Source organism: Impatiens glandulifera, chromosome 2, assembly GCF_907164915.1.
Source record: "Impatiens glandulifera chromosome 2, dImpGla2.1, whole genome shotgun sequence".
Lineage (NCBI taxonomy): Eukaryota > Viridiplantae > Streptophyta > Magnoliopsida > Ericales > Balsaminaceae > Impatiens > Impatiens glandulifera.
Window position 1 is genome coordinate 52,284,314 of NC_061863.1, and position 141,799 is coordinate 52,426,112.

At 33.5% G+C, this 141,799-nt stretch overlaps 17 protein-coding genes, 1 non-coding gene and 1 pseudogene across 22 annotated transcripts; 6 read left to right on the forward strand and 13 right to left on the reverse strand.

Annotated features, from left to right (window-relative positions):
• Positions 1-62: 62 nt before the first annotated feature.
• Positions 63-699, reverse strand: LOC124924898 (probable WRKY transcription factor 43). Its single transcript, XM_047464882.1, has 2 exons — positions 362-699; positions 63-243 (listed from the first exon to the last, which is right to left on the reverse strand). Exons 1-2 carry the CDS (start codon positions 697-699, stop codon positions 63-65), a joined length of 519 nt encoding a protein of 172 aa, XP_047320838.1.
• An 11,697-nt stretch (positions 700-12,396) lies between these two features.
• LOC124926879 lies at positions 12,397-13,457 on the reverse strand. The gene is made up of 3 exons (XM_047467189.1): positions 13,238-13,457; positions 12,680-12,958; positions 12,397-12,600 (listed from the first exon to the last, which is right to left on the reverse strand). The coding sequence occupies exons 1-3, from the start codon at positions 13,426-13,428 to the stop codon at positions 12,516-12,518; spliced, it is 555 nt and encodes a 184-aa protein (XP_047323145.1). The 5' UTR covers positions 13,429-13,457; the 3' UTR covers positions 12,397-12,515.
• A 707-nt stretch (positions 13,458-14,164) lies between these two features.
• On the reverse strand, positions 14,165-19,818 carry LOC124926431 (calcium-transporting ATPase 4, plasma membrane-type-like). The gene is made up of 7 exons (XM_047466657.1): positions 19,466-19,818; positions 18,220-18,274; positions 16,211-18,147; positions 15,975-16,133; positions 15,732-15,903; positions 15,344-15,642; positions 14,165-14,730 (listed from the first exon to the last, which is right to left on the reverse strand). The coding sequence occupies exons 1-7, from the start codon at positions 19,637-19,639 to the stop codon at positions 14,425-14,427; spliced, it is 3,102 nt and encodes a 1,033-aa protein (XP_047322613.1). The 5' UTR covers positions 19,640-19,818; the 3' UTR covers positions 14,165-14,424.
• Positions 19,819-23,386: 3,568 nt separating this feature from the next.
• LOC124925973 (basic leucine zipper 23-like) lies at positions 23,387-29,280 on the reverse strand. Of its 2 annotated transcripts, none has more exons than XM_047466123.1 (2): positions 29,143-29,280; positions 23,387-24,858 (listed from the first exon to the last, which is right to left on the reverse strand). In XM_047466123.1, exon 2 carries the CDS (start codon positions 24,317-24,319, stop codon positions 23,600-23,602), a length of 720 nt encoding a protein of 239 aa, XP_047322079.1. In that variant the 5' UTR covers positions 24,320-24,858; positions 29,143-29,280; the 3' UTR covers positions 23,387-23,599. The 2 variants fall into 2 exon arrangements, with proteins under 2 accessions (XP_047322079.1, XP_047322080.1); XM_047466124.1 differs by lacking the exon at positions 29,143-29,280 and having other exon boundaries at positions 23,387-24,343; positions 24,564-24,862.
• LOC124925971 (putative disease resistance RPP13-like protein 1) lies at positions 24,974-29,525 on the reverse strand. The gene has a single exon (XM_047466121.1). The coding sequence runs from the start codon at positions 29,461-29,463 to the stop codon at positions 25,162-25,164; it is 4,302 nt and encodes a 1,433-aa protein (XP_047322077.1). The 5' UTR covers positions 29,464-29,525; the 3' UTR covers positions 24,974-25,161.
• Positions 29,526-30,815: 1,290 nt separating this feature from the next.
• On the forward strand, positions 30,816-33,346 carry LOC124925972 (pheophytinase, chloroplastic-like). Its single transcript, XM_047466122.1, has 5 exons — positions 30,816-31,535; positions 31,602-31,828; positions 32,316-32,507; positions 32,579-32,735; positions 33,027-33,346. Exons 1-5 carry the CDS (start codon positions 30,969-30,971, stop codon positions 33,228-33,230), a joined length of 1,347 nt encoding a protein of 448 aa, XP_047322078.1. The 5' UTR covers positions 30,816-30,968; the 3' UTR covers positions 33,231-33,346.
• Positions 33,347-34,913: 1,567 nt separating this feature from the next.
• Positions 34,914-37,361, forward strand: LOC124927273 (agamous-like MADS-box protein AGL15). The gene is made up of 8 exons (XM_047467664.1): positions 34,914-35,446; positions 35,660-35,735; positions 36,254-36,309; positions 36,388-36,487; positions 36,566-36,607; positions 36,687-36,728; positions 36,799-36,968; positions 37,065-37,361. The coding sequence occupies exons 1-8, from the start codon at positions 35,265-35,267 to the stop codon at positions 37,147-37,149; spliced, it is 753 nt and encodes a 250-aa protein (XP_047323620.1). The 5' UTR covers positions 34,914-35,264; the 3' UTR covers positions 37,150-37,361.
• Positions 37,362-39,123: 1,762 nt separating this feature from the next.
• LOC124925372 (probable zinc metallopeptidase EGY3, chloroplastic) lies at positions 39,124-41,185 on the reverse strand. The gene is made up of 5 exons (XM_047465355.1): positions 40,654-41,185; positions 40,361-40,561; positions 39,802-40,280; positions 39,576-39,730; positions 39,124-39,501 (listed from the first exon to the last, which is right to left on the reverse strand). The coding sequence occupies exons 1-5, from the start codon at positions 41,179-41,181 to the stop codon at positions 39,143-39,145; spliced, it is 1,722 nt and encodes a 573-aa protein (XP_047321311.1). The 5' UTR covers positions 41,182-41,185; the 3' UTR covers positions 39,124-39,142.
• Positions 41,186-44,469: 3,284 nt separating this feature from the next.
• Positions 44,470-58,166, forward strand: LOC124926161 (K(+) efflux antiporter 2, chloroplastic-like). Its single transcript, XM_047466340.1, has 20 exons — positions 44,470-46,215; positions 46,805-46,976; positions 47,339-47,429; positions 47,902-48,038; positions 48,121-48,180; positions 48,283-48,402; positions 49,517-49,585; positions 50,562-50,627; positions 50,865-50,954; positions 51,813-51,917; positions 51,995-52,123; positions 52,363-52,572; positions 54,093-54,242; positions 54,694-54,747; positions 54,856-54,914; positions 55,939-56,005; positions 56,094-56,270; positions 56,378-56,434; positions 57,630-57,704; positions 57,778-58,166. The coding sequence occupies exons 1-20, from the start codon at positions 44,537-44,539 to the stop codon at positions 57,898-57,900; spliced, it is 3,690 nt and encodes a 1,229-aa protein (XP_047322296.1). The 5' UTR covers positions 44,470-44,536; the 3' UTR covers positions 57,901-58,166.
• An 806-nt stretch (positions 58,167-58,972) lies between these two features.
• Positions 58,973-60,939, reverse strand: LOC124926635 (methionine adenosyltransferase 2 subunit beta). The gene is made up of 5 exons (XM_047466900.1): positions 60,598-60,939; positions 59,996-60,155; positions 59,710-59,897; positions 59,514-59,637; positions 58,973-59,447 (listed from the first exon to the last, which is right to left on the reverse strand). Exons 1-5 carry the CDS (start codon positions 60,820-60,822, stop codon positions 59,266-59,268), a joined length of 879 nt encoding a protein of 292 aa, XP_047322856.1. The 5' UTR covers positions 60,823-60,939; the 3' UTR covers positions 58,973-59,265.
• A 3,738-nt stretch (positions 60,940-64,677) lies between these two features.
• Positions 64,678-70,058, reverse strand: LOC124925890 (shaggy-related protein kinase theta-like). The gene is made up of 13 exons (XM_047466013.1): positions 69,716-70,058; positions 68,524-68,766; positions 68,312-68,401; positions 67,794-67,853; positions 67,430-67,702; positions 67,251-67,325; positions 66,413-66,469; positions 66,188-66,328; positions 65,664-65,714; positions 65,469-65,564; positions 65,306-65,389; positions 65,118-65,220; positions 64,678-65,029 (listed from the first exon to the last, which is right to left on the reverse strand). The coding sequence occupies exons 1-13, from the start codon at positions 69,773-69,775 to the stop codon at positions 64,968-64,970; spliced, it is 1,395 nt and encodes a 464-aa protein (XP_047321969.1). The 5' UTR covers positions 69,776-70,058; the 3' UTR covers positions 64,678-64,967.
• Positions 70,059-71,207: 1,149 nt separating this feature from the next.
• On the reverse strand, positions 71,208-75,111 carry LOC124925724 (probable pectin methyltransferase QUA3). The gene is made up of 7 exons (XM_047465800.1): positions 74,433-75,111; positions 73,938-74,141; positions 73,639-73,849; positions 73,287-73,548; positions 72,368-72,739; positions 72,143-72,238; positions 71,208-71,786 (listed from the first exon to the last, which is right to left on the reverse strand). The coding sequence occupies exons 1-7, from the start codon at positions 74,862-74,864 to the stop codon at positions 71,564-71,566; spliced, it is 1,800 nt and encodes a 599-aa protein (XP_047321756.1). The 5' UTR covers positions 74,865-75,111; the 3' UTR covers positions 71,208-71,563.
• Positions 75,112-75,916: 805 nt separating this feature from the next.
• On the reverse strand, positions 75,917-82,814 carry LOC124927914 (COP9 signalosome complex subunit 1-like). The gene is made up of 7 exons (XM_047468420.1): positions 82,790-82,814; positions 77,703-78,157; positions 77,188-77,514; positions 76,977-77,093; positions 76,783-76,868; positions 76,414-76,648; positions 75,917-76,324 (listed from the first exon to the last, which is right to left on the reverse strand). Exons 2-7 carry the CDS (start codon positions 78,084-78,086, stop codon positions 76,145-76,147), a joined length of 1,329 nt encoding a protein of 442 aa, XP_047324376.1. The 5' UTR covers positions 78,087-78,157; positions 82,790-82,814; the 3' UTR covers positions 75,917-76,144.
• Positions 79,343-80,217, forward strand: LOC124927915 (helicase-like transcription factor CHR28). Its single transcript, XM_047468421.1, has 3 exons — positions 79,343-79,570; positions 79,662-79,871; positions 79,984-80,217. Exons 2-3 carry the CDS (start codon positions 79,671-79,673, stop codon positions 80,092-80,094), a joined length of 312 nt encoding a protein of 103 aa, XP_047324377.1. The 5' UTR covers positions 79,343-79,570; positions 79,662-79,670; the 3' UTR covers positions 80,095-80,217.
• Positions 82,815-92,109: 9,295 nt separating the features above from the next.
• TRNAG-GCC lies at positions 92,110-92,180 on the forward strand. The gene has a single exon. It is a non-coding gene; the product is annotated as a tRNA-Gly (tRNA).
• Positions 92,181-92,781: 601 nt separating this feature from the next.
• On the reverse strand, positions 92,782-95,734 carry LOC124924899 (probable methyltransferase PMT15). The gene is made up of 7 exons (XM_047464883.1): positions 95,141-95,734; positions 94,815-95,025; positions 94,410-94,417; positions 94,016-94,023; positions 93,674-93,946; positions 93,158-93,592; positions 92,782-93,072 (listed from the first exon to the last, which is right to left on the reverse strand). The coding sequence occupies exons 1-7, from the start codon at positions 95,732-95,734 to the stop codon at positions 92,832-92,834; spliced, it is 1,770 nt and encodes a 589-aa protein (XP_047320839.1). The 3' UTR covers positions 92,782-92,831.
• Positions 95,735-97,401: 1,667 nt separating this feature from the next.
• LOC124926902 (protein CELLULOSE SYNTHASE INTERACTIVE 3-like) lies at positions 97,402-99,834 on the reverse strand. 2 transcript variants are annotated; one of them, XM_047467226.1, is made up of 2 exons: positions 99,380-99,834; positions 97,402-99,193 (listed from the first exon to the last, which is right to left on the reverse strand). In XM_047467226.1, exon 2 carries the CDS (start codon positions 99,163-99,165, stop codon positions 97,534-97,536), a length of 1,632 nt encoding a protein of 543 aa, XP_047323182.1. In that variant the 5' UTR covers positions 99,166-99,193; positions 99,380-99,834; the 3' UTR covers positions 97,402-97,533. The 2 variants fall into 2 exon arrangements, with proteins under 2 accessions (XP_047323182.1, XP_047323181.1); XM_047467225.1 differs by having other exon boundaries at positions 97,402-99,197.
• Positions 99,835-136,488: 36,654 nt separating this feature from the next.
• LOC124925571 (peroxisome biogenesis protein 16) lies at positions 136,489-139,356 on the forward strand. 3 transcript variants are annotated; one of them, XM_047465606.1, is made up of 9 exons: positions 136,489-136,694; positions 136,946-137,062; positions 137,462-137,519; positions 137,652-137,877; positions 138,038-138,330; positions 138,522-138,781; positions 138,877-138,944; positions 139,022-139,083; positions 139,158-139,356. In XM_047465606.1, the coding sequence occupies exons 2-9, from the start codon at positions 136,994-136,996 to the stop codon at positions 139,217-139,219; spliced, it is 1,098 nt and encodes a 365-aa protein (XP_047321562.1). In that variant the 5' UTR covers positions 136,489-136,694; positions 136,946-136,993; the 3' UTR covers positions 139,220-139,356. The 3 variants fall into 3 exon arrangements, with proteins under 3 accessions (XP_047321562.1, XP_047321563.1, XP_047321564.1); XM_047465607.1 differs by lacking the exon at positions 136,489-136,694 and adding an exon at positions 136,777-136,795; XM_047465608.1 differs by lacking the exons at positions 136,489-136,694; positions 136,946-137,062 and having other exon boundaries at positions 137,462-137,535.
• A 664-nt stretch (positions 139,357-140,020) lies between these two features.
• Positions 140,021-141,799, reverse strand: part of LOC124924900 — a 2,291-nt pseudogene continuing 512 nt past the window's right edge.

Sequence of the window (141,799 nt, forward strand, 5' to 3'; positions counted from 1 at the left end):
ACATATATGTGAAGTACATCATGTATGCATTTAAAATGCGAGAAAAAAAAATGTTGTTATAATCAAAGAGTTCTAGTGAGGAAGTGCATCTGTTGGATAAGAGGGCCAAGGGATTCCATGAGCTTCTCCGAAGGGTGATTATGAACTCCCTCATATGTCGTAACAACAATACTTGTGTCGTCCGACAACCTTTGCACTTGTTTCTTAACATCGCATGTGAGATGTGTGCACTTGTAATACCCTCTTTTACATCATCCAAGTGTTTAGCAATCGACACAACAAAGAAAAAATAAAAATATTGAGAATATATACTTAGTAACCATTCAATCCTATCATACAAATAATTATAAGTGTGTCTTACCTTGGATGGATAGTATCCTTGACTGCTTTCTGCCCGTATTTCCTCCAACGATAACCATCATCCAATACATCACTTTCGCTTCTGGTTTGAAAGGCGAACCGAGGCCTGTTAATTGCTTTCTTATTCTTCCGCCTTCCGATGCTACTTGTACTCGGACCACTACCCTCAAGGCTTGTAGTGTTTAAATTGTTTGTTGACTCTGGTGCTTGATGATCATATTGATTTTGATCATAGGTAATTGGAGGAAGTCCAGGAGGAGGTAAGTTGTAATTGTAATATTGATCATGATCATCAATATTACAAGACTGATGAACTTCTTGGCTCTGATCTTCATCCATTGGGATAAATTATTAAGATCATCTACCTGTCTCCAAATTAATGATTTAAAGGTGCATGTTGAGAGAAAAAAAAAGCTGGTGAAAAGAGGTTGGAATGATAAAAAAGATCAAGGAATTGGGGTGTTGACATAGCCAACTATATCTTACCAAAATGTCATGTTCTGTTCAACTACTGCATGCATTCCATGTAAGTAATTTTCAAATTTATTACAAAAATGTTTTATGATTAATTTTTTATTAAATAAATAATGGAACCACGTACTAATTGGTTGCCCCACAAAAGATTTTTTTAAAAAAATCCTTTTGGAAAAGATATTTAACACTTGACCTAAGAAAGTCTTTAATGTTATTGGATATGTCATGACTATTTGTGTAAGTGAAATATTATTCAACTTCAATTATGAACTCAAATGATCAACCACGTTAGATTTCATAGTAAATATACACACAAATTAACTACTATATATACAAAATAGATATGAATAAATTTCATTTAGCTTATCACCTAATTATAATTATTTATGGTGTTACCGAATTCGAATTAGCAAAAGCAAAATTTCACATTTCATCTCTATTCTCTCATTTATATTTTAATAATATATATATGTTTTATTATTAACAGTTTTATTTTATAAATATATTTAATCAAATTATTTAAATTTAAATTTAAATTATTATTTTATTTAATATTATACAATATTTTAATAAATTAGTATAACTTATATTTCTTATTCAAATAACAAGTCATAACAACTTAATAAAAAAAAATGATACATCAATTATTAAATTTATTTATTTTATTATATTATCTTATTAATTAATATTTTAGTTATTCTTTTATTAATTAATTTTTCAACTATTTTCTTATTACTCAGTTTAATTTATAGTATATATTTTTTTTTTAAATTATATATATTAATATTTTATATACATAATTTATATAATTTTAAAATATATTTATTAATTGATAATTTACAAAATTTAATAATTAGTAAAAAATCATAAAATATTTTATAATATTGAATAAAATAATATTTGAAATAGAAAATTTATTTAAATTTAAATAACTTTGAGTGAAAAAAAAATTGTTTATATTAAAAAATATAAAATATTATAAATTCATTTTGATAAAAGAAAACTGAAAAAGTATATAAAATAAAATAAAAAGAAATATGATCTAATAGAAAAAAAAATAATGAATTAAATATATATATATATATATATATATATATATATATATATATATATATAATTTAACACGTTAGTAACATATAAGTGAAAAAGTAAATGAACTAATTTTTAATAATATATATATTTTTCATAATAATTGTAGATATACACGTACAAGTTTAAATAAGATTTATTACAAATATATTTGGAAAGTTTTATCAATATTATTAGTATATATACCATATAATAAGATAGAAAAGGGGAACAAAAAAAGTTTAAATTGTTATATTATATAATTAATAAAAAATAAAAAAATTTAAATGAAGGAGAAATAGCCTAACATCCATAACCATGTTCCGCTTCAATTATGGGTGTTTAATATTTCGTCTGAACCGAATATCTGACCGAATTTGAATTCACCGAATTCGAATTTCATTTTCGGTTTTCAAATCGAATTTCAAACAAATTCAAATTCAAATACGGTTTTCGAATTGATTTTCGAGTTTGGGTTTCAACTCGAACACCAAACCGAAAACCGAATTCATTTTTTATTATTTATTCTTCCAAATCTAGCTTAAGAAAAAGTTTAAAATAATTAAATTAGAATATTTTGAATTCAAATTTTAATAATAAAAGAAAAAAATATAGAAAAGCACAAATAGTCTAATGATAAAATAGTACCTTGTCACGGTACAGACCCGGGTTCAATTCCCGGTTTGTGCAATAGATTTTGAGTTATACTAGTTTTTATCTATTCTAAAAGATTAAAAAAATCGAATTTGGTTTAAATTTGAAATTCGAACCGAATATCAAATTCAGCCAATTCGAAAACCGAACTGAGAAACTTGAATAACCTGAAAACCAAACCGATGAACACTCTTAGCTTCAATACAAAACAATTTCAATTTCAAATGTTCAAACTCAGCCAATTCGAAAACCGAACTGAATATCAAATTCAGCCAATTCGAAAACCGAACTGAGAAACTTGAATAACCTGAAACCAAACCGACGAACACTCTTAACTTCAATACAAAACAATTTCAAATGATCAAACTCGTGACATTTTGATCTCTTAAATCGACTCTTATCATTGAGTTATTTTGATGAGTTATTATATAATTAATAATATATTTTAAAAAATTGGTAAGACAAAAAAAAATCATCTAGCCTAATAGTTTATAATGAAAAGTTGTAATTAATATTATTTAATTAAGGATTCTAATCTCAATAAAAAAAAACTTATTTAAATCAATTTTATTTATTTTTTTAAGACGGACAGCCCAAAACTTAGAGTTGACTTAGTTATATATATTGTTTGTCTCAAGTCTCAATAACCGTACTCTTCCCTGCAATGTAATTTTAGTTGAAAGTATTCATTATTTTTTATTTAATATGAGTTTTCTTTACTTTTTACTTGTTGGGTTGGTTTTTAAAATAAAATTCTAACTATAATTCAATTTTATCTCATTAATTATTTTATTCAATTTATTAACAAATATTAAAATACTAAAATATATACTTTCTTAAAATCAATATATTTTAAGAAATTAAAATACCAATCAAAAACAAATTATTCAAACTTTATTTAGAAAATGTGTTCAATATGTTGCTTAATTACTTGTTTTACCCTAAAGCACGAATCTATATGTTAGAGGTAAGTTTGAGAATTGTGACATTTTCAGTTTATCAACAAGTATTACATTTAAAACTTACATTAAATTAGTATAAAAAAAAACAAATAGTAAAATATTTTGTTAAATTTTAACCAATAATATATGAAGCAAATTATTCAATATATATACTTCACCAAAATAAAAATATTCTCTAAAACAAATTATTCATTAAATACTTCACCAAATATGAAAATATTCTAAAAATAATGTCTCATAAATCTTAATCTCAATGGAACAACTTGATTGAATTGATCGCCATTGTCATTGTCTCGGCGTCACGAAATATTGCAATATTAATACCTGTTAGGCCAATATCCCTAATAGGAAAAGAAAAAAATAAATAAATTTAAAAATTGAACAATCCATTATTATAACCAAAACAATAATAAACTCAAAATATTTTGTTAAGTTAATGTAGAAAACAGAGGCTTTTTTCTTAATATTACATTTTTTATTGTCTAATAGTTACCTTGACAAAAAAACACACTACAAAATCAAGTAATAAAACAAATAAGTTGTTATAAATTAATTCATCAAATAAATTAAAGAATAAATATAAAAACATCAAGAAATCATACATAAAATCATAATAAATAATACATGCATTTTGATTTTCATAATGATAGTTGATCACCTGAGGATGAAGATTCGGATTTGGATGTCGATTTGGATGAGGATGAGGATATTGAGTCAGAAATCGTTGATAAATATGGTTATTAAGCTTTAGGTTATTAAGCCTTTCTTCTTCAACTTTATTCTTCATCTCCTCTATCTTATTTTCCTCCTCCGATTCAGCCTCCTCGATGGCTACTATATTAGTTGTCGGCCAAAACTTACGCAATTTGCAGACCGTGATTATAGGATCCACCCTTCCAATAACGATAATTGTTTTCTCTTGTATGTTTACGGTAATAGAATCGACTCCTATAAACGGGACAAAAATAAAGATTAATATCAAAATTATTAGTATTAATTTGCGACAATTATTATATATGTAAAAATATGAATAACATTGGTTGTTTACCATGGAGATCCGAAACTGTCTTGAAAGCCTTTCTCTTCTCATTATCATCCTGTAATTCTAGTTGCATAACATATTTCTACAATAAATAAATAAATACTTATATTTCTTTTTCAATAACATCTATGATAAATTAATGTAGATAAATTTAAGTCATAAAGTAATAGTAGAAGACTAAATGAGAGAATTAAAATCGAACCTTAATCATGATTTATGACGTGAAAGAGAGTTAAACGTGTTTTTTTCCTTTATATATATATATTGATTTGAGGAATGAAAAATTATTTTATTTTATTTGGGCTTAATTCTTTTCCATAAAATCTTTAATTATATTTGTTTTGATACTATATTTGCATATATGAATCTGTTCATCTCTCAATTAAATAATAAGATTCCATATGTGATTAAACTAAATGTCACTTAAAAAAGTATTGTCTAGGCATTTGTTTCCTTTTGATTAATTAGATTGATTTTTAATTTCCCCCTCTTTCTCTTATTTTATTTTTATTTATTTTTTATATTTATATATAATTAATATTTTGTTTGATTTTCATTGAAATAGATCATTATTAAACTTAATAAATGATAATTATTTTTTTTGAATAAATAACCTTAATATTTATGCAATACCGCATATAATACATTTAAAAGATGCATTAATGAATTGCACAAATATATTAACATATTATTTATATAATTTTATGATTAATTTAATATTAATCTAAAATAATGTTTTAATTTTCAATTTAAGTATTGTACATTATTTTAATAATATATAATTAAATTAAATCGTTTAAAATTAATAAAATAATATATTTTTAAAATAAAATAATGTAAAACTGATAAGTAAATCATTATAATATATAGGGTTAGAAAATTATTGAAAATTTTGGTATATCAAAAATATTATACGGTAAAATATCAAAAATATTAATTTTTTCGATATACTAAAAAAAATATATTGTATGATATCAGTAAATAAAAATATAATTTTTTAAAATTTCGGTGGATCGGTATATACCAAAATAATATTTATAAATAATAAAATTTTAATTTTAATTTCAAAAATTTGATTCACCCATTATTAACTTTTGTCAATCTCAACTCTAGCTAATTCTTTCTCTAAACATATTTAAATGTTAATTTAACTATAACAATCTAATTTTTGAAAATCAAATCATAATATAATTAATTTTAATATTATTCGGTATTAACGGTATAATATCGATACTATATTTTACCAAAATTGTAATATACTATTAATATTCGGTATATTACTTATGTCTCGTCTTGTATATCAAATTAAAATAACAATAAAATAACGGTATGATTTTTCATATATTAATATATTTAGATAAAAATAATAGTGATTTTTACTTTCTTAAAAAATCATAAAATTTATTTAAATAAAATATAAATATTGGCATGCATATATTTAAAAAATATAAATAGGTCCAAATTTACCCTTAATAATATTTGAATTGTGTTTATTAATATTATAATTTAAGTATAGAGATAACTATGAAATTAAACTAATTTTCTGATTTTTGTTTTGAAATGTAGGCAATAAGGGGCAATATTATGCAATTGTATAGGACTCATTTTTAAAGGTCATAAGTTTTTCAAATTTCCCATAAATATAATATTATTAATTATATAATTAATAAATATATATATATATTATAAATTAATAAATAATTTTTTCTCTCAATTTATTAATATATTTTTATATATTATAAAATTATATATGTAATAATATTATAATTATATATTTAATATATAAATATATAAATATATATTTTAAGAGTAATGATCACAAATTACACCAAATAGTGTAGAAAGTTGATTATAACATGCTAATTAATAATAAAACTCAAAAAATATGTTTTTCTCATTTTCTCCATTAATATTTATATATTTTATCAGTTAACTTATTTATATATTATATATGATAAAAAGTAGAGTAATAATAGGTGGAATGAAAAATTAAATAATAAAAAAGTTATATATATATATATATATAACAATTTTAATATATAATTATTAAAAAAATACATTGTTAAATGCATTTATGGTGATATATAATCTAATATTTAGTGATCTTTTAATTCATATATAAATACCTTACTAATAACCATGTATTCTTGTTTGGGTGGACCTTATTCATATACTGTTATTGAGAATTTTTTAATATATCAAATCGGTCTTTTAACCTTCCAACTGAGAAACCAAAAGTTTCATTACGTTCACTAAACGGATCAAACCCACCTGTTTATAGTTTTACACCCTTAGTAAGGGGTGATGAGCAACTGACTACCATTATTTAGGTCTCCACTCTGCACTCAAAATAAGTTGGCCCTAGATTATGTGTACCTTTCTTGCGAACCAATCGAAGTCGAATTTTTTATTATTTTATTGGTTCGCAAGAAAGGTACACTCCCATTTATTATTTTATAACACAGACTCAAATGTTTTTCTGCAATGTCTCCTCATCTTTCACAATCCTATACAATCTCAATAATTTGGCTCTCCACTTTCTTCTCTAGACGATTTACGATTTGTAACTTCACTTCACGATTTTTTGCCGGAAACAAACTTGGTAGCTCGTAAAATTTGACGGAGACAAGCTGTGTAGCTCGCAAAACTTCACGAATTTTTGCCAGAAACAAGTTGTTCATGAAAATGGTACGCTTTGAACATTATTTGTATGAAACGAAATCCTACCTTTGTATTAAAAATTATATTGACTTTGTGAAATGTTATATTTTGTTGGAGAACTAACAAAGTATTAGTTTTTGTGAGATGTTCTATTTTGTTTGGAGAACAAAAAATGGTATATTGATTTTGAAAAATTATATTGACTTTGGTTTTGTATTATTAAATTATTTATATTATTTAAATTATATACATATAATATTATAGGTATAAATTTATTATATATATATATAAATATTCCTCTTGTGCAAAATTAAATAATAAAGTGAGCCATTAGATGAGATGTACCGTTCAATCTATCTAATTGAACATCAATATCATATGACTTGAAAATTATTATATTTGCTTTCTTAAGTAATTAGGAAACCAATTAATTCATAAAGTAATTAATCAACCAGAACTAATAATAAAAAAAACATTAAACCAATTGTTTAATTTGAACTATTCCTTTTCCAACTTACTGTATAATATATATATATATATATATATATATATATATATATATATATATATATATATATATATATATATATATATATCGATCTACCTGTCACTAGCTTCTTCTTTTTCATATGAGAACGGGTGATTTTGAATTATTTAAAAGATTGGAGGTTTATTTGAATTTAATTAAGGGTAAAAAAAACCATTTTATTGTTACAATATCACATAATTAATTGGTAAAAACAAAATTCAATATAAATTAGGCCGGGTTATATGTTAGTTAGAATTTTGATTTCTTCAATAATATTCTTTATATTTGAACTATCTTAATAATTTATTATATATGTGTCAATGTATTTTTTAGTACATAAATATTTGTTTTGGAATTTTAAATACAAATATTGATATTTCTTTTGTGTTTTGAACAATTTTAATATAAATAACTTGATAGAGTATTTAATTAATTTTTATACAAATAATATTATATTATTTTAATTAAAATTTCAAGTCTCAACCCAAATCAAACATTGGAAATAATGTACTATATATTTATATTAATTTTGTAATTTTAAACATTAAAATTAAAAGAATAAATAAAAAAACAAATATATATAAAAGATTAATCAAATCTTCTTAATTAAGAGTTGCAATTTCTAATTTTTCCAAACATAATAATTAAATTAATTCATTCATTAATTTCAATTCATAGAATTGAAATTAAATTTCTAATTCAAAATCATCCAAACTCATAAACAAATTCTCAATCTTATCATAATTATATAAAGAATATATCTACCAAAATAATTCAACAATTAAATTAATCTATATTTTTTTTTTTATCAAAACCCACAAAAATAGGAAATAAAATAAAATATATAATGACCCAACTAATTTTCCTTTTTTGTTTATTTTTTATTCATGTAAACAAAATATGCACAATATTTTCAAATATTGTTATAAGTTTATGAATAAACTATATACATATGAAATAATTTGTTTCTTAAAAAAAATGTTAAGAAATAGTACAAGCATTTGGATTATCTTCCATACTGTTATTATTATGATGATAATAATAATAATTGCTTACCGGAGGATTATTAAAATACGACGGCGGTGGCCGTTGTTGATACGGCGGCGCCGACGACAATAACGGTGGCTCAGCCTCTTTCTTCTTCTCCTTGGGTTTCTCTTTTTTATTATTGTTAATTAATTGGTCTTTGTTATTATTGGCTCCTTCCTTCTTCTTCTCCGGCTCTTTAACCGCCGGTCCGACGGCCATTATCTCCGTCGACGGCCAAAATTTGCGCAATTTGCAAACTGCGGCTATGGGATCGACAGTTCCAATAACAGTTAATTTCTTCTCTTTCATATTCATACCAATGAAATCTATTCCTGGTAATTAATTAACTAATAATTAATTAATATAAGTTATTTAATTTAACAAATTAATTATAAAGTAAGTACGTGCCTTGTAGAGATGAAACTGTCTTGAGAGCTTTTCTCTTTTCTTTATCATCGTGTAAATCCAGTTCCAATACAAATTTCTGCAATCAAAATGACATGTCATGAAGAACAATATAACAAAAAAACAATATTTATGTTTCTTTTTCTTAATATTTTGTATATCTTCTTCGTTTTCAAGAGTAAATCCCATGATTTCAAGATCATCGAGGAAAGGTCGAACCTTCATAATGTCAAAGAGAATTGGAATCTACGCCCTGATTAAATATATAAATATATATATATATATATATAATTTATATATAAAGAGAGAAAGACTCGGTGTACACAAAAAAAAAATAATGAAGATTTGAAAGTTTAGGCCGATTTAAAAGGTGGTTAAAATAACGTTTGACTTAGAAAATAAATAAATAAAGGACGATTCACGTGGAATATTTAAAAGGAATACAAATGTTAGACCTTGTTTGATGATGTAATGTTAAATTTATTTGGTTTAATGGTTGTTTGAGGCTAGAATTTATGTTTTTTTTTATTAAAAGGGATTCAAACTTTTTATTTTGTCAATTATTGTTCGAACTATTAAAATTTTAGCGATTTAAGTTTTTCCCTAAATGGATAAAATCCAAATCATTTTATTTGAACATATTATTTTTGTTTTTATAATTAAATTGTTACATTTTAAATGAAATGATATTTAGAGATATTTTGTACATATTTTTTTACTTTAGTATTGTTTTCAAGATTTATGCAATTTAATTTGTCGAAGTTTGTTTTGGATGACTAAAATAGTTTGTAATTTAAGGAAAAATTTGAATAGAGATAAATTTTGTATTTATTTTTTAAATAACTTCCTTACAACATAATTTTGTATACGCTCTACTATTTTAGAGTATTTGTGTTTTAAATGAAATATTTGTTTTTTGAGATATATATGTTCAAAACTATTGATAATACTATTTGAATCTGAAAAAAATGAGTATTACGTAAAAAAAAAAAAAAAAAAAGAATTATAAATAGAGAATTGTTATTTTGTTTGTAAGTTACAAAAATAAAATAGTATGTTAAAGTAAAAAAGAGAGACATTTATTCTCTATGACACAATTTAAAATTCGAGTCTCATCTAATAAAACAATCCAAATTTCAGCCTTGGATAAAAATGGGACTTTAAAATTTTTGTACTTATATTCTAAATAATTAATATTTATCTGTTTTAAATAGGAGATTTTTCATTTTTAAGTTAACAAATATCACTTGAACCAAAGAAGTTAATAATGAGAATTTAATATAAAAATTTGGATACCAAAAAAGAAAATAATTATACAATGCACAATAAGGTCTTGTTTGATGATAAAAATGTTATTTGCATTTGGGTGTGTTTGTATGTGCAGTTTCCTTATAAGATTAGTGTGAGTTACATGTTTGATTTTGTATTATTCTTTGCTTAAGAGATTAAAAGTTCAATATTTAATTCTTATTAATAAAGTCTTATAATAATATAATTGTTTGTACATGTTAGACTTTGTGGTTTGGCAGTTTTGCTTCTTTTATATATCTAAGTTAAATATTAAGCTAATTATTAAGTTGAGGTATACAATTTTGGTTGAATAATAATTCTAATTTATATTTAATTATTTTTTGTTATAAGCCTCTACTTTGTAAGACATATCATAAAGAACATAATAATAACAGTAAGAATAAACATTAAAAAAATAAATAATAACAAAGTTCAATCAAATTATATATTTAAATATAAATTATAATTTATTTATATAAGAGTATTTGTTGAAAAATATATATATTTTTATAAAAAAAAAAGTAAACTTAATCAGTTTTAATTCATTAGGATTGAGGACCATTTCCAACCACAATTTTTATTTTGCATAGTTTATTTAGTATTATAAAATGCAACAATTTACATGTTTTTAAAAATATTCTTAACTCATTTGCACTATTAATTTTTATTATTTTTAAATTCTCTATTTATCTATATCTTTCAAATTTATATAATTAAATAATAATAATAAAATATCAACAAATTAAATAATTTTTTTAAAATTGTTTGTACACTATTTTTAGTTTGTTAAACATGTAATGTGTATCATCTATTTTTTAAATTTCCAAGTATCTCATATGTTTAAGTGGATAAATATTTATAATATAGGTGTCTTGTGTAATTAAATATAATTATAATAAAAAAATGAATTTATTTAGAGTAAATAAAATAATTAAAAAACACCAAAAATAACTAAATAAAATAAAACTAATAATAAAATTTGTTAAAGAATGACTAATACAGTTCCATCCTGGACAACACATTTAATAAAATATATAAGATATTTAAATAAATTTATGTCATTTTAAATATAAATATAGTTCAGTAATTCAAAATACAAACTTAGAATTTTTATTTTTATTTGATTATGAATTTAAATCTCACCAACAACATTTTTTTTTTAACTAGATCTTGGACAACACCGAAAAAATAATTTTTTTTTATGGGGAGCTGGGACAGCAACCTCCGGATATACTGTATAAATAGTAACAGTAAGATTCTCTAAGGTCATTTAGTATTCTACTTGAAAGATAATATCTATAATAAAGACAGTTAGAGATACCCTTAGAAAGAAAGTTGTCAAAAATTGACCACTGGTTTAGAAATTATTTGGTAGGCTCAACCCATGGTTCCTATGAGTTTAAACTGACCAAGAAAACCGGTTGGACTTGTTACAACAAATGATGAACCAGTTTGTACTCGATTCAGTCATGTTTCGGTCGAACAGGTTTGTTGCTCTATTTACCCCCAAGTGATAATAAATGCTTGGAATGGCATGTTCAAAGCTGATATTTTATCCAATTACAAAGAAAGATGTTTGAGAGAAGAAGGCCAACAATACTTGCTCAAACAGATCAATTCAAAATCCAAAAGGGGTAAATGGTGGAGAAGCTTTATAGAAACTCAATAAATTCCTGTAAAGATTGTTTGAGTTGGAGTTGGTCCTAATCAGATGATAAATCGAGCATGCAAGATCATACTTTCTACCTTAACCAGTCTCTCATTGTTACTTATGGTTTCCATTCTTAATCCCCAAATGTATGTGCTTGAAAAACATTATCATTGTTAGTTAGGGTCAAAGTTGCATGAATGAACTAAAATATTTATCAGTTCTTATGTCTATTGGCTAATTGCAACCTCTAAAGTTATTCATAAGAATATAGTGATCCAAAAGGGTAGGTAACATTCAAATGAAAAACTTCCACAATGTATAATCAATCCTCCTCCTATTACCATGTTCTTAGATATCATGTACAAGAAAGCTACAACAAAGAGAAAGAAATCACTGATCTGAGACAGATTGAGTCGACGTTTCAACCTTCTTCCTCACAAAAAGTTTCCCTATGTCTTCTGTCACAACATTGCTCCTGTCAACAACATCATTCACAAAATTCATAACAATTTCATTAATGACAGCAGCCATGATTGAAAATGGTAAAGTCTCACCTTCCTTTAACCTGAGGTGGAACTAATTGACCTCTTATAGTATCTGGAATGCTTTTTGAATGAACTGGAGTGGCTTTTGGAATTTTTCCATGCATAAGAGAAGAAGATGAAGAACCAAATCCAGATGCATCTCTCTTGCGCGTCACAGCAGCTGAAACCCATGGGTAATTTGCAGGATAAGATGGAGAATCCAGAGAGTTCATTAGCATAGAAGCATCGGGAAGCTTCACTACAGAAGGCTCGGGATTTGACTGTTTAGGTGTTGTTGATGAGAATCTTCTGCAATAATGTCAAGCTTAGTTTGGAAATCAGTTCTGGTTATGCTCTAGATTTTGGAACAGTGTAGGAAGATGAAAATGATAAACAAACAAAGAGGAAATCAACCTTAGCAATATCTAATGAAAAGTGATTAAAATTAGGGTTTTATGAAAGGATGGTGTTCTGGATCAAACTGAATGGAAAATAAAAGTTGAGAAATATGCAATGAAGCAAGAGCAGAGCAGGTGAATGATTATGAATATCTGTAAAGAAGAAAGTAAGATAAGATGAAGAAATTACTGGGTTTTAGGAGGTGGATGCACATGAAGTTTTGGAAAATCTGGTTTATCCTGTACGGATTTCAAGTCTTTCATTTCTTCTCCTTCATCTTTAAGCTCTGATTCGTCATCGTCATCTGAAGAAGCGTAATCCACGAGTGACATCCTTCTTCTTCTTCGTCTTCTTCGTCTCCTTTCACACGATTTTAGCATAAACTTTGGAAAGGAGGCCTTTTCCCTAATTTATTACAAACTTTCAGCCAAAAAAATTAAAATTATGACAATCATTTATATATTTAGTGATTTTATTAAGGAATAATTATCCATTTTTTTCATAAATTTGGAGAAGGTGTTGTTTTAATTTATAATTTTTAAAAAATAGTAGGAAGCTACATATTAGGAAAAATATTATTTTTCATAATTTTAAAATTAATTTGTTTAGGAGAAAATTATACAGCAAATAATTTTTGTAAGTACAATATAATTTTAATTATAGTATAAATAATATTTCAAATGAAATAATAAAAATTATACTATAATTTATATCATAACCAAAAATTAATCAAAATTATGATTCAAAAATACTTTATACCAAAATATAACCCACTCCTAATTTTAATTTCCAATATACTAATTTTCAAATATCTTGCATACACCGTAGGAGATCGGGTTGGAGCGTTTATGTGCTACACAAAAAAACTTAAAATTCATTTAAGTATATTTTTATTTATAACGTTTATAGTGAGAATCGAAATATTTTAATTTTTATACTGTTATTTTTTCTCTTACTTCCGACATTAATCAAGATAAAGTTTGTCCAAAAAGAGTGGAAGGATATTCAAAACAAAGGGAAAGGTTAATTTTATATTATAGATGAAGATTAACAAGGGAATTAGGTATCTTTTCAACTCATTTGTCAATTATAAATGGAGATATAAAAAAAAATTGGAAAAACAAACAGTAAAAAAAATAGCATAGCCAGTTAGCAACTTGATGACAATATTGCTTGTGTACAAAACTTCAGCCCAATGGATTATGGAAGACACAATCCTTAAAACAAAGCAATAATAATGCATAACAAAATTTGGTTTCTAAACATAAGAGTTAGGATTCTAATTCTCTATTGCTTACCTATGAAAATTAAGGTGTACATAAATGAAAATAAGTTGTAATGGAAAATAAATAAATTCATGGGCATGGACTGATGTCTCATGCGAGTTCCGGGCCACTGGGTAGTGGTTCATAACCATCGTGGGTAGATGTGGTTTGCTTGAACTCGGCTGGGATGCATTTCAGAACAACCGAGACAACTAACCCGAAGGCTCCGATTAACACACATACAACCCACAGGTTTAGGCTTAAAGGTGTGGTTCCAGCAAAAGCACACAACAGTTCAACTAAGACCACTTGAAACGAGACTGTTGAGGCTATGACCGCCATAAATATCCAGCTATCACAAATACCCGCTAAAACATTAATTTTCTCCATGTCACGACTATTTATCTCGTTAAATACCTGCTCAAAACCATTATAAAAACAACTTTGTGAGATGAAATTGAATTTTTACATCAAATTAAAAACAAAAACTTTGTGAGATGAAAATTTCAAGCTAACTAACTTCCCTTCCTAGCTATTTCTCATGTCATTTGTAGTTTCAATTTTTTATTTTTGAAATACTTTTTATCTAATAATTAAATAAGACAAGAAAATGGCAAAAATATACTGTTCAATTAACAATTTACAAACAAAATTATGTATTCCTTGTATATCTATATTATATACTCCTAATTTACTTTTTATAAATAACCTAGATCAAACAAGGCCCAATTAGTAGGATTTTTTTATTTTTTTTTGTTAAATAGAGGATAGTTACCCATTTGTTGTAATAATGATTTAATCTAATATCACTAAAAAAAAAAAATTATTGTGATTAAATACATTTTCTTATAAGTGTAAAAATATATTTAGAAAAGATTATACCGAAAGAATGGAGTTAGCGCAGGCGCAACAGCAGAAAACACAATTGAAAACAATAACCAAAAGGCACCTATTAGTTATTATAGATTTTAACTATTCCTAGCTAGCAAAATTGAAGTCATTAGACCCAAAACTAAAATAGTAAAAGTACCTGGCAAAACACAAAGGCATTGAATATGACTGTGTTGAGAATGGACTCAGAATTTTCTCCATTGATATTAAGGAGATCTTTCCCACCAAATTTGAGGACAATGAGTGCACCCAATTGATAAATGCTTTGTCCTATAATATTCCTCCACATAACCTTAGTTATGAAACTTACCTGCCTTCCTATTGGTGGCTTTCTCATTAGTTCATCACTAGGAGGCTCTGTGGCTAAAGCTAAGGCCCCTAATGTGTCCATTATCATGTTTACCCATAGCAGTTGAACAGCAGTAAGTGGAGCAGATCCTGCAGGGTGTTTTTTTTTTCTTTAATTTTTTACCATAACATTTTTACTTTGGGAGAGATTATGAATTATGAATAGATAAGGAACTTACCTGAAACGCATGCAGAGATAAAATTGATCATGAGTGCGACAACATTAACTGTCAGTTGGAACTGAACAAACTTCTGTATGTTAACATAAACAGATCGCCCCCATCTGGTAACCTTCACAATTGTTGAGAAGTTGTCGTCCATTATGACCACATCCGCATTTTCTTTTGCAACCTAAACATGAATATTATAGATATAAGAAGAAAAAAGCTGTTAGAAATGTAACAATTTGAAAGAAGGCACACCTCGGTTCCAGCTATTCCCATGGCAAGTCCGATGTCTGCCTCGTGCAATGCAGGGGCATCATTAGTCCCGTCACCAGTAACTGCAACAACTTCTAATAGATCTTTTCTCAAATATGTAACCAATTTGTGTTTATCCATTGGTAATGATCTTGCCATGACCTGTAATTTAAATGCTGCAGTCATCAGTTTCATTTTTTTTTCTTTTTGAGAAAACAAACAAACAAACAAAACAGAACCTGAAGTTTTGGTATAATAGTCCTGAGCTCCTCTGGGGTTTTCTCACGAAAATCAGGTCCTTCAATAGCAAGACCACCTTCTGTCAAGATACCACACTCTCTAGCTATGGCTTTAGCCGTGTTGATATTGTCACCAGTGACTATCCTAACTGTAATTCCGGCAGCTAAGCAAGTCTTGACTGCCTCTTTTACCCCTGGACGAACTGGATCCTTAATCCCAACAACTGCTACAAGAGTGTATTTCTCATCAGGAATATTTTCTTTATTTCCTTCATTACCCTCTATGTCCTTGAAAGCTAAACAGAGAGTTCTAAGGGCTTCACAGGCAAATTCATTGATTACATCTGTTATTTTTTTCCTCTGTTCTTCTGGAAGAGAGACAGATTCCCCATTTTCATTAACAACCTTATCACACATTCTTAGGATGATTTCCGACGCGCCTTTGCAGAATGCTCGTTTCTTACCATTGGGAAGAGCCACAAGAACAGACATCTTTTTCTTGACAGAGTTGAAAGGTTCGATTTTTTCAATCTTGCCCTCTGTCCAATTGGCATGTTTAAATATTTGCGCGAATTCCAATAACGCCGACTCAGTTGGCGTGCCCAAAACATGGGTTGTTGTCCTGTCTTTTGATTTCACTATTTCAGCACTTGTATTTTGGAATATGGACTGCAGCATTATGTCTAGTAAGCCTTGTGATAAAGAAGACTTCAATGCATTTCCACTTTGATTATCAATTTGTTTAGCTTCACCTTTAATCCATAATTTGGTCACAATCATATGATTTGTTGTTAAGGTTCCTGTCTTGTCCGTACAAATACAGCTGGCTGATCCCATTGTCTCGCAGGCTGAAAGATGCCTGACCAAAGCCTTATCGTTCATCAACTTCTTCATCGCGAAAGCAAGACTCAGAGTAACCGCCAGTGGCAAACCTTCCGGAACCGCAACTACGAGAATCGTGACCGCAATCGCGAAGAAATTCAAGAGGCTCAAAACGTCACTCGATGACCAACTCCACATTTCGTGATGAGCGATCTTTCCTATGATAAACCGCGAAGTGAGAACAAAGAACGTGAGTATAGCAAAGGCTAAACCGATCTTCCCAATGACAGTTGCTACCCCGTTAAGCTTAACTTGTAATGGCGTCTCGTCCTCACCTCCTTCGCTTAATGTCTCCATCAATCTTCCCCATTCTGTCCTCATCCCGACAGAACCAACCAACATTTTACCAGAACCATCTTGAACCTTAGTCCCGGATAAAAGGAAAGGCTTCTTTTTAGTAATATTAACCGGCTGAGATTCACCTGATAAGCTTGATTCATCAACTGTCAAACTATAGCCAGATATAAACAACCCATCAGCTGGAACTTGATCTCCTATAGATAAATGAACAATATCCCCAACAACTAAATCATAAATAGAAACCTTCTGTCTGTTCCCATCTCTAGTAACTTGAACAATTATATTCTTCTTCTCCTTATCCAAATCAATGAATTGTAAAGATTGTTTATAGTCACTAGTTGCAGTAACTATAACCACCAAGAAAATGCAAAGTAATATCCCTATACCATCATACATTCCTGCAGGCCAGCCTTCTGTGGCGATTCCAACTCCGACGGATACTGCAGCACAAACCATGAGGATTAAGAGAGTTAAGTCATGTAGAGCCTCCCAAACAAACATCCAAAATGGCTTTGAAGGCTTTTCAATGAAACGGTTGAAACCATAAGCCTTCTGTCTGCGAGATATGTCATTCGAAACAATTCCATCTACCAGAGAAACATGGAGTTTATGCGCTATCCCTTCCAATCCTCCTTTAGAATCCAGACCCTTGATCTCATGTTTACGGATAATAGAAGCTAGTATGTCTGGTTCGATCTCAAAACCAGCTTGTGTTGCTGATAACTCAGTTGGTGTCACTTCTGCTTGACTCCCAGCTGCAAAAGAAGAAATATACTGTGTGATAATTCTTTTAGATTGTGTGGTTAATTGAATCAACAAGATCTTACCATCAATGAAATGCAGAGCTGCTGTCTGGACAGTAAGAGCTACTCTGAAATTCCTCTGACAATAAAAGTATGTCATGGTGAGTAGCAACTAGCAAACAGGTTCATCTATAACTTTTGAAACATTGGAGGTTTGAAATCAAACTAAGCCTAAGATATACAGAGAAGCAAACAGACCATTTCTGCGTTAAAATACTAATGAATATTAAAATGCATTCATTGTGGTTTCTAAAGAATTGACTTTTTTTCATATTGTAGCAAATTAAGATCATTTATTACTATAAACTTTCTTTATTTCATTTTACCTTTCCATGTGTATGATGGTTAAAAAGAAAACACTCCAAGAGATAGCCAAACCAGATAGAAGAATCCCATAATCACCAAATAAAGTGCATGTTAAACAATTAGATGAACTGAATCATCAAGAAGACAATTAGTAAAAGTGATGTTGTAAAGAAAAGAGAAATCTAAATAGACCAAATTAAAGAAATAAGATTTATTTCATTGTTCTTATGAGAGTTCAATGCTAAGATGTTAATAAATGTAGTAAATGACATTTACCATGAGAGTTAAGAATTAATTAATGCATCTTTTTAAGTTTGTTAAGAATAACGCTATAAACTGAGCTACACAAATTATAGATGTCAATAAATCCAGAGTAACATCCTATAAATGCTTCTTAGTTCTCAATTCAAAATTAAACATCACTAAGAATTTATTATCATTTTTCAAAGCCATTATGACAGCATCTTTCAATACCACTATGTTTTCTCATCTTTCAATTTGCATTAAGTCTTCATCTTCCATTGTAAGAAATAATCTGGAAATGATCCCATGAAAACTATGAAAAAAAACCTTGATTGATGTATAACATAACACTATTGAATCACATCATTCAAATAATCAACTGAATATGAACAAAAATAAGTTATATTTAAAAACAATACTATTTATATCATCATTTTAGCCAAATAACTCCAAATTAATAATATAGATTTCAATAACCTACATCAAGTTTGATGATTATTCAAATAAGTAGATAATAAAGTCCAAAGTTATATCGGTAAAAAGCATGTTAAAATCTGTATTCATGTGTGTACAGTGTACCAATATCATCTCAAAATGTAATGGAGAAAATATATATTAATCCATCAACGATGAAGCGGAAGAAGAAAACTGTCTAATTCGATTGAAATCGGATCTAGTATATGCATAAATTACGACGAATCTAGCGAGAAAAGAAGAAAACCTGCAATTTCCTGCGTTCGCGATTGACCTCAGCGCGTTTGGTGAGATCAGCGACCATACGAAACCTCCTCCGGGGATTCTTGACTAGCCATACGGCGGATCTCCATCTCTTTAAGGCGTCTTCTGATGGATTCTTCGGCACGACATCAAAGTTCTGCCTCAGATACCTCTCCATTTTGACGACGTCCGTATGACCTGATTGATCGGTTGGAAAGATGAAATCCTCAGGCAGCAGCGGCAGAAATTTCCATATTGAGAATGGCGCAAATGAGCTTGAGCATGATCGATCCGCATGCAAAGAGAATATCGATCTCTTTGCACCATATAACTTTCAGCATCCACTCCGCAGCATACTCCGCGCTTCTTTGCAATCTTCATTTCAAATCTTAACCATTCAATACACATAACTGATCAATATAACATTTTCTCTCTCTCCCTCCCTCGCTCTCATTCTTCTTCTTTTATTTCTTTTACATTTCTTTTATATTTACCCATATTTTATCAAATTAAATAACTGAATAAAATTTGCCTATTTTAATCTAATAATAATCACTGTTATTTGTAAGGGTTATTTGATGAGCATATCATTCGATTGGGTTCTAAGCTTATGCATCTCAATTATATTGATTATAATTTATCGAGTTTATATTCATCAAGGAGATCATATCTTTAATAAAGATTAACACGTATGTAGTGTGAGAGACTAATTTTAAAATAAAAAATAGTAATAGTTATATTATTTGTATGATGATTAATATAACCATTTTTAAATCACACTAGATTGATTCTACTTATCTACGTATTATTGTTTTCCTTTATTTTCTTACCGTCCGATTTGGTCAATTGTCACTAATTGATCTTTTATAAGAATGTCCTCCGGCATGTATTCTTTAATAATTTGTATGAGTATTTTACTATTTTGGTGATAAGAAATGATCCATATCACTACTCTAAAAATCGCGACTCGCACAACGAAAGGAACTCGCTATTATATAAAAGAGATTTGTCTGTTATACAAAAAGGACTTCGTTGTTATACAAAAGGGATCTTAGTCGGCGAAGTCCCTTTTGTATAATAGTCAAAAAAAATTTTGTATAACAGCGAGGTCCCTTCGTTGTGCGAGTCGCGATTTCAGACTCGCTCTCCCTATCATTCCTCTTTGGTTATATATTTTTTTTTGAAAAATGTCAACTTTTATTAAAAAGAACGCAAAATGCGTTCAAATGTTACAAAAGGGAGGTAAAAAACAAAACAATAAATAAGAAAACAACTTAAGAATTTTAAATGCCAATAAGATCAAAAAAAAGTCATCACGTACAAGCTCTCTTTTCGGATTGAGGCGAACGCGTGTAACATAAATCCTTTGAGACGCTCGAATCCATAACTTTTCCTTTTGAAAACTCTTCAATTTCTCTCTTTCTAGATTGTCCACCACATGATGAGGGGGATTGGTTTCCAGTCGTTCGCTATTTTGTTGCTAGAACACAATTCAATCCATTTGACCCAGAAATCTGTGACTTTTGATGGTGTATCCCATTGAAATTGAAGAAGGTTCTGCAGAAGAGTTCACATGCTCTTGGCAAGGTCACAATGTAGAAGAATGTGATCAATGGATTCTTCACTTTTCAAACAAATGTTGCATCTACTAGCGAGATGAAACCCTTTCTTTTTTAGTTTGTTAGTTGTCAAGACTCATCCATTAATAGATTCCCAACCAAAAACGAGATTTTTGATGGAATTTTTTATTTCTACACCTCTTTCCAAGGAAACCCGGATTGAGTATTTTGGAGAGACGCATGATAAATGTAGCTAGTTTTAAAATCAGGAGAGCCAGACAGAAAATTTATCGTTAGTCTCTAGGTCAATCAAAACGTTGGTAAGAACATCTATGAGGAGAACTCGTCTCCCCTCTTATTCGGTGGAAAGTTGTCGTCTATTTAAAAGAATTCTCTAAACAATTTCGTTAGATATGAGACGAAAATAGTCTGCCACTTTAACCTCTTTTTTATTAGAGATTTCAAAAAAATTCCGATAAGTGTCTGACAATTTTTCGTTGGGGTGTCACGGATCATTCCAAAAATCAATTTTCTTACTATTACCAACCGTAAAAATGAGAAATGGGTGAAGTTTCTCCCATGTTTTACAGATACGCCCCCATAGGTTTCTACCCATAATTTTTCTCCCATAAAGAGACATTCATTCGTTATCTCGAAGTCCGTACTTGGCGATGATTGCTTTCTTCCAGAGACTTGTGTTTTCGTTGAGGAATCTCCACCACCATTTATAGAGGAGCGAAGTGTTGAAAAGGGAGAAGTCCTTGATTCCGAGTCCGCCGTTAACAACTTAAAGCTTCCTTGTGTCCCATCTCACCAAATGATTAATTTTAGATGAGTTAGAATTACCCCAAAGGAAATTCCTAATGATTGTGTCCATTATGCTGACCACCGAAGCAAGAATAGGGAAGAGTGACATAGTGAATGTTGGGATTGTGGCGAGGGAGTTCTTAATGAGAACCAACTTACCGCCTTTAGAGAGAAGTTTGTTTTTCGCAAAGTGCCAACCTATTTCTCATTTTCTCGATGATAGGATTTCAAATATCATTACAACTGAATTTGGCGCCAAGAGAAAAGCCGAGATACTTTGATGGGAGAGAATTAATTTTGAACCCTAGAATTTTGTCCAATGAATGAGTGTCATTAACATTACCGATGAAAAAAGTTCAAACTTTTCTTTATTTATCTTCAACCCCAAGCATGCTTCAAAAAATTTAAGAATTTTTCGAAGAGAATGAAGGTTTTCTTTGGTTATATATATATATATATATATATATATATATATATATATATATATATATATATATATATATATATATATATATATATATATATATTATTATATATATATATATATATATTATTATCAATTCCTGGTTAAAGTTATTTTTTATTTTTTTTTATTGTTGTTCATAATATTTGATAGATAATTTTTTGATACCACTTACTTGGTTTGTCCAACTTACTTTTGTTTTATTGCTAATAGTTATAAAAATGAAATGAGTTGGTGGTTATTGTATATTATATGATAATGAATTATTTTATTAATTTTATAAGTCATACATTTTCAGTTATTTAATTTTGTATTATTTATAAATTAATTTCTTATCTGCAGGTCATTATCTCATTCTAATATTAAATAAATAAAAAAGCATGCAATTAAGTTACAATTTACATCCTATTCGACACATGTCCATTAGCTTTTTTTTTTTAATATAATCACCTTTTTAACTTATTGGTAGGATACTTAATGGTAGTGATTGATGACATAGTATTTAGACTTAATATGCTTAATTTATTTTAAGAATAATTATGACTAACCATCTATTCTTCAAATTTTAAAAATGTAGTGAATTCTCCATACCTTAATTCTTTATCAATTTCTATCCATTTTTAATTTCCTTCATTAACATTAATTACTCCTCTCCTTATTTTTTTTTTATATTATATAGTAATTATTGAAAAAATAAATAGATTAGTTATAAGAAAAGAATTCTCTATTCTTCCTTGTGACATAAGTGACATAAGAACCACAATATTTTGTCTCCCAAGTCGCTAGGTAGAAGCGGGGTTGTCTAGAATCTGTTCCCAGATAAGGAGGGGGCAAAACAGTAAATTAAAAATGACTATCTTGTTCTTTCCTTGCGAGGAGAACAAAGATTCTCGTAACAAAGGATCCTATCCCGGGTAAAAGAGTCCATAAGTTCCCGAGTAGTGTCACTTTGTGCCTGTTGTGGTTTCGTCAACCAGTTTTTAGATTTGGAACTGGTGAATTACATCGATTTAATCAATTAATTCAGTCGGGTACGACGGTTTAATCGGTTTGAAATAAATCTAATAATACAAATTGCAATGATACAATATAGAGATTAAGGAGCAAATATGGTGTTTATTACTTGTATTTATTTACATGTAAGGTTCATAATAATGATAGGATATAGAAAATACAAGCATAAGTTACATTTCGAAATGTACACAAGCTTGTTCATATATAGTCTCGCATAGTTATTTGGAGGGAAATAGTATCAGTTGAAAACTAGGGCTTCGGTTATCACTGAACAGACACGATCAATGTTACCATTTCAAGAATCAGATTCAGCTTCAGCTTGAGAAGTCGATGTCAACAAACCATTACAATGGCCGCCAACATAAGGTATCTCCATCTCCATCTTCCCATTCTCACCATTGTTCTCAAACTGAATCAATGAAGTTTCCATACAGGAAGGGGGAAAACACTGGATTTCATTTTCGCACTGTAAGAAATTCATCAAATTACTGTTATTATTACCATCCTTGAATACGGCGGTAGTGTTGTATTGATCCAGAAAGGGGAAGACTCCCAATTCGTCGTCAATCTTCCCTTTCACGTTACTCAACAACCCTCTCAAATTCAGAATCTCGCTTTCCAGCGTCGATTGTCTCTGCAGTTTCTTCGTTAATTGTTGATTCAAAACCCTCAGTTTCTTTACTTCCTCCTCTAAGTATGCAGTGTGAGCCTTCCTCTTCTCTCTATACTTCCGGACCGCTTCTCTGTTCCCAGAAGGTTTTCTAGGGTTTGAGACGGGTGGGGTTCCATCTTCTCCGTCGGGTGGGAAGAGTTGCGTGTGGGTATGATAGCACGTGTGTGTATGCGACAAATCGGGTCCAGGAGGGTTGCAACTGTGAGTATGCGTGCAAGTTCTAGTGTTCAGGAACTCATCAAGAAGGGAATCCATTGAGGCTGTGCCATGGGCGTCGCCAGATGTCTCTGGATTCGCCAGTAAAACGCGTTCAGAGTGCTCTGCTGCCTCTCCATCATCCATGTTGTCCCTACAAATCCCAGTTTCCTGTAAAAGCAATAACTATAAAGATAGAAATTTCTGGAGCTCAATCGGATCATATGCAAAGGAGCACAGCCATGAATTCGAAATCCATTAATGGCCAAACGAACAGAATTCCCATAAAGAAACACAGTCCCATTAAGCCCTTCAACATCTAGATTCCTGACGAGTGTACAATACAAGAAGGAGGAAGAGATAATAGGCAACTAAACATATAAAAGCATACCCAGATCGAGATTCTTCAGCAGATGTAAAATCAAAGCATAAAGGCAAATAATTGAGGCTGAGCGGGACAGGAGAATGATAAGGAGGAAAAGATGGAATTGATCGGCGCATAAGATTGATTCTCTGAGATTAGTATAGAATCCTGATCCTGACCACAATTATATGTGCCAACTGGTTCTTAGTTTATTGTTGAGACATATTATTTAAAACTCTTCTGTGTACAAATGTCAACTCCTATTGAACTTGCCGTAAAGATGAACAGGTCAGCTTTTCACCCCTTCTTTTCTTATTTGGCCCTACAAGCAAATTAAAAGCTGTTTGAAACAAATTCTATCATGTCAAGATATTTATTTATAAGTCAAGGAAAACAACTGTTATCCAAAGTCTTCGTTTCAGTTTATATACATATGATTAAACACAAAATGTCACAGGATAGCTAAATTGGAAAGAGTCTTGCCTAAGAAACCAAATGTGTAGATTCGATTCGAATAAGAAAAAGTAAACACAACCCAATAAGCAAATCTTGCGTATAATCTTTCGAAATAAGCAATTGAGCACCAAAAAATCATTATTCATCAAATGGAGAAAACAAATGGGTATTACATAACTATGCAAGGAATGTGATCTATTTTGGCCATATTCGTTTCGCAGTGTCGTTCAAGCAGAGCACATGAACTAATCTCAAGATAAGAAAGTGTAGCAGGAAGCCCTTCGTTTGGCAAATGAGCGAGTTCCGGACATTCCTTGATCTTCAGTTCCTCTAAGGATACTAAATTGCAAAGGCAGTCAGATAAAGATGTCAGGTTTGGTAGCCTTCCAATATGAAGAGTGGTTAAGGTAGATGGAAGAAGCCAATCAGGAAAATAAGTGAGATCCAGGCAAGCACCATAGATGGAGAATTTTCTAAGTGAGCAGAGCCTCTCCAATCCCCAGTCAGGCAAAGGCTTCAAATTAGCACAGCCTTTGATCTCCAAAGAAAGGAGGTTAATTGGAAAACCGCCTTCTGGAAAACAAACTATGCTTGGACAATCAAATATCTCCAGTTCTTGAAGAGAAGTCAGGTGTTGCATCCGCTTTGGTAACGCCAGAAGGTTCTCACAATTCCCTATATGAACTGTTTTCAGATTTATCGGAAGCCCTTCTTGAGGAAACGAAACTAGACTAGGGCATTCATCAATTTCAAAATACTCTAGATTCACAAATCCATGCAGGCTATCTGGCAAGAATTGAAGTTTGATGCAGTTTCCAATTCGAAACGATTCAAGAGACAATGCCAGTGTCATCACCCCTTTCAGCGATTCTAACTTGGCACAGTTCCACAGATTCAGATTCTTCAATGTCACAGGCAACTGTCCTTTCGGGAATGACACGATTGAGGAACAGTCGAAAATCTCTAGAACTTCAAGAGAGGAGTTGCTTGCAAGCATCATTCCTTTCGGGAGCGACTCCAGACTGGGGCATAGATCAATGCTCAAATGCTTGAAAGTGGTGGGAGTCTTTCTATCTCCATCCGGGAATGAAATGAGGGAGTAACAACCGCTGATGTACACATTCTCAAGAGACGGACAGTTGGTTATAAGAGAGGCTGGTATTGATTCCCAGTTACACCCTCGAATTGTAATGCTCCTCAGTTGAGATGGAAAATCAGTCTCTGAGAAGGATTTAAGCCTCGGGCAGTCTTTGATCGTCAATTCCTGAAGAGACGTTAACTTGTGAAATTCTTTTGGAAGTTTCTTCAGGCTATGACAAGAATCTAGCTCCAAATATTCCAGTTTTCCTGGCATGTCCTTCTCTTCAAACAAGAAAACCAATAGTGGGCAGTTTTGAACCACGAGCTGCTTAAGACAATGCAGATGTTCGAATCCCACCTCTTCATTCGATAGAAAGGCGAGCCTGGGACAATCGACAATTGCCAATTGTTCAACTCTAGTTAAGGACCTAACCATTCCTCCATGAAGCCATGTCAGATTGGAAACACTATGCATTCTCAATGTAACGAGGTTTCTGAAGTCAAGTTCACCGCTAAATATGCCTTGATCACATTCCTTGACCTCTAATTCATGAAGAAGTGGAAGCCTTGGGAGAGAAGATGACATCCTTTGGATTCCATTCAGCACGAGCTTAGATAGCTGAGAAAGATGGTTTGGAAGTTGACCTTGTAGCTTAGGACATCTCAGTATGCAAAGCTGACTGAGATTAGGGAATCCCTCGACCTCCGATGGCGTTGACCACTCCTCCCATTCCAGCATATCCTCGAAACTTAGGGTTTCCAACAAAGGAAACGGTTGGGAGTGATATCCATATAATTCAGTGCCTATACTCTTTATTCCAGTCATTCCCTTAATAAAGAGACTTTTAAGAAATGGTAGCTGACCAACAGAGGGAATTCGAATGCATCTTTGGCAATCAATCAAGTTCAAGTAGACAAGCTTACTGAAAGACGGATCTCCAATCCATGTGGGAAATCCTAATCCACCAAAGTTTTCAATAGTAAGCCTTTGAATCTCTTTGTGGGGTTGTAGCATCTCAAGAACAACCAATTCAATCAGTTCATTTCTTGATTCATTTAAACTGCTTCCCCAAACAAACATGAGTTCATTGATGCCTATCTTGTTTTCCAGACGAGCTCTTTTTGCATCCAAGGCGGTTACCACATTCTCCAGTCCTGAAATGGAGAGCTTTCCTTGAAGGTTTGATAACTTCCTCAGATCACTTATCCCAGATCCTGTAGCACCACCAACTGCCTCTCCTATTCGAAATCCATCAGCATCGACCACAAGCTCGCCTTTGGAAGTACCGATAATGAAGTCCGATAATGTCCTGAGGTTTGTCAAGTTCTCAATTCTCGTCGGCATCTTTTCTATTCCACTCCCTGTAATGTCTAGATGTTGCAGGTTCACTAGTACTGCTAGATCAGCAGGCAACTCAATAAGAAAACTGCATTCACATAGTATTAATGTTTGTAGATTGTACAAAGTACAAAATGATTTCGGAAGCTTCTCTATTTCAGTGCAAGAGAGATCTAGATACCTAAGTTGTTTCAAACCACAAATCGTGTCTGGGAGCTCTTTGATGCAATATCCGTTCAACGATAACACCCGCAAACATCTTAACTTGGGTAGAATGTCGTTCGGAACAACCTTGGTTAAGTAGCAGACCTCTGAAACGGATCGAGGGGGAAATGATAAGAAGGTGCGTAGCTTCTTTACATTATACAATGATTCAAATCTCTTGAAAACATCATACTTTGTACGTATATATGAAAAATGACGAGCATTCTCAGAGAACTCGGGCTGTCTTGAGCTCCAGCTCGAGCTCGATGGGTCCTCCAACCTTATGCACATTTTTCTCGATATAGAGTGAGCTAGATCATTGATTAAGTCGTGCATCACATACATAGACTGACTATGTAACGATTCTTGAAAGAAGGACCTCGAGAGTAAATTGTCGAAATATTCATTACCTAGGTCTTCCAAGCTTTCAAGATTGCCACTTTGTTGTATGAAACCTTCTGCCATCCAAAGTAAGACTAATGTCTTCCTATGGAATTCACATCCCTTTGGGAATATTGAACAATATGCGAAACACCTCTTTAAATTCATGGGGAGATGATGGTAGCTCAATCTTAGTGCAGGTAGAATAGCGTCTTTATGTTGCGGTAAATCCCACAAGTTGCTACGGAGTATTCCACGCCACCAGTTCACGTCGGGTTTGGAAGCCAATAGGCCTCCTAGCGTCTTAACTGCCAAAGGTAAGCCTTTACACTTGTAAGCCATTTCTGTACCAATTGCTTGTAGTTCTGGATAGGCATTTGGATTGCGACTTCTAAATGCATGTTGTTGAAACAAAGACAAACATGAATTATCCGACATTTCCTTGAGTTGGTATGGGTGGTCAATTGAGTTCATTATGGACAAAACCTCCTTATTCCGAGTTGTCACGATGATCTTACTATGTTGCTTCCCAACCGCAAAAGGAGTGACTAGTTCACTCCATTTATCGTAGTTCTCATTCCACACATCGTCCAATACAATAAGGAACTTCTTCTTGTTCAATTCCCTTCTCAAACTGCTCTGAAGCAGTTCCAAGTTGGTCGTGTTACTGGGCTTACCCGTGACCGACTCAACAAGCGTTCTGGTTACGCTGGTGACATCGAAACTATCGGATACCCACGCCCACGCTTTCACGTCGAAATAATCGTCGATTCTCCTGTCGTTATAGACTATTTTCGCTAGAGTGGTCTTTCCAATCCTGCCCATCCCAATTATTGGAACTACAGCAAAGCCAGCAGTAGAGGTAGTAGTACTACTACCATCCACCACTTGATGATCCTCGCATAGTAATGGAATAATTTCCTCTTTGGCTGCCTCTCGACCATAAACATGAGATTCAATCAACAATGGCGTAGAGGGAGTTCTCCAACTGAAACCAGACTGAGACAATCCCCCTCTACCGCCGCTATTTAAACCCAGGCCGTCTTTTTGTTTGGCAATGTACTCCAGCTTCTCGACGAGATACTCGATCTTGGAATTGACCCCGTTGACAAATGGATTTAAAGAGGTAAAACTCCAATTTCGCACCTGGTTTCCGGTTGAGTAGTGCTGCTGCTGCTGCTGCTGCTTGTGCCTTAAAGCTTCAGTTGCGAGTTCATCTAATATGTCCTCGGCTTCATAGACGGAAACTTTGAGCATGTGAAGCCACGTTTCGATGGCTGGATTGTGGTACTGCTTCTCCTCTGCATCATCAACAACAGCGGTGTTGGTGAAATAGGCAATCTTGAGCTTTTCAATTAGCAATTCTTGAACTTTGCAGGTCTCTAGGAATTTCCTCAAATCCCCTGAAGATAACTTGTCAAACAGGACCTGAAGTGCTGGTGATAGAACAGCTTCCCACAAAACCATTATTTGGAAATGGAACACAGATCATCACAGAGACTAACTCCTGAGGATAGCAAATCTAAGCTAAGCTCTAGTCAATAATTGGTTTAGACAGTGGAGTGAAAGCATGAAAAAGTTGACCATTTCTTTGTTTTTATAGGTTGACTCCTTTCCTATTGGTCATTAAGAAGGCCTGTTTGGTTATTTAAATTGATAATTTTTTATTTTTATTTTGTGTCAATTTGGATTCAATTAGTCAATTAAAATACCTTTTTATGTTTTAATATATATATGTATATATTTATACATTGATATCATCCTACATCAATTAAGCATATTAGGAAAGACATAGTCAAACAAGGCCTTAGTGGCATTTTTTTACTACCACACATTATTCCCTCTAGATTTGAGCATACCAAAATTCATTTTTATTCAAAGATCTCATGTACTAAGATTGTTTCCTTAGGTTAGCAAGATACATTGATCTCACGTATCAATATTGACTCATTTGTCTTAAATGGGGATAAAAAGTGAAAGAACTACAATTATGTGAGAAGAAGATTGAAGACTTTTGTTTATGGTTTCTTTTCTTTGTTCAGAATGTTTCATCTCAAATTGTTGTTCTTGTTTGTCTTAAAACGAATACACATCATTCTTAAACGTAATAATCGTTTTTGCCAATAATGTAATATAGACAAAATAACATACTTGATCCAATAATCACCACATTATTAATCATATAAAAGCAAAACAACTATATTATTGGGTGCGATCATATCTTCATTAATGCACTAGATCCCATCATAATTCCGCAGGCAGTTAAGCGTGCTTGGGACGCCCATCATAATTCCGCAGGCAGTTAAGCGTGCTTGGGACGAGAGTAGTACTCCTGGAAAGTCCTCGTTTTGAAAAATAAAATAAAAAAAATACAACTACGTGACAATGTAACATTAATACAACTCAATTACATTATCAATAATGTACCATTAATACAACATTAGTTACATTATATTGTTAATATTACAACATAAACTCAACATTAGTTATATTATATCGCCAATAATCCAACATAATTAAATACGGTAGTTATACGTTAAAAGAAGACACTTAACCTTTATTAATTATTTAAACCGTCAATCTTATCCTTATATAAACAAAATAATTGTCCGGTTTGCCATCATTATAGCCAAAAATACAATCATATTTGAGAGAAGGAAATTTTACTATAAATTCTAAATTGGGTTTATTAGTCTGGACTCTGGAAGAAGAAGAAGTATAAGAGAAAATTGGTATATTCACAAATATCTAGGGTGGCAATATGAAATATCGCATTTTTCTTAGACAAGCTAACCAGAGCCGAACACGTGGCAGAAAGAAGATTTAGAGAGAAGAAAGCTTTATTCATTTGTCCATGAGGATTCTGTTTCTCTCTGTAGCAATCAACGCCGATTCGAGTTCCAATTTGAGTTCATTCACAGCTTAATTATTGATTTTCCAAGTTCAATTTGTTCTACGTAAGTTGATTATTTATGGGTGTTATTTCTACTTCCACACCATGCTTTCACGTCGCAAGTTTAAGGCGGTTTAGATTCTTCAGTCAATCGGGAATTCAAACAGGAAGACATAGAACAACAACACTTTCTGTTACTGTCACTAATTCTAGCAATTACAGGAATGTTGCTGAAAGTAGAGAACCGTTATTATCTAAAACTATTTCACTACCAGGTTTGCCAGATGATGAAGATTCAGAGGCTTCAATCAGCACTTGTTTCTGGGAATGGAAACCTAAGATTACAGTTCACTATCAAGCAGCTGGATCTGAGAATTTCAACTCCCCTGCAGTACTCTTTCTTCCCGGTTTTGGCGTTGGTTCCTTTCATTATGACAAGCAGTTAAAGGACTTGGGTCGTGATTTCAGAGTTTGGGCAATTGATTTTCTTGGACAAGGCATGTCATTGCCTTCTGAAGATCCTACTTCAACCCAGGATGGGAATACTTCTTCTTGGGGATTCGGAAATGAAGCACAGCCTTGGGCTGAAGGACTTGTTTACTCTATTGATCTATGGAGGGATCAAGTTCAATGTTTCATACAAGAGGTAGTACTTGTAGTTTATTTATTGAATAACTTATTAGAAATTACTAAGCAATGGAGTTTTCTTTAGGTCATCAAAGAACCAGTTTATATTGTGGGGAACTCACTTGGAGGATATGTTGCAATCTATTCTGCTGCAATGAATCCTCGGCTTGTGAAAGGGGTTACCTTACTCAATGCGACGCCGTTTTGGGGATTTCTTCCTAATCCTACTAGGTCTCCAAGGCTGGCTAGGTTTTTTCCATGGGCAGGAACATTTCCTCTCCCTGATACCATCAAGAAGCTCTCACTGATCATGTAAGTTCTAAATTATCTGGTTAGGTTATGATTTGATTCCTAGATAGATAAGTGTTTTGCAAATTGAAGAGGTTTAAAGGAAAAAACTTTGTTGGATTATATTTGATTGTATTGAATTGAATGAATAATTAAGTAATAACAACTTTGATCTCTATATAGTTATTTGTAAATGATTATTAAACTAGGAATTAAATCATTATCTAATTAATTATTCATGCTTATCTAATCTATAAATATTTATTTAAAACACACAAAACAACCCACCAATAGAGAAAAATAGGTTAATGAATGAAGGCAGGTTTTAAGGAAAATGTTTTTTAATCACTGAACTTTCCTTGCCATTGAAAGATTGTTTGTTTCTTTGGTTCCAATTAACCCACAAGACGATAACATAGATAGTAAACCATTTTGAATTCGAAGCAACTCATTTGCACCAATCATTGATCAACTGCATTGTTTATCTTTAAAATATTTATTACAATTTCAGTTGGCAGAAGATAATTGATCCTGATAGCATAGCAGAGATTCTCAAGCAAGTCTATGCAGATCAGTCAACGAAAGTAGACAAAGTTTTCCCACGCATAGTTGAGATAACACAGCATCCGGCTGCAGCAGCATCATTTGTCTCAATTATGTGTGCCCCTCAGGCTCAACTATCATTCAACGAGGCTTTAGATATGTACTACTCATAAATTCTCTATTCCTCTTTTATTACAACAAAGAAGGTAATATTTGAATATTACAAAACAGGTGTGAAGGGAATAATACTCCAATCTGTCTCGTGTATGGAAAAGAAGATCCTTGGGTGAAACCTATATGGGGTCATCAGGTGAAAAAAAAGTTACGAGAAGCTCCATATTACCAAATTAGCCCTGCTGGACACTGCCCTCATGATGAGCTTCCTGAGGTAATTCATTATTTACAGTAATTTGAGCTTATTTGAAAACTAAATCGTTAAAGTAATTAAAACTAAAAGTATTTTTTATTTTCCTTTTGTTTGGTTTAATTATTTGGTGGATCATGATCATACATATTATTTCTTTAGATTATTATGATAAGAGCAGTATACCAAATGTAGATTTTTTAAATCATGATCAACATGAAAAATAAACACTGAGGTAACAACAGTCCAATATATGCTTTTAGAACTCATAGATAAAGAAGAGATTATTGAATTAATTTTGGTGATTTCAAGCAGGTTGTGAATTATTTGCTACGAGGGTGGATGAATAACATAGAATCTCGAGGTTTGGTCGCATTACCCCTGCTAGACGGAACAGAAGCCAGAGAAGTTGAATATTTTAGGGAAGGTTCTAGAAGATCAGCGAGTGTGCAGTTCTTTGGGTCTAGAGTGTCTCTATGGAGCCTGGTTAGTTCTTACCTTAAATCTCGACTCGTATAATATTAGTATCAAATTTGAAAAAAAGTGTTTTGTATATTTGGAGTGTTATATACAAAATATTTTGATGCAAATATATATGACCATTTTAAGGCATTTTATAAAGTTTCTTAATAATCCATAAATTTTCCAAATTAAGAAAAGTAAGAGAAGCCCAGTATTTTCCATTGTCTGGAAAGGGTAAAAATTGATGAATTTGGTTACAATTAAATAAAATGGAAAGATTTCACTTCTTTAGAATCTTTCAAATTTCTTAGAGATGTCCACCCATCCACCTTAGAATTTCTATATCATATTTAATAGTGATATCGAAGACAAGGATACCGATTAATTAGAGCAATACTCAAAATTCCAAGAGATTGAAATAAGAAAAACTCATCTCTATAATCAGTAGACGACAATTCCAAAAAAAAAAATAGCAAAAAATTAGGATTAATTATACCTACCTTACCCATATGAAAGTCCCAAAGTCATCAAAATAGAAACAAATAATTGGGAAGTATCAAAGATTTATTATTGTCAAATTCTTACTGTAAATAGTAAAATCAATTTGTAAAATGGAAAACTTAGTGAATAAGATTTAATATTTATGAAATACAAATTCATTTAAGTTTTTAAAAAATGAAACATTGGCCAGATCAAACTCAAACCAATATAATACAAAACATGCAATGTATGTATCAAGGAGTTCTCAGATCAATCTTCATTGACCATATATAAAAAAAAATGGTCTAATTCTTTGTTGTCGAGAAGAAAATAATCATACGACGAGAAAACAACCCACCAACCCTTAAGAGTGTTACTAAAAAAACGAAAATTTATTACAGGGAAATGCACCTATAAGAATACCAACAAATTCATATCCAAAAATGTTACCCAAAAAAAATTATGAAAAAACTCTACATCTAGATAATGTGTAGATTAATGTCATTGTTGTAACGAATGATACAAATGGAATCTAAGTTTGCAAAACATTATGAATGATTAAAGATTTTGAGAGTTTGAACTAATTATTTATTGGTTATTGAAATAAGGTTTTATATTAATTTTTTTTTCCAATCACCTAATTTAAGTTATTTACTATTTTTAGTAAGAAAATAAAAACAAATAATATAAACATAAAATTGAATCAAACTAAGACTTTTATTCTACTTGTAAAACTAGTCCAAATTTTTTTGAAGGGTTATCGTTGCATACAAAATAGGACAGTATGTGTTGACTACTTTATTCTTATCTACACTATATTTCACTCACTAATAAAGTATTTTTTTAAATATCTTTTCAAAATTCTTAATCACCTCTACCTTTTATAAATAGTAAAAACATTCCAAATTTTTTTTTATTGATGTTGTAAATCTCTATTATTTAACATTCATTCAATTATTAAGACTTAAATAAGATTACCACAATGTAAAATCATTGAAAAAAAGATTGACCCATCATTTTCTTCTTCCAAGAAGTTAAATTTGCTAGTTCAATATTTGATATAACCTAAATTGAAATAAAATGAAATAAATATAGGAAAAGAATATATGGGCTATTTAAGGCAAATTAAAAAATAGAATATATTGTATAGGGGTGGGGGGTGGGGTCCTATGGGAGGGTGGAAGACCAATGAGGGAAAGAGAAAGGGAAATGTGGCAAACGGTGAAAGGGTCATGCAGTAAATGAGATAGCCATGCAAGCAGCAGGAAGAGATCGAGCAAAAAAGCTTTCCATTTTCAGATGCTCGCCATTTGGGGGCGCCCCTTAGTCTTCTCCGCTGAATTTAGCAACCCCTTTTCTTTCTCTCTCTCCCTATCTTTGGAAAATCAAATCCCCAAAAACCATTCATTCATTCATAGATTTTATATATATATATATATACACAATACCCATCTACTGATTTTTAAGATACACCACCCACCCAGAGATTTCCGCAAGGAAACAAATCTCTCTTCTTTTTCTTTTGGGTTTTAGTCGGTCGATTGATTGATTGAGGGTTTCTTTCTTTCTTTCTTTTCTGTCAATCAATCTGTTGTTCTTGTTTTTGTGCCAATGGGAAGAGGAAAGATTGAAATCAAGCGGATTGAGAATACAAACAGCAGACAAGTTACTTTTTCCAAGAGGAGAGCTGGACTTCTTAAGAAGGCTCAAGAACTTGGGATTCTATGCGACGCTGAGATCGCTCTCCTTATCTTCTCAAGTACCGGAAAGCTTTTCGAGTTCTCTAACCACGAGTTTGTTTCTCTTCCTCCATTCTGGGTTTAAATCGGTTTCTGCATGTGTTTCTCTTCAAGTCATCTTATCAATTATTGAATCGATCCTGTTTGTTCTAATGTTTTGATGCATAAGTCATCTCCCTGTGTGCGATTCTTGAGATATATTTGTTGGGTAATTGATCTTTTAACTCGTTTGTTTGCCTGAATTGTTATCTGGGTTTCTGTTTGCAGTATGAATACAACTCTGTTGAGGTATAACAAGCATCAAGTTTCTTCAGATGATGCTTTAGCAGAATTTAAAGAAGAGGTAAACCTTGTATTTTACTACTTTTGTCTGCACATATCTTGAGTTTTGATTTCTGAATAATGACACACAGAATGATTGTATTGTCATGAATGCACTATAAATCAGTTGGGGAATCCTTTTTCTGCCACGTATCTCATCTGCATGTCGATTTAGATAAGATCAAAACTTAGTTGTACACAGATTCATAAATTTATCGGTGGTTTGTCATCAGGATCCCTATCAAAAAACAGGAAATGGGCTCGATTTGAAACACTTGTTTCTCTGTCAGATATCTCATATGTGGATCCAAGACACATTCAAAATTTTATAGACAGATTCTCATATGGATCCAGAGTTACAAAGCCTTGCTATTCGAAACCAATGCGCTCTGATTTGAGATCGCTCTGATTTGAGATATATTCTCAAGTTTAAACTATGAAGAAACTTTCCATGTTAATTAACTTCCTTGTTTTCAATCTCAAATATTTGATCACAATATAATCCTTAACTGTTTTTAATGACAATCTCCTGATGAACAGGAATCTGGGATCAACATTCTGAAAGAGGAGATTGCTGATTTGAAACGTAAACAAATGTAAGTTAATCTATTGTATAGCTTGTCACTATGTGTCACAAAAAACAAGCTTATGGTGTTAGGTTATCTATTCTGTAGGCAGCTATTGGGTAACGATCTATCTGGATTAGGCTTAAAGGAATTGCATTGCCTAGAACATCAATTAAGTGAAGGGCTGTTATCGATTAAGGAAAAGAAGGTGTGGTTTCAGAAATTCAAAATCCATACAATTTCGTACCTTTTTTTTAGTAATTTGTTGATTGTTTTAACATTTCAGGAGCTACTATTGACTGAACAATCAAAACAATCTATGTTTAAGGTATACTAAATATTACTGTTCTTTTCTATAAGAAAATTCGCAAATTGATGATTCCTTTTCTGCATATCATACAATGTAGGAACAAGAAGCTACTATGGAGAATAAGACATTACAAAAACAGGCAAAATTGAATTTCAAGTTTGTTTCTTTATTGGTTTTTCAAGTGTTTTAGCTCTATCCATAATATGCAGGTTAAGGAGCTTCAGAGTTTGTTTTCATTAAGTCCACATCCAATGAAGACTAATTTGGAATATTATCCATTGGAGAGAGATTCTATGGTTCTTCAGAGTAGTGAAATTGCTAGCGCAGAATGCAATTTTTCCGACGATAAAGGAGATTCAGATATCAATTTGGAACTTTCGTACGTTATATCCACATTCTCTTGTTCTTGTTATGAACAAATGTCATGTTTGAAAGGAAAAAAATATGATTTGGGGTATTTCTTCTTCTTCTTCAGGCTGCAGCAGTCAAATATTGATCCGAAAGTAGCTGAGAAAGAGACTCAAATGAGTAGCTCCGGCAGTAGGATGACTATCCGGTAATAAACATGTCCAGTTTCCGGCCATATCATCACCTGTACTTGAGTAGAGAGCTTATTCTTTAGAATCAACTTTTTTAACTTTGTACCAATACAAAGGTGTAGTTCTTGTTTCATGTCTGATGATTCTACAAGAAAGACAAACAAGGTAACAACTTTGGAGTTTTGATCATGATTATAGCTTAATCTGAATTATCTTTGTTTCAATAACTATAGTTTCCAGTTAGATCATCTCAATAAGTAAGTAATAGGATTTTTATACCAAATTGGGATATGGATTCAGACTACTTGTTATGAAATGTGTGATTGAGGCAGGAATGTTGGGCATTAGAAAAAAGAATCTCATGTGATCAACACTCAATATAATCAATTTGACATAGTGTTTATTTACATATTAGTTACATTATAAATAATCAAAGTATATTTTATTTTTAGCTACAATCACTAAGGCTAAAAAGAAAACTTTACAGTTTTTGGAGAAGTATAATTGTTTGGAATTTCAAGAACTATTTAATCCGCTGGCGAAGACAATCCATCAGTTTGTTTCTTCCAGACATGATCTCCGAGAACATCTCGTCTGATTCCTTTCCTAGGCTGTCAAGTAAACTGTCTATCTCCTCCAGTTTCTTCTTCAGCTCCTCGGCTGCAACTTCTCCGGTGTCGTTGACGGCCGCAACTATCCTGCCCATTAAACAATTCGCCTCTCTCATCTCACTCGCCAAACCATTTTCCTCTGCCATAGCCACAATTGCATCTATTGAGGCTACAGCTGGAAAATCAAGCTGGTCAGTAGATTTCTTCATCTCTAGATACGGCAAACTATCTCCGGACAAGCTGGACAGTATGATCCCGCATACCCAGTACCCAATTCCCCTCATGATCATGAGTGCTTTATGGATTACCTCTTCATTAGGCTGATATTCTTGTTTCTCTTTCAATTCTTGAATTGTAAACTGTTTGTATAAATGCTTGAATCTGATCACACGCAACCGATCTGGTGCCTCTCTTCCTTGAAGTGTCAAGGCATGAGATGCTAAAAGCCATGCGTGACGGAGTTGAGATAGAGAATAGGTGATTGAATTGAGAAGCTCCAACATATTCAGAGTGTAATTCAAGTATCCTTCAATTGACGAACCTTCATCCTCCCATTGGATCATCGGATAGTCAATTTCCAACACCAGTTTTGTGAAAGCCATGTTCACTTTACGCAGCATCTCCAAGCACTTATGAACCCATGTGAAGGAAATGAATTTAGTCTCTTCTGATTTCAAACCTGATGACAATTGATCCAAAACCTTGGACACAATTGTGCAGAAATCTTCGAACTCGGATTCGCAGCAGCTGGAATTCTCCATCCTGGTGAGAGAAAGGTAGAGTCTTGAGATGATCAAGATTACTATTTAGTAATTGAGATTGCTTTTGACTTGGGTAAATTGTATTGGTCAGAATAATATAAAAGATTTGGCTTTTATATGTGATAGAGAAGATAACGGGTTTTTATATTCTGTGGGAAACAAACCTTTTATTTATATTGCTGTGTGTAATTGGATAAGGACTGTTTTTTGTTTGTCTTTGTTGTTATCTGACTTTGTTTGCTTTGAAAAGTATGAAGCATGTGAAGGGGGATCTTATGAACCTTAATGCCCACGCTTAGAAAGAAGATTTGACTTGGGTTATGAATATTTTATGGGATCCCAATATTTTATTGAATGTTAAATTACAGTTTAAATAGGATTGCAAAACTAATTTAAAATATCTTGATTTTCCATGTTTGTCATAATGATGGTAAAAACTAATTTGGAAAATATGCATGATTCTAGAAATTTCCTGCTCGGTCATAAATCATAATGCACTCATACACAAATGTGATCTGAGTTTTCGACTACTAAGAGACATTCATTTCATAAGTTTAGACTACATTATTTACATATGTTAAAATGAACATAAGATCATGAATTCGAGTTTTTCATTTCATAACCATTCAAAAAGAAAGACTTTCACCGAACTCTGAAGAAAGGATCAGTGAAAAATGAAGTGGAGAATGTTCCTCCTCCATTGGGAAGTAAGGTGAGAAAGCAAACGAAACCAAGAACGAGTCCCCATTTGTATCGATCATCTCCAAGAGGAGTAATCTCATCCTGTGCAGGTATTTCCTCCCCTCCTCGGAAGAACGTAGCAAAGAGACCCCATGCCAGACAGAGGATGCTCCCGCTTATTAGACCTCCAATTCCGAGCAAGAAGAAAGATGTCAATACAGATAACAGGCTTGCCGTGTTCCTCCCAAACATTGCCTGCGCAATCCTCCCTCCTTCAAGTCTTCCACAAGGCAACAAGTTTAAAGAAGTCACCACCATTCCTGCAATCCATCAATCAATCATAAATTCATGACCAATCATCAGTAAACTAATTATTCAAACATACAATTATTACCTAATAAACCAGCAAAAGCAAGAGGATCAACAGGTACTCCAACCCCTTCAATCGCATTAGGTAAAACGTTACCCAAATCATCCGTATATGGTCCAATGACAAATTGAATCAAGGATAGCAGAGGATTGTTATAAAAGAATTCAGGCCGTATATACCTGCATTATATACTAACAACATAAGTTCATGCACTTCTGTTTTTTTATATATAGAGAGATTAATAACTCACAATGCATTGTCCCCTCCATTGAAGGTGTTACCATCAACCAGAAATGCAGTTATTGCAAGTGCAAGTGAGGTTAGGTAAGCACTAGCTGTTCGAGCAAATGGGATATCGAAAAGTGCCTTCTTGTTTGGAAGTAATGATTCATAATTATTCATAACTCCCAAACATCCAGTCCAGTTTGATGGAACAAGAAAAGATGGACTGAGTTTCACTCCATACAATCCAGCTGTTACTCTTGTGGCTATCTCTGAAACTCCCAAAATCGAAAGGAAGCCGATAAACAGAGGGGCAACTTCAGATATGTAATCATGATCAAAAGTAGTGGTGGCATCAGGTTTGATCAAGAAGAAGCCACTCATTAGAGCAATTGTCCCAAACGTTGTAACACACAGTGCCACTGCACTTAAGTAACCCAATGGCGTACTTAACTTGGTTGACTCGAATTGAAGATCAATTTCTACTTTGGGTTGCACCATACAAACCTACTTTTTCAAGAACTTATATGAATCAATCATCAGATATTGTTTGTTTGTTTGTTTGTTTTGTGCATTCATTGAATTACCTGTTTTGTAATGTCGTTTGAATATTTTTCTTCCATAAACCATAGTACAACCTCCCTCCCCGCTGCTTCTGATAGTTTCTTCTCCAATTTAGGTATTACTTCTTCCACTGGCTTTCTCAAGTTTCCAATGAAGATCCCACCATCCCCGAATCTTCTCACATCTGTCGCAAAGAAGCTATCAAACCCAAAACACCCCTTCAACTGCATTATGCCATTTCAGTACAAAATTAATTATTATTATAATAGTGATCAATCAATTTGGAAAAAACATGTTGCCCTGCACTTGCAGTCACCTTATTGAGATCAAGAGCCTTGAATGTCTTTTCTACTTGATCCAAAATCTCCTTCTCTCTGGTCAAACTGTCACGAACGAATCTGTTGAACAAACCCAGAATTGGGTTACTGCTAGTTTCCCTATCCAACTCCTTGAGCTTTCTATCAGCCCTTTTCTTCTCAAGCTTTATTGCAGCTTCGATAGATGGATTACCCATAAAATTCTTGAACTCATCATCGGTTTTCCAATCCACTTCTTGCTGTTTATTATCACTCTCCTGCTCCTCCTCTTCCTCCTCCTGACTTTCAGGAGTTGGTTCCTCAGAAACATATGAAGATGATGATGATGGTTGTTTGTTTTCTCTCCCGCCGGCTTCAGCTTTGATTAACAAATTGAGGGTTCTTCTGGTTCGAGTAGTTGTTGTTTTTGAGGAAGGTTTTTGAAACAGAGGTTGTGATGAATAAGAAGGGATCCTAAGAATAGTCCGTTTCTGAAAACATAAAGAATTATTATTATTATTATATGGAGCAGCAAAAAGAGTCGCCATTGAAATGGATTTGAGGATGATGGGAATGGAGTTGCATGCATATTGAATATTAATGGAGTTGTAATTTGGGTTTTTGTTGTTGTTGATGATTATGGAATTAAAGAGATTGATCTAGAAACTTTGAGATTATTTACAGGTGGACTCACTGTCCCCTCACACTGTCAATTTAGGTTCAATCTGAGAGACATATCAATTCAATTGTGGTGTATTTTATTTGAAAAAAAAAATCATGTTTTATTTTTTATTTTGAAAATATTAAGAAAATGGAGTCGAATTAATCAAAACAAAACAATAAATAACGTTCTCACTTAAAATATAAGGTCATAATAAAGTAATATGACAACTTTAAAATTATAAAAAAAAAATTCAACACAATCCATCTATGATTATTCCTAATAATATTCTCATTTTTTAGACTTAATTTTAAATATTAATTGAAAATTAATATATTTTAAAATTAATTATTTTTTTATAAGTTTTTATTTATATATAATTTATAATTTTAATTAAAATAAGTAAATAAAAAAACTTATTTTGAAATGAAAAATTCAACTTGAATATGAGACAAAAATTTAAAGAAAGGTCAAAAACTTAGTGAAAACATTAGTCACTTGAGAGTTGAGATTTTGAAGTGGAAGGATAAAACGTTCTTTATATTTATTGTAGAAATATGATAATCAATGTTCAAATATTTTATATTTTACTTTTATTTTTTTGTAAAAAAAAAGGATTCCTTTAAATATGTAGGGCAACTTTATTATCACACCAAAGAAAAATATTTTAAGAAAGTGTCACACATAAATCTGAGAATATATATAAAACTTTGAACTTCACAAACTATAACAACCATATAGCGTTCAACTTAAAATTATTATTTTTTATCTAAACCAAGAGCTAGAAACAAAGAAAGATGATGAAAGACATCTATACAAGTCTATAAGGAAGATCAGACTATTTCAAAAGTTGGGGTTAATCGAAAATAATCATATTTTTATTTAACTTGTATAATTTATATTTATGTTGAAAACCATATAATATTATATAATAATTTTGTATTTAGATTAACATAAATAATATATTTGATTAGGTTAAATGTTTTAACAATGTTAATAAAGTTGCAGGTTCAATTATTGAATAACATATTTTTGTATTTTGTAGGGTAACTTAATCGTCCCCTAGCTCATCTCACCATAGTGCTGTCCTAAGTAAGAACTCTCTGAATTTTTTAATATGTAAATTATTTTATTAAATTTGCATTGAACATTAATTTACACTTAAAATTTTGATTATATTCTTCTTATTTTGATTGCTAGTTATTTATAAACTTATACTGCTAATTTATTTATTTATAAATTTATTTTTGTAATAATATTTAATAATTAATATTATATATATACTTTTTATTTAAACTTAAACTAGCCTAATGAGTTAATTATTATTCATTTTGTTTAAGAAAAAATAAAGTTACTAACATAAATTTAAATAGATGAGATATTATAACTTAAAATTGAAAAGAGTATAAATAATCATTTTGGTATAATCCATTGTTACAAAAATGACCTATTGGTCCCCAGTTCCAAACTGGGCTGTTTCAAACCTTTAATAGATGGGCCTAGCTTCAGTTATAACTGTGATGAGAGATAGAGTAATTTATTTATTAATTTTTTAAATATAAATATTTATATATATATATATATATATATATATATATATATATATATATATATTAAATGTTTCCATAAAATTTATCAGATGTAAAATTATAACATTTTGATTTTTTAAAATGTGTTTAATATCGGTATATTTGATAATTAAATATCATTTTATTTAATTTATATAGTAGATTTCATTGATTTGATTTTAACTTTACTAATTTTTCAGAGTTTCTTTAAATTTAGTATAATTAGTTTGTAAATAATTATTTTATTAATTAAGGATTTAATACTTTTATAATTATTTTTTCTAATATGGTTTAATAAAATTTTAATTTTTAATAAAATTGTGTATCTCAATTTTAAATATAATGACAATCACAATATTTTGTAAAAAAACACATATTAATTTAATAAATTAACTCGTTATTTAATATATTTATGTGCGTAAAAAAATAGTGTTATTTTATTTTAATATGAGTATATTTATTAAATATTAATAACATAGTAAAATTAAAAATATTATAATTTTGACAACAAATAAATTTTATAGAAATATTGAATATATATTAAAAATTAATTAAAAAAAGTAAATAAATAAATTACTAGCTGAAGCTAGGCCTATCTATCTTAACTTCAGTTGCCAAAAAAAAAAGTTTTGTAGTCTTGTAAAGCCACTTTTTGTAATATTGTTATTCACTCTAAAAAATAAGTAATTTATATATATAAAAAAAAATATTTTCAAAAAGTAGTTGTAACTTGCATATTATATAATAGGTAACTAAAAACGTATTTAGAAATTATTTCTCAATTTTTTAACTAATTTAAATTCAGAAATATTTTTAAAATAAATAAATAAAATATATAGTTTTCAAGAATTGACATAAGAGTGGATAACTAAGGATAAAACTATAAATAAAAATAAAAATAAAAATTTGGATATAGATATATATACTTCTAAAAGTGACCTCATAATATATATTTAAGTGTTTTAATTAATTCCGAAAATACAAAATATACCCTTAAAAGTTACGTCACCTCAGCACCTGGCTTTACAATTTTCTTTATTAATATAAAAAAACAATATTTTTCTTTCCTTTTTGCCTTAACATTGAAACGAAAAGGTAAGGGTATAAATGTAAATGTGCTGAAAAATATCCAAAAAAAATGTAATTTGTTATTTATTTTTTCCAAGTCCCAAAAAGAGGGAAATGTTCATCGTTTACATGTGTTCGTCGCTCTTCCCTCTCAGAGAAGCTTTCAACCATGGCGAACTTCAACTGGAACACTCGTTAATCTTTCATTTCCTCGAACAACTTCCTCTTCATTAAGAACTCTCCATAGATTTTCGTATCCGGACCTTTAAGCTCGACATTTACGAGTCATGATCGGTAAGTTCGATAACACTTCTCATCAGTTTGCATGATTTAATCTTCCAATTAGTTATATATATGCAGTTAGGTATCTCTTATCCGATGGATATGCATACTTCTCCTTATTATTTTTACAAAAAATGATAAAATGAAGTGTTCTTTGACATCTTTAACATTTGATAGGATTTAAGTAACTAAGCTTGTAGTCAGTTGGCCTTTTGAATCTGATTCTAGTCTACATTTTTCATTTTCCACCAGGAGTTTCTGAATCCTATTATATGTAGTGTTGCTGATTTGCATGCTGTATCTACGAGAATACTAGAGTTAGACATGGAATTGACTTATAGTTTGCGGAATTCAAACATGTTGTGCGGTGGTAACGGCGCCAGTTTTGAGATATACCAGTTGGATACAAACTGGAAATCTAGAGGGAGGAGTTCCTGTTCTAGTTTTAGTGGAAACACAAGAATCAAAGCCTGTTACAGAAAGAAACTTAAGTATATGCCTGTGTTCAATGCTAGATTTATGTATTCAAATCTGATTAAAGGAGATGTTGGTAGAGAGTTGTGGGGACGGAGCTACTTCAGTTCCACTCTTAGTAATGACTTCTACACTTCCCTGGGAACAACACAGTTATGCTGCCAAGGCAGTGATTCCACATCTTATATAGATGGGGATGACCAAGGCAACAACAGGGTTAAAAGTGATACTGAAGAGAGCCAAGGAATGGATAATAATACCAGTACAGAGTTGAATAGTTCAGGAACGGAGGTCAGGGGTGAAGAGAAGGTGGTGCCTAGCTTGGATGAATTGAGAGAAGTGTTGCAGAAAGCCCTTAATGAATTGGAGGTCACGAGGCTCAACAGTACCATGTTTGAGGAGAAGGCTCAGAGAATATCAGAAACTGCGATTGCATTAAAGGATGAAGCAGCGAATGCTTGGAATAATGTTAACTCTACCTTACAAACTGTTATTGAGATTGCCAGTGAAGAAGCTGTTACGAAAGAAGCTGCTCATAAAGCAACAATGGCCCTTTCTTTGGCTGAAGCAAGACTTCAGGTGGCAATGGATTCATTAGAAGCAGCAAAGAAAATAAATGTTTCCCCAGACTCTTCAGGACAGCGTGACTCTAAATATGATAGTGACGAGGAGGGACTGGCCTCTTTGACAAAAAGGGAAGAAACACTTTTGGTTGCGCAAAATGATGTTAAAGAGTGCCAGAATACATTGGCCAATTGCGAGTCAGAACTGAAACGGGTGCAATGCAGAAAAGAGGAGCTGCAGAAGGAAGTAGATACATTAAATGATATTGCAGAGAAAGCAGAACTTATTGCTTCAAAGGCAGAAGAAGACGTGGCAAGCATAATGCTTTTGGCAGAACAAGCTGTTGCCTTTGAACTTGAAGCTGCTAAACGTGTAAGTGATGCCAAGATTCCTTTACAGAAAGCAGAGAAAATTATTTCTTCACAAATTGATATCCCAGAAATATCAACTCAACCAAGTGGGTCTTCCTCTCAAGGCTATGTTTCAAGTGAAGAGACAATCATCGAGGAGGAAGGGGTGAATCAGCAAAAGTCAGGAGATAACACTATTGGAAAGGATGTGGATCTAGTGGTTGAAATTGATTCTTTGTTAGGTGATGTTACACCTCCAAGCCAGTTTGGTGGACCTGGAAAGGGTCTGGAAGACTCTAGTTTATCTTATGAAAGTGATCAGGATAACAAGAAACCAAGTTCTGAATCATTAAAAGAAATTGAATCAGATTTGGAGAAGTCCAAAATTACGGCTCAAACAAAAAAGCCTGATATTCAGAAGGACTTTACCAGAGACGGATCACCCCTTAATTCTCCCAAAGCATTACTGAAGAAATCATCTCGTTTCTTTTCTGCTTCTTTCTTTTCTTCGGATGACACAGAGTTCTCACCAACATCATTTTTCCAAGGTCTTGTGGAATCTGGTTGGAAGCAATTGCCTAAGCTGATTGTTGGTTCATTGCTTATTGGTGCTGGGTAAGTAATCATGCTCACTTTTCTGCTGATTTCTCTACCTTAACATAATACATGTTACATCGAGACTTTCAAAGCTGTCAATGATAGTTGATACTCTCTTAAATCAAAATAAATATTCTCAAAGTACTCATTAAGAAATATATTGTGTATATGTACAAGTGTTTATAAAGTTCATTATATTATTGCTGTAATTGATCATAATAATATATACAAAACAGATCAGAGAGTTCTTCCTCTGATCCAAATTCAAAATATACTCCATCTATCTATTTGCATACTTTAATTTGGTATGGTACGGAATTTACCTCTAATAACGAATATTGGTGCAGAAAGTTTGGATGTGTAGTAGTAGGAGAAGTGCATGAGACAGAATTTCGATATTAACTCTTAGTTGCATCGGATTTTCTCTCTTAGTTGCATTGGATGCTTGAGTACATGATTTATATGATACAAATTCTAGCTATTAATGTGAACTTTTTAAGCTAAATAAATTCAAGTTAATGTAGGAGACTCTTTCTTATTATGCATAGAAATTGCAGTATCTTTTGTGGACACATAACAGTTCTATCACTGCTAATATATTCCTCAGGGTTGCCTTTTATATGAAACGGGCAGATAGTATCAACCAATTATTTCAACAACCAGATGTTATCACCTCAAGTATTGATGAAGTGTCAACAACTTCAGAGCGTTTTGTCTACCAAGTTCAGAAATTGCCAAATAGAATTAAGAAACTTATGAAAATGATTCCACATCAAGAGGTACTCATTAAGTGTTGTTTCAATATTCTTTAGCACTTGAAACTCAAGGTATCAAAATCTACTGCTGTCTTTATCCCTGCATGTACGATGACTGCTCCTATTTGAATGTCATACTTCTGTGGCATATTATATTTTTAAAAATATCATCCATCAAGTTTTCAAATTTACTCTTTTACATACCATGGAAAATTGAAAGATCCAATTAAACAAGACTAATAACAATTTTGTAAATTTACTTGCAGTGCACATTTCTAAACGACATTCTAGGTCTTATGAAACAATCTGAAGATTACTTTCTATGTTCTGTATGATCAGTTAATCCAAGTTACAATGTGCAATCTTTTTCCCCTTGGAAATTTCAGATGAACGAGGAAGAAGCTTCCCTTGTTGACATGTTGTGGCTATTGCTGGCTAGTGTTATTTTTGTGCCTGTTTTCCAGAAAATACCTGGAGGTAACATAATTCTCCATTTCTCTGGAAGTGCGAGTCCGATTTTGTTATTTGTTTGGAGCTTCTATATCTCCTCCTTTTTTTTGTCCATATGCATGGTGTATTTTGTGACTTTTAGTATATAGTGCTGATAACATTTGGCAATATCCAATCACAAAACAATATCATGGTCCTCCTAGGTAGCTTCACTTCAAGCTTCTTATCTAGATTCTAGACACTCTTTATTTTTATTATTCATTGGCTATACTGAACTAAAGTCATTTTCTAGTTGGTTCATTCTCATGAATTCCATATAGTAGGTCTAAGGGTTCTGTCTTTTTCCCATCAATTACCTATAGAGAAAATCTTCATGAGTTTAGTTGTTTGTTTCCTTGATTTAGTTCATATCTGCGAGTGTAGCTCTTGTTTTATTGTTTTAGTTTCTATATCCATGTTTTACATTGATGACATGTCTTATACCTGTTCTCATTTTTAGGCAGTCCTGTACTTGGGTATCTGGTTGCTGGCATTTTAATCGGACCCTATGGACTCTCTATTATTCGCAATGTACATGCTACAAAGGCAATAGCTGAATTTGGAGTAGTTTTCTTGCTCTTCAATATTGGATTAGAGGTAGGGACCACAAGATTTTCTTCCTAGCTCAGCTTTACCTGTCACAAGAAGATTCCTAAGCTTTTGCGTGTTCATCTTACAGCTCTCTGTTGAAAGACTCAGTTCAATGAAAAAATATGTTTTTGGATTAGGGACTGCTCAGGTGATTGGCAACTTAATATCCTTATGTGCTATTAGTTCCACTTGAAAAGTTTTCAAGCTGGACCCCTTCTTACATAATCATGACTCTGGAGAAAATGTTCAGGTGTTAGTGACAGCTGCTGTTGTTGGACTTGTGGCTCACCTAGTTTCTGGACTGCCTGGTCCTGCTGCAATTGTAATTGGTAATGGCCTTGCATTGTCATCTACAGCTGTTGTCCTTCAGGTAAAAATAAGAGAAGTTTGTGTAAATTAGCATGGTCCATAAGAAACTCAGTTTTTGGCTATAAACCGACTACCCGCTGGGAATAACTTTTGATTCATTATTATGGATCTTTAGTTTTTAGATTTTTTATTTATCGGTTTCTAAATACTTAATCTATTTGTTGTTCTCTTATCAATTAATTAGGATGAGTTTTCTGAATTGTAACTCTTCTAAAGGATTTCTCCCTACTATTGTTGTATTTGTTATTACTCTCTCTTTCTCTTTTTTGAGAAGAGTGACTGATAGTCCTTTCATTAAAAATATCCCAAAATAGGGAAACGACATAATCGTTTTCGTGGGCAAAACAAACTTTTGCCTCAACATATTCGGAATAATTACTCTTTCTCTTGTTGATTGATATTGTGCCTGTCAAGTTTTCAAATATCAACTCATATATGAAGTTTAATATGCATGAGCAAATAATATAAATCATTATAGCTTTTGGGTGCATGATAAACAAGGCTGAAATTTCTACTTGGATCATCCATAAGAGTACTTATGAAGTCCTCATAATTTGCCTCTGATATTTCCTTTAGTTCATCATCATCTTCATGGATCTGTTTTAGTTCAGATGTTGTGATCTGCTGCCTTGAATTTGTGTTTTGAGTGGATTGGATTGAGATTTGAGCAGTGTTTATGGTATTATTTATCTTGAATCTCCATCCTTGGGATGCTTCTCCTTAGGATGCTTCTCCTTAGGATTTCAGGCTTTCTTTTCCCATCCCTCATTTTCTTTCTTCTTTCCCTTATTTCTCACTTTTTGGAAGGATGTTTGTATGTAAGATGTAGCTTTCACGTACAAGCTTTAACTTAAAATGAAACTTCTATTACTAATTCAAATTAGTAATAGAACATTGGATTCTTGTTAATCTATATATCAAATGAACTCACAACAGTAATAAAGTTCAGTAAAGTTCATTTTCCCATCCCTCATTTTGACTTTTATATGCTGTAATAAAGTTCATTATTTTGAAAGTATTTCCAAGCCTCATGAGCATATGTGCATCAGCTACCACCATTCAAATATTTCCGGGTTTAGCTAGCCAGGGAAATAACTTTTCCAGTTCTTATGCAGGTATTACAGGAACGAGGTGAAAGTACATCTCGTCATGGACGATCTACGTTTTCTGTGTTACTATTTCAGGTATTCCATGATCTCAGAAGTCAGAAGCTATTCAATAATGTTGGATTTAGATTTCAATATTTTTTTAAGATAAAACTGTTTCAGCTCAAATTTGTTTTTGTTAGTGGACATGCTTATTCTTGGATACATATTATCTGGGTGCCATTGTGCATAGTAGGAGTTAATTTCAACAGTAGAACCTAGACTTAGAACAAGGAATAAGTACCTGATAGTAACAGATGAGAATGGAGAATGGAGAATCTGTAGAATATAGAAGGTAGTTACTGATAGAGCCTACTACATATGAAAAGTATGATTAGAGGAGATGATGAATCTGAGATTGAATTAGAAAAGGTAAAGGAACTAGAGAAACCTTGAGAGAGAATTCAGACTAGCTAATAATCCAAAACTTCTTTTCCCGCCTTCTTCCTTCTTAATCCATTTAATCGTCACTTTATTGTTATAATGCTGCTAACCGTAGCTTGTTAACTTCTTCAACTGAATGAACTACTAATTGTTAAATGCTGTTCTCTTCAGCTTATTTAGTCCTGCTGTCTCAGCTTCTAACCATGTCAGCTTATTCCAGGGTTAGATTAACTAACCCTATGGCTCTCTTGTAACACATTGTTATCTGTCTATATTTTAAACAGATTTGACTTAAAATTGCTAGTTCTGTTTTCCCTAGTCATTTTAGCTGATCTCCATCCATTTTCTGCAAGTTATTATGATCTCCATCCATTTTCTGAAAGTTATTATCAAGTAAATCCATCATAAATTAGTTTTGAAGTGCTAAATTTAGGTTAGCTCGATATGAAGAATGAAATATGGTAATTTTCATTCATTGTTTTCTTTATTCTCCTATGTCACGGTGGCTAACTTAGGTTAACTCCATACATACTTCTACCTTGCTTCATTTTAATCTTATGTGGCTCTATTATATTGTTTGTCGCATCTTTGAGTCAAAATCTTCTTATTTTCTTTCTCAATTTTCCTCCAGGATTTGGCTGTGGTGGTGCTATTGATACTTATACCTCTTATTTCACCCAATTCATCAAAAGGAGGGGTAATAGGTTCTATTATTTTTGTACATGAAGCATGTTTTGTGCACTAATCAACAAGAAGACATCACTTACTCTTATCCACAAATGTTGGAGATTTTGAAGTGAAATGAAGATTTTTTTTTTCTCATTCTTCCCCCTTGGTATTCATTTCTCGATTAGTATGCTCTAGAACAATTAATTATTTCACCTAACACTGCTAATACTGGTTTCTTCATTAGAGATAACTTTGTATTTTACAGATTGGGTTCCAAGCAATTGCTGAAGCTCTTGGTTTGGCTGCTGTAAAGGCTATTGTAGCCATTACGGCAATAATCGCTGGAGGACGCTTGGTGAGTTATATGTTGGTTGTGTTTTATAGAAAAGCACTTTAAAATTTGTAATTTCCTTTCATGCTTGAAATTGTAAATTATCCATCCTTCTCATAGAACTTCAATGAAGGTATCTTTGTTGTGCTATCTAAGGGGGGGATTTATTATTATGTGCTTGTTTCTATGATGTTAATGCAGTCATCCCTAGGATTTGATTAGACCAAGAAGGGAAATGAGAAGTCAAGAAGAATTCAAAAGGATAAGATAACATAAATTTGATTCGGTTGCACACTTAAACTGATTACATAAGTCCATATATATATAATAGGTTAATCTAAATTCTACTTTAATTGAAATACTAATACTACTTATCTAATTCTATTACAGGCAATACCAATACTAATAATACATAAACATAAATACTAATCATTATCTATTTATACCAACAAGCGAAGCAAAGCTCATCTTTAGGCCTAAATGCTTTGACGTAGCTCTTGTACGTAACATTACTTCCCATTGCGGTGGTGTTTTTTTGCATTCACTGTATTAGAGGTTCTGTCACCTCTTTTGGCAGAGATGTTGTGGATGATGGTTATGTCTGCCAATGATATGATGATAGATATAAGAAAACCAAGGATTTTATTTTAGATAAAATAACAGAACTGTAAAGAAGGATAGATAGATAACAATGGTACAAGCGCGAACATGCAACTCTGATACCAATGTAGCACACTCCCTAGGGTTTGATTAGACAAGAAGGGGTTATGAAATGCATAATTGTCAACCAATGGAAATCTTTTGAAATGCACAATAATCAACCTATTATTATATGCTTGTTTCTTTGATGTCACATTTTACATTTCTTTTTCTAATTCGCAGCTGCTTAGGCCAATATACAAGCAAATTGCTGAGAATAAAAATGCAGAGATATTTTCTGCAAATACGCTTCTTGTTATTTTGGGAACCAGTCTCCTTACAGCCAGAGTATGTAATATTGTTGAATATCAACTTTCAGATTTATTTAATATATGAGGATGTTTTTCTCACTTAAACAAAAACAGGCTGGTCTTTCCATGGCACTGGGAGCATTTTTGGCTGGTTTGCTTCTTGCGGAGACAGAATTCTCTTTGCAAGTGGAATCAGACATCGCTCCATATCGTGGCCTTCTATTGGGACTCTTCTTCATGACAGTAGGTCCCTGTTTCACTGCAGTATTTACATGCTGACAGTGTTATTACCACATTTGGAATTACAAAGAATAAGGATATTTTGAAGACTGAACAATTAATTTCTTTTGTACACACTTTATGGTATTTGAAAAATACTGTAATTGCTCCTAGTTTATTGAGAATGTTACTTTCTGCTAAAGATAGGATGTGATTGACGACCTAATCAAACTTACTGTTGAGCATTCTTGCTGTGTTGCCAGGTTGGGATGTCGATTGATCCAAAACTACTTGTTTCAAATTTCCCTGTTATTATGGGTACATTAGGTCTTCTCATTGGAGGAAAGACTTTATTGGTTGCCTTTATTGGTAGACTTTTTGGTATTTCACTCATCTCCGCCATTAGAGTTGGTCTTCTACTTGCTCCAGGAGGAGAATTTGCATTTGTGGCTTTCGGAGAGGCCGTTAATCAGGTTTTGCTCTCTAACAAGTTGATATTTTTATTGCACCTTGCTTAACCATCAATTGTTCATGGTACAAATCCCTATACCTTTAGCAGATGAACTTGAGGGGATGGCTTTCATTGTTCAGATTTTTCTGATTGATGTAGAGACTATGTTAAGTTTCATATTGAAACCGCTTTAGTAAAATGAATGGGGCACCTACATGTGATATCCAGTACACGAATGAGGGTTGCAACTTATGGTTACCCTTTGGAAACACTCTTTGGGCTTGTTGTGGTGGCCCATATAATTAGCTCAAGGCATCTATTGATCATTGTTGCAATGCCATTTCAAATTGTGGTTTAATGTTACACAAGAAATTGGAGTATCCATAACATGATATATGAGCCTGATAAGGACATGAGGAAAGTGGGAAGATTATGATATTCCAAATCCGTGAGAAAAGTGATTGTTCAGTGAATATGAGTGTGAGATTATTATGGTTGCATTCACGATACTCTTTTGACGTGGTTTGTTATCTATAACTCAGGGATTGTTTGATTTGGATTATAATTTTATGTGATGTTGTGATTAAAAATATTTATAAACTATCATAAAATACAATGTTTTGTTAACAGGTGTTTTAGGGTGATTACGTTGTAATAAATCAAATTAGATGTCAAAATAACATCATTTAATAGAAATAATTTTGTGAAGGATTGGGTTTTGCAGAAATCAAATTCTCAACAAACAAACCCTTTAGTATTCCTCTGATGATCTTTCTTTGCCCAAGTACTATTTCCAGATAATCTAGTATCCTTAGTTTGTTATGTACATGTTTATGTATCCTTTAGTTCTAACAGTGAGAATGGGTTCCTGCTGGGTAACTCAGTCACTTTTCACTTAAACCACTTAGAGGTGAATGTCACATTTTGGTTTTAGTTCCTTGTAATCATTTTAAGCTAGGCATGTAGTAGCTTATGAGTCTTAGACTACTAAATCAGCTGCAACTAAGTATATTCCCCATCTGACTTCATGCTTGGGGTATGACATATGATGGCTGTTACTCAATGCCCTGCAAAGAAAATGTTTAAAATTATTTTGAGCCTATTTGGGAATTAGTAATTGGTCACAATCTTTGTCACAATCACAGTCTCATTGAAAAATTGTCAAAGTTAAAATTGATAGTGATTCTTTTCAATTGGTACACAAATAATTTTAGATCATGATCCAGATTATATTGTGACTCTTGTTGTTTCATTTGGTATATAAATTATTTTTTCTAGATCATGGTCCAAATTGTAGTGTAATTTTTTGTTTAATTTGGTATTGAGTTTTTCTGGATCATGATCTAGATTATTTAATAAATCATTTTGATTTTGGAAAACATAACACAAATGTATACATTCTGGATAATGATCATCTTGAAAATTTTTATAACAAAATAACCCAATTATGCTGTTTGACAAAGAAACTTGAGTACATTTGCATCATGAATCATGATCATTGTGTCACAAAAAGAATGACTCTCTGCTAACTCATTTTTGTAGGGTATTATGTCTCCGCAGCTGTCTTCTTTACTGTTTCTTGTAGTTGGCATCTCAATGGCCCTCACTCCATGGTTAGCTGCTGGTGGCCAGTTAATAGCCAATCGTTTTGACTTACACGATGTCCGCAGTTTGTTGCCTGTGGAAAGTGAGGTAAACTAATTTAAGTTTCTACTGCTGTACTTAAAAAAACAGCTTTAGCTCTATACTGAACTATCTTTGAATGGTTCAATCTTTTGTCTCATTGTTTTTGAGAGCTGGATATATGCTAACTAACTAATGTTTTGGAAGAAAGGAGGGGCCTAGATTTTATGAAGAGCTGTCTTGATGATTTATTCAATAGAAACTTCGTTCTAAATATATTATAGAACGTAAATCTTATATTTTCTTGCATGGTTGAGCTCTTGCGCTTTTCTCCTTTGTAATAACAGCCAATGGATCAGACTAATTTTCTCATCTTATTTTCTATGTGAAAATGTTTGCAGGTTTTTTTTGTTGTGTTTTAGTTGCTGCGTAAAACAAAATTATTTAGAGTTTGCTTTAAAAATATCATTGAGAAAAAACTTGGGCAAACTCTTATCTCTCTTATTTTTTTCCCATCCAGACTGATGATCTGCAAGATCATATAATTATATGTGGATTTGGACGTGTTGGTCAGGTTTGTCACTGATGAAAGCATATATTGAGAGCATTTACTTCTTTATGTAACTTCATACATAACAAATCCATGTTTTCTGAATAAAGTTGTCTCGTGTGTGGTATGCAGATCATTGCACAACTTCTTTCAGAGCGACTAATTCCTTTTGTTGCCTTAGATGTAAGAAGGTATATGCCTGAGACCTTGGTTGTTAGCTGTCTTTCATATTGCCTTTTTCATGCATTATCCTTCCATGTGCTGCTTTGATTTCTCTTTCTAGTTATAATAGAAATTGATGTACTTGCAGATGCTTTAGAGGTATCCTAAACATAACTGCCAATGACACTATCTTATCACTTAATTTTCAGTTTTTTCAACATCCAACACTTAATTTTCAGTTTTTTCAAATGCACCTTTAGTTTCTCATTAGGCGTTCCATGCAACAGTTCCTGACATATGAACTAAGGATTACCATGAATATTGCCCATGTTTAAGAAAAAAAGGTTAAATTACTACTTGATTGAGAAATAATTCTGTTTTATTTAGATGGATGCCTTATGGAATAGCAGCCTGTGTTTTGTGAAGCTATAGAAAAAAGGCCATGGAACTGCAGGAAGTGTCATATAGGAAATATGACAATTGTTTAGGTCAAATTCTTTGGAAGGGAAAAAACTTATGGTGTTTGTACCTGGCCTATGAAAACATGTATAGGTCCTAGAAACCCTCTCCTCAGTCCAACTCGAAGAGAGCTGCATATTAAGTGTGTATATTTGTTTCCTAGCTGAGAACACACACACATATATTTTAAATTATGAGGCTGAAGTAAGTTCGATTCATATTTAATGCGCTTTGATTAAACTGGGATATGGCATATGGCGGTGGGATATTGTGCTAGAAAAGAGAACCAAGTCTAGAAAAAAAAAGGATTAAAAAAGAAGGGAAAATGGCAACTTATAGCTTTATGTTTGATTTAGTTTTCATTTTCTATACTGTTTTCCTGTGCCATATCATCCTGAATTTAATCACCTACTGCTGACCTTAAAACTCTCAAATATCTTCACGGATGCTTCAGCTGAGAAATCATTATTCTGGCATTGTTGGTTTATTAACAGTGTAGGAAAAAAAATTCTATAACCAAAACCTTATTGAAGTTTGAAATTTGAATACTTGATAGGCTTCCATCCAGATTACTTTTTTTTTCTAATGTGACAGTGATCGAGTAGCAATTGGTCGAGCACTTGATCTTCCTGTTTATTTTGGTGATGCTGGAAGTAAAGAGGTAGGTTAATTGTCTCAAAAAAAAAAACAAAAATCAAGCTCTTACCTTCTTCGCTTATCTAGTTTGGTATGGTATCCTCAAATACCAGGTTCTCCATAAAGTTGGTGCAGAAAGGGCTTGTGCAGCAGCAATAACCCTAGACTCCCCTGGTGCAAATTATAGAACCGTTTGGGCTTTGAGCAAGCATTTCCCCAATGTGAAGACATTTGTCCGTGCTCATGATGTTGATCATGGACTCAATTTGGAGAAAGCTGGAGCAACAGCTGTATATTCTTTTGCTATCTCCCTTTTACAAAAAAAATATAAAATCTTAATTTTTATGCAGTTTATATGTTTCAACTAACATTTTGAGTTTAAATTAAAAACTTGCAGGTTGTACCAGAGACTTTGGAACCAAGTCTACAGCTAGCTTCCGCCGTTCTTGCACAGGTAAGAAGCAGAATTTTCTGCTATTAAGAACGAGAAACTTTATCTGGTCAGGTTTAGTCATTCCTTAAAAATAAACATGATAGCATTGTAGTGATACAACTCAATTCTAGACGCTAGGATAAGAGAGGAATAGGCTATTGAACTTAAGAGGTTGAGCTCTCAAGTTTTCCTATAGAAATGTAAGTCAATTCAATTGCTAACTATATATAGCACAAGTGGCCTCTTTTTCCCACTCAATGTACTCTATAACAAAGTATTGTAGCAATTAAAAGTACCAAATATTCTTTCCACTAACGGCCCTCAGTCCATGCTTCTGTACACGTGGCGTGGTATGATTCGCCCAATATGTAAAAGGTTGAATTACTTGCTCCATCTTAGCTGTTGGATGTATATTTTTATAAAAGAAACAAAATTACCAGGTTAACCAATACTCCAATAGATTGACCCTAAATAGTCCTCTCCCAGTTCAACCAGGTCACCATGAGTAGGACTCCTACCATAACATATAAGTTTGAAATATTGTTTGGAAAACTTATTAATCAATTGATCAACCAGTACAAGTATCTTGATTTCGGGTACCAATGCGAAATCGACAACCAAATAATGTTTGGATAAGTGACTAAGCAAAATTGATAATTGTCAGATGAGGAATGACAAATGAGAGGCATCCATTTCCTTTGCTATTAGAATTTCAGTTGTAGATGTGTCTGACTTGTCGACATTGGGGCCGCAAGGTAACTTGAAGATGTACTTAATTCCCCTTTTATGATTGTACAAAAATGTTAGCAACAAAAGTTATAGTGGATTTAGGATTGTGAGTCTTGTATTACCAGAGTTTTCTTTATTATAAAGGAAAGGGTAACTTGAAGATGTCTTATATCCCCTTTATTACTTTATTTAGTATACAACGATCTAAATTATAGTGTACTTTTTATTTGTTTGGTATAGATAAAAAAAATCAGGATGATAATCAAGTTAACTTAGCTGATATTATCTAACATAAAAAATATAGATTTTTCTGAATTGTAATTGAGATGAAAAAAATACATTTCAAACCCAAAGGGTAGTTAATGTGAAAAGAGTATTTACCTATGAGATCAAGTGGGATTGTGCTAGTTTTCTCTATGGAATAAATCCTGGTTTTCAGATTATAACGTTGTGTGCGTGCTGTTGACTTTGTGTTCTCCCTGAACAGGCAAAACTGCCAATGTCAGAAATAGCTGCAGCAATCGATGAGTTCAGGTCTCGACATCTTTCTGAGCTTACCGAGGTACATCATCTTTGGCTGGGAACTTTGCTCTTTATTTGTTTGTTAGCTACTGATTTCCATTTTTTGGTTACAGCTCTGCCAAGCAAGTGGGAGTTGTCTCGGTTATGGATTCTCTAGCGTGAAGAGCAAATCGAAAACCCAACCTTCAGATTCATCTGATGATAATCAAGGCATTGAAGGAACTCTGGCAATATAAGAGTCTTACTCACAACACAGGAAAAAGAGCAATAAGACTGGAAAGTGTACAGAAATTACCCATATAGTGCTCCTACAAAACAGAATACACCAACCCTTACCTCTCTGAATTGATTGATTAGAAGGAGCCTCTTTCATTTCCTGGTGAGTTTCAGTTGCTTTAACTTGTTATTATGTATGATCTGCTCAAAATTAAATTATTCTCATTTCAATACTAAACTTCTAATTTCTTTCCATAATCTGAAGTTAACTGCGTTTGTTTCTTTAGTTTCAAATATGTCTTTTAAGGTTCAAAATTAAGGTATCCTAGTTCAAATGTTTTGTGCATGGTTACGGGTCAGACTAGCCTCCTTCCGAGAATAAATCTTATTTTAAAAAAAATGTATCCTAGTCCGAATGTTTTCTGCGTGGATGATATATATAGCATTCTTGGAAAATGATATTTTTATCGGAATTCCATTGAAAAGTTGTCAAAATTACAATTGAACTAGTTTTTTTTCTTTGGTTACAAGATTTTTTTTTTCTTGACAAGTCATCTAGATTATAGTGTGGTTATATGATATAAAGATAGAATTATTTTTACTTTCTTTTATATTTGAATTAGAAATGTTATAATCCAAATTATTTAATATTTAGATTTTTTTTATAAACATAACTAAAATCAACCAGTCAATCAAATCAATGCTGACTTAACAATTTTAAAGACCGCGGAGCCTATCTATTCCCATTTCAAAATCCGTTTGTTTTTATAGTTATAAAAAATTATGTTATTTGGCTTAAAAAGTATAAATATATAATAAATTTTAAATTTTAAATTTTAAATTGATATGAAAATATTTTAGTTAATAATTGGAAAAGGAGATAAAATAATTGAAAACAAGGCTCTAGTTGTTGTGTTGAACAGTAGTGAAAAACTTTAACATTTTTATTAAACTCTTAAATGAGTTAAGTTTTTATCAAATTTAGATATTATTTATAAATATAATTTAATCAAAAATAAATTATTATTTTATTTAAACAAATATAATTAATTTTGTAAAGTGTTAATTGTTTTTTAAAATTGGTTTTATATATAAATAATAATTAATATAAATAAATTCTCGATTTTGTATGACATGATTGATTATGTTATTTTTACAAAGAGTACTTGATGTCTAAAAGATGGGATTATTTGAAAACAATGGTGAAATTATAATGAAGCAGCAGCAGCTTCTTCTTCTGCTTCAAGTGTCAATTTGACACCAACTCTGAATGGTGTAAGAGAAATGTCCAAAGTATGAACAAGTTTACTTATATCCATAGATATATCAGCCGGCGACTTTACGCCTCGGTCCACCTGCAACCAAACAAATTCGGTTAGTCGTTTTCAGTCAAACAATATCAAAAATAAATAAATAAATAAATAAATAGTACATACCGATGATGCGGAAACCGATCGAATCAACGACCTATTATATCCTCTAAAGTCGGCCACAGCCTCCGCCATCTCAACCCTCGATACCCTATCTGGCCCTCCAATATTCAGAACCAGTTGCATCTGATTACCATCTGCATCACACAAAATATTGAGAAGGGGTAGGAGGAGGATTAGTGTAAAGGTAATTTAACACCAACCAGATGTCCATTTGTTAATCAGCGTCGAGATGACGGTGACCAAGTCCTTGACAAAGACTGGACAACGAAACTCGTCTTGAAAGAAATCTAGAATCTCTCCTTTTGAAAGTCCGCTGTCTATCCACTGCAAATGTTGTAACTAAGAGATTAATTATTGGAGAAAAACAAATTGAGATTCAGTTTTAGAGTTGGGCACCTGAATCGGGAGGGATTTTGGAACGGGTGAGATAGTTTGTGGTCCGTAGATGATACTGCTTCTCAAGATTGCAAAGTTTGAGCAATGTGTGGAAATGAATTGCTCGGCTGCTACTTTTGACTTCCCATAGGTGTTAACCGGAATAGTTTCATCCTCTTCCTTGTAGAAAGACTTGATACCTTCATAAACTGTTAGAAACCAACCAAACAAACAAACAAACAAAAAAATGATTATTGGGAAATAACCCAAGATTAAACAAGGCCTTGATCTTATATAAAAATGAAACCTTGGTCTGTTGACAAATGAACGAGGAGAGTGTTGCGGTTTTTAAAGCTCGATAACCATTTGACGAGAGTGGAGGGCACATTGATAGACATTGCGGCTGTGGGATCCATTTCACAGGCGCGAGGAACAGAAAGCGCAGCGCAGTTGATCACCACATGGGGCTGCAAAAATCATTTGAATATCAATGACGGATGCGTTATTTCACTTGTTTAATTAATGAAATATATACATATGACCGACCCTAAATATAATGCAAGTAATTGTCTTTTTACAAAGAAGAGAATTTTAAGGGACCCTTACTAGGATCCTGATCAAACTAAGAAAGATTCAACTATCTGAATGCAGATGCAGATACATTTGGTTCCTCCTGGAAATAAAGCCTAGTTTTAAAAGAAGAATAAAATTGCATCATTCATATTCAAATGATAAAACTATTTGAAATCAAATATACCCCCACCCCCCTATTTTCCAATAGTGATCTCATGATCTGAATCAACATCAACACACACACACACACAGAGCTTGATGAGAAATGTGTTAACAAATGAAGCTAAATCATGTCTTTAACAAAGATTGATTGATTGATTTCATATAATTAATTACCTGGCCAAAGGCTTCGGAGATGGCTTGGAATCCATGTCCGGTACGCAAATCGACCTGGAAAACGAGACTCGAAGAAGGAGGAATGACGGCGAGTAGAGGCGAGTGGTGGGTGAAAGCCACATCGTAAGACGACGTCGTTCCTCCTCCTCCGGCGGAAAGATGTTGCAGTATATGCTGCCCTAAATAGCCTGTACCTCCCACAATCAGCAACTTTTTCTTCTCCATCTCTAATTCTTAAAGCTTCCTGCTTTCGCCGCCGGCCGGTCGGGGATCTTAAGTATACTAATTCACCGGCCACTACCGACTAGGAAGTTTCATCATCTCATCTTATATAATGGAGGAGGAGTGAGATTTATATCTAACATTTTCAATTTTCCTATTATTTTTATACTTGCCAGTATTTCGGTTAGTTAAAAATCAACTATTTTTTATTATGTTTATTCTACCAACCAAATTAAAACTATTTTTTTTTTAAAAGGTTAACTTTTAATAAAATGAACCAAAATGCCTTTAAACATTAAAAAAAAAATAAAAACAAAACAATAAATAAAAAAACAACATAAAATTTTTAAATGTTAATAAGATCAAAAAATTATCATCTCGTACAAACCCTATTTTTTTGGATTGAGGCGAACGCGTATAACATAAATCATTTGAGACACTCGTATCCATAATTTTTCCCTTCGAAAACTCTTCTATTTCTTTCTTTCCATATTGTCCACCACATGATGAGGGAAATTGGTTTTCAGTCGTCCGCGATTTTGTTGCTAGACACAATTCAATTCATTTGACCCAGAAATCAGCGACTTTTGATGGTGTATCCCAATGAAATTGAAGAAGGTTCTGCAGAAGAGTCCACAAGCTCTTGGTAAGGCACAATGTAGAAGAATATGATAAATGGATTCTTCACTCTTCAAACAACTGCTAGTGAGATAAAATCATTTCTTTTTCAGTTTGTTAGTTGTCAAGACTCCTCCATTAATAGCTTCCCAACTAAAAAACGAGATTTTTGATGAAATTTTTTATTTCCACACCTCTTTTCAAGGAAACCGAGATTGAGTATTTTGGAGACACGCATGACAAATGTAGTTAGTTTTAAAATTAGGAGAGCCAGATAAAGAAACTTGTCGTTAGTCTCTAGGTCAATCAAAATATTGGTAAGAGCATCTATGAGGAGAACTCGTCTCCCCTCCTCTTTGGTGGAAAGTCGTCTATTTAAAGGAATTCTCCAAACAATTTGGTTAGATGTGAGATGAAAACAGTCTGCCACTTTAGTCTCATTTTTATTAGAGATCTTAAAAAGATCCCGATAAGTGTTTAACAATTTTTCGCTTGGGTGCCACAAATCATTCCAAAAATCATTTTTCTTACCATTACCAACCGTAAAAATGAGAAGGGAATGCAGCTTCTCCTATGTTTTACAGATACACCCCCATAGGCTTCTACCTATAAATTTTCTACTAGAAAGAGACATTCATTTGTTATCTCGAAGTCCATATTTGGCGATGATTGCTTTTTTTTAGAGACTTGTGTTTTCGTTGAGGAATCTCCACCACCATTTACAGAGGAGCAAAGTGTTAAAAAGGGAGAAATCCCTGATTCCGAGTCCGTTGTCAACAACTTCAAGCTTTGTTGTGTTCCATCTCACCAAATGATTGATTTTAGATAGTTAGAGTTATCCCAGAGGAAATTCCTAATGATTGTGTCCATTTTGCTGGTCACCTATGCAGGAATAGGAAAGAGTGACATAGTGAATGTTGAGATTGTGGCGATGGAGTTTTTAATGAGGACCAATCTACCGCCTTTAGAGAGAAATTTGCTCTTCCAAAGTGGCAACATATTTCCAATTTTCTTGATGATAGGATTCCAAATATCCTTGCAACTGAATTTAGCCGAGAGGAAAGTCGAGATACTTTGATGGGAGAGAACTAATTTTGAACCCCAGAATTTTGGTCAATGATTGGGTGTCAATAACATTACCGATGAAAAAAGTTTAAACTTTTCTTTATTAATCTTCAACCCCGAACATGCCTAAAAAAGAATAAGAATCTTCCGAAGAGAGTGAAGGTTTTCTGTTGTAGGTTTAGTAAGACAAAAGTATCATTAGTAAAAAGTAAGTGGGATATGTAGTGGGGTCTTCTCGTCGTTCCTATATTAATTCCGTGAAAAGACTAGCATTGATGGCTCTCTCGAATAGTTTTGACAAACCTTCCATAACCACCGTGAAAAGAAGAGATGATAAAGATCCCCTTGTCTAAGTTCTCTCGAATTTTGAAAAACCCAAATACCTTGTCGTTAATAAAAATTGAGAACTTAGGTTTAGTAACACAAATTTTGATCCACCTTCTCTATTTTACTCCAAAACCCATATTTTTGAGGAGAGAAAAGAGAAAATTCCAACTCACGTGATCAAAAGTTTTTTCGATATCAAGTTTACAAAGACAATTCGTCCCCTTACTTCTAGTAATAGAGTCAATGCACTCATTTGCGATGGGAGAAACGGCAGTGATCTGTCTATCTTGTACGAACGTCATCTGGTTAGGAGAAATAAGTTCTGGTAAAAGAACTTTGAGTCTATTGGCTAAAGTTTTCGCCAAAATTTTATAAAAACTCATCACAAGGCTAATAGGTCTGAAATGTTTGAGTTCTTTGGTCCCTTGAATCTTCCTAACAATGACAATAAAACTAGAATTTCATAATTTCTCAAAGGAAGCCATAACATGAAAGTCCTTGATCGAGCTCAAATAGTCCTCCTTAATAAATTCCCAAGACTCTTTAATAAAAGTGATTGTGTATCCATCGGGACCAGGTGATTTTTCTCCATCACAACTTGTAATACCTTTTCAAATCTCTTCAATTGTAAAATCTTGTTCGATAGAGAACTTTTGTTGCTCGCTAATTTTGTTAAAATTGTTTCCTCTCAAAATCGGTCTGTCAGAAACTGGCTCTGTGAGAAGATTTTCATAGAAAGAGAGAATGGAATTCCGAATGAAGTTTTCCTCGACAATCTCAATCTCGTCTCACCTTAATGATAGATATCTGATTAAATTTTCTTCGATAGTTTGTAAAGTTGTGGAAAACCTGTTATTAGAATCTCCTTCTTAAGTCATTTACATCGTGATTTTTGTCTTGCGTTATTTTCTTCCCATTTATAAAAAAAGTCGAGTTTATCCATGAGGGTGCATCTCTTATAGGTTTCGCTTCAATCAGATCTCTTTCTTTTTTTAAACTGTCAATCTTTTTCTAAACTGTCAATGATATCAATATCTTGGAAAACATTAGTAATTTTAAAACGAAGAGCCATCGTTAAAACTAAACTATAAGTAATTAACTTGGTTAATTATAAAATTAATAAATAAAAAGAGTTTATTTTAAATAAAAATTTTAATTTAAAAATTATTTATATATATATATATATAATTAATTAAAAATAATAATAAACAAAATGATACTAAAAAAGTATTGTGCTTATAAAATTAAATACATAAATATATAAAAAAAAAATTGCAAAATTATAAAATAAATAATGTTCTTAAATAAAACTTGTTAGTAAGTACTCTCTTAAAATTGTAAGATTTTAAAATTTATTTATACTAAAAGATTCTTGTTTAAAAGAAAACAAAAACTCATAATTTGGTGCCGGAGGGTCATGTTCAATAGTTCTCTCCACACGACCAACTAAAAAAAAGTGTTATTAATGATTACAAGACTTATTATTGAATTTGCTCTTGAACTGTCTGTTAATTCCTTACTATAGATCAACTAACTTAGATGACTTAGTCATTGACCTTTTTGGTATTCCTAACAAAAACATTTTGTTTCTTTACTGTCTTCAAACTTCAAAACCTAATAATTTCAATGCATAGCAACAATCACAAAATGCTTAATAATAGCCAAAAAGAAGTGAGTTTATCCCAAATGATGAACACAAAAAAGAAGAAAGATAAAAACAAGTCACAAAACACAAAAGATGAAAATTTGGGAGAAATTATTAAGAAAACTTAGATTTCTTGCATCCCAACCAAATTATTTAGACTTCTATGTTCCCACAAGTGGATGGATGGATGTAACAGAGTAAAATTGAAGAAAAAAACAATTGATAACTCACCTAAATAGTACACAAAGTTACATATACAACAACCAAACGAGGAAATTATAAAATAAAATAAAAAATAAAAGGTAACAGGTGCCACCTACAGCTTAAATCCACCCCCACATCTCCTTAAAGGATGTTGCCCCTTCTTAGGTAGCTGCTCTCCCTTCCCTCAACTAGTATCCCCAAATGAAAATTTTAATAAAAAAAAAAAAGAGCCTCCTTTACATCCCCTCCTCTCCCATAAGCAGTATAATAACTGCTTCACCAGCTCCGATTATTTCCTCAAGTGTTCAGGAATAAGTTGTTGACGCAATTCAGGAGAAACGCCTACCAACTCTAAAACAATCCGATTTTTACATGGTCAGAAAGAAACAAATCAAGAAAATAAAACCTCAAGGATTTCAAGAAAGCATTAACAACCAACCTTGTGCTGTGAAATTGAATAGAGAAGGAAGGGGTCGACCACTAGGCAAACATAAATTTGCTTGTCTTATATCATTGAAGAAAGGGTGTGCACATGCCTCCAGCTAAAATAACATTAATGCACTTAATAATATGCAAATTTATTCTCAACAACATTAACTTGTACTATGTAAATATGCTTCAACTTACAGGTGTGCAACGTAGCTTTGGTGAATACTGAAGTAACCGTGACACCAGATCCACAGCTTCAGGTGGCAGTCTTTTTTGAAATATCTACACAACATTGTTTTTATTCACTATAAATAACAGTATTATTAACTTATCAAGTTCCCCCATTAAGTTACAGATATACCTTGTGCCATGGGTGAGCCTTAATCTGAGGAAACTTGTACTCATTGTAATTTGGATTCATGCATTTAATTTCCTCTCTGGTTGGTGTTCCAAGAATCTAATGAGATACACAAAAGGGAAACAAACAAAAAACTTAAATGGTAATCTCATATGATTGATCAAAAAATACAGATCGATGACAGACTCCCTTTACAACCTTAATGATCTCCACCAGCTGATCAACCCCACTTTCTCCAGGAAACAGTGGCTGCATCAGGAAACATAATCACTTACTGTCAGAAACTAAAAAATAAAAGTAAAAATGGTCCACCAACCGGACATTACAAGATGCTGCTCAGAAAAATAAGGCCTTGTTTGATCTGGGGTTATTTGAATAACCATGTTTGATGTAGTTTATGAAAAAAAAAAGGTTATTTGAGTAAAAGACATATAGGGTGTTTTTGAGGATTTGAATGATGTGATTGATGAATAGATTGGATGGTGAGTTATTTGGAAATGATCCCAAATAAACCACATCAAACAAGGCCCCCAAGAGTTCAAAAACGTGTGCTGATAGATACTAAATACATGACAAACATATGTTGATTTAGCTTTCAATATTATTTATGAATGTTGGGGTGTACAAGTTAGTTCCTTCAATCAATCAGCAATGAAAGATTTTAAACATGTTTTTCCATTTAGTCAGATTTATACTACTACGAACTACTCAGTTGCACTCACTTGTCCAAGAAGTAGCTCGGCCAAAACACACCCTGCAGACCACATATCGATTGCTGTTGTGTACTCTGTAGCTCCAAAAATCAGTTCAGGTGCCCTGTAATACCTGGAGCAGATATATGATATGTTGGGTTCACCAGGAACCTGCAGCAGTAAGTAAAGATTGAGTCATTCTTTCAATTCACATTCCAAAATCCTCTAAAATTGCATCCATCAAACAAAACGTACCAACATCTTTGCACTCCCAAAATCACATATTTTTAGCTCATGAGAATGGGAATTGACCTGCAGAATTTAAAAATAAATTAGAGCAGAGTAGATGATGGTGTGCTCATGTGATCAATCCTAGATATGCCATAAAGAGAAATTATTCTTTCTATCTCGCTACTCTTTTTGGGTAAATTTGTACTTTGACCTTCCAATTCTATTTGATAATTGGGCTTCCAACTACTAAGCCAAGATGTGGATTGTTTAGAATAATTTCCAAATAAACCCTATCCCATCAACCATCAATTCTTCAATCTAGTCTTTCAAATCATCAACTAATATATAAAATTATCATTACTTTATTATTCATGGCATTTAAAGATATTATTTACTGAGGATATTTTCGTACTTCTATTCAAATAAACCACTCTTAATATCAAATAAGTTTTTTTCCCAAACAACCAGATTATTTCCAAATAATTCAGCATCAAACAAGCTCCAAGTCTTAGATTCAAATATATATAAATAGAAGCATATGTTCTTCAAATAGTTGGTTAGTTAAACAACTTTCCCACCCACATATCGGCAGTATATCTAGGTTAAATATAGGCGACTAAGATGGGATGAGCTACAAACTGAACCTAACACCTGTGGAAGTGGCCAAATCTCAAACATATTCGAGGAGAGTGAGAACAGATGACATAGAGAAAGAAATAGGTCTCTTCCCTGAGAGCTTAAAGCAAAACTAGGTATATCTCCTAAGCAAACATTACCTAGCAAATTATGGCAACTGCTTCAGAATGCAATACTTGTCACGGTGACATGCAAGTGGTGAGTTGAATATACAGAGAAGACTTACCAGTAAATTTTGTGGTTTAATATCACGGTGACACACTCCAATTACATTGTGTATATAATTAAGAGCACGACATATCTGCAAATTAAAAACATGAACAATAATAATAAAGATTCTAGAATCTAAACACATGTATGAAAGAAATCAGGTCTTAAGCAGTCTGAGGTATAAACATCTCTTACCTGATATGTGTATAATTGCACATAAATCATGGGCATGTACTGATTTATTCTACTGTAGTGCCTTGAAACTCGATAGACAGTTTCAGGTACATATTCCATGACAAGATTAAGATACACATCATCATTATCGGTGGTAGAGAAGAAACATGATTTTAGCTTAAGAACATTAGGATGATCGAGCAAGCGCATAATCTGAAGTTCCCTATTCTTGTATCTCTTATCCTGCAACACCTTCTTTATTGCCACAGCTTCACTAGTTTCCAAGCACTTCGCCTAGATTATATAACAAGAGAATGACTGAATAATAAATTAACAGCTAATCAAGCAAGAAATGGGGACAATAAATTTGGTAATTTTAAGTTACCTGGTAAACAACACCAAATGAGCCAGTGCCGACCACACGCTCTGTCATGTACGAAATTGTCTGCAAGAGAAGAAGAGTATATGTACAAGTCATTCAAAGAAAGGACCAATGGTCCTGGTGCAAGTAGAAACACCCAACAAACCCAGGAAACAATAAGCACCCAGAATGAGGACCAAGTTGACCACAAACTGGATGCATATTGACATTCTAATGAGTAACCTAATACGAGGGGAAAGGGTTAAGACAAATGCCTTTTGGTTGAAGTCTGTGGTTGGGATGTCTACTGGTTAGGGATAAAGGGTGATTATGAGAAATGGAAGTTCATAGAATAGTATAAATAGAATATTAGTTGTTATGTTTTAGTTAAGCATAAAGGGTCATCATGAACCCGACGATGAGTTTAATGTTCAAGGAATCATAAACGGCCCAACACTTGGAATTCACACCAAATGCATATAGAACAATATTGCATCTTTAGGTTTTTATATACCAAAATCATTAGAAACTAAAGTGGTTACCTGTTTCTCATGTCCATCTCGACCACCCATTGTTGTGACAATTATTTGACCTTTTTCTGTTCCACTACCAGAAACAACAGTTTCCATGTCCTACAAATATGAACATACAATTTATAATGTAAAGAAAATGTAGAACAAGCAAAAACAGTTAGGTATTCAAACGATGCACTCCATATATATAACGATATAGCCAGAAAACAGTAATATTTTACATTATCATCAACTCTGTCTCCCTTGATTTTCATTTCATGCATTTCTTTCGGAAGCTCATCATAACCAGATTTATCAGTTTGAGCAATAGAGGAATCATTGGATGTGCTTGCAACAGCTTCTTGAGCAATTGAAATATTTTGATCAGCGTGGCTTGCAGCTTCCTCCTCCAAATAATTGGTTCCCAATCCCCTCTGTTCTACCTCTTGATCAACCTTCACCTTGCCAATGTTAGGATCCTCAGCCTGTAATTATAGTTGGATATTGTGATGTGACCAGAAATTAAGCATATTATTTTCAGTTGCTTACAATGTTGACAATTGATTACATCACATTACATTGTGCTATCATACTTTGTTTGCAACACATTACTTGGTGCTATCTTACAAACAGGTTCAAACGATGGGCACAAACAGAAAACTAGTGCAATGGCATAGCCACTGTAGTCAGTAACTCTTTAAAGCTTTGTGATATTCCTCTTTGTTACTATAAATGGAACAACTATATCCAGTCCACAACCGCATTTATTTGGACACTCCCAGCACACGTAGTAAAAATTAACAAAGAAAGGCTACGAAAATCATTCAAATGTTAAATAATTTGCCTATTTCTCTAGTCACATAATGCTGAACAGTGTCAGATTTAAACAAGCAAATATAGGAAAATAACATAGCTGTGGATCAGAAAGTAAAATATGAGTTACTGTCCCAAAATGATGAAATATAGATTACATCAATGCCTATACCAGGATTTTGTGATCGCATAGTATTAGTATAGAAGAACGTGAAATGGATACTGCATAAGCTTAAAATCCCCTGAGATAGATGTGATTTAGCAATCTATAGATAATACATGCATGAACCAGTTATTAAAGATGTCCTGCCGCACTTATGGATAGAGATTTCTTGAATATCTAAATGTCATGTATCAAAACCGCCAATACAAGTTACAAAAAATGAATAATAATGATAGATGCAAACAACTGATATGATTTTAAAGAGACAATACAGAAGCATATGATTATGAACAAAATGAATAGGAACGCGCAACATTCCTGAGGTAGAGACGATAAACATTCACTCTTGCATTTGGCCTATCTATGAAGGTAATACAGTGAAATGGAAGACGATGAAGATAAGCTAGCGCATATTCCTAGAATGAAAGTCAGATCATGAAGAATTAAGAGATGATTACCGGATCGGAAATTGAGGTACGGCCGGAGGCAATGCTCTTGAGGCGACGCATGACATTCATTATGAAATCGAGATCAGAAACCCTAACTAATGTCTCTTATTTTTCAATCTCTCTCTCTCAAATCTCTCCAAAGATCATAACACTGACATTATCAAGAGATTTGATATAAAACAAAAAGGCGACTCAATTCCTACCTCTCTCTCTCTCTCTGTATCTCCTCCGCGGTTCTACAGGGAGAGGAAGAAGAAGAAGAAGAAGGAAGGCTGGAAAATCGAAAGAAAATTGATTTCTCTCTCCCAGCTCCGCCCTCTTTCTCTCTCTAAAACCTCCTTCTGTTGCAACTCTCTCCCTCTAAAAAAACTCCAAATGTTTCAACATCTTTTCCATCCCGGTCTTCTAAATCCAAAATTGAACCTAAACTATTCACCAATATTCAATTTGGACCTATAAAAATTTATCTTAACTAAATTAGTCAAATATTTTGTATAGAAAATAAAAATGAAAACATTCCAAGATAACAATTTAAAACCATCACGATAACCTATTTGAACCGATTGGTATGGTTTTTCTTCGCTTTTATCGTAAATTGGAAAAAAAATCTTAAATATAATTATCAGGGTTCGGAACTGGATGATATTTATATGTCCTGCACCCACCGAACCGTACTCAAATTTGTTTTTAATGTAATCATTCTTTTTTTTCTTTTTTTTTTATTAAAAGTTTTTTCTATTTTCTTATTCCAAACAATATAATAGACTCCGAATAATGTATCGATCTCGAATCTAAGTCCTGATTCCAAATAATATATACTGGATGAATAATGTATCGATCTCGACTAATAATATATATTGGATGAATAATGTATCGATCCCCAATCGGACTCTGAATAATATATATAATGGTAAGAGTCGGCTTAAGAAACCAAAATGTCACGAATTCGATTCCATATGAAAGCGTTTTGAGTAAAAGCGAGAATCATGACTGGGTTGTCAGATTAGTTCTCCTTTAATTTCCAATATATATATATTATAATATATTAATTTGGATCAAGTTTGAGGGCTTTTGATGGTTATTTTGAAACTTAAGGGTGCATTTGAATCTCTCATACAAAGTATGAAGGTGAAATTAACATAAAACGCTAGTTAATAAAATAAAAATGGCAATGATTTGTATTTACGGTGGTCAAACTTTGACTCATCTACGTGTCGATTGATCCATCAGTTTTTTTTTTCTTTTTTGTTGAGACCTTACATGTGCTATCTCTAACTGTACTTTATTTTTAACAAATATTGCCCTTAGTTGTAATATTATAAAATAATTCAAATTTTTATTTTGTCAGAATTGTTTAGCTCAATTATTATGTTTTTACCATAATTATGCTTCAATCTAAACTTTACAATTTCATAATAATAATAAGCCATTATTAGGGCCTTATTTTGATTATAAAAATATATTTATTTAATTAATAAAAGATATTAAAATAATTCAAATCAACAATAATTCAATTTAAGCTTGAAAAAATACCAATGTCTATAAACAACCATTCATTACATCATTCACCATTGAATAAGCTTGGTGTAAGAAACATTAAAATTAAAAAAACATAAAACTTGTTCTCTACCATTCTATACAACATCCTATTCCTCTCTTTCCGAAACTAGATTTTGTACTCTTTGTTTTTCATGTAAAACATACAATTAAACAGAATTTAAAAGAGGAAAGAACATCATAAGTAAATATATATATATATATATAAAGACTAAAGAAGAACCCTTGAAGACGATCGAAGAAACAATATAATTGAACTACAACATCAAAATCAAGATCGATACAAACAAACAACCTGTGCTAGTTGGAACCATTAGGTAGCGACCAGAAATCTTTAGTTGCCACGAGTATTCTATCCTTCCCACTAGATTCGGGTTCCTTTTCGTGAACAGCAATACTCCACCTAACTGCCTTACCGATCCTACCAACTCTCTCTATTACTTCTGGGGAGTCACGAAGAATAACTGTTCCTCCTGGCCGCAGAATTCTGTCAATCTCCACCATCAAATCCACAAGGTTGCACCTGTTTACAAACATACACGGTGTATCTACACTTAGTAGTCCGACCCAGATTCTGATACACAAAATATGTGTGTGCAATAGAATTGTTCTTCCTGACACTCTCAGATTCTATCATTTTCATAAACATAGAAAATCCGATAAAACTGTTTCCAAATGAGCCAAGATTTAGTCAGACACGGGCTTTCTCGTATGAATCTAGATTCAGATCCACAAACATAAAATATTTCCAAATAGGCGCCCCACAACAACAAGCAACAACATAAATTGGAGCCGACCCGTACTACTAATTCATAAAGAAGAATCAAAAGATAATTTGCAATTTATTATTTTTACTTAGTTTCCATTAAAAAAATATACCTGCTCTTTCCAGAACTCTGATCTTTGATTATAGTTTCAATGGCACTAACATGGATAAGATCATATGTCCTAGGATATGTTGAGAATGGCTCACACCTGCAGAATTAATCAGAAATGTTAACCAGTTAGAAAGACTTGACACACAATTTAGCAACAAAAGTTCAATAACTTTAGCATATAGACAAAGGATCAAAGAAGAATGGGAATGAAGAAAAGAAAACTGACCAATCATGGTAAACTCCTATAAGGCCTCTGTCATATATGACCCCTAGTGTAGAGGTCATATGAGCAGGAACAACATTCATCACCCAAACAGGATCAGAAGCTAATGCAGCAGCAAAGCCTCCAAAAAAAGCATTCATGTCCATTACATTCCGGATAGCTGGAGTTCCCAACTTCACACCCAAAACATTCTTATAGTATGTTACCCTTCTTGCCCAACGTCTAGTGTCTGCGTCAAACACATCCATCCCATTTTTCATTGCTGATGTCCTTGAAGGAGCTTTATTTAGCCTACCAGGCCAATTTTCAATTTGCCCAATAGCAAGATCTCCTCCAACAGATATCCTGCTAACGCATTTCTTTAACTTGAAGTACCTGGAAAAAAGCTCACCTCATCAGACTTGCAAAAGAAATTCTAATCAACTGAACATGTCTATAAGACTAAGAGCTTGTTTGATGTAGTTTTTTTTTAATGATCCTAATTTTGGGGGAAATTTGTTTTTTAATGAAAACTGAATTATTTGGATTAAACGATTTGATATTTAAAATGTTGTAGAAAACAATGGAAGGATAATTTGATATTTTAGTTGATGATTTGAATGATGATGAGTTATTTGGATTAAATCCAAATCCTAGTTTGATTTAAATATCTCATCATTCAAATCATCAACAATGTATACATAAAATTTTTCATTATATATTTATACTTCTAATACATTTTTACCCAAACAACTAAATTTTTCAATAACCTACATCAAGATTATTTGAAAATAACCCTTTGGTTGTTCAAATAACCCAAGATCGAACCAGGCCCAAATAACCCTTCATCAAACAATGTATAGGAAATTTATCATTCATGATTGAGCCTCTGTTTAGGACTAATAAAATAAAACTTAACAGGTGAAAGAAAGGGAAGATATACCATGCAGAATTTTGATCATCAGATTCATCACATAAATGAAGACCAAATTCATTTTGGTTTGGGAGACAAGAATCCCCATTTGGCTTTTTCCAGATGACTGTATTCCCATCCACAGCAATTAACTCATAACATAATCCTCTAGCGACAGCCTGTAAGTCAGCCCATTCCTTGTCCTGTTTAGGCCACTGAACAGGGGGACCAGAGATGACTAAGTATCCCCCAGGTCGAAGTAATCGATCAACCTCAATGAAATATGTTGAATCTGCAAGAACACGAGAGACTCTATCAGCTGGAAGAAACAGTAAGAGACTCCAACTACAATGAGATCAAGCTATAAGAAGAGAACACTCACTATATGCCGTAAAATGTATCAAACACCTAGAGCAATGCACCAAGTCAAATGAGAATGCAGGAAATGGAAGTCTATGAGTTCCAAGCATGGAAACAAATGCTGGTATTCCTCTTTCAAGTGCAAACTGTATCTGTGATTTATGCGAGTCTCTTGGAGCAAAAGATAGAGGCAAAATTCCCTCAGACAGAAGAAATCCACCAAAACTTGCTACCTGCAAAGGAATTAGATCAAAGAAATTTGAGATGTACAACTATAAGTTACACATACAAGAAATGATGGAACAGGAACACAGTTCCTACCCCACACCCCATGTCAAGGGCTGTCCTTATAACTCCACCAGTTATGGGAATATATTGCTTGAGTTTCTCAATATATTGTTCTGCTCCATCTGGAAACATAGTACCACCACCCGGAAAAATAAAGTATGGGCCATCTTCTTTCATCCATCCTTGATGACCTTTTCTCTCAGCTATCTTGTTATATGGCATGTTGCTATGCCATATCTGCATATAAGAGTTACAGGATTCAACAATTTAGTTTACCTCTTTAACTTATGATGGCAAAAAATGGAGCATGTAGGGTTTGTCAAAAACTGACCAACAATCATTAATGAAAATAAGCAGTAAGATTTTCTACAATTGCTCCATCCCATCAATAAACAATTGAAAGTGGGCCACAAAACAAAAGTACTAATTCTGATTAGCTGATATTTCAAAGAGATCTCAAAGTTGAAATACTGAATCCAGTTGTTGGGAAATTGAAATGAAGAAACTGAGGATTCACAGTGTTACTACCTTATGTAAACTCTCCGGCCACTGGACGGGTGCACGGTACCCATGAGGCGGAGGAATAAGGCACAAAGGCGTCTCCTCGGGGAGAGGACAATGCCTCTCTCTGTAGAAATTCATCTCTCTACTAAGCTGACTGTTCCTCCTCGGATCCTCGCAGGGCATGTGATCGACGGCATCAGCAGGACAAGAATCAATAGTTTGTGGGTGTCCAGACTCGATGAGGTGGACGAGACGGGTACGCTGTCGGGGATCAACAGCGGAACGAAGTAGGGTCTGACGGCCGGAAGCCGCAAGGGAGTCGCCAAGGGGCGTGAAGACGAAGAGGAAGAAGAGAAAGACAACGCAGAAAAAGAAAGCGGTGACGAGATCTAGGAGGCGCCATTGCCGCGTGTTTCTCTTAGATGCAGGCAGGTTTGGATGCCCCATCATGTACATCTATTGTGTTCACTATCTTCTAGATGTGATCAGGCAAAGCATTTGATATCCTACCTTACCTAGCTAGCAGTAATAAATATGGGTGGGATGATGAGTGGTTAATTAAGAGATTTGAAAGTCAAGCTAAAGGAGACAATCTTTATTCCTTAGATCCTTACTGATGTCTGTGCCGTCAATTTGCGCGTATGCGTGTCTCAGACCGAGCAAGCCAGCACTGAAAATGGAAGATCTAAAGAATCAATCAATCTATGAATGAATGAGAGATATTTCTATGAACAAACATATATATGTGAACATATGCTTGATGTTTTTTTCTTCTACTTTAACTTATGCTTTATCAATAAATAAAACTACCATATAATAATAATAATTAAAAAATATATATATCGTTATTTTCTTTTTAAAAATTCTTATAACTCAAAGAAATAGACTACCTTTTTTTCAAAATAAAAATAAAAATAATTTTTTTGGGTTATTTCGATGCTAGTGTATATATAGACTCATAAAATGACACATATACACAAAAATAAAATATTTCAATTACATCTGAAAGCGTTTTGAGTTTAAGCGTGGAGCAAATATTTCAATTACATCTGAAAGCGTTTTGAGTTTAAGCGTGGAGCTATGAGTCTATAACGATAGGGTGTTAAGTTAGTTCTTTAATTCAAAAAAAAAAAAAATTAAGTACCACCTTACTATTTTTTCCTCTTTATATAGATGGCGCTGGCACAGTAAATACAAGCACGGCCTATATGGATAGCATCGAACTAACCCGTTTTCAGATAGATTGAATTATTTAATTAACTATTTCACTCATCTCTTATTTATTATATTCATTGACTAAAATACTAAATTATATATATTCATTTAAAATAAAACCCAAATCCGAACAGGCCTTGTAAAAGTTGGAAGTGGTGGGTTAGATAAAATCCAATATCCAACAATGGAATGAAAACTACCAAATGAAACCCACTCAAAAACAAATCCACCTGGCTTAATCTCTGCCGTTCATTTAACATAGTCCTTTTGATCATAAAAACACAATGGATTGGAAAATAAAAAATCTTGCTCATTTCCATTTTACTAAATCTCCATAGCTACCAGTTTGGTCACATAGAAGAGCTATACGTTTTAAAAAAACAATGCCATAGGTAAAAGGAAATAAAAAAAACTGGTTTATATCCTTCAATATGTGATTTCAGGTAAAAAAAAAACTTGAATTTATCAGCTATTGATGTTTAACTATTTTTTCTAGGTTTTTGTTTTGCAATCAATGTTGTTCACATTCTCCTTCTATCCGCAATGTTGAGTTCATTTTGCTTGAGAAAATTTGACCTTAGCAGCATAGCCTTAACGTCTCTGTCAAACTCTCTGCCAGTCTGAAGAACACCATGGAATGTAGCGTTCCTCTGGTCTGCATGTCGCGCATACAGAACTTTGTTATGGGAGTCTATTCGAGCCTGCAACAACAAAAAAGAAAAACAATATAAATATTTATACATCTTTTTAATTATAAACCGAGAACATGCAGTCAGTAATAACAAGATACCTGGATTTGATTGTTTGTGATTAGAGCTTCGAGTTCTTTTTGCAGCCCTTCTACAGTTGTTCTAAAAGCACTAGCCATCATGTGAAGATCAACAGACACAAATGGATGTGTATACTGAATAAGAGCTTTGTGGCGGATTTTTTCATACAGTGTATCGACATGATCATGCAAATGAATATCGAGAAGCATATTTGTCTTGAGATTGGCAAGATAGTCTAGAGCAGAAGCATAACGGCTGCAAAATGTGAGAGGGAATGAGAAAACTCTCTTCAGATATGCAACATATACAAAATTGCATGATCGGAGATTAATCTATATGTATCTATCTATCTAAACGAAGGGAACCAAGTGAAAAGGATATGAAGTTACCTATAATAGAAGTTGTGAATAAGCTCCCTTACTTCAGGCACTAACTCTAACAAGATCTGAAATGTTGAATTATCTAAAACCTTGGTCTACAATGTGAAGGCAACAACAAGCATGTCAGAGATTTAATCATATTATCAAAGGTAAACAAACAAACAAACAAACAAGTAATAAGCTTATAACAAATTATACTTTACCTTAAGCTCTGTTCTGTCAAAAGTAGCAAGTGCGCAAAGGCCACCATATGTAGCAACATCACGAGATACAATTACCTCTGTGTAATTGTTTTCTAATTCAAGACCAGTCTCAAGAAACTGCATAAACCAAAAGAGGTTGTTTTCATTATTGATTTGTTATCTTATTCTTGTGGGCATCATTTCAATTCTAACCTAGCTAAAGATGACAGACCTTTCTAGCCGCGTGCTTATATTTCTTGGCCTCTAAGAGAGCAAGTGCTGAAGCAACGTGCATTTTGGAAGCTGTAATGTAATCAAACCCTTCCGCAACCATAATTTGCTCTGCTTTTCCAACATAACTAGGAACATGTATGAATTGACTCATCTCGATACTCACCAAAATGGCACTCGTACACATATGAAGATGATGCTTGGATGTTGTGCAATAGTCACGGGCACGGATATAATTCTTAAATGCGTCTTCAAGCTTTCCATGAGCATAGTAAAAGTCTCCAAAATCATTGTATCCCATCCTGATGCTCTCCTTTATCAAGTTTAACTAACACAAGGAGAAGGAATGGCATGGCATCAGTAAAGAAGAAACAACCCTATATAATATAATCTGCATTTGAACTTATAGAAAAGTAGGAATCGATTCATAACTAAGTAATGTGGCAAATGCAAATGAAGAGAGGCAATAATTGAAACTGAGAAACAGAGAATTGTGAATGTGAGAACAATTCATACCCTATAACCACTGAGGTCAGTCTCAAGCTTTTTCTGTCTCAGCTCCGCCTTTTTATCGATGGTGTCAGCCCAATCCGAATCAAGTGCGTAATCCGGTCCCAGTCTTCCGTCTATTTTCTGAACAACGTCGCGATATAGCTTAGTGTCCTCGCCTGTCTTGATCTCGTCGTGGGCCATCTTCAATGCCTCGATCTCCATCGCAGCATTGTTACAGTGGTTGGCGATGAAGATTAGGCGAACGATCTTCGTGCGGCCGCTGTAGAGAGAGGCGTAGGCCTCAATGTCAAGCTGCTCACCAGTGAAGATTGGCCTGCTACGCTGTGGCTCTTCATCAACATTGCCGTAAATCTCGTCCACTTCGTCTTCTCCGTTCATTTCTGTCATGGAGTCGCTAGGGTTTTCTCTCGCTCCTCTTGGGAGATTCCTCGCTCTCCTCCTTCTAACTCCGACGGGTGCTTTTGACGGGAAATTTGATAATATAACCCTAAAAAGAAGGAAAATTTGTTATTTAACCTCCATAATAAAGTTTTTGTTTTTTAACCTTTTTTTTAAATTTTTTCCAATTTTACCCTTAATAACCTTTTTATTTTTTTTATTTTTTTTTTTATTATTTTTTTTTTCTTTCTTTTCTTTTCTTTTCTTTTCCTTTCCTCTTCCCCGCTTTCCCTTTCCCCCGACCGAGTTACACTTCCCCTTCTTCTTCTTCTCCCAAGTCGGGATCCGCTGCGCACGACAACACTCGAATCCCACGATCGCCGACTCCCCCTCGAGCCCAAGCCCCAGCCGGACGATCGCCAACCCCGGCGACGCTGAGCTTCCTCAGGTTTTTCACATTCTATTCTTCCTTTCTCGTTCTATTCCTAAATGCCGAACAAACCTGAATGTTTAGTTAGGGTTCACCTGAACAAACATGAATGCTTAAAACCTGATTACTTTTAGAGTTTTAGTTTAGGGTTTAGTGTGGCGTGGGGGTGGGGGTGGGCGTGGGGCGTGGGGCGTGGGGCGGGGGGCGGGGGGCGGGGGCGTGGGGCGGGGGCGTGGGGCGTGGGGCGTGGGGCGTGGGGCGTGGGGCGTGGGGCGTGGGGGTGGGGGGTGGGCGTGGGGCGTGGGGCGTGGGCGTTGGGCGTTGGGCGTTGGGGGTGGGCGTGGGGGGTGGGCGTGGAGGGTGGGCGTTGGGCGTGGGGGGTGGGCGTTGGGTAGGCGTGGGAGTTGAGCGTGGGGAGTGGTTTTGAGTGTACAAGCATTTTGAGAAGTCTTTGGCTATCTGTCCTTTATGCATTGTGAGAATTTGTTGATTATCATTGCTTTCTTATTTAAGAGTGATAATAATTTCAATTTTTTCCCTCTCCCTAAAACTATGTTTGCCTTATGATTATTTTATAGGATCCATCTGAGGATGCGGTTGTAACAGTATGCGGGCATATATTTTGCTATCAGTGTGTTTCAGAATATTTAACTGGAGATGACAACACATGTCCTGCCCCTAGATGCAAAAAGCAACTTAGTACCGACAGAGTATTCTCCAAAGCTACCTTAATTAATTGTATTTCAGAAAAAACTGAGAGAGATTCTGTGGACAAATCCCATTTTCGAGAGACATCTAATGTCATGAAGAACGATTTCACTTCAGCTAAAATAAAAGTTGTTCTCGACATTCTTCAATCACGTCATAAGACAGAGCCTTCTGAAATGATTGATGATCCGAAGATCCAATACCTGGGTAGTTCTTCTTCTGATGCTGGAAGACCAATAAAGACAATAATTTTCTCTCAGTGGACAAGCATGTTGGATTTGGTTGGCCATGCACTGGACCAGTCTGATATAGAATTCAGGAGGCTTTATGGGAGGTTTCAAGAGATAGGGCTGAGGTTTCTGAAAAATTTTCAATAATTTTCTTACCAATCAATATTTTGATGTCTGTGAAATAGATATTCAATGCATTCAATTGTTACATTGTAGATAACGGTAATGGTGATGTCACTAAAGGCTGGAAACCTTGGGTTGAATATGGTGTCTGCTTGTCAAGTTATCCTTTTGGATTTGTGGTGGAATCCAGCTACAGAAGACCAGGCAATTGAAAGAGCTCATAGAATTGGACAGACGCTGCCAGTTACAGTATTTCGCCTAACTATTAAAGACACGGTTGAAGATCGGATTTTGACTCTCCAGGTAACTTCTTATATGTGCTTTCTTAACCCATCATATTTGAGATTTTTGCCTATTTGGGATTGTTTTGGTTTGGAAGTTCAAATAATTTGCTTCTTAACCTATTATTTCACAGGACGAGAAGAGGAAAATGGTTGCATCTGCCTTTGGTGAAGATCAAGTTGGTGCATCTGCAACTCGGCTAACAGTGGAAGATCTCAATTACATTTTCCTTGGCAGAACGTAATATTATTCAACTGTCTTCACTTATCATATTTTGAATGTGTTATTTTGGCAGAAAAAAAGAAGTCGAAAGCACATTAGTCATGTTGTCTTGAAAGTTAATTATAATGGCTACACTTGATGCTTAGAATTGTTTTTTAGTCCCCATCAAATGCACCTTAAAATGTATATAGCAAGGTAGTCATGTTTAAGTTATTATTTTTTTCTTGTTGCTCAATATACATAGTTCAAACTTATATTATTTTACTCGTATGCCAATTTCCTTATTGAATGGGAAAAGCTGTGATATTATCTGTAGGTTTTAAATAAATGCTGTCAATTTTGTTAAAATGTTAACCATTAATATTAATAGAGTAAAAAAGTTATCATTTTCATAAAATCAATGAACTCACATACATGCTTTCTTCTTCAATAAATAAGAATACAAATTGCTTACATAAAAATAAGTATCAAGTCTTCAAAGTTTTACAGCCAATGATGAATGATAGTGTACCTGTTTTATCCTACAAACATTTTTCAAATTCTAGAGAAGACCAAAGTTCTGTCGGTGTCGTGTGAAGACTAGCGAAACTCGTCATGATTCTCAAAGTCGTCTTCCTCTTCCTCGCTGAATATAGCACTATAAAACACATAGGGGTTATCTATCATTTCTGTCAAGCTTAACTTTCCATCCTTATCCGAATCAGCCTGCAATCATTTCTGTTGTTTTGCATAATAACGCTCTGATGGATGAAGTTTTCCAATGACCGGTACCAATTCAATGTCCGACAAGTATCTACACCAAAAATAGTAAGTTTATTATGTAAGATTCTTACGGTTTTAATAACAGCACAATGATGAAAGAAATGAACAAGAAAGATCAGACAACCTGTTTGCGTCCTTATCAAGCTGTGCAAACAACTTTCTGGCAGGGGCCTCTCTTGCATCTTCAGATTCTTGTTACTCAAAATTTACAAGTTTCCTAAAACTGGAGGATACAAAGTTTGAGAGATTTGGCTCTAAATAAATTCAAACTACTGTATGAATAGTGAAAAAATTTATATAATCGAGTCTAGAAGTATCCAGAGTCGAAACTTGCCCCCATCAAACGACCCCTGAGGAAAGACGTAATACAAGCTGTCTTCCAATAACACTGCAAATTAAAGAATGTCACAGACAAATAATGAATCAAGCAAGACTTAACCAATTTGGAAGAAAATAAGGAGTATTCTGGCGGAGATCAAACCTTTTGGCATAGTAATATCATAAGTTCGGCTAATATGAATGTTTGGACAATCTCTGAAATAAGAACCATAGAAGGCCATAATCCATAACCAAAAGCTGTCAATAGCCGACCTCGAGTATCCAAAACCTGTTAAACAAAATATTATCCTTCTAATTGCAACACAAAGACTTCAAATCAACCATTTTACTTCAATTCATGTCAGGCATATTCCATTTTTTTTACAGAAATTGTTAAATTTATAACGACAGGTTAATGCTTCCTGCCTAAAAGTCTCAAATTGACATATTTTAAGGTAGGTCAACTAACAAATTATCAGAGGACACAAAAGATAGAGATGACAACATAATACAATATTACTATCCATTGCACGATAATCACACATTTGGATTTTGATTAACTCAGCATATACAAAAAAAGAGTTCAAGGCAAACCTAGAGAACCCAATGAGCACAACTCAAGAACCTTGCAACTCCCAGGGCAAACACATAGTGAGCAGTAAAAGGCTCAACAATCTGTGGAGTCAAACACGCAAACAAGAATTAACCTACTCTCTGCAGAACTCAACGATAACAGTAAAAAATTATTGTAAGATCATTCTTGCCTTATATTTTGCATCACCCAGAGCTGAAGAAGAACAGAAACAGCTTCTAAGTATACACAAAATGCATAAAGGACAAACAGCTTCTAAGAACATAGTTTTAGGGAGAGGGAAAAAATTGAAATTATTATCACTCTTAAATAAGAAAGCAATGATAATCAACAAATTCTCACAATGCATAAAGGACAGATAGCCAAAGACTTCTCAAAATGCTTGTACACTCAAAACCACTCCCCACGCTCAACTCCCACGCCTACCCCACGCCCAACGCCCACCCCCCACGCCCAACGCCCACCCCCACGCCCAACGCCCACCCTCCACGCCCAACGCCCACCCCCCACGCCCACCCCCAACGCCCACCCCCCACGCCCACCCCCACGCCACACTAAACCCTAAACTAAAACTCTAAAAGTAATCAGGTTTTAAGCATTCAGGTTTGTTCAGGTGAACCCTAACTAAACATTCAGGTTTGTTCGGCATTTAGGAATAGAACGAGAAAGGAAGAATAGAATGTGAAAAACCTGAGGAAGCTCAGCGTCGCTGGGGTTGGCGATCGTCCGGCTGGGGCTTGGGCTCGAGGGGGAGTCGGCGATCGTGGGATTCGAGTGTTGTCGTGCGCAGCGGATCCCGGCTTGGGAGAAGAAGAAGAAGGGGAAGTGTAACTCGGTCGCGGGAAAGGGAAAGCGGGGAAGAGGAAAGGAAAAGAAAAGAAAAGAAAGAAAAATAAAAAAAAAAATAATAAAAAAAAAAAAGTAAAAAAGTTATTAAGGGTAAATTTGGAAAAAATTTAAAAAAAAGGTTAAAAAACAAAAACTTTATTATGGAGGTTAAATATCAAATTTTCCTTCTTTTTAAGGTTATATTATCAAATTTCCCCTTTTGACACTTGCTGTATTTTCTTTCTTACTTGAAAAAAACAAAAATCATTTCTTCTTTTCAAATTATCTATAATATTCTCCCTAACCGATTTCTTATTTAAAATATATAATATAAAATAGGTTTGGGATGATTTTTTTATGATAAATTTAAATTCTTATATAAAAAAATTATTCCTTCGTTGTAATATTAATTTATAGATATAAATATAATAGATTGAATACTGAAACACTAGATATTATAGTTTAAGAATATTTTTCATAAATCTCAAAAAGAAAAATGTACAAACATTTTGCTTTAAAATGAGTAGGTGAGTTTTTATTTTTATTTAAAAAAAAAAAAATAGTTTTTCATCTTCTCTTTGCCATTTTTGGGGAAATCGGACGAAATGACCCTACAAATAGGCCTATTTGCATCTGTGGTAATGTTTAATAATTTTTGATCTGATGACCACTTATTTTTTTTTTTGACTAATTTACCCTTTTCGCGTAACGCGAAGGGAGTTCACGTTTCGCGAAGTGAAACAGTATTGATATATATACTCAAATTTTTTCATTTCTCTCATTTTCTTTCTCTCTCATGCTTTCTTTCCTCCTGAGTTTGTCGCCGGCGGCGTAAACTCCGGCGACGGCGACTACTATGAACTAAATCTACAAGATAAGAAACCTAATCCCCGAATCTATGTTTATATAACAGATTTATGTTATTATTTGTATTTCTTAATGAAACCCTAACCCTAAATATGTTCTTTTTGGTGATATTGGTTAATATTGGTTCATATTGAATCATATTTGTTCATATTGGGTTATATTTGTTCATATATGTTCATATTTGTTCATATTGGTTTATTAGTTTGTTCATCTTATTGATTGTTCTTTTGGCTGTGATGATATTTGCAGATGATATTGTTTCTGCTAGTTACTTAACGAAGCGTTAAGTACTTAACGAAGCGTTATGTACTTAGCGAAGCGTTAAGTACTTAACGCTTCGTTAAGTACTTAACGCTTCGTTAAGTACTTAACGCTTCGTTAAGTACTTAACGCTTCTGCACGCGCGCGTAGGAAGACGAAGAGGCGCGCGTATATGCACGCGCCATACCATATATTTTAAAAAATAAAACATTTGGACATTCATTTCTTCCATTTTCCCTCTTCTATCCTCTCGATTCCTCTCTCTCTACAACCGTCACACTGAAGAAGACATTGACAAGGCCGATCTGCCCGTCCCCCTCGTGTCCTCCCTCTCTATCATTGATTCCCCATAAATCTCAGGTTAGTTTTAGTTTGGTTGTTGCATGTCTTTTTTTGGTTATGAGTTTTCATATTTGCATGTTTAGTTTTAGGGGTTTTGGCTGTTTCAGTTTATTGGTTTAATATTGGTTAGGTTTAGCGTTTAATGTTTGTTTCTGGTTATTGATTATTGCATTATATTTGCATGTTTGTTTCTGGTTGTTGGTTATTGTTTCTGGTTTAGGGATTCGCGAATTACTTAACGCTTCGTTAAGTACTTAACGCTTCGTTAAGTACTTAACGCTTCGTTAAGTACTTAACGCTTCGTTAAGTACTTAAGTACTTAACGCTTCGTTAAGTACTTAAGTACTTAACGCTTCGTTAAGTACTTAACGAAGCATTAAGTACTTAACGTTTGATGTGGTCTATGTATATGATCTTACATTTTTGTTGTTGTTCCTTTTGTAGATGGCAGAAACCACCGTTCCTGATTTCCCTGGACGGATTTCTTGGAAAAGCGCCCTCTGCCTTAAGAAGATTGTTATGAAGTTTGAGAAAATGGATCTTGTGGAGAAGGTGTACAATACCCAATTCAGATATATAGTCTCTGCGCCAGTGTTGCAGTTCTCAGGAACTATTGTACATCACATGTTGCTTAGGAGGGTAACCTCAACCTCCAAGGAGATTACTTTCAATATCAATGGGCAAGAACTTGTGTTTGGTATGAAAGAGTACGCCTTGGTGACGGGCCTAAACTTCGGAAGGTTTCCTGAGGTGAACGAAGAAGAATGCCGAGGTTGTCCACCTCTGTTGGTAAAATATTTTAAAGGGAAGACGAGTGTAGTAATGCAAGACTTGGAGACTGCTTTTTTGAAATGTAGAGATAAGGAAGATGCCTGGAAGATGGGGCTGGTATGCTTGATTTGCCAGTACCTATTTTCATTTGACCCAAGGAGGGTGGTATTTGCCAAAATCCTCCACATGGTCGAAGACGAGGAAAGTTTCCTCCGATTTCCTTGGGGGAAGGTGATCTTTAGAGCCACCCTCAAGGGTTTGAACAAGAACATGAGACATCTCAGTCACAAATATTATAAGAAGAAGAAGGAAAAGAGTACTGATCCTTATGCTCCTTTTGCTTATAACATTTATGGGTTTGCACTGGCATTTCAAGTGTGGACATATGAGGTCATCAAAGGTTTTATTCCTAAATTTGCTAGAAAGAATGAGCTTAATGATCCTCTACGCCCAAGGTTGTTAGTCTATCATTCCAACAGGAAGAACACCTTGATCGAGATAAAGACTGCCCTAGAGACAACGGATCTAACTGAGATGGAAGAGTCCTCCATGGAGAAGAGGTTATACAGTGGTGAGGACTTTGAACAAATAGATGAGTCAACTGATGAATTTTTTGAGGGATTTACAGAAGGGAAGTTAGTGAAGAGGGATTATGATGATGAAGAGGAGGGAAGTGAACCTGAGGATGAACATGAAGAACCTACTTCCAAACCAAACACCCGGAAGAGAAAGGCTGCGCTTAATCTCAAAGAAGCCGTAAACCTGAAGAGGAAGCTTGCTTATGAATCTAGTCCTGCCAACATTCCTAGCCCCCCATCTGCTACTAGTCCTGGATTACCTCCAACATCTTCTGTTGGATGTAAATGTGAAGAGCTGAAAGAGGAGGTAAAAGCGCTGAAGGAGGAGCTCATCAAAGAGGTGAAGGAGGAGCTCAAAGAGATGAAAACAGCTTACGAAGAAACTCAAACAAATCACAAGGCTTATATGAAAAAGTTGGTTGTTAGTATGTGCGAACAGTTATTAGCCAAATCAAACCAAAGGATGGCCACGTTAATAATCAAATTAGATAATATGGAGGAGGAGAGGAAGAAGAAGAAGAAGAAGAGCAAATTGGAAAAGAAGGGCAAGACTGAGGTAAGATAAAGATACTTATCGCTTCGTTAAGTACTTATCGCTTCGTTAAGTACTTAACGCTTCGTTAAGTACTTAACGCTTCGCTAAGTACTTAACGCTTCGCTAAGTACTTAACGCTTCGTTAAGTACTTATCTTTTGTTGTTCTTAACTGACCACACTGTTGTTTTATTTTTGCAGGAAGGGAATGTGGAGGAGATGAAGACGAATGACATGGAGATGAAGGATGGGAAGGTGGAGGAGGAGAGTGAGAAGGTGGAGGAGGAGAGTGAGAAGGTGGAGGATATAACTGAAGTAAGTTTTACTTAGTGAAGTCAAATGTTGTTTCGGGAAGTAAACGCTGACCACACTGTTGTTTTCTTTTTGCAGGATGGGAAGGTGGAGGAGATGATGACGAATGAGATGGAGATGAAGGATGGGAAGGTGGAGGATAAAACTGAGGTAAGTTTTGATTAGCGAAGTCATATGTTTCGGGAAGTAAACGTTGACCACACTGTTATTCTATTTTTGCAGGATAGGAAGGCGGAGGATAGTGTGGTGAAGGTGGACGAGACTGAGAATAATGTGAAGGTGGATGGTGGTGAGACTGAGACTGATGTGAAGGTGGATGGTGGTGAGACTGAGAATAATGTGAAGGTGGATGGTGGGGAGATTGAGACTGATGTGAAGGTGGATGGTGGTGAGATTGAGAATGATGTAAAGGTGGATGGTGGGGAGATGTTGCTCTCCGATATGATGCAAGAAATAATTGAGAAAAAGAAGGATAAGGTCAAGGTTGAGAAGGTTGAGAAGGTTGAGAAGAAAGCCAAGGTTGGGAAGGTTAAACTCAAGGTTGGGAAGGTTGAGAAGAAAGTCAAGGTTGAGAAGGATGCCACGGATGGGAAGGATGAGAACGATGGGAAGGATGGGAAGGATTCGAGGGATGGGAATGATGAGAACGATGATGATGATTTCCAATTATACAACACTCCACCTAAAGGAGTAGTTCCCAAAAAAAGAGTGAGGAAGCAGAAGAAAGATGAAGACTACACCAACCCTTCTTTGTCAAAACAGCCAAAGACGAATGATCCATTAACTATCAATCCCCTTCAAAAATTTGATGATGAGTTGTTGGTTCAATTACAGAATTGGTTGAAAGATGAAGCTACCAATGATGAGACAAAGACTGTGTTTACTTGCGAAGCACGAAAGAAGTTGTTTGTTAGAGTTCTAACAAAGTGCACATGGCTTAAAGATCCTGTAAGTCTTGCATTTCATATTAATTCTTTAACTTATGAATAAGGTTTTTGATATATGCTGCTTTTTCCCCTATTTTGTAGGAAATCGACGCAGTCTGCCACTTGTTGCGCAAAAGGATTGAGCAATATCCCAAGACATATAAACATTGTAAAGTATCAATAGGGGATTGCTTATTAGCAAATATGATGAGGCGAGAGTACCCGAACTATAAAAAAGATCCTGAAAAATTTCCAATAGCAGACGTCTTTTCTCAGTACTTCTGGGGAGCGCCTCATAGACATATGCCAGAATGGCCACTAGTAGACGATATTTACGTGCCTTTGAACATTGGCAACAAGCATTGGGTACTGTGCGTCGTTCGTGTACAAGATAATCACATTGACGTTTATGACTGCGACTCGAGTATTTATAGGAATCTCGATCCATACATGAGACCTTTGTGTGAGATGTTTCCACGAATATATGCAATGGGAGCCAGTGATGCTGAGCTACAACGGTATCCTAATTTCAATTTCCAGAAACTGACATATAAAAGGTTGCCACACCCAGTCAAAAATGCAGTCGCCAAAAATGGGGAAGTCCCTAGAGCAGCAGAAAGTGGGGATTGTGGTGTATTTATGCTTATGCACATGGAATACTTGACTGCTGGTTTAGGTGTAGAGAAGGTGACTTCCAATGAAATGGAGTTTTTTCGACAAAAGATGGCGGTCCGGTTATTTCATCAAATTACAGAACCTTAGTTTGTATTGTAATCGTTTATTGATTTTTGGATACAACTTGACTTGTGCTTATGTATTCTGAACTTGTATTACTTTTTGGGTAGAACTTCAACTTAAGTTACATTTCATGTTAAAATATTTGTAGTTTTAATGTAGTCTGGTTGGTTGGTAGTCTGATATTTAAAAACCAAAGAATTGAACATATAAATCAATGTACCAAGTAACTAACTTAAACTCACTTAAACCAAGTTTTACTTAACGAAGCGCTTAACGAAGCGTTAAGTACTTAACGAAGCGTTAAGTACTTAACGAAGCGTTAAGTACTTAACGAAGCGATAAGTACTTAACGCTTCGTTAAGTACTTAACGAAACGATAAGTACTCCTTCAGTACACAGATAAACTAGATACAACATACAGATTACAACTTATCCGATTACAACTTATCTGAGTACAACTTATCCGAGTACAACTTATCCGAGTACATAATACAACTTATCCAAAACACTTATACAACTTATCCCAATCAATATAAAGGCTCATATTGTTGAGATGATGGCTCGTGCTGTTGAGAAGAAGAGTCATGATGCTTAGATGATGATGCTTTTGCAGTAGATGGAGCAGGCATGACTGCTTTGCATGTGGCCCTATTATGTCCTAGTCCACCACATGAGCTGCATCGTCTCGGAGCCTTACGTACCTCACCTTGAGATGACCTACGCTTTGTTTGTGGGCGCCCTTTCTTAACCTTGACAGGTGGTTTTAGACATACGCGTTCCTTGATCATTTCGGGAATATCCCAATCGTCTTCATCACCAGCAGGGTAACATGTCTCCGCATATGCATTCATCCAAGATTCAGTTGTGTAATATCTGTAAGAATGGAAAATAAAACGATTAAACAATTGGTTAAATAGATTGAACATGTGAGCTGAATAATACCTTGAACAAAAGTCATAACAAACCAAATTGCGGTGACGGGCAGCAGCCATTGCATGAGTACAAGGAAGACCAAAAACTTCAAATACCCTACAAGTGCAGTTCATGTCTTTCAAATTGACTTTAAAATGAGACTCATTGTCATGCACATAAAACTCGAATCGGTTAAGCGATGATACTGTATAGAATCTAGCCTTCTCGAATCCCTCACGTAACCACTTTTCATATGTTGGAGATAACACTTCTCGGTGGTTGGACGCTCTTTCTCTTCTCTCATTAAACCAACCTTGTATTGTCAATCTTAAATACTCGGCCATTGAGGAAATGGGGTACTTTCTGGCTTCCCTGCTCTGACTATTAAAACTCTCAGCATAATTGCTTGTTAGTTGATTGTATCGCTTACCGGGGAAAAATGCTCTACTCCATCTTTGAAATCCAATTTCTTCCAAATAGGCAGCAATCCTATTATCTTTAACCCTTATCTTGTCAAAAAAACGATTGAATTCGTGGACGGTGTACGCACGAGAAGCCATATCAAACTCCATATGACAATTATCAGTTTTGAATTTCGCGTTGATATTCATCTTTATGTGATATGTGCACGCACCGTGGTATGCTTTTGGAAAAACAGCACATAAGGCATTGGCGATGCTTGGGTGTCTATCAGATACGAAGACGAGATCATCAACTAATCCAATTGCTTCTCTCAATTTTTGCATAAAATAAGTCCAAGAGTTATTATTCTCTGAATCAACAACTCCGAATGCGACAGGATATAATTGTTCATTAGCATCTAATGCAATAGCCACCAATAGTTGACCTCCCACCTTGTGCTTAAGAAAACTGGCATCAACACACAATACGGGACGACAAAATGCTTTGAAACCCCTAATAGAGAGGCCTAGGGACATGAACATATACTTGAAGTGCCCGACCTCGTCTGTTTGGATGTCTGTTATGGTACCAGGATTATGCTTCTCCAACATGTATAGGTATGAGGGTAATTTTTCATATGAATCCTCAACCGTTCCTCGCACCGCCACTAATGCCATTTCCCTAGCCCTCCAAGCCTTATTATAAGTCAAATTTACCCCATAAGTTGCCTGCATGTCTTCAATTATTTTCTTAGGCAAGTGATTATGGTGATGGTCCATATACTTACTCTTCACGCACTGCCCAATAACCCATGCTGGTGTTTGCATTTTTTTCTCTAGCCTAGATAGAACTGAGCATGAGTGTTGTTGGTCGAATTTCCGGATCTCAAACATCTCAGATAATTTACCTTTCACGGCACGCAATCTCCACTTGCATTTCTCATCCAAACATTTCACATACCAAAGATGTTTTCTTGACTTCTCCACCTTGAATTCAAAATGATTAGCCATCGCATATTTATATAGCATCAGTTGTAGTTCTTTTTTATTTTCAAACAAGGCACCGACTTCCAATACAGTTTCAGTAGTTAACGCCAACGCAAATGAGGGGTCTGTCGGTGATATGTCTGTCGGTGATATGTCTGTCGATGGTGTACCAAATGATGATCTTCTTGCACTACATGGTGTACCCAATGATGATCTTCTTGCACTAGTAGGTGTACCCGTTGATGCTCTTCTCGCACTATGTGGTGTAGGTATCGATGAATGCAAGTCCTGAGTAAGTGGGATGTGAGGCAAAGAGTTATCTCCGGCTTCATTACTTTCAACAAAGACCTCCGAGGGTAAAGCTGCTGGTACAATTTTCTGAGTAAATTGTGGGAGAATACTTTCTTGAGTTGGGTAGGTAAGTAGTGGTATCTTTTCTTTAGTAAATTGTGACTTCTCTACTACAGACACACACAATGGTGACACAGTTCTACCCAAAATCAAGCGTGATAAATATATGTTCAGATCCTCATCATCTTCAATAAAAACGGGTTTAGGATTTGTGATATTCGGAATATCATACTTCACTTGCAGCACTAAATCATAGGTAGATTTCTGCACTTGAAGTCTTTCATGGAGTTTATCAATTAATTCAGCATAACGAGTACTTTGGGGTAAATCCAATGTTTTGATTGAAGAGGCATCAAAAAACCATATTCCATTAGCATCAACTTTCCACTCTCCATTATAGAAAACGAAAACTTCGGCTGCAAGAAAAATGGGAAACGGGATAATTAATACTGTGAAATGGAAACCCTTCGCGAAACGGGAAGTACTTCGCGAAACGGGAAGTACTTAGCGAAACGGGAAGTACTTAGCGAAACGGGAAGTACTTAGCGAAACGGGAAGTATCATCAGAAGAAACCCTAAACAACACAGTGATTCGAAAATGCATAAATGAACAACAATAAACTTGAAATACATAAACTTACCAATTGTTACAGTGCTTGTGCTCGTCGTGGAACTCATTGAGTGCCGCCGTTGAACTCCGTCGCCGGCGAGATTAGAGAGAAGGAGGAGAAAAGCGGAAGGGAAGAGAGAGAAGAAGAAGAAAAGAAATGAAAAAAAGATGGCCGGATTTTATTATATAGTAAGGGTATTCTGGACTTTTCACAGCGTCTTACTTCGCGAAACGCGAAGTCCCTTCGCGTTACGCGAAAAGGGTAAATTCGTCCAAAAAAAATAAGTGGTCATCAGATCAAATTTTATTAAACATTACCACGGATGCAATTTCCCCTATTTGTAGGGTCATTTCGTCCAATTTCCCCCATTTTTGTGTGGTTTGAATATCTACTGAAGGATGATGATAATTATGATTCATTTATGCAATTCATTTATCTTAATAGGTTAGCCTTAAGCTAAAACCATTTAAGCGAGCATCTAGGTTCATCCCTTCTAAGCTATTCAAATCAGAAAAATAAACTCTAAGAAAATAAGGTTTAAATCCATATGCCTATAGTTTTAACAAACTAAACTATGTTATTATTATTATTTTTTTATTTTAAAAAACATTACAAATTTATTATATTTATTTAATAAAATATAAAATATAATTACTGAATTAGAAAATAAAAAATTTTGAAAAATGTTCAATATTTGGTCTGAACCGAATATCCGACCGAATTCGAATTTCATTTTCGGTTTTTGAATCGAATTTTAAACCAATTCGAATTCAAATACGGTTTTCGAATTGATTTTCGAGTTTGAATTTTAACTCGAAAATCAAACCGAAAACCGAATTTATTTTATTATTATTTATTCTTCCAAACTTAGCTTAATAAAGGGTTCAAAATAATCAAATTAGAATATTTTGAACTCAAGATTTAATAACAAAAAAAAGATAATAAATGCACCAGTGGTCTAGTGGTAGAATAGTACCCTGCCACGGTACAGACCCGGGTTCAATTCCCGGCTGGTGCATTTTTTTTTTGAGTTATTAAATTCGAACCGAATATCAAATTCGGTTCAGTTTAATTAAAATTTATTCGAATTCGGTTTGATTTTCGAATTGACTAAAAAAACAAAAATTCGGATAAATCAAACCGAAAAACTCGAATAATCAAACCGATGAACACCCCTCCTTAATATGGGTTTTTTGATGGATAGAGTCTGTAACTTGTTTCAAATAAAAGACTATTCGCTTCGTTAAAAATAATGCAACTATAAATTTTCGCTAATTTCTGAGGACAACGGCTGATATTAATCAAGATAATGTGAATGATTGTTTGTATTCACATAAACTTCTATGAAGGTTTATAGACATTTTTTAATATTTTTATAATTTAAATAATAAATGAATAAAATAATAAAACCAAAAAAATGAAATAATAAACAAAAAGTAAAGCAACGCAGTTTCATTTGCTAAACAATCAAAATCTCAGCTTTATTTTTTTTGTTCTAAAATGGTCAAAAGTGAACTCAATAACCTATGGACATAAGATGTTTTACACTGTTTTATGAGTCTCCACAATCATGGGAATCTAAGTCTCAACTAAAGCAAGATTTTTAGAACTTTTATGAACACCATGAGATCTTGTTCTCTACCAGTACTAATGACAAAACCTTAGAGTCTCAACTAGAACCAGATTTTCTTGTTCTTCCCAAGTTTTGTTGTTTGTTGATTTTGGTGGCAAACATAAGCCTGTTTTGGTCTAGTGGTCCTTCTTCACTATCTAAAATCATGTTATCCCACTCAAGCCTATCTGCAAAAGTCTTCACATGTATCAAAATATCCCCACTATCTCTTATAATCACACTGCCCTCAGGCCTCAAAAGTCTGTCCATTTCCAACATGATATCCTCCATTCTACACCTGAAACACAAATCAAAAGTACATATATCTCTGATTCCACAAATAACAAATAGAAATAATCTCATTTCTATCCATATATATTTACCTTCCTTTGTAAAGACTGAAAACCGAATCAGCATGAATGAAATCATATGTTCTTGGATAACTAGACATGGCTTCACACCAATTCTGATAGGTTCCAATCAATCCACGTTCATATATAATTCCAAGAGTGTTGCTACTAACAAAATTGGTAACCTCAACAGGAACAACATTCATAACCCAAACTGGATCATCAATCATAGAACCTGCAAATCCTCCCAAGAAAGAGTTCATATCCAGTAAATTTCTATACCTTCCTTTCTCACCTAATTGAGAATCATGTCTCTTATAATAAACCAATCTCTTCTTCCATTTCTCATTCTCCTCCCTGAATATCTTCTCTGTTATCCCACCTGGGATTGCAGTCAATCTCTCCGGCCATTTGACCCTATCATCAGTCTCAGGCAGTGGAGTTATACATCTCTCCATCTTCGTGTACCTGTAAATTGTAATTGAGATTCTCAGACACAAATAAACAAACAGGTGGTGGGCATAAACAAGAAGAAGTTTTTATTCTAACCATGCTGAATCTGGGTCATGGGTTTGGCAAAACGGGATTGGATTGTTGATCTTGCAGTGAATATGATTGAATGGTTTTCGCCAAATGGCTATATCGTCTTTCTCAACTAACTTCTCCCAACATAGGTTTCTTGCGATACTCTCGATGGTTTCCTGTTCGGACTTCAGATCATCGGCGCTCTTCAGCTTCCAGCTTTTCCAGTGAGTTTTCCAATTTATCGGCGGCCCGGATAGAACCCAATAACCGCCCGGTCGTAATATGCGATCCAATCTGCTTATTTTTTACATGGGTTTGAAAAACGGGTTATTGCTTTTTAATAAAAGGTAAGAATTTGAAATTAACTGTAAATACTTTAAAATTAAATTAATTATATGTATCACCAATTATGTAACTTCAACTATATAATAGAAACTATTAAAAATGACTTTTATTTATAAATAAGATGTTACTGAATACATGGTTCCATTACAATGCAATTCTTTAATTTTATATGAATATTAGTTTTTTTTAGATACTTTAGTTATTTAAAAATTAATATTTTGTCACCATCGTTATCAAAATAATTTTTTTAATTATTAAAGTAAAATTTTAAAAATATTTTATTATTATTTATATAAAAAGCGTGATTAAATTATATTAACTTTTTAGATGAAAATACATTATTAATTTTTACTTTTGACAAAATAAAATATGCATAATTTTTTTTTCTTATTTATCAAATTGTTATTTGTGTTACTTGGGCTTCTAATTTCAATGTTTTTGTGTTCAAACTTTGCAATTTTACATTTTAAGTTATTACAAATTTTTCTAAAATGTTGTTATAAGACTTTCAAATTGTCATATTTTTTTGTCAAATAATTATTTAAAATTAAATGTTTTTATTAGCTTAGAGAGAAAATATAATTTCCTTCTTCGTTATTTATTTGAGAGGAGTTCACTTAGAATAAAAATTTCAAATAATTACTTAAATATTAAAGTCTCCTAGTTCAAAATTCAAAATGTATATATTCAAAATGATTTAATTGAGAGCCACATAAACAATAATTGAACCTAAACGTTTCACAAACATAGATATGAAACAACTAAATGATTTCTATCAATTATGTTAAATCGATAAAATCAAAGTTTTCGTGTTGCATACCGTAGAGGTGCCAAGGAATGAGACATCGCGAACAATGGGCTAAATCGAATGATCGAGAAGGAAATGGTAATCGGATTGATGCAAATATCCCTAGCAAAGCCGGTACTCCTCTTTCCAAAGCAAACTGGACTTGAGCTTCATGATTATCTCTTGGTGCAATTGACATGGTTATGATCCCTCTTGACATTAGATATGCACCCCAACTAGCAACCTAAAGAATAATGCCCCATTATTTTTTCATTCATTTATAAATTAATATATAATAGTGTTATCATAATCTATATCTAAGATTACTACCATTTATTATTATTAAAAAGATTACGTACCCCGCAGCCGGTATCTATGGCAGTACGAACAGACCCATCTTTTAGATTAATAAACTTCCCAATTTGATCAATATACCCGTCGGCGCCTCGTCGGAACATCGTCCCTCCGCCGGGAAATCTAAACCGATCCCGTTTAAGCTGGACCCAGTTCTGTCCACCTTTATCAACCGTCAAATGTTTATGTGGCACATTGGCGTACCACACCCATTCCCTACTTTCCGGCCATCGGAATGTTCTCCGGTATCCATTTGGCGCCGGAATTCTACAATTCAAGATTTCTTCTTTCTGAGGACAGTGTCTTTCTACGTAAATGAGTCTCTCTCTAGGGAAATTGAAGGATCGAGTTGGGTCCTCGCAGGGAGTGTATTCGGTTAAATTAGAGGAGCATAAAGGGAAGGGATCTTGATTTTCCGGCGAGGTGGGTCCGGTGAAATCGAGCGGTTTGGGAATGTGGGTGGAGGAGATTTGGACGGTGGAGATGGGGTTTGAGTTTGAGACGCCGTGAAAACTGTTCTGCCAAATACCTAAGAGGTAGAATGTGGAACAGAGGACGGCGGTCAAGGCGGCAGTGTAATGCAATTTTGATATTTTCATTTTCTTTAACTTCAATTAGAAAATGAAATGTGGGTTTGAAATTTGGTAGTAAAATAGTAAATTTATATTACAAGTTTTCTTTTTACTCAATGTTTTTCTGGTCTAGATTTTACCAAAATATATATTTACAAATAGGAATATATATATCCAAGAAAAACTATGATCATGCAAATCGGGATCGGCACGGCAAGGCTAGCTAGATCTATTAGACTTTTGAGTGGAATTATTATTATTTTATAAAGCTAATATAAATATTACACTCCTAATCTTCAACTCAATTTAAAGTATGTTTATAACTTAAAAATATTTTAATTAAAATTTAACAAAATGTAATATACGTTCAAAGTTAATTATCTGTTTAAAAAAAAAAAAAAAGTCAAACAAATATTATTAAATTTATTAATATATACGTAATTAAAATGGATTTGAGAACATTTTATTCTCTAAAGTAATATTTAAAAAAATAGGTTTTAAATAAAAAAAATCCAAATCTATATTCAATTCTGAATTTTTAAGGCCGGATTGGATATGAGTTTTTAAAATTTTTTTATATAAAATCAAATATCACTTACTCCCTTTTTATTTATCATATCACTCAAATCATTAATTAAAATATTTTTTATTTTATTTATATATATCAATACCTTTAAGTCTTTTTTTACTAAAAAATAATCAAAATTTTCTTAAAATCATTAACAATTATTATTTTTTCTCTATCTAATTTTTTATTAAACCCAATAGGCACAAACTTTAACTAAGTTTTTTTTTTAAAATTGGGTCAATCTTTTTGGTTTATTCTAACAATAATTTAATTAATACTAAATTATAAGGATTACAGTTTTTAATATATAGATTTAACATATATATATATATATTGACTAATAAAAGTCAATTCAACCAATGTTTAAAGTTTGTGGCAATAGATTTGGCACAAGGCTATACTTCTAATTTTATGAAGGATGTAATCTTAAAAATAAGATATAAAATATAAAGAAAATATTCAAAACATTACCTAAAAATCCTTTCTTCTTTGGATCATAATTTGATAAATTATATGTAATATGTTTCTAAGATACAAGTTATTGAAATAATTAAATTTTAACATGAAGATATTACAAAGTCCAGTTACACAATGAGCCTCAAGCTTCTTTTTTTTCCCTGGAATATGACTTTTAAGACTTATATTTTTAAACTATTTTTATCTCATTTATTTATCTTTACATTCTCTAAAATAATAAAGATGGTGTACATATGCATTGCATAAATAAAATACAATTCACTTAACCATATTTTAATTTAATAATTTCTTATTTATTTATTTTTCTTATTTAACTCATTTAATTTTACCTAATCAAAATTGTATAATTTAATATTTTACCTACATATACTTAATTATATTAAAAATAAAATAATAATAATAATAATATCATATTAATAAATAAAACATGAGCCAATCAAGGAATTTTAGCTGAATCCAAAACAAAAAAAATAGACTAACTAATTTAGTTTAGATAAACTCTTGAGCCCCCTCCAAATGGATTTTGAGTTAGGTAAATTTTATTCAATAAATAGCAAAATTTATTTTAGAAAAAACAAATAAAAAAATAAGAAGAGAGGGAAAAACATCTTTAGATAGATCTTACACCAAAAATTAAAAAACAGAGTCCTAACCAAATCTTTACAATCTTATCAGGGTTTTGATGTTTCATACACAGCATATGAAACATACAAATTTCACAACAGATAATAATATCTGGGATTAATTACTACAAGGTAAAAATAAGTCAATTTTTTTAACCTCATTTTCTGCTAAACAGACTTTTAAACTTTCCCCTATCCAATCTTTCAAGCAGCTTCTTAGCACCAGGAACTCCCATTTCATTTAACTTCTTAAGATACCCAATTGCTCCATAAGAAATCATCACCTTCTTACATCTCTTGCTATTTGATATCGAAAAAAGGCACAAAATCGCGTATTTCTTAGCCGTATTCTGTTCGCTTGGTTCCAACAACTGAACCAAACTCGGCACACTCTTTGCATCCTTCTTGAATTCCCTTCGATTTTCCAAATGCCCAACGACCAAACTAGAAATGGCTTGTGCAGCCACTTCTCTAGCATTGTTAGTCTTAGCCTCCAACATATTAATCAACAATGGAATGCAACCCGCTTCACCCATCAACTTCTTCATCTCTATAGAACCACAAACCCGACAAATTATCGATGCAGCCACTTGTCTAGCACACGATGACCCTGTTCTTAAAACATGAACCAACCGAGGAATCAAGCCAAGTGTTATTAGATTTTCAGTCGCCACCAAATCGACCAAATTCCTCAACACCCCAACCGCAGGTTCTTTTGGTGTAGGGCGGTCGAGAAACGCTAAAATACCCAGAACTCCCCCGGCAGAAATAACCGCTTGTCTTAAATCATCGTTGGTGGAAGTGAGATTTTGTAAGCACTCGGCCGCGTATTCTTTCGAACCCATATCGCCGTTCAAGAGACTAACCATTAATCTCACAACCCCTTCATCCGCCAGTGGTTGTCTAAGATCGGGCACGTTCGATATGTTCCTCAAAGTACAAGCGGCCAACGATCGAACCACTGAATCTCCCCCGTTTTCGCTGATCTCGATCAGCGGTTGGACCCCGCCGTGCCCGACGATCGACCGGGCAGTTTCTGCAGTTAATGACAGCCTCTGAAGGGACATAACCGCCTTCTCTTTACCGACCGAACTGCCTGATTCGACCAGCCTGATTAGAGGCGGAAGAACGCCTTCGGACACGAGCCAACTCTCGCAGTTTTCAGATGATTCGGTTAATGAGCAAATAACCGAGACTGTCGTTTCTCTCATTCGGTTAGAAGTGGCGGTTAGTAATTGAACTAAAGCGGCGATATTGCTCCGACCCAGAACCGAAATAACTGTAATTTCGTCCTCGTTCATGATTTCGACAAGGGTGTCGAGTGCTTTCTGTTTGGATTCTAAGTGCCCGATTTGCAATCGGGCTAGTAATTCAGAAACAGTTGGAGAAACAGAATCTACAAGCATGCCGGTTTTGATCAATAACCCACAGTCTCTTAAATTCAGGTCAAGTTTACCAATCAAGGCGTCTAAATCACTTTGAATCCTGAGTTTTCCGGCGGCTTCTAATCCTCCGGTGATGGTCTCGTCAGCCAATGAGATTGTTTCTTTCAAGGTCTTGGAAATTGACTGTAATTGTTCTTTGCAGAGAGAATTTTTTGAAAAACAAGGATGAGAAGATAAGTCTGATAAACGTGAAGGGATTTGTTCGAGCTTTGAAATTATCATTTTCCATCTTCCTGGAAATCCTTTAACCAGTTTAGCCTTTTGAATTGCTGTTGGAACAAGCTCTTGGGTAGATGATAGATATTCTTCGATCTGACCGTCGTTATGTGTGAAATCAGCCACCATTGTTTCGATAGCCAAAAGTGAAAAGACTCTACCTTTACCAAAAAGAAACAAAGACCCAGATGAAGAAAATAACCAGACGAAGAAGAAGAAGAAGAAGAAGTCTTAAAGAAGAGAAAACGGAGAAGAGTCTTTGCGTGGAAGAGAAGATGATGAAGTCTTTATCTTTATCTGTATTACTTGCTTTAAATCAGAAGAGATAGAGAAAGGGAAATACCTTAAAAATGGAACTTCTTTCAGCGAGGATCGGATCTGATCGGATCTCACCAAACAGATTTGATAATCTCAACTTGAAGGAAGCCGTATACATAAAGAAGAAGAAGAAATCTTGCTTCGCTTCATATCTCAGACTGCAAGAAGAGAGAAGACCCAGAAGAGAAATCTCAACTTAGGGCTAGTTCGAATTCAAAAATCAAATTCACTAGTGTCTCTGTTTCTCTGTAATCCTGTCTGCCAGATTCTCTCTCTAGTGGGAGGATGAAGTCAAAGATGATCTGATAATGGAGATGCAAACGGACGGACGAGAAATGGACCGTTGGATTGGATGAAATTTGAAAGTGTTTAAGAAGAGGATAAAACAAAAATTATTAGAAAAGTTTGTTTCTTTTTACGGAAGGAAGGAAGAGGATGAGATTTTGCAGATCATGATGATGATCATCATCATTCATACAGAAGAAGAAACGCTTAAAAGCTGCGTACCAATGACAATGCCCCCCCCCTCCCTCTCAGTCACTTGTCTATGTCTATCTGTAATCAATTATCCTTCATAAAAATTTTAATTTTAATTTTAATATTATTAACTTATTTTATTTCCTTATAAATAAGATTATCTTAATTTTACTTTTTATTTATTAACTTCCATAAATAATGTACAAATTACATAGATGTTCAAAATTAACTTCTCTTTTCTAAATAAATATTTACAAAATTAAGATAGTTAGTTAATATAATATTTACACAATTAACATATATATATATATATATATATATATATATATATATATATATATATATAATACATGTCCAATTCATATTATAAAAAATAATTTTATTTTAATATTAATATTTTATGGTAAAAGATCACAAAAATTAAAATTAATTTTTTTATGTTAAAAATATTTAAAATGTATTAATATATATTAGTAAAAAAAATATTTTAATATTTTAATTATAAAATTAATATTTTAACATTGATAAAATAATATTTAATTCAATTTATATTATTTAAATAATTCAAACCAAAATCACCTGCTTCAAAATTGAGAATGAATAGAGCAATGAAGTTTAAAACTTTATATATAATTTTAACCTTGATATAATTCAACAAAATCATGATTATTATTTTTTTTATTATGACGACTTTTATAATATTATTTATATAATAGCTGTATGTAAATAAATTGATTCTGACAAAAAATTTAAAAATGAAAAGTAATATATATATATATATAAAAACAAAAAAACAAACTGATTTTGTAAAGAACTCTATGTCTAATATGGCACGGGAGACTTAGGCAAGACTGAGCTCTCAGCAACAGTAAAACCGTGTACTGACTTAAAGCTTTGTTTGATTCCATAAATTAAGTACACTTTAAACAATGTATCTCTCAATGTTGTGTATTCAAGAATCAAACTAGGCCTTATTTAAAAAAAAGGAGACTCAAAACTTTTCAACAAGTTAATAAACTTTTGATTTTAATCTTCCTAAATTTGAATAGAATGGCAAACTAGAATCATGCATGTGCTTTAAAGGGAATATGTATCATTTCAGTCTTTTTTTTTTCTTTTTTTTTTTCAATTATTTGAAATAATAATATGACTAAAGGAGATGCTAAATTTATTTTTCTTGTGTCTAGAAATATCTTTATTAATGAAAGATTATTATATTTGATGAGTTTTAGTTAATTAATCTATGTTATTAATGAAAGATTAATTGGGGTGGGCTCTTGTGGTGGTTAAGGTTAATTAATAAGGGAAGATGGAAACAGTTGGAATTAAAGTTGGAACGATCTTCTTCATCAACTGTCCACATCTTCTTCAACCTCTCATTAACCCTAAAGTCCCAATCTTGACTGACTTGAAAAAAAGGGTGATTGAAATCTATATATATATAATGATGCTTAATTTTTAAAGTGTCCGGATTGCCGGGTCGAGAGCTGTGGTTAATTTGAATATTTGAGTCGGATTGTGGGTTGACCCGTTTTTAAATTTAAAACGGTTAAAAATAAAATTAAAAATACTAAAGGTATGTTTCGAACTTGCAACCTAATAAAACAAGTAGAACTCTTTAACCAACTAGGCTACAAAGACTTTATATTTTAAATTCAACACCAAATTTGATAAACGCGGGACGTTTTAATATTAATATAAGTTCAACTTTTTAACTAACTAATCTATATATATATAATGATGCTTAATTTTTAAAGTGTCCGGATTGCCGGGTCGAGAGCTGTGGTTAATTTGGATACTTGGGTCGGATTGTGGGTTGACCCGTTTTTAAATTTAAAACAGTTAAAAATAAAATTAAAAATGCTAGAGGTATGTTTCGAACTTGCAACCTAACAAAACAAGTACAACTTTTTAATCAACTAGGCTACAAAGACTTTATATTTTAAATTCAACACCAAATTTGATAAACGCGGAACGTTTTAATATTAATATAAGTTCAACTTTTTAACTAACTAATCTATATATATAATGATGCTTAATTTTTAAAGTGTCCGGATTGCCGGGTCGAGAGCTGTGGTTAATTTGGATACTTGGGTCGGATTGTGGGTTGACCCGTTTTTAAATTTAAAACGGTTAAAAATAAAATTAAAAATACTAAAGGTATGTTTCGAACTTGCAACCTAATAAAACAAGTAGAACTCTTTAACCAACTAGGCTACAAAGACTTTATATTTTAAATTCAACACCAAATTTGATAAACGCGGGACGTTTTAATATTAATATAAGTTCAACTTTTTAACTAACTAATCTATATATATATAATGATGCTTAATTTTTAAAGTGTCCGGATTGCCGGGTCGAGAGCTGTGGTTAATTTGGATACTTGGGTCGGATTGTGGGTTGACCCGTTTTTAAATTTAAAACAGTTAAAAATAAAATTAAAAATGCTAGAGGTATGTTTCGAACTTGCAACCTAACAAAACAAGTACAACTTTTTAATCAACTAGGCTACAAAGACTTTATATTTTAAATTCAACACCAAATTTGATAAACGCGGAACGTTTTAATATTAATATAAGTTCAACTTTTTAACTAACTAATCTATATATATAATGATGCTTAATTTTTAAAGTGTCCGGATTGCCGGGTCGAGAGCTGTGGTTAATTTGGATACTTGGGTCGGATTGTGAGTTGACCCGTTTTTAAATTTAAAACGGTTAAAAATAAAATTAAAAATATTAGAGGTATGTTTCGAACTTGCAACCTAACAAAACAAGTATAACTCTTTAACCAACTAGGCTACAAAGACTTTATATTTTAAATTCAACACCAAATTTGATAAACGCGGGACGTTTTAATATTAATATAAGTTCAACTTTTTAACTAACTAATCTCTCTATATATAATGATGCTTAATTTTTAAAGTGTCCGGATTGCCGGGTCGAGAGCTGTGGTTAATTTGGATACTTGGGTCGGATTGTGGGTTGACCCGTTTTTAAATTTAAAACGGTTAAAAATAAAATTAAAAATGCTAGAGGTATACTTCGAACTTGCAACCTAACAAAATAATTACAACTCTTTAACCAACTAGGCTACAAAGACTTTATATTTTAAATTCAACACAAAATTTGATAAACGCAAGACGTTTTAATATTAATATAAGTTCAACTTTTTATCTAACTAATATATAATGATGTTGAGTAAATGGATAATTGGGTCGGATTGTGGGTTGACTCACCCATAAACTTAAAACGGTTAAAAATAAAATAAAAAATGTTATCCGTAATTTTTTTTCACGGTTTTTATATTATTACTCGTGCATTTGCACGGGCTAAATGCTAGTTATATATAATTATCTAATTAATTTAACAGATGTTATAATGGATTTATACACTCGAGGATGAAGAATTAGACTTAGGGTGAGTTTGAAATTTTTTATTAATGTTTTATAGAATTAGATTGATGGAAAAGAAAATGATGCTTAATTTTTAAAGTGTCCGGATTGCCGGGTCGAGAGCTGTGGTTAATTTGGATACTTGGGTCGGATTGTGGGTTGACCCGTTTTTAAATTTAAAACGGTTAAAAATAAAATTAAAAATGCTAGAGGTATGCTTCGAACTTGCAACCTAACAAAATAAGTACAACTCTTTAACCAACTAGGCTACAAAGACTTTATATTTTAAATTCAACACAAAATTTGATAAACGCAAGACGTTTTAATATTAATATAAGTTCAATTTTTTATCTAACTAATATATAATGATGTTGAGTAAATGGATAATTGGGTCGGATTGTGGGTTGACTCACCCATAAACTTAAAACGGTTAAAAATAAAATAAAAAATGTTATCCGTAATTTTTTTTCACGGTTTTTATATTATTACTCGTGCATTTGCACGGGCTAAATGCTAGTTATATATAATTATCTAATTAATTTAACAGATGTTATAATGGATTTATACACTCGAGGATGAAGAATTAGACTTAGGGTGAGTTTGAAATTTTTTATTAATGTTTTATAGAATTAGATTGATGGAAAAGAAAATGATGCTTAATTTTTAAAGTGTCCGGATTGCCGGGTCGAGAGCTGTGGTTAATTTGGATACTTGGGTCGGATTGTGGGTTGACCCGTTTTTAAATTTAAAACGGTTAAAAATAAAATTAAAAATGCTAGAGGTATGCTTCGAACTTGCAACCTAACAAAATAAGTACAACTCTTTAACCAACTAGGCTACAAAGACTTTATATTTTAAATTCAACACAAAATTTGATAAACGCAAGACGTTTTAATATTAATATAAGTTCAACTTTTTATCTAACTAATATATAATGATGTTGAGTAAATGGATAATTGGGTCGGATTGTGGGTTGACTCACCCATAAACTTAAAACGGTTAAAAATAAAATAAAAAATGTTATCCGTAATTTTTTTTCACGGTTTTTATATTATTACTCGTGCATTTGCACGGGCTAAATGCTAGTTATATATAATTATCTAATAAATTTAACAGATGTTATAATGGATTTATACACTCGAGGATGAAGAATTAGACTTAGGGTGAGTTTGAAATTTTTTATTAATGTTTTATAGAATTAGATTGATGGAAAAGAAATAGGAATTTAGTCTGAAATGTAACTTAACCAACTCCTAATGTATACACTCCCTAACAAATGCAGTTCAGATCTTCTGCTTCCGATTGTCGTGTTCCCCTGTGGCGGACCAATCAGATTGCAGCATTATTAATTTAATAATAAATCAATCTGGGCAGGAGACGGAGGGAGGGAGAATCCGGAATCCGGGTTATGGCCCGGGTTCACACAAGACGCCGTTAACGGAAGCGCCCGTTAACGCCAGGAAATAATATAATATTAAGATAATACCCAGATAAGATATCTTCGCTCTGATCTACACGCCCGTTGCCATGACCCTCATGTAAACCCCGCATACCCACCCATGAGAAGAACGCCTGCCGTTCATGAAAATACACTTACACGTCCATGTAAAGACCGAATTGACAGTCATATTATATTTACGTTTATTAAATATTAATTTAATTTATTAAATAACACAGGCAACGATATAATATTCGCTTCAAGTAATTCAATCTTTTATTTTCTAGGATTTTTTATTTACTTTTTTTATTTAATTTTTTTTTACCTCGAGACTCTCTGGAGCGAAGATATATTTGCTTCAATTAATTTTAATAAAAACCTCATGTAAAACCCCCCTACCCACCCATGTAAAGACCGCTTGCCTACCATGTAAAGACACTTACCCGTTTATGTGAAGACCAAAATGACATGGATTTTATATTTCCGTTTATTAAATATGAATTCAATTAATTGAAGATGACATGCAGCAACCGAACAAATCTTCGCCTCAATTACCGGCTAGTTTTTTTTTCCTATTTTTTTTTTATTTCATTTTTTTTGCCTCGAGACTCTCTGGAGCGAAGATATATTTGCTTCAATTAATTTTAATAAAAACCTCATGTAAAACCCCCCTACCCACCCATGTAAAGACCGCTTGCCTACCATGTAAAGACACTTACCCGTTTATGTGAAGACCAAAATGACATGGATTTTATATTTCCGTTTATTAAATATTAATTCAATTAATTGAAGATGACATGCAGCAACCGAACAAATCTTCGCCTCAATTACCGGCTAGTTTTTTTTTCCTATTTTTTTTTTATTTCATTTTTTTTGCCTCGAGACTCTCTGGAGCGAAGATATATTTGCTTCAATTCATTCTAATAAAAACATCATGTAAAACCCCCCTACCCACCCATGAGAAGACCGCTTGACTACCATGTAAAGACACTTACCCGTCTATTTAAAGACCAAAATGACATGGATTTTATATTTCCGTTTATTAAATATTAATTCAATTAATTGAAGATGACATGCAGCAACCGAACAAATCTTCGCCTCAATTACCGTCTAGATTTTTTTTCATAATTTTTTTTTATTTCATTTTTTTTGGCTGGAGACCTTCATGAGCGAAGATATATTTGCTTCAATTAATTCATTACTTTTTTTTTATTTATTTAAATTTTTTCGCTGGAAAAGAACATTTGTTCGCCTAGACCATGTTCCATGTAAAATGGATTGAATAGTCGCTTCTCGAGAGAACACTTATTCGCCCCTGGTCCCTGTGTCATGTTACATGGAATGAATAGTCGCTTTTCGAAAGAAGACATGTTCGCCCCGGTTACATGAATATATATACCCCCTAATATGATTATTTTATTATCATTTCCGCCCGATTCATCTCTCTCTCTTCCTGCCTCCTTTTCACGGCGATTCGTAACCGGCTCCCCGTCGACCGAACCTGAATCCACATCTTCACGACTCCACTATGGTACGTATTCCTGACTAGTAACTTTTAATATTTAGGATTATGGAACTACTACACTAGATTCTGTTATGTGATGTTGTTGTCTCTTTAATCTTTAGGAAACCCTACTCTCAAAATGTCACCTTGACTGTAAATCAATGTTATTTAGGAAAACTTACCTAGTGTTGTGTTTTGTGATATTATTTCCCTGAAACCCTAGTACATACTCACAAAGACCGTTTTTTTTTCATGCACGTGCAGGCAACTGCCTCAGCATCCGTCCAAAACTTTGGCAAAGACTGGATTTTATGCCCAAATCAATTAACAAGTGAAGAGATAGTACTCTTCGTTACATTTCTCCCTTTTTTTCTATATTGTTTAAGTTTTCATCCTGTTTAACTGAAATATTTATGATTGTTCTTAAACAGCACTTGATGCAACAATATGCTAACACATGTGGTGCCACAGTGTCAATGAGGTGGCGAGACGATGTTACCCACGTCATAGCATCCACCGATTCTAATGGTGGATGCGGTCGCACTATCAAAGTATTGAAGGGCATATTGAAAGGGAGTTGGGTCCTTACCATTGATTGTGAGACTCTGTTATTCTTAACCCTTTACTGTTAACTCAATATTCATTTTCACATATATGAAACTAAAAACACCTATTGCTTTTATACAGGGATAAAATCATCAATCAGATTTAACTGTTACGTGGACGAGGAACCATACGAGGTGCAGCGAGATAATCATGGGACTGTGGGCGGTCCAAGAGCTGGCAGAATGCGGTATTTAAACAATGTAAGTTTTGTCTTATTCCTACTCCTCCATATGATATTCAATTGTCCATGATTACTAATAATGTATTGTATTTTCTTTCAGCTGCCCAAACTCTTCGACAGTTACACCTTCATATTTGCAGGGGAATTCATCCCGGCTTACAAACTTGATCTTATGGGGTTTGTAATTGCTGGAGGAGGTACAACTAAAGAAATGGAGAATCCATTTGTCGAGCCCGAGGACGACAAAACTATAGTTGTATACGACAAGTCTCGGCACGATGTTAATGAACTTGTTTGGGTATTTGAGGCAGAGAATCCTCTGAAGACATATTTGGATGTGTTTGGTGTTCCTCACACAAGCTTGCTAGAATCCATTGCTGCTTGTGATTTGCAGCCTTTGTTTTTGTAATAGACATGTGTTGGTTTAATTTGTTACTTAATATTTGAATATTTTGCATTCTTGAAAATTCAATGTCATATTTGATTTCAGAATTATGTTTTTTGTTCTTCGAATTGTTTTTTTTTAAACATCAGCCTTATATTTAACTAAATCTTGAAACATTAAGAAATACTGTATAACTTAAAGTATAAATTTGATAAATAATTAATATTTTTTAAAACTACTGTCAAAATAATATTTGTAAAACAATTGTCAAAATAATAATGTGAAGAAATCTTCGCTTACTGATTGATTGATTGATTTATTAATTTAATTTCATAATAATTTTTGTCATTTAATTATTAAAATGAAATAATTTTTTTAACAAGTCACCTCACCGCCACCTAACACCTTCCACCTTTTCATTAAATGCTGCATGCAGCAAGCCATGCTGCTAAGCTAGACAACTTTGTACTCTTCTCTCTCTCTACTGTACGACCATTTCTTCGCCGGAGTTATACTACATTGTCTACCATCGACCTCTCCTTCGCCGGAGACTTCATTATAATATCAATCCATCTTCCTAAATTATAAAATGGTATGTTTTTGAATGTCATCTATACCTCCTTTACTTTTCTTCCCAACCTTTTCTATGTTTTTTGAATACTCGACATGAAATGTTCTGTTCTTTTTGATTATCAGGAAGGAATACGTATCAGCGAGAATGATATGGACGAGAATGATATTATTGATTTAAGGTAACATTGTTTAACTTCTCAAATTTTTGTAGTGCACATGTAAGCGAAGATCTCTTCACTACTATATTATGAGATAATATCTTATGAAGCGAAACTATATTCGCCTAATATTACAATCTTCATACTGTTGAAGTGAAGCTTTCTTCGCTTATATTGTTTTCATTTTCCAATAATCTACAAACCTTTATTTTCCACTTGTTCAAACTGAACAGCGAATCTGCTACTTGTCGTCGTCAATTGAATTTCGATGGAAACGGCCAACCTTTGGAGGACATCGAATCCAACTTAATTCCACTTTTAGGTAGAGAATTTGAGAGTGAAGAAGAAGGCTACGTATTCTACTTAGCATACGCTAAACTAATAGGATTTGGTATAAGGCGCAGTTCAAAACATGTAGACAAGGAGGGTAAAATACTGGATAGAGTTTTTTGTTGTAGTGCACAGGGTGAACGGGGAAAGGACAAACGTGATGTCTATGTGAAACGTAGACGTTCTGTGACTCGGTTCTGTTGTGAAGCGAAATTGAGGATAAAGCGTGCAGACAATGGAAAGTTCCAAGTGGTAAATTTTATTAGTGATCATAGTCATCCTCTTGCAAGTCCAAAGAAAACTCACCTGTATAGATGCCATAGGAATATTTCTGCAGTTGCAGGCTTACATATCGAGATGGCCACTAACGTGGGAATTCCTCCTAAGTCATCACATGCTCTAATGTCTAAACAAATCGGTGGAAGGGAGAATCTAGGTTTTCTTCCTGAGGATTACAAAAATTACCTGCGCACGAAAAGAACCAGAGAGTGTAATTTTGGGGAAACAGGGGGTGTATTAGAGTATTTGCAGAACAAACAATCCAATGATCCTGGTTTTTATAATGCTTTTCAACTTGATGCGGACGATTTGATAACGAATATTTTTTGGTGTGATTCCAACATGCGGTCCGATTATTCATACTTCGGAGACGTGGTCAGTTTTGACACCACATACAAGAAGAATAATGAAGGTCGTCCAGTTGCGCTTTTTGTAGGTGTCAATCATCACAAACAATCAATTCTTTTTGGAGCAGCTCTATTATACGATGAAACTGCAATGACTTTTGATTGGTTGTTTGAGACTTTCACCAAAGCTATGCATGGGAAAAAACCAAAAACCATTCTTACAGATCAAGACGCGGCCATGGCTAAGGCCTTGGCGTCTCAATGGCCCGAAACAAATCATCGTCTCTGTATTTGGCACATATTTCAAAATGCAGCCATACATCTTAGCTCGGTGTTCCATAATTTCAGAGATTTTTCTAAGGATTTTTCTTCGTGTATATATGATTTTGAAGAAGAGATAGAGTTTGTTGAAGCTTGGAATCAAATGTTGACAAACTATGGGCTTGAAAACAACGATTGGTTGAAACGCATGTTTAGCATCAGGCGAAAGTGGGCATTAGTGTATGGACGACAAATATTTTGTGCTGATATGACGACAACACAGAGAAGTGAGAGTATGAACAGTATGTTGAAAAGGTACTGCTCCTACAAACACAAGTTTTTAGAATTTTTCAAACACTTTGAAAGACTACTCGATGAAAGAAGATATGATGTGTTGAAGGCTGATTTCAAATCAATTACCAGCCAACCAAGTCTTAACTATCCAGTTTTGATCTTAAAGGATGCCTGCAAAGTTTACACCCCAGAGGTCTTTAAGTGCTTTGAACAGCAATGGTTTATGTCGCATGATTGTGGTGTTGAAATGTTAGAGGATGTCGGCACACACAGAAAATACAAGGTAACACCCCACACTAGGAGATGCTCTCATACAGTTACAGTTCATAAGAATGACGATAAGAATATCGAGTGTAGCTGCTGTAAATTTGAATTTGGAGGGATTTTGTGTGCTCACATCCTAAAGATTTTCACAACGATTGACGTGTTGAAGATTCCTCCGGCGTTGATATTGAAGAGGTGGACAAGAACAGCCAAAGATGGAATATTTGGAACTGATCCAATCGTGGACAGTACTAATGTTGATCCGAGTGAGCTTCATAACATAAGATACAGAGATTTGTGTGGGTTGTCCATGCATTTATTTAACAAGGCAGCCGAAAGAGATGACACTTACAATCATGTCAAAGAAATCATGCTGAGCCAGTGCACGTTTGTGGATAAAAAATTGCAGGAGAGTATAAATATGCAAACTCCACCAACCGGTTTATCACGTTCTGCCGAGGGTGCCCCTGTTCAAGCAAAAGGAATGAAAACTAAGAAGCCAACAAAGTCGGGTAAGAGAAGGAAAGGTGGACTGGAGAAGAACTCAAGAAAACGAAAATCAACAAGAATAACTAGTGAATCACATATTCCGGTATGAAATTGCTGACTTACCCTTCTTTACTAATAATTGTGTTATTAATATTCATATAATAACATACTTTTAAATAAATTTGATATTCCTTTCCAGCCATCAAGTGCAATGCCAACGACAACTCCTCAGTTCTCAACTCCTCAACAATGGGACGAAAGTTTCAGCATGGACGCCAATACTCCGTTCACTGTTCTTTTGTCATCTCAACTATCGAATTCCAGTTTCATGTGAAATCTGATATGTATATAGTATTGTATGTACGTTGGATTTGAAACAAAGAATAAGGTCGAATGTATGCATGCGAAGTTTTATGAAATACCAAATGAATGACCACACTAATTCATTTCTAAAAAATTACAAACACCTAAATCAATCGAATATTTATTCGCCCCAAGTCAACTAATATTAAGTATCCTTTTAGTTGCAAATTGAGAAAATGAAACATAATACTGAGCCGAATATGTGTTCGCTTGAACCTCACCATGTATCTCGGTCGAATATTTATTCTCCTCATATTTGTCTGATCAAATTGATCTTTATGTTGAAACTGGTATTTACATGTCGGGGTAAGTGCAGTGACATGACAAGTCATCCCGCTTCTCATAGATGAGATGGTGGCTTTACATTATCAATAATTTGAGGCGAATATGTATTCGCTTCATCGAAAATATGTTTTAGAGGCGAATATTTATTCTCTTCCTTTTTCTTTCATGTAATTCGAGGCTTCACATATATATTTTATGAAGAGAAGGTCTTTGAAGCGAATATTTATGCGGCTCATGTTTATTTCACTTAATTTATTCATTTAACACATAATTGAACAAGTATTTGAAAATCAAATTTCATAAAAAACACACTTCATGTATACACGTTCATTAGTGTGAGGATGTGAAGTAACAATTTTTGAGAATTGAAATTACACAACATATTCTTTATTGTAACAATAAATCATTACAATTATAGGAATAGTTTAATTACCCCATCTGTCTATGAGTACATTATTGTACTCATGTGAACTAAAATTCTTTGTAAAATTTAATTCCACAATATGTATACAGTTCCTAATTCATTGACTTATCCATTTACGGCAGGAATTGTAGACATTGCTCCTGGCCTTGTTTAGCTCCGAGCCAATGACACGCCAACAATATTCCATCCTCAATGTCTTTATTTGGTTCCTTACATTTCTTTTAACTCCAAAGCCAGTTTTCCACCCCTTCACCTCACCTTCATACGTCTCCATGTGTCTCATGCAAAAAATGCCGCAGTCAGTGTAATTCTTTGAATCCTGCCATGGCAATTTCAGACATATCTTTTCCAAACCGCCATACTTTTTAGCAAGAACGGGGTCTACGTCGTTCATATATTGTTGAATGTAGTCATCCTGATACATCATTAGAAACAACATTATGTAATGTATTTTAGTGCTACTAGAATTCCAAAATTGAACTGTTTTAAATTTTAATTGTAGTGTCATACCAAGATTTGTGCATTCTTATATCTTCTTTCGAAGGGCGATTGCATAGGTGACTCCCGGTTATCAATTACTTGAAATTGCCTTTGTATGAAGTTATAGCAAACAAGGTAGAAATGTCTGTCATCAATGATTGGGAAAAACAACTGTGGATAGAATTAGAAAAGATTAGATTTGAACTGAGTGGTAAATGATATTATAAGGTATGACAGCCAGAGATGTACTTACGAGGTCCACTTCCCAGAGGTCCATTTTTGAAATTTGGAAAGCCCGACCTTCTAGACAGAACCTGTCATTGAATTTTTCTCGCGTAGTTATCCCACCTTCACGAAAAATCTATTTACAGCAGTCTTTAGTCTCACAAGAATAACATAATTGATAAATAACAGTGCTAGTACAACTTACGGTGAACACGGTTGTGTAGAAAATCTTCTTGTAACGAGATTTGACATTTTTCCTAGAAAGGTTGTGCAAAATGTATGACCAAACATCAATAATCATACTGTCTACCCAGGTTTGATTAGCCATTGTAAGCATGTCCCCGCGCGTCACGTGTAGACATAGGTGTTCCGCAATAAATAACATTTCACTGCATGAAAACAGCAAAACATTTTTCAAGATGGTGTGCAATTCCTATTTTTTATGAATAATTAAGCATTTGCAGCAAACATTACCTTGGATCAAGTCCTCCAGCAAATACGAAACCCACAAAAATCTTCTGAAAGTTTGTTAGTTTCTTGTCATCCCTAAACATTTTATTGAATTGTGGTGTTTTCAAAGCTGTAGGCAAGTCCAATGCTTTAAGCCATTCTTTCGTTTGCATGTTTGGACGAGAAGAGCCAGTTTGAAGTGGCGGTAGTACACTGGAGATGCCTTCTTCCGGTTCATTCTTTACTATCTCCAAAGAAGAGGCGGTGTGAAATGGCGTTAGTAGACTGGAGATGCCTTCTTCAGGTTCATTCTTTACTGTCTCCAATGAAGAGGCGGTTTGAAGTGGCTGTGGTAGACTGGAGATGCATTCTTCAGGTTCCTTTTTAACTATCGCCAAAGAAGGGGAGTTTTTGTTGGTTTCTGTTTTGATGACATCGGTTAACTAATCAGTTTTCAAATTTCGTGGGGCTTTTCTTTGGACATTTAAGGCCTTTGAAGGTCCTGCTTCCTCTTTTTTTTGGATAATTAGGGTAGGAGGCAAGGCTGGGGTGGTTGTAGTGCTGGGGTTCGTGTTGGTTTCTGTTTTGGGAGTAATTGGGTTGGCTTTGGGTTTGGCTTGTGCCATTGGAGGGGGTGTGGTTTTGAGTGGAGGAATGGGGTTTGCTTTGGGCTTGTCTTGTGCCATTGGAGGGGGTGTGGTTTTGAGTGGAGGAATGGGGTTTGTTTTGGGCTTGGCTTGTGCCATTGGAGGGGGTGTGGTTTTGAGTGGAGGAATGGGGTTTGCTTTGGCTTGTGCCACTGGAGGGTGTGTGGTTTTGAGTGGAGGAATGGGGTTGGCTTTGGCTTGTGCCACTGGAGGGGGTGTGGTTGTGATTGGAGGAAGGGGGTTGGCTTTGGCTTGTGCCATTGGAGGGGGTGTGGTTTTGAGTGGAGGAATGGGGTTGGCTTTGGCTTGTGCCACTGGAGGGGGTGTGGTTATGATTGGAGGAAGGGGGTTGGCTTTGGCTTGTGCCATTGGAGGGGGTGTGGTTGTGATTGGAGGAAGGGGGTTGGCTTTGGCTTGTGCCATTGGAGGGGGTGGGGCTGGGGTTTGGGTAACTGTTTTGAGTGGAAGGGGGTTCTTGTGGGATTGGGGTGTTGGTGTGAGGGTGGGTTGTGTGTGGTCTAGGGTGTTTAGAGGATGGGTGTTGGATTTGGCTTGGTTGTCTGCGTTGATATTTTTTTGGATGTTGGGAGAAAGTGTGCTCTTGTTGGATGGGGCCGTTGGTGGGTGGTTGGCTTTTGTCTTCGTTTCGGTGGTGGGGGTGAATGTGTTATTGTTCGATGGGGCTGTTGGATTGGTGTTGGCAGGGTTGTTGGTAGGAAGGGTGTTGCCTTTCGCTTGGGTGGTGGCTTCCGTGTTGGGGTTAATGCCACTTCCTCTGGGCTGCTGCTTTTTGTTTTGGTCCAGACTCCGCTGTAAGCCCTCAGGATTGCATTGGAGTTTAGCACCGTGGCCAATGGCTCAAACGCAGACTGTACAAGTTCCATGGCGTTTATCTGGTGCATCTCATTCAGATATTTAGCCCCTTGTGCCAATTCTTCGGCAGCGGCAGCAACCTTCCTCAAACATGACGCCAGGTTTTGTGTAATTGGAGCATGCTCAGTTGGATGGTCATCTCCAGTTTGTGGTGGTGTTGGCTGCACATTTTGTTGCATCGGTGGTTGCTCATTCGGCATGGCTATGCGAGCAACCACCCTACCATGTCCAAACCCCCCCTGTGCAGCCTCATACTCAACCCTTTCGTACATCTTCTTCTCGTCCCAGCATCCTAGAATAGGAAAACTCCTTGAGATCTTACTGTTTACCTTGAACTCAACCACACGGTCCAAGTAGCACAACTGATACATTAGCATGAACAAATATATGTTACGTTCAAAGTCATCAAAAAATTATGAATGGACAACCTCCAGCAAATATATTTCTACACTCACCAAAAGAAAGGTTAATGGTCAATGGAAATAGGATGTCTTCTTTGCTTTCCACTTATAAACACTGTCGACTAGCCCGTCTAACGTGAACTTGCACCAGTTGTAGTCTTTGATTTTAGATACATCCTGGAGGGATTTCAGTACTTTGAATCTGAAAATAAAAAAGTAGTGACTCAAGCCATGTAAACTGATATTGAAGTTCTAAATGAGATCACAGAATTAATGCTAGGTTCTTTGGGTTTACCTGCACTGTGGATTTTGGGATGTCTACAAAAAACTGGATACAACAAACACCACGAAGTCCATCTTGAAGTTACTGTCTCCTTCTGTGTTCTGTAGAATTTTGTCAGGCATTTGGTAGGTTGAAGGACCTCCACTGTTCTCGAATCCCCATCTCCTTCTCCACGCCGTGAGATGGTCCTTGTACACCTTGTCGTCCGTGTGATTTCCTAAACACTCTGCCACAACTAATTCACCTCTGGGTATGTTCAATACACATTGAACATCCTCTTCATCAATCTGCATCTCCTCTCCACTGTGTAGGACGATGCTCCTCCTTCTGGGATTGAATAGACTCACAATGCACCGTGAGAATTGAAGTGGGCATTTTGATATGCCAAGTGACAGAAGGGAACCAAATCCGATGTCCCTCACAGCCTGCTTCTGTTCTTCAGATAACCTGTTAATCAGGTGATGAAGGCCCGATGGAGAGGTTCTGCTCTTGAAATCGACATCAGGGTCACGAGTCCTTCTTCTTTTCTTCTAAACCGGGTTCTCACTAAGTGCTTCATTCGCCGCGTTGGCCAGAATATCCAGTGGTGTCGTGGGCGTGCCTGATGCATCGGGTTTTCGTTTCCTTTGTTGAACACTACATTATCATTAGCAAATTGGATTACTTACCTAATCCAAATAGAGTCAAATTTTAACAATTGTAACATTCGCGTAATTACCTTAGTGTGTTCACTTCAGTCGTGGATTCAGTATATGGAACTATTTGCATATCGGAATCCTGATTCTGAGATGTTAAAGTCACATTTAGATTCGAACGACCTAAACTAAGAAAACGAAATAGACACAAGCATGCAACCGTAAACACTTCTTACCATTTTCGCTGGAGCCGAAGATACTAACCGGAAGAGAAATGGGTTCGTAGTCGAAATGCCGGAGACGACAGCGCTAGGTCAGATGGTAGAATAACCTGGGTGTATTACGGCCGGATTCGGGCTTCAGATGTTTTACAGTTTTACTTTGCAAAGTGCACTGTTAGTGTGAATGTATTTTCATGATGCCGTATCGGTTTTCACAAACATGAATAAGGAGTTTCTCATGAACTTCGTTCGAGTCGAAGCGATATTCGCTTTTGTAGTGTCAAAGGTAATTATGCATTATCAAAAGTAACATACGACAATAGACGAGGATGTATTCGTGCAGAACTCCGCAATGTACGAATATATCTTCGCTTAGTACATGTCTTTCATGTTTCACATTATTTGAAAAAAAATTCACACAAAATGAACAACTATTTGATTCTCAATGCTGAATAAGCGAACAAATCTTCGATCTGCCAATCTAACAGATCGTATCCAATCTAAAGGAATGACATTTGATTCGATGGTAGCGATTCACTGGCCGTCGTCACAAAGTCTGAGACTTTGTGACAGTTGACTTGACATGTGGAAAATTTTTTGGCGCTTCATTGTACTAATTTCCTTTCTAATTGAGCTGTCAATTAAAGTTAATGAATTTTTTTTGAATATAAATGACAATGTATATATTTTACTTTGACACTCATGTAATAAATATAAGGTTTGTTATGTATGAATAATTTAATATTTCATATAATGTTAATTATAGTAAATGTAATTTTTTAATTTATGACCGTAGTATTCAGCATTTTTTAATATAAATTTTTGATTTCTATAATGAGTGTAACAAGATAAGATCAAACATCACCTAAACTTTTTAATTAACAATATATAAATTATGATTGATGTTCCCTATCTAAAATAATGAAGACTGGTCCGATTCGATGTATAATGATTACTTTAAGATATGATGTAACGTACAAAAATATGTCTGTAATGAATTATAAATAAAAATGAAATGTGATCCAGGGGATAGAAATTGAAAAATGGTTTGTAGCGAAGATTTATTCGCGGCGTGTGTTTTCCACCCACATTCATTCATAATTTTGGTATTCACATACAAGCGTTGGTGTACTTACATCAGGTGTACAGAGTCTTCTAATGTAAGGGTTGTGTGTTTCACATGTACGTAAACTTAGAATTCATTCAAGCGAAGATTTATTCGCTTCATATTAGTTTCTCATAATTTGCAATTTTCACTGAACACGGATATATGTTCGCTTCTTTTCTTCTATAATTAGATGAATGCATGTGTTTAAAAATAGAAAAATAAAATTAATTGGAAACTGTATTAATATATATTATTTTTTACTTTTTGTGATGTGACAACAATACTGCACACTGTTCCGATTTGACATGTCATGACATGCTTAATACTTTTACTGAATCCATAGATATGAAATGATTTCTTTATAGGGTTTTATACAAAAACACACTTCTTTTTCAATGATGACATATAATTTCTGCATGATGTGACAAAACAAAGGATTAATGTTAATATTAAAAGAATAAGATTAAAAAATATTAAAAATAATTAAACTTTAATTAAAAATAATAAAAGCTTAATAATTAAACTTTAATTAAAAATTAATAAAAAGAATTAATGTTAATATTAAAAGAATAAGATTAAAAAATATTAAAAATAAATTAAAATTTTAATATCTTCTTGTAATAGGTGTAGAATGTTACTATTTTATACCCTTTTCAAGGTATAATTTATACCTTAATTTTACTATACATATAAAACCAGTTCAACCAAACACCCTTATAATTTTACTATTGGGATAAATATACTATCCTAACAGTGTACTACTGTTATCCAAACACAGCCTACGTATTATATTGAATATAATTTTATAATTAGTCATGAAAATGTTTTTTATTCATGTTGAAATAATTTATTATCTAATATAATGTGAATGACAATATTGAATTATTTATTTTATTTAATATTATTAAGTGTTATTACTTTTTCGTGAATGAAATTACTTTTTCATGATGTGACAAAGTGACTACACACTGTTCGGATTTGATATTTCATCACGGGAAATTTACTTTTTCTGAATCAATAGATCTAAATAATTTATGAAGAAAACAGATTTTCTTTTTGCTATAAATGTAGGGATTACATGAACAATCTTCGTCGGCAGCATGAAATATCTATTGAGCGTTTTTGTTGAGAGTGTGTGTTTTTTTCATATAGTTTGTTGGGATGTATCATTTGGGAGATTCTCTGTGATGGAAAACTTGTACAATCAAGATGAACTGGTGGAAAACATCTTCAGTGTACACGAATGCTTGGTAACTCAAGTAGAAACTACCGATCAAATGAAGATCATTCGTGTACACTGCTGGTGGGAAGCGCCAACTGTGGGAGATTCCCTGGGATGGAAAACATCTCAAGAGATAACTCAACAGGTGTATGACCCCAGTTATGCGTGAGAGATCCGCTGTGGTTGCTTCAATGGAGATGCCTTGAAGCTGGAGATGCAGATGAATATTGTTAAAATGTACAAATGTTTATGAAACGGGGAAATGTTTATGAAACTTGTAATGAAAATTTGTACGTCGAATTATAATAATTATTTGTTATTTATATTTTCATGCAAATGTCATTAAACATTAATAAAATAACGAATTTGTTAAAAATAATAAAGTATTATCATATCTACTCTTCTGGCTAAGTATACGTTGCCCATAAGTCATATCATTGCCATAATTTTAAATGTAAGTTTTGGTCTGATTCGATGTGTAATGATCATAAATAAAAATTAAATGTGATTAACGGATAGAAATTGAAAAATTGTTTGTAGCGAAGATTTATTCACGGCGTGTATTTTCCTCCCACATTCATTCATCATTTTGGTCTTCACATACAAGCGTTGGTGTACTTACATCAGGTGTAAAGGGTATTCTCATGTAGGGGTTGTTTGTGTCACATGTAAGTCAACCTAGAATTCATTCAAGCGAAGATTTATTCGCTTGAAATTAGTTCCGAATAATTTGCAATTTTCACTGAACACGAATATATGTTCGCTTCATTAAAATACAATATTTATTAATTTTTATGATGTGACAACAATACTGCACACTGTTCCGATTTGATATGTCATTACAGGCTACATACAGTAATCCATAGATATGAAATGATTTCTTTATAGGGTTTTATACGAAAACACACTTCTTTTCTTTTTTGAATGATGAAATATATTTTCAATACATTTCCGTTGAATGTGGTCGACCTGAAATATGAAGATCAAGCGAATAGTATTTCGTTTCGTAACAATGTTTTGTTTAATAGAGAAACTTACAGGCGAATGATTCTTCGTTTTCAAATTCATTACAGTATGACATGAAAGTGTCAACAATAATATGTAACTTCAAAGATTGGATGCGACATCATCTTCGTTTTTAAGGGTTTTACAGGCGAAGAAATGTCCGTTCGATTTACTGATTAGATATTGTGTAAGGAAGCGAGCAACCAATCGATGGATCAATCTAAGGGGTTTACATGAACAGATCAGTTGTTTTACATTATACTTTGAATTGATCATGACATCCAAATTGCAATCAAAGAATCAAAGCTAACGACAATGAGTCGATTTATATCACTCCAGAATAAACTCACTACATAATGTAAAATAAAACTTCATACTATAATCAAACATAACTTCATAATATTGTTGAATACACAAAAACATTCCATAATCCGTTTACATAAGTACTGCACAGATTAACCAAAAATATAGCTGTTCAACAATACAAATGAAGCTCTAGTCTGATTCATGAGAGGATGACTCGTCTATCGGTCCTGTCAGCGACACGACCTCATGTTCGATGACGGGTGGAATGTATAGCTGAATGGCTTCGTTCACAGCATTGATCCATCGGTTGGGGATGAAAACCGTCAAAGAATTTTCAATTATTGATGCGTACTCTAAGTAAAGATGTTGAGGAGTAAACATGAAGTCCTCCGGAGGATTGTCTCCATTTGAAGGTAGGGGATTCCGTAGGCCAAATTGTCTGTATATGACACTTGTGCAGTAGGAGGTAGTTCCCTGAAGGCCCAACAAAATGATGAATGGAGAACCCCTCATCTCGTACATCATTTCAGTAAACAGATACCACGGAACAATGAACCTAATTGGGTGAATATCCGAAATAAAATTCGGAGGCACGAGTCCATTGACCCTTTGCACTTGTAGATTGGCAAAGGAAGTGTAGGGAACTGAAGGACGGGGCAACCAATGCAACTTGTCTAACAACCAGAGGTATAGAACCAAAGGTGATCCACGACGAGAATAGTTGTTTTCCTCGGGAACAAATTCGTTAAGACCAAGTAATGTCTCAGCAAGTACCAGGCTAGCCAGGTTTGGGGCGTTTCCCATCAGTGCAGGAACTACCCGCAGGATCCTTTCCGAAGGCCGGCGTCCGGCAGCCGGACATAAAAAAAAATGAGCCAGAACCACAAGCATGATCAGTTTGCTTTGTGTGTGGTTGATGGTCCTCTCAGCTCCCTGGACACGCCAAATGTACTCGTCTATGTTTGTCATATTCAGAAATCCATGTTGGAGGGTAAACAAGAGAGCATCAAACATTGTACATCCATAGAAGCTGTCGCAAATGTGGACGGCCATATGAGGATCTTGATGGACAGGCAAGATCATGAGTGCATTTGTACCACACCTAAGGATTGAAGCAAAGTCCTCTAGCGTCGGGCATATGTGCATTTCCCCAATAACAAAAGAACGAGAGTCCGTATTCCATATGCTTTGCATGTGGGCCATCAGTCCTTCGTTAACGTTTATTCGTAAGAGAGGAAGAATCTCATCTACATGATAGACACTAAAAGGGACAGGGTCATCGTTGATCAGACTTAAGTATCGCTCCAGCTGTTGCTGCGATAAAACAAGCATGTCTGGGTCAATCTCTACATCCATCTTATGAGTTTTACGCTAAAGGAATGAAGGAAAGGCACCGGTAGATAGAGATTTGGGAAGGAGTGAGAGTGTAATGTGAGAGTGAGAGTGAGAGTGAGGGTATGAGAGTGATGATCTTGATACAACAGTAGTTGAAATAATAAATGAGTTTTCATTCTTGAATTGACATCAATACATACCACAGGTAGGGGCATTACATGTTGCGAGGATATCTTCGTTTATGAATAAACAAACATATAGTGAAGAAGATATCTTCGTCTCGGATTTCCAAAATATGGATTGCACTAAAAATGAACATAAGAAGATATCTTCGTTTAGGATATCGAAAATGTATAGTTGCGAGGATATCTTCGTTTATGATTTTAAAAACATATAGTGAAGAAGATATCTTCGTCTCGGATTTCCAAAATATGGATTGCACCAAAAATGAACATAAGAAGATATCTTCGTTTATGAATTGGCAAACATATAGTGAAGAGGATATCTTCGTCTCGGATATTAAAAATATGGATTGAACCAAAAAATAACATAAGAAGATATCTTCGTTTATGATTTTGAAAATTGATAGTTAAGAAGAGGGCCACAAGAAGACATAACAAGATAATTCCGTTTCAAGAGGTGGTCATCATGTCAATATTACGGTTGCAAGTTTATCAGTTTCATCATGTTAAGAATATATCTTCGTTTAAGAATATTAAAAGATACAGTTAAGAAAATAACATCGTTTAGGATTTCACAAATATGGGTACAAGAAGACATATCAAACATCAATACATTAGAAGAAATTCATTATAACTCCATACATTAAGATCTGAACTGCCTTCCATACATTAAGATCTGAATTGCATTATAAGTTATAAATCAATATCAAACATCCATACATTAAAAATAGGTCAATTGACCTGTGTGAACATAAGAATTACTGTACAAGTATAATTCCGTATAACACATACAAAACCCTAATATCTTGATCTAATTGTAGTCTTTAACTTGAACCTATTGACATTGTGCTCAGACATAAGAATTCGGTATAAATATTTTATCCTCAATGTACTCAAAGCTTCGTCGGCCTTCAAAAGAACAAGAGAAAGTATAAGAACATTTAAAATTGTTAAATGTCATAGAATAACATATAAAAAACACTCACATTATTTTCGTTGATGTCACATGACCAAACCTTCATCTTTCCTCTATATGTTTCCATATGTCTCATTAAATATACACCGCAGTCGGTCTTGTTTGTTTGGTCTTGCCAAGGCAGCTTTGGGGCCGTTATCCTGTACATCTTAACATTTTCTGCAAATCTTTGTATGCCTTGCCCTTCCAAGAAAGTCGAAAAACTATCGATTTGATTCCTCAACTGGACATACTTGTCCAAAATTTTCATTCTAGGCGGACGACCGGAGTTGTCTAGGACATTTATTTGGGAGTCTTTAATATTCACACATACAAGAAAGAAATGTCCAGAAGTGACGACAGGTAGGAATATCTGAAAAAAGAACATAAACATTTGTTATTTTATGGCAGTCTCGTTACTTGGAATTGAGGGATATGTACATACCAGGTCAGCGAAGATTATGTCTTCTTTTGTGACATGGTAGTTTCTCATGTCTTCTTCAAAGGATTGACAAAATAAGGTCCTATCATACTGCAGATTAACCTGAAAAATAAGGGTGGAGACTCAAAGTCATGAACATTGAAGGATACATAGAACAAAACAAGAGAAGCACTTACATGTGAAATTGTTGAAAAACATATTATTCGTGGTTCATGCCTTGGAAACCTACGGCATTTGAAGTGCACAATTATGGACCAAGCATCCACAACTTCGCTCGCAATTTCACGACCCATTTTCACTGTTTGAAATAGCTTACGGGTGATATTACCCGGTGCACCTTCGTACAGAACGTCCCTGCAAAATACATTCATTTACAAGACCATAACTAACTAATTTCATATTTGAAATTCCGAAAAGAATGAGAGGTAACTTACATTGGAGGTAGGTCTTCATCGAACACAAAATCGGCTAATCTTTGTTCCTTGTTGGTTATGTTGTGGTCCAACATATCTGCAACCTGTTGCATGTAGGGGGATCGAAGGTGCACAGGAATTTTCGTGAGCTTCCTCTTAGGATATTCTCTAATGTTGATGCATCCCCCCCCCATCACCTTCATCTTCATCTTCAGAAGATTCAACGGCATTAGAAGCCTCAACCTTTTCCTTGCCTTTAACCTAATCATTTGGTGCAACAGACGGAGCTTTGGGTTCCGCAACATGTTCCTTCCCTTCACCCTGATCATTTGGTTCAACATGTTGCGCTTTGGGTTCCTCAACCGGTTCCTTCCCTTCACCCTGATCATCGTCTTCAAGAGTGGGTGTCTGCACTGGGGGTACCTCATCCGGTTCCTTGACTTCGCCATCATGATCAGTTGGTTCAACACGGGGTGAGGCATCTTTGTTGGGAAGAACTGTATCCTCAGGTTCGTCCGGTTGAAAAGGGGGTGACTTGGCTTGAATGGGCTGAACTGCAGCCTGTACATCTTCCAATTCAACAAGGAGTGATTCATCGTCAATGTCCACACCTACATCCTCAACATCTTTCGGTTGAACAGGGAGTGACTGATCTTCAGTGTGCAGAACTGCATCATCGAGATCATTCGGTTCCACGTGATCCAAACGATTTTCATCAGGGGGCATAACTGCATCCTCAGGTTCGTCCGGTTGAAAAGGGGTGACTGGGCTTGAATGGGCTGAAATGAAGCCTGTACAACTTCCTGTTCAACAAGGAGTGATTCATCGTCAATGTCATGACCTACATCCTCAACATCTTTCGTTTGAACAGGGAGTGACTGATCTTCATTGTGCAGAACGGCATCATCGAGATCATTCGGTTCCACGTGATCTGAACGATTTTCTTGATGGGGCATAACTGCATCCTCTAAATCATTCTGTTCAACCCGTGTTGTTGGATTGTCTGCATGGTCCTCCAATGCAGTCTCACATGTGTAATCAACCCGGGGACTAATGACTTTCAAGCCCGCACACGGTAAAGTGTCCACAAGTGCCTCCCTTGTAGGATCTTCCACACCTACATGAACCGGACCATCGATCACCACCTTCAAGTGTTTCATGAACCCTTCAGACTCTCTGAGGTTCAGGAAACCGGCCTCAAAAAAGGGCTTCGGATCGATGTTGCGTTTCTCCAACTCCCCGGATAGGTAATTCAGCTGTTGGGCTGTATCTTTAAAAGTTTGCAGGATTTTGGAGGTCAACAACTGTACATTATGAAAAACAGACTTCATTAATCTTGAAAACAGGATAATAATGAACAATGGGAGTCAATTTATTGTTTCCACATACCTCATTATCGTCTTCTTTTACTTCAACCGAGTCAACTGGATTCTCGGGTTGTCCAACTGCTAGGCGCGCCCTTGCCCTGCCCAGCCCAAAACCACCGGCACGACCTTCTAAGTTGGTAAACTCTAACACGCTGACGTCATCCCAACAGGAGATAATTGGAAATTTTCTCTCGTAGGGGATACGTTCACCTTCCACAAAAACACCATCTAGGTAGCAAATCTGGAGTAAAGGAGTGGGAAACATGTTAGAAAATATTACATATCTATAAATCATATATAAGAGAGGCAACAATACTTACCGATAAAAGGGTTATAGGTCCATCGAAATATGGATTTTTATCTTTACTTGCTTTTTCTTTCCAACTTCTTACACTGTCAACCAATCGTTGTAGTGTAAAGTGGCACCAGTTCAGTTCTTTTATGTTATCAACCTCCATTAAGGATTTGAGAATTTTGAACCTGAAATGAAAAAAATACATTTGTCAGTATTCAAAAATACAATTAGATATATAATAGGTTTGAATACATGTTTACCTGGCTCGTGAATTTTGAACAGGACATAAAAAACTAGAGACAACAAAGACAACGAAGTCTATTTTGAAATCGTTGTCTGCACTTGTGTTACTTAATATCTTGGGGATCATAGAAAGTGTTTCGGGAGCTTTTGAGTCTTCCCCGGTCCATCTGGTCTTCCAATCCCTCAAGAAATTAAAATAATCAGGGTCCTTAGTCTTGTCCAACCCAACGGACTCGACTACGTTCATTGCCCCTCTAGGGAGGTTCATCACGAGCTGTACGAGATCTTCATCGATACGGATCTCATCACCGTTGGCCAATACCAGAGAACTCTTATCCGGGTCAAAACATTGGACTACGTGTCTGGAAAAATGAGCCAGGCACTTGGAGACGCTCATTGTAAGAAGAGAACCAAACCCGATTTCCTTCACGGCTTCCCTCTGTTCTACGCTCAATTGAGGAATGAGTTGAGCGAGGCCATGAGGTGATGATCTGGTTAGAAATGTCAGTTTACGTTTCTTGCGGGTTTTGGTTTTTTGGGGAGATGGGGGAAACTCTTCATCGAATGGGGTAGTAGACGGAGAAATATTAGTGGTTTCTGGGGGTGGTTCTGGTAACTCTTCATCGACTGTTGGAGTGGAGGTAGGAATAACATTTGGTTTTTTTGTAGGGGGAAAAGGTGGTAAAATCTCATCAGTACCTGCAGCAACATCAGTAGCTTCGACAGCAACTGTGGAAACTGATTCAGCAGTCATCGACGACTTAGTATTCGTCTTCGGATTTCTCTTCCTCTTCCTTTCATAGGTCCTCGAAGTCATTAATTTTGGTGGGATAGCATAAATCAGTATTATACGAAATAAATTTAATAAACATGTGTAAAATTAGTATAAACACAATAAGATGAACATACCTCTCTGGTTTAGTGCTGGGATTGACGTTGGATGCCGGAGTGGGTGCAGTTTCGTTTTCGGTTATGCTCCTACAAACTTGCAAGACGACCTCTCGGGAGTCGATGGGATGATCCACTTCCATGTTGTTGCCTTGGTTACCCGACATGTTCAGAAGAAATCCTTGTAGTATAAACGAAATATCTAGGGTTTCGACGTTCAGTGTTTGGATTATCGCCGGGAGATAGAGAGAGAAGAATATGAACAGTTGCTTATGAAAATGAAAGAGGGATAGTCGGCTTGTAGCGGGAAATTGAAATTATATCAACTAGTCATGGAAGCGAATAAATATTCGTTCGATATCGTAAATTCATAAAAAAATAATAAAAATAAATGTAAAATAAAAACTATTCATAGAAGCGAAGATTTATTCGTGGAATGTAAATGCACGGGTAAGTGAATTTACATGACAGGCAAGTTGGCTTCTCATGTGAGGGGAGGTTGTTTTACATGAACGTCAGGCTAAAATTATTTGAAAATAAGAAATCTTCGCTTTCAATCGTCTACTCGAAAAACAAAATTCAAGCGAATATTTGGTCGTTTACTGATTTTCAATTTAAATTAATTACATTAACATTTATTAATAAACGGAAAAAAAAAAAATATAGCCAAGGAATTGAAGCGAAGATTTGTTCGGTTGCTGCATGTCATCTACAATTAATTGAATTAATATTTAATAATCGGAAATAGAAAATCAATGTCAGTTGGGTCTTTACATACACGGGTAAATGTGTTTACATGGTAGGCAAGCGGTCTTCTCATGGGTGGGTTGGGGGGTTTACATGAGTTTATAATTAAAATTAATTGAAGCAAATATATCTTCGCTCCTGAGGTTCTCCATGCCCAAAAAATGAAATAAAAAATTAAATAAAATTCCTAGATAATAAATGAATGAATTAATTGAAGCGAATATTATATCGCTGCATGTGTTTTTTAATAAATTAAACTAATATTTAATAAACGTAAATATAATATCCCTGTCAATTCGGTCTTTACATAGACGTGTAAGTGTATTTTCATGAACGGCAGGCGGTCTTCTCATGGGTGGGTATGCGGGGTTTACATGAGGGTCATGGCAACGGGCGTGTAGATCTTCGCTCCCATCGTTTCTCACCCTTCCCTCTGACACGGTTCCTGAGCGAAGATATCTTATCTGGGTATTATCTTAATATTATATTATTTCCTGGCGTTAACGGGCGCTTCCGTTAACGGCGTCTTGTGTGAACCCGGGCCATAACCCGGATTCCGGATTCTCCCTCCCTCCGTCTCCTGCCCAGATTGATTTATTATTAAATTAATAATGCTGCAATCTGATTGGTCCGCCACAGGGGAACACGGCAATCGGTAGCAGAAGATCTGAACTGTAACAAATGAATATCCTTTTAGATGAACTTGTTCAGTTTTTATTTATTTATTTTTTAATTTAATCACTATCAAGTATTTAATATAATTTTAAACAGTTCAATTTATTAATTAAAATAATTTTTATTTTTTTTATACTAAAAATAATATTATTCTTTAAAATTATCACCAATTAACATTTTTTAAATAAATATTTATTTAAATAAATCCCAACTGAATAAGTTTTGAGTTTTTATTATGTTTTTATCAATTTTTAAAAAAAAGTGTTATTTTATCATAATTATAATCACTTAAAAATATTAAAATAAAATGTAAAATTAAAAATGATGCTATTTGTGTTTAATGTTAAACTTAATTTAATTTATAAAATATGGGAAAAGTAAATGAAAATAAATAAATATTTTGTATAGTGTTCATGTTAAAACAAATTTGTTGAAAACTTTTTTCAATATATATATATATATATATATATATATATATATATATATATATATATATATATATATATATATATATATATATATATATATATATATATATATATATTTGTTGATTTTCTGGCAAAGTGAAAATTAATATTAAAAAGCTTAATTTTTTTGCTTTATTGTTGCTGATTTATTTCAATTAAGGAATAACTGTCAACTTTTTAAAATAATGTGTATATTTGTAGAGATGTTTTTGAGGCACAAATTTTATAATTACGACTCTTTTATTTGTATGGTGACTAACATCATCTCCTTCGTGATAAATAAAAATTACAATACTCTTATCTTTGTCGTCGTCATTATCATCAATGTTTTTATCGCCTTCATCATCCTATTCGTCGTTAACATATATGATCTAAACATGACGGACTTCAATGGTTGGGACAACCTAGTGGTTGTTTTCCTCCTCTAATTCATCGTTATTTCGCTATTCATAAAAAAAGGATAACAATTTTGATAAGGATACATTCATTTAACATTTTTCTCATCAGTTCACCGACCTCTTCCTCTTCGACCAATTACCCTCATTTCTCGACATCTCATATTACTAATCTCGTGACCTCACTTCTACGCTCAACTATCTCAACGGTACTAACATATTTTACCATAACTTTTGATAAACCAACCATCTCATGATATCACTAATCTCTTTTACTTTAACTTCTTTGGTAGACCAACAATCTCATTCATATATTTAACCATCAATATTTTTTGTTTTCCAAATATCATCACACTTTCACATGCCTCTTATCACTCGACAAACTAACCACAAATCTCAATCGATCTCTAATCTTGTGACCCAACCACCAATCTCAATGTTATCGACACTCGTATCCCTCGACAAACCACATCACAGTCATAATGTTACTAGACTCTTATACCTCGACAAATCACATATCAATCACATTTTCACACGTCTCTTATCGATCGGTAAACAACCACACTTTTACATGTCTTTTATCTCTCGACAAACCAACCACTAATCTCAATAGTCCTCTAATATCGTGACCTCACAATACTTTATTACTCTCAACAAACCAACCACCAATCTCAATTAGGGATGACAACGGGTACCCTACCCGTTGAGTAGTGAAGTACCCATCTCCGAACCAGTTTTTATTTTATTACCAACCTCGAACCCAATTTTTATTTTGTTACCCATTCTCGACCCTAAACCCGACGAATGTACCTATTTGTATCACAATCCTCGATTCGTCAGGTTCTCGATCCCTGACGGGTACCCCATTACCCGATTAAAATATGAATTTTATTATTTTTTAAATATACTAAATATTAAAAACATAAATAAAAATATTACTTACTTGCATATTTATGTTGTAGAAGTTCAATAATATAACAACTTTGTTGTTATTACATACATAAAGTTCAACGAAAATTAAAGAAAAGTTTAACAAAAACTAGAGAGAATATTGAAGAAAGATAAGAAATGTTAATCTTGAAAATAAAAAGTGAATAGAGAGTGAACATATTTTATTATTACAGAAATGGAAGATTAAGAGCAATGAGAAATATAAATTAAAATGATGATGGTGTGGAGTGGAGTATTGGTATAAATAATTAAATAATATATTTAATATAAATTTGTAATGATGGTATTGATATGAAATTTGTAAAGACATTTTGAACTTTAACAAAAATAAAATAATATATATATATATATATATTTAATATTAATATTTCGGGTATCAGATATCGGGTTTGAGTTTTGCACATTCTCCTTCTCGAAACCCAACTCGTTCACTTTCCATCTCCGACCCAAACTCGATTTAAAATACTTGAACCTAACCATCGGGTACCCATGTTAATCAAGTATACGGTACTCATTGTCATCCTTAATCTCAATTGATCTCTAATCTCCTAATCTCACGATCATTTATTACCATCTCTTATCCCTCGTCACATCAATCACAAATCTCAATTGATCTATAATCTCGTGACTTCACGATCTTTTATTACTGATTTCTTATCCCTCGACAAACCACATCTAGTCACACTTTCACACGTCTCATATCTCTTGGAAAATCAACCGCATTTTCACACACCTCTTATCTCTCGACAAACCAACTACTAAATCTCAATTGAATTTAAAAATATTAAATATATTTGCCTCCCCATTTCTTTATCAAAGCCTAGTTTTTCTTTATGGTGCAAGCCCTTTCAATGACTTCTATTTTCGTGACCTCGTGATCATTTGTTATTGACATCTTATTCCTCGACAAATCAATCATTAATCTCAATAAACCTATAATCTCGTGAACTCACAATTTGGTCAATGAAATATATGCATTTGTAAGAATTAGAATAATAGTCTCGAGTGTGGAATGTGACTACTTTAATAATTAGATTACTTATGATTGATGAGTTTTATTTATAATTTTGTGTATACACGTTGTATATTTTATAAAATAATAAAATTTAATAATTTTTTTAAAAAAATTCACAAATAATATTTTGTTTTTTTATTAATAAGTTAAAACTATTTTTTCAATATAAAAAATAGTATTTACCCTTTTGTGTCAATGTAGAAAAAGAATAAAAAATATTAATTTATTTTTAATCAGATTTTTAGTATAAAAAATATTATTTATCTATTTGTCAAATATAAAATGTAGAAAAATAATAAAAAGTATTAATTTATTTTTATTTAAATATATGGCAAATTAAATTTTAAATAAATTTTTATATATATAAAATAATCAATATTTATAATATATAATTATATAGATTATAAATAATTATTATTAATAGAATTATTAGTATATATATAAATATTTATTAAAAATATTAAACTGAAGAAAAAATATAAAAGTTACAAAAATTAAACTTAAAAAAAAGAATTAAAATAATAATGTATCTAATAAATATGGAGAGAATTAAAAAATGTTAATACAAAAGGTGACAAATAATAAAAAAATATTAATTTATTTTTTAAAATAGATTTTTATATATATTTTTATATATAATTAAATAGATTATAAAATAATTAATAAAAAATAATATTATATATATAATTATTTATTAAAAAATATATAAAATAGAGTAAAATGATAAATGATTTTTTCTATATACTATTTAGATTGAAGCATTATTATTATTATTATTATTAATATTATTATTATTATTATTATATACGGAGATAATTAAAACATGTTAATATCAAAAAGTGAAAAAAATAAAAAAATAAAAAAATATTAATTTATTTTTATTTAAATTGGTTGTTATATATTATATTATAAAATAATTAATAAAATAGAATTATACATATAGCTATTCATTATAAAAATATAAAATTGAGTTAATAAGAATTATGATTTTTCATATACTATTTTTTTAAATTCGATAACTAATTACACATTTATTATTTTTTATTCATTTTTATTTATTAAATAAAAAATAATAATTAAAGAAAACCGTTTTTGTATAACTTAAATTTATATTGGTTAAATTATAGTTGAGTTTATGATGAAAGTTCAACACAAGTATTCATTTTGTCTCACATAAGTATTCAAATTAATCATATATCTCGACCTAGATAATTATAGTCATTTAAATTTAAGCATCTCACATAGAGCCGTCAATTTGGGTTAGCCCGCCCCGCCAAATAATTTAGACGGGTTGGGTCGGACTTGGGTTGCCCCGCGGGTTGGAAAAAAAATTCTAATTTGATTTATAGCCTTATAGACATATGCCGCATAACCCTAGTTTTTTTTCTCTCGCAGACAACACAACAACCGTCAATACTTAATACTTTGTCCATCGGCCGCCAACTACTTATTTGTTCTGCATTTCTTCTCTTTGTTCTCACCTTCATGGGTTCGTTGATTCAAACTTGGTTCCAGACTGCAGCAGTCAATACTCAATACTTCGCCCATTGGCCACCGACTACTTATTTGTTCTGCCTTTCTCTTCTTTGTTCTCGCCTTCAAGGGTTCATAGATTCAAACTTGGTTCCAGTTCTAGAAGCTTCACACTGAAAGTCTAAAACTTAATATTCTGTTAAATAACATATTCATTTTCAAAATTGACTCCTCTAAAAATCAGGGTATTAATTTGGATGTTGATGAATTTGAAAGTGATAAGCATTATGAAGGGTCATCTAAAAAATCTAAGGAATATTCTGATATTTGGATGTATTTTAAGAAAATGAAAGACATTGATAATATAGAAAAAGATGAATATAATGGATGTAAAAAACAGTTTAAATATGGGGTATGGGGGTAAACATTATAAGACTTTTACATTGTGACGTCATGTTAAAACTTGCGATAAATTGAAGTTTCACGACGTATGACAAATGATTCTTGATCAATATGGAAAGATGAAGTCCAAGAAAATAGACCAAAATATTTCACGTGAGCTACTGATTTGTGCAATCATTATACATGATTTACCATTTGCATTTGTTGAGTATTCTGGTATTAGAGCATAAATGAAGCATGTAAATCATTATGGTGCTTTTATTTCTGAAAATATTGTTGTTTCTGTTATTAACCGATTCTACGTGATGGAGAAAGAGAAACTTAAGCATATTTTCGCTACCATTAAAAACAGAGTTGGTTTAACTTCAGATTTGTGGACAACATGTACTAGTAAGACAACCTGCGGGCTGGCCCGGCTAACCCGTAACCCACCTTTGGGTTGGGTTGGGGATTTTTAGCCCGCCGGGATGGTGGACCGGCCTGTCGTCGACCCGTCAAACAATGAGTTTTGGTGGATAGGCCCGCCCTGCCATGAATTGGCCCGTCTGACCGCTCTAATCTCACTTAAGTATTTAAATTAACCACGTGTCTCACGTGTCTCACCCTGACAATTCCAGCCATTTAGATTTAAGCTTTATTATATGGAACCAATAATCATGTATAACTATTGTATGAATATATAGCTAGATTGTGTGAATATATTGTGTGAATATATAGCTAGATTATGAATATATTGTGTGAATATATAGCTAGATTGTGTGAATATATAGCTAGATTGTGAATATATAGCTAGATTGTGTCTATCTATAATATGGATTCACCACATCTAAATTATTTGAAATAAAAGTTAAATTACATTTAACTAATTTTTATAAGAACAATTTGACATTATATATATATTATAGTAGAGACAATAGAACTGAGTTATTAAATTCCAAGATACAACAAAAAAAAAAAATAGTAATATGGAGAAGAGTTTTCTAAAGATTATGTTATTGTTTTATATTATGGTGTTAGGTAAACTTTTAAACTAAATGCTTATTATTTGATTTTTAATTTATTCATTATGATATTTTATTTATTCTTTACTATGCTTCTCTATTACGCTCTATTGAATGTTAGGTATGACAATATCTTCAGAGGCAACTATGGTCGAATTACCACAAAGAATTCTCAACAAATGTTCGACTGATCGTCATTGTATATTTTATTGTCGTGATCTTTTTGCATTTTGTCACGGTGGATTTTGTATATGCACGACATCACATAAGTTTCTAAATTCGAAGTCTATATTGGATCGTGACAAGATCACATCAGAAGTTGTGCAAATTGAAAAGTGAGTTAGTGTTTAGACAAACACAATGGGTATGCTCAAAATGTGTGAGACAAGTAATACTTATTGTATGATTTTAAAATGTTTTTTAATTATTGGAACTAGAATTTTGCCTTTGTGTTGCAAAGATAAATAAAATTCACATTTACAAAGTTGAAATAAATAATACTCTTTTTGTCGTTGTCATCATCATTTTTATCGCATTCATCATCCTCTTTGTCGTCAAATTGTGTCTAAACATGATGTACTTCAATGGTTGGGACAACCTAGTTGTTGTCTTCCTCCTCTCATTCACCGCTGTTTCGTTATTCATTAATAAAGAAAGAAATGATAACAAATTTGATAAATAGACATTTATTTAATTTTTTTCTTAATATCTCACCGACTTCTTTCTCTTCTACATTTTACTCTCATTTCTCGGTCAACCAACATTATATTTTCCTACATAATATCCTATCATAATACTAATATCGTGCCCTCACTTATGCACCAAACCATCTCAACAGTACCAAAATCTTTTACCTTCACTTTTGACAAACCAACCATCTCATCATATGAACCAACCTTTTTATCCTCACTTATTTGGTAAACAAACAATCTCGTCCATATATTAACTACCAATATCTTTTGTTCTCAAATTACTTCTCATTACTAATCTCGTGACCTCACTTCGAGTATTGTGTACCTCAATCATCTCATATCATTACTGCAACCTCTTTAAACTCACTTCGGTAGACCAATCACCAATTCAATCGATCTCTCATCTTGTGACCTCATTTTCATATTTTAGTCAACCAACCATCTCATTCACACATTTAATCAATAATATTATTTTTCCCAATAGACAACTCTCATTACTAATATCGTGAACTCACATACTTTCATACGTTTCTTATCTCTCGTCAAATTAACCACCAAAATCTTAATTGACCTCACACATGTTAACGCCTCTTATCTTTCAGCAAACCAACCACCAATCACAATCAACTTCTAATATTGTGACATCACTCTTCGGTCAATTAACATCTCATTCACATATACTTTTAACCACAAATTCAAATCGACATCTCATCTCGTGACTTTATATTTCACTTCGTCAAACAACTCAGTACTTCGACTAACCATACAACTCATTAAATATTTATTCATATTTTACAATAAATAACTAGTCTTACAAATCAGCTCATTCTATATTTATACACCCTTAATCTCGTGACCTTCGATCAAGTTACCAATGTCATACTCACCCACCCACCCATTTCTTCGGACTAACATCATTTTGCATCCACTAAAATTGTGACTAACGGGATTTGAACAATGGTCTTTATTATATGTCATAAACACTTTAACCACTAAACCACTTAATTATTTATATTTATAATATTGTGTATGCATATATATAATTTATATTAGTAAAATATTTAATAAATACTTATTATTTAAATTAATTTATTTTTTAAAAATTAATAATTCTTTCATTATTAAGGTTGAATATATATAATTAATTATTATTGTATTTTGAGTTATTTTTTAATATATTTTTTTTAAAATAAATTTTGAATTATTAATTTCATTTTGTTTTAAATAAATTTTGATTTAAATAAACTTTGTTTAATATGGTAATAAATATATATATATATATAATTAGAGAATAAAATATTTATATAAAATTAATAATGAAAGATAATATATTTTGATGATTTTTTTTTATATTTTGTTTTAAATAAATTTTAAATTATTTATTGTATTTTGATTTAAATAAATATTGGTTTAATATTATATATATATATATAATTAGAAAGTACAATATTTATATAAAATTAATAATGAAAGATAATATATTTATATAATAAAAAGATATAATAAAAAATTATTTTTTAAGAAAATATATAATATATAAATATATATGATTAGAGAAAAAATTATAAAGAAATTATTATGAGAGAAACCTTATAAAAAAGAGAAATCAAATAAGGTATGAATATAGTATATATCCAATTTTTTTATTAAACATTATTATATATATATATATATATAAATTAAATTATATCGTGCCTCTTCTATTATTTTTTATTTCATAGTGGTGGTTTTGTTTTCCTTGACGTCTTTTGATATGATAAGTAGGTTTATAATTAATTATAGATCATTATTATTGTCCCATTTTTTTTATTTGGCTTCAGATTCTCATTTATTAAATTATTTAATTTATTAATCAAAAATAAATTTCTAAAATTTTAACTTATATGAATAAGCCCTACGTCTTTTAGGACATGATAACTAGGTTTATAATTATCAATCATTATCATAGTCATAATGACCATGCCAGCCCACAATTCAATAAAAAATTAAGACTAATTATAAACCTTTTACAAAAATAAAATATATAATTATAATATCTATTATATAAAAACTTTAGGAATATGTAAATATATAAATATTAATTTAATTTAATCATAATATATATTAATTAATTAAACAATTAATAATACTACGAAAAAGAAATAGAGGTGGCATATACAATTGCATCTTGTGGAGTCTGATTATGACTTCGGAGTAGTTTTTGTCCATAAAAATCAGCAATATATTTTAATGAGAAATATCATTTCTAAACTAGGTAGATATTTGTTGTTTCTCAATACCTTCTTAAACAAAAGTTTTTTAAAAAATTTATACAAAATTATTTTTTTAATCAATTACGTCATTTATTTCATTAACAAAAATACTAAAGTATTCTTTATTTTTAATTTTATTTATATATATATACCTTTAAATATTTTTATCAAATATAATAATTACCTCCTCAAAATTATCTATCATCATTATTTTTCTTTCTCTATAAGTTATTCAAATAACCTCAATTTGAACAAAGTCCAATATTAAAATTCATTAAAAAAAATTATTTTCTTCAAATTCCCCAAACAACCAATCATGTCTTATTTAGTTTGAGACATCAATTTTTACTTTTTTGTGAGAATAACTTGAAATAGGAACTACAATTTAATGAAATTCAAATCTATAGATTTAAATGTATCTAATAGAAATGAGTGGGCAAAAAATGGCATCCAATATGAATTGCAGTGATATAATTTTTAAAATTAATTGTTTGAAATAATTTATTAAAATAAGTCAACTAATTAGGAATAGTCTATCTTATACTAAAATTTTTCTAGTTTACTTTTATAAAATTTATAATTTTTTTTATAAAAATAAATTAAAAACTCTCAATTAATCTAAGATTAAAAAGGGTAAATTTGATGAAATAACCTAATAAATTTTCCTATTTTTCAGACAAAAATATTCCGCCGCGTAACACAACGCTATGTCGCGTGACGTGATAACGGACGCGTCTCGCGACGGCACGTTCGCACGGACGCGTCACGCGACGGCACGCTCGCACGGTCGCGTCTCGCGACGACAAACTCGATAAATTAGAATTACATGAGGGAGTATTTTTATAAAAAAAAAATAGAAAGAGGTAATGACAATTATTAAGGTCACTCCATACAATTTCCCATAAAAATAAGATAAGAGAGTGAGAATTTATTTTGAAATAACATTTACTTTATTTATTTTTTATTACAAATTTATTGAGTTTTATTGCACAAAATTATTATTATTATTATAAGGAATCCACAAAGTGATCTTCCTTCCCCACTCATTTGACTCATCTGGTTTTGTGATGTTCTTAGCTTCGTGCCCTTCTTCTTCTTCTCTGCTGCAACCGATCTCGCCTTGAAGATTCTAAAAGATTTATAATTTGGGGAGATAGTTAGAGACCCTCAAACAAGCGTCTTTTGGGCAGCAAGTGTGGACTAGGGCTAGTGCGGCAACGACTTTCTGTTGGGGTTGAGCTGGTAATTGCTGAATCCTTTTCTTCCTCGTTTTGACGATGAAATGCTGCTCATTTGAACCACGCACCATTTTCTGTTACTACAAATTCACTGTTTGATGCAAAGTGAGCATCACTTTTATCTGGGCTTATTTATCTGTAGTTGTAAAGATATAGACTGTTGGAACCTCAATCTGCAATGGTTTCTTCAGTTTCAATGAAAGCTGATTGATTGAATCCCATGTTTGAATTGTTGGTCTAATTGAAATTGAGCAGGTCTCCAGAAAAGTGAACCACAGTGTCTTCTGGTGCTTGACAAGATCTATGGAGGGTTATAAAAGATGGGTTAGAAGGAATAGAGAACATGTGCATTCCCTTGAGTCTCTAGCTAATGTAAGGCATCTAACTTTCTTGATTCAACTTCTGTTTTTCTATGCTTATATCTTAAGAAATACTTGTTTGTTTCTTGAATCATAAACAAAAACAATAATCCTTACACAACTTTTAATTTGTATCTGACCAAGTTTAGTATCCAGTTTCTAGATCCAGAATTTTGTATTCAGGTGTTTTTATATGGAGACAGTTTTCTTGAATCTGAAAAGGAAGATATGTCAGTCTATTTAGAAGCAGTTTTATGCATAGTATGGAAGACCTATTTTTTGTTTTGGGTTTAATGTGTTGTTAGAATTTAGTACTCATGTTAACATAGAACAGTGATTGATTGCTTCGTAAGAGTTTTCGAAATATTTTTGAAATGGTTTCTTACTTAATTGTTGGAAATGTATACTTTAGGGAATGACATGGCTTCTTCCAGATCGGTTTTCTAATTCGGAAATTGGACCAGAAGCAGGTTTTGTATAATTTCGGTAACTATGTTGTTAATCACCGCAAATTTTGTTAAAATTTAGTTCAAAATGATATAATATCATTATTAAATAATGTGCAATTTTCCCTTCATGTTTGTTCATATTTGTCTCCTCAGTTACGGCATTTCTTGGTATGGTTACTGCCATCAACGAACATATAATCAGTACGACTCCAAGAGGCATTAGACATGCACAACAATCTGGAGAACGTAATAGTTCCTTCCCTTATTCCTTGTGCATAACCTTGCTCAAGGAAATGGAAACAATTGTAGAAGTAGTGGCAGAACAATACTTTGGTGACGATAAGAAGTGGAATTTCATCGCCATATCTGAAGCTACCAAGTATGCATTATACTCCTTAATAGCTCCCATTTGTAAACACTTTGTATTTTTGTTTCTGGATCTCGACGCAGATACAGAAACGGATTCGAAAAGTGTTTCCAAATGGGTAATGGATTCAAATGATTGGTATTCATTTTTATTGGTAATTTTGTTGGTTTAGGGTTTTAGTTAGGCTAATTTTGTTCCGAGATAGTGGATACAAGTTACTTCTGCATGGAGGGGAGATATCAAATGAGGAGCAGGATTCTCTGCCAATAACTCCACTAGATCAGACAAAAGGATATCCCCCGAAGAAGCCTGGGAGGCATCAACAGGCCAACAATCAATGGAATCTTGAAGGAAGGGCGATGTCTGCTTTAAGCAGGTTTGGAGATAATGGCAGGTTCACTTCCGAGCCTTCATGGTTACACAAGGTTCAACACCACCAGCAAACTATCATTGAACCACCTTCTCGTGAGTTCTCTCTTAAAAACAATCTTCCTTTATTATCTTACTTTTTTCGACAACAAGATATACAAACACGAGGGATATGTCACCAAAAGAAATGTTTGAAGGATTTTCATAATTTTGTATGGAAAAAGTTGTTTTGGTAAATCAGGTTATAACTTATCTTCAATCTTCATATTCTGTATTGGCTTCAACAGCTAAGAAACCGACCCTTTCAGAATTCATATCCGAGAAAGGCTTTCACGGCACCTTATTTATAATTGGAGAAGTTCTTTTTATTACGAGACCACTTATCTATGTACTCTTGGTGAGGAAATACGGACTCAAGTCTTGGTTTCCATGGTGCATCTCCTTAGCGGTGGATTTATCTGGATTTGGTATTCTCTCTCGTGTTTTAATGACTCGTGATGGAAGGAATAGCCAACCATTTCATATTTCAGACCTTGAAAACGACGAGGTTAGAAATCATATCATATATTTGTTTTTTCAGAAAAGAAAACAGAATATGCCAATAGACAATGTGATTCATCATTTTCATTTGATTGATTACAGATGAAGAGGAGGAAAATGTTGTGGGCGCTTTACTTGATGAGAGACCCGTTCTTTAGCAAGTATACCCGGTAAATAAATAGCTGGTTTTCGGGAAATTTAGCTTAGAGGAATAGAATTGATAATGGTTGTATGCGTTTTTCTTCAGGCAAAGAGTTGAGAGCACAGGAAAGCTGATGGAAAATGTTCCTATTCTTGGTTTCCTTGCAGGTTTTTCTCAATCATACATTTATTGTCAATATTGCATCATCTTATACTTACTTTGTTACAATTGTTATTTTTAGAGAAAGTTACCGAACTCATTGTCGGAGCTCAGACGCGTTACACTTACATGTCTGGTTCTTAAGAAGGCTGGACCAGCAAGGTATGTGGTAGTAAATCATTTTCAAGATATAACTTTTTCTCCCCATGCTTGATTAATATAATTACACTTGGCTTTGCTTGATCTTAGTTATTTGAATAATTAACTGCGTAGTTTTCAAATAATCTTGTTTGTTGTATTTAAATTATTTACATAAAACAAACAAAATATCTTTTATTTAAAATATAAAATAAAAACAATTTGATATTTTAATGATTCTATAATAAATTTAATGGTTAGTTATTTAGAAATCACACAAATCAGCATAAGGGCTCTTCTTCAAAGATGATGACTTTGTGCTTTGATGGGAAGCTTTAATGTCCAATTTTGAAGGGAAAGAATATCCTATAAGAAAATTTCTCAATTCTCCTTCATAAATTTCAATTCAATACTATTTCTATACTTTTAAGACATTGTTAGTTTAAGATTAAAGGGACAATAACAAAGTCTCATGTTTGGGACGGTTACGAGACATCTATTTACCATCCCATAGTAAAACCGGGAAAAAATTCAATGTTTTTTTTTTTTGCGATTTGGTGTCTTCCCCATTGAATTTGTCTATAGGAATCTCTATACATTTGATTTATAAATCCATTCAAAATATAGGAGAACATTAGCATAATAAATTTTACCACCCAAAAACCTAAGCTTGAAGATTTTCAAGTCAGTCTCAATTTTCACCAAAAGAATAACATAAAGAGTAGGAATTTGCAGACCTAACCTGCAGCCTTCAGGCATATTATTAAGAAGAAACTTAACTAAGAAATAAAACAAAAGAGCAGTTCATCAACAACCAGGAATATATGGCTCAAAGAGTTTCACACAAGGGTCAGCATGAAACTGCATGATCTCAGCAGCACGTTCAAATTCCTCCCTCAAAGCATGTATAGTCCTGTAGTCCACTACTCGACCTAGATTGTGAAGTTCATCAAACGGGTCCTCAATGCAAATCAAATGACGTTCATTTCCTATACTTCTATTCCAATTCTTTGATCTCTTGCTGCAATTAATATACAAAAAGGCTGGAATTAATAAAGTTCGCATTCCTTATCATGAACACAATTCATTTTATAGTTTTCTAACCTGAGAGTGCGTCCAGTGCGAACAGATATGACTGTATACTCATGACAATATGCCCAATACTTGAAAAATTCCCATACTAGCCGACCAATTGTTTTTTTATTTTCTGAACCGAATTCAAAAAGTTCCTCCAGATCATCATAGTAAGCACAGATAATGGAACCAACAGAAACTTCATGTCGCCGTCATTTGCTGACAAAGAAAACAGTTTTCAAAATAATTTCGTTAAAGAATCAATAAACATATTTATCAGCATACCTGCAGACAAGGAAGAATTGAAGGCTTGCGTGTTTGTAAGAAGTGAATGCACCTGAAACTCAATCAAAGTTAGCACTGGTAAAAAAAATAAGAATTAAAAAAAAATCATTGATATTATGATATTATCACTAACTCTGTAACTTACGTGTAGCTTGACAATGTTCCTTGAGAAGTTTCGTTCAATTTTCTTGATTTAGCCCAGTGTTTCACGATAAAAACCAACTGCTGAAGCCTCGTATCAATTTCTGCATAAACCTTTAAGAGCTTTGTATTGACAATAGCCAGCGAATTGTTTATACATATGTCACACGAAATCTTGGTGAAAGGATCGAAAAGTTTTACTTTCGGAACTTTGGCTTGTGTCAAAGCCTGCTCAAATAGATTCAAAAGAAGATGTACATTAATATTTGTTTATGTGTGTTAGTAAGTTATGTTTTTAAATATGGCATCCAAATGAGAAGTGTTTCTATACATGGTCAATTGTTTCATCTGCCTACTAATCTTACCTAAATCTGAAACTTCTGAAACTTATATGACTGTAATATCTCTGGAAGTTTCAACAAAACCTCTGACTTGTTTATAAATGGCTCCTCAATTTCTAAGGAAACATCCATAACACTTTTTGAAAACGCGAAAGAATTAGCACATGATCCATAAAGTTTAAGCCGAGATTCAGGCCATTCTTCCCTGACAATTATATCCAGTGATGCTAACAGCGCCTTCCGATTTTGTTCCTCCCATATAGAAGGCAATAAGGATTCATAAATATCAAAAAAAGGTTCGGTTAGCCAATCAATATTGCGACGGCATTTAAGACCCCTTTTGAACATTCTCCCACATTGCCCATTTATTACGAACTCTTCTTCTGTCGTGTCTGACCTGAAATCCTAATGAAAAACAACAATTGAACCAATAAGTAGAACCACCAAATATGCAAGCAAAGACTTTTCATACATTTTTTTTTGTTTCATGTTTGACAAAAATTTCAATGATTTAAAAAATCAACTAATCATTATCCAATGAAAAAATCTCTATACACAAATAATACAAAACTAAAAGAAGCAAGAAAAATCATAGATTATTTAAATCCAAAATCACTTTCAATTAGGATCTAGATTGTGATAAAAGTAACCGTTTTCAAATAGGTTTTAATAAGGCCACCAAAGATTCATGCCAAACAGATATAAATAATCTCATTTAATCCTTCTCTTGCATTCAATTTTGGGT

Coding starts and splice junctions, on each gene's coding strand:
- LOC124924898 (XM_047464882.1), bottom strand. CDS start 699: ATGGATGAAGATCAGAGCCAAGAAGTTCATCAGTCTTGTAATATTGAT. Junction 244..361: donor AAGGATACTATCCATCCAAG/GTAAGACACACT, acceptor ATGATGTAAAAG/AGGGTATTACAAGTGCACAC.
- LOC124926879 (XM_047467189.1), bottom strand. CDS start 13,428: ATGCTAAAATCGTGTGAAAGGAGACGAAGAAGACGAAGAAGAAGAAGG. Junction 12,959..13,237: donor CATCCACCTCCTAAAACCCA/GTAATTTCTTCA, acceptor ACATTATTGCAG/AAGATTCTCATCAACAACAC. Junction 12,601..12,679: donor CCACCTCAGGTTAAAGGAAG/GTGAGACTTTAC, acceptor TGTTGTTGACAG/GAGCAATGTTGTGACAGAAG.
- LOC124926431 (XM_047466657.1), bottom strand. CDS start 19,639: ATGGAGAGGTATCTGAGGCAGAACTTTGATGTCGTGCCGAAGAATCCA. Junction 18,275..19,465: donor GCGAACGCAGGAAATTGCAG/GTTTTCTTCTTT, acceptor TTTTATTGTCAG/AGGAATTTCAGAGTAGCTCT. Junction 15,643..15,731: donor TATCTCTGCATGCGTTTCAG/GTAAGTTCCTTA, acceptor AACACCCTGCAG/GATCTGCTCCACTTACTGCT.
- LOC124925973 (XM_047466123.1), bottom strand. CDS start 24,319: ATGGATGATGGAGAGGCAGCAGAGCACTCTGAACGCGTTTTACTGGCG.
- LOC124925971 (XM_047466121.1), bottom strand. CDS start 29,463: ATGGTTTTGTGGGAAGCTGTTCTATCACCAGCACTTCAGGTCCTGTTT.
- LOC124925972 (XM_047466122.1), top strand. CDS start 30,969: ATGGGTGTTATTTCTACTTCCACACCATGCTTTCACGTCGCAAGTTTA. Junction 31,829..32,315: donor AAGAAGCTCTCACTGATCAT/GTAAGTTCTAAA, acceptor TTACAATTTCAG/TTGGCAGAAGATAATTGATC. Junction 32,508..32,578: donor TTCAACGAGGCTTTAGATAT/GTACTACTCATA, acceptor ATTACAAAACAG/GTGTGAAGGGAATAATACTC.
- LOC124927273 (XM_047467664.1), top strand. CDS start 35,265: ATGGGAAGAGGAAAGATTGAAATCAAGCGGATTGAGAATACAAACAGC. Junction 35,736..36,253: donor TAGCAGAATTTAAAGAAGAG/GTAAACCTTGTA, acceptor CCTGATGAACAG/GAATCTGGGATCAACATTCT. Junction 36,608..36,686: donor CAAAACAATCTATGTTTAAG/GTATACTAAATA, acceptor CATACAATGTAG/GAACAAGAAGCTACTATGGA.
- LOC124925372 (XM_047465355.1), bottom strand. CDS start 41,181: ATGGCGACTCTTTTTGCTGCTCCATATAATAATAATAATAATTCTTTA. Junction 40,562..40,653: donor AGGCTCTTGATCTCAATAAG/GTGACTGCAAGT, acceptor GGCATAATGCAG/TTGAAGGGGTGTTTTGGGTT. Junction 40,281..40,360: donor CAAACGACATTACAAAACAG/GTAATTCAATGA, acceptor TTGAAAAAGTAG/GTTTGTATGGTGCAACCCAA.
- LOC124926161 (XM_047466340.1), top strand. CDS start 44,537: ATGGAATTGACTTATAGTTTGCGGAATTCAAACATGTTGTGCGGTGGT. Junction 48,403..49,516: donor CTACAGCTGTTGTCCTTCAG/GTAAAAATAAGA, acceptor GTTCTTATGCAG/GTATTACAGGAACGAGGTGA. Junction 49,586..50,561: donor TTTCTGTGTTACTATTTCAG/GTATTCCATGAT, acceptor ATTTTCCTCCAG/GATTTGGCTGTGGTGGTGCT.
- LOC124926635 (XM_047466900.1), bottom strand. CDS start 60,822: ATGGAGAAGAAAAAGTTGCTGATTGTGGGAGGTACAGGCTATTTAGGG. Junction 60,156..60,597: donor TCTCCGAAGCCTTTGGCCAG/GTAATTAATTAT, acceptor TGATTTTTGCAG/CCCCATGTGGTGATCAACTG. Junction 59,898..59,995: donor TCATTTGTCAACAGACCAAG/GTTTCATTTTTA, acceptor GGTTTCTAACAG/TTTATGAAGGTATCAAGTCT.
- LOC124925890 (XM_047466013.1), bottom strand. CDS start 69,775: ATGAATGTCATGCGTCGCCTCAAGAGCATTGCCTCCGGCCGTACCTCA. Junction 68,767..69,715: donor GTACCTCAATTTCCGATCCG/GTAATCATCTCT, acceptor CTATAATTACAG/GCTGAGGATCCTAACATTGG. Junction 65,030..65,117: donor ATTCAATTTCACAGCACAAG/GTTGGTTGTTAA, acceptor GGATTGTTTTAG/AGTTGGTAGGCGTTTCTCCT.
- LOC124925724 (XM_047465800.1), bottom strand. CDS start 74,864: ATGTACATGATGGGGCATCCAAACCTGCCTGCATCTAAGAGAAACACG. Junction 74,142..74,432: donor GGCCGGAGAGTTTACATAAG/GTAGTAACACTG, acceptor TCTTATATGCAG/ATATGGCATAGCAACATGCC. Junction 73,850..73,937: donor CCCTTGACATGGGGTGTGGG/GTAGGAACTGTG, acceptor ATTCCTTTGCAG/GTAGCAAGTTTTGGTGGATT.
- LOC124927914 (XM_047468420.1), bottom strand. CDS start 78,086: ATGACAGAAATGAACGGAGAAGACGAAGTGGACGAGATTTACGGCAAT. Junction 77,515..77,702: donor CTGACCTCAGTGGTTATAGG/GTATGAATTGTT, acceptor TCCTTGTGTTAG/TTAAACTTGATAAAGGAGAG. Junction 76,649..76,782: donor ATTCACAACTTCTATTATAG/GTAACTTCATAT, acceptor CACATTTTGCAG/CCGTTATGCTTCTGCTCTAG.
- LOC124927915 (XM_047468421.1), top strand. CDS start 79,671: ATGGTGATGTCACTAAAGGCTGGAAACCTTGGGTTGAATATGGTGTCT. Junction 79,872..79,983: donor ATCGGATTTTGACTCTCCAG/GTAACTTCTTAT, acceptor ATTATTTCACAG/GACGAGAAGAGGAAAATGGT.
- LOC124924899 (XM_047464883.1), bottom strand. CDS start 95,734: ATGAAAATATCAAAATTGCATTACACTGCCGCCTTGACCGCCGTCCTC. Junction 95,026..95,140: donor CCATAGATACCGGCTGCGGG/GTACGTAATCTT, acceptor ATTATTCTTTAG/GTTGCTAGTTGGGGTGCATA. Junction 93,073..93,157: donor TTCAGTCTTTACAAAGGAAG/GTAAATATATAT, acceptor TTTGTGTTTCAG/GTGTAGAATGGAGGATATCA.
- LOC124926902 (XM_047467226.1), bottom strand. CDS start 99,165: ATGGTGGCTGATTTCACACATAACGACGGTCAGATCGAAGAATATCTA.
- LOC124925571 (XM_047465606.1), top strand. CDS start 136,994: ATGGAGGGTTATAAAAGATGGGTTAGAAGGAATAGAGAACATGTGCAT. Junction 137,520..137,651: donor GGAAATTGGACCAGAAGCAG/GTTTTGTATAAT, acceptor TTGTCTCCTCAG/TTACGGCATTTCTTGGTATG. Junction 137,878..138,037: donor GCCATATCTGAAGCTACCAA/GTATGCATTATA, acceptor TTGTTGGTTTAG/GGTTTTAGTTAGGCTAATTT.